Here is a 121,896-nt window from a genome sequence, read left to right as displayed (position 1 = left end):
AAGAATCAGAAAACAAAACTATCACCCACATCAACATAATTCCATTATTTGGGGGGAAAAATGAATGAGGGCAAATTAAAAAAAAACAAAAACAAAAAAAACTTTTGGGTTAAAGAATAAATAAAAATCGAAACATTAAGGGCTGGGGATAAAGTCCTGTGGTAGAGGGCTTGCTTAGCATACACAAGGCCTTGGGTTTAACCCCCAACACTGAGAAGCAACAACAAAGCCTGAAATTTAAAAACACCTAGAAAATAACAGTAATGACATCTTTAAGGCATCTAAATGATTTAGTTTACACAGTACTCAGAATTAAGTCCATGCTTTAAATTTCTAAGTAAAAATAAATGAATTGCTAATTGAAGAAGTTAGGAAAAAATGCAACAAAATAAGTAACAGAAACGAAAAAGTAGGAAATTTATTGAAGTGGAAATCAACTAATTAAAAAGCAAAAAAAATAAATAAAAAAATTACACAATAGTGATATACAAGGAATGGCCCTTGAAGGGAAACAAAACACCATGCACACACATATACACAAATAGGTCCCTTGTTAGCTGTTTCTTTATTTTGAGACAGGGTCTTGTTGTGTTGCCCAGGCGGGGCTCAAGCCAACTCACCTGTCTCCTGAGTACCTGGAACTATGGGCATGTGTCACCACACCTGGCTAATTTAGTTATCTTAAGAAATGAGGGAGAAATCAAAATATATGAGGAGAAAAGAGTCATATACACAAAGGGATAACTTTGCTCAACAATAACAAATAAATATGAAAATATGAAAGGGGTGGTTCCTGATACATAAGATACAAAAACTACACAGACCAATTACTACAGGAAAAAAAAGTTTTGTTGAAGAGCTATTTGCCAACTATCTACCAAAACCAGATAATTTCACTGAAATTTTAAGGTCCCCAAAATGCCAAAGTTTTTAAAATGTTTTGAAGAATAGCAAAGCAGGAAAATTTTATGCACTAGCATGACATTAATACAAATTTTCTCAAAGACAACATGTGCACATACATATATACATCTATAGACTTATCTCACAACAATACTGCAAATAAAATAGGAAACGTTAATTTCACTGATGAATACAAATAAATAAAATAGGAAACATAAGCTAGCCACAAATTAAAAAATACACATGGCCAAGTAGAGTTTATCTCAGGGATGCAAGGATGAGGATGGTTTAATATTACAAAATATATCATCAAAATTCATCATATTAGGATTGGAGGAGGAGGGTGATGAGTATCCCAGATGATGAAAAGACATGATAAAATTCAACAAGCATTCTTAAAACCTGTTTAAAACTGGGATCAATGGATAGTCCTTAATATGACTGAATGTATGTATTCCAACCTGTTTCATTTATAGCCATTGTTATTTAAGATCAGAAGTATGAGACAATTCAAACTAGACACAAAGTATGCAAACTGGAACAAAGGTTACTTATCAATGTTTGCAGATGACAGGACTGTGTAGCTGAAATACTATTTCAGATTAAAAAAATGATGTCTGGTGGATAAGTAGAAAATTAACATAAAAAGACTTTATTTAGCCTTTATGTATACCAAAACTAGGCTAAATTATAAATGGAAAGGATTACATTAATAATGGTAATAAAATGATGAAATCTGTAAGAATATTCTTAAAAACACACAGGATCTTTGTAAAGTAAAATACATCTGAAAGAAATAACAAAAAAAGCATTAAATAAATAGGTACCATTTATAAGGAGGGCACCATGATTTATATAAAAAGTTTTAACATGATAAATGTTGTCAAAGTCTCTAGGTTAACTTGTAAAATTAAAATTGGTCCCTCCCTTCCAAAATAATTTTTTTTTTTTTTTGGAATTCAGGAAATTGATTCTAAAGTCTATATGTAAAAGTAAGTAAGAATATATGAAACATTTTAAAATGATGGTTATTAAAACAATGTATTATTGGTACAAAAAGAAACAGGCAGATCAACTGGAGAGAACAGAACTATGAACATTAACAAATAATGTGAAAATTTACTAAATTTCCACTTTAAATTAGTAAAGAAAAGATTTATTATTTAATAAGTAGTTTGGAAAAACTAGTCACCTGGAAAAAAACAAAACAAAACAAAATAGTGCCCTAAATTCAGGAGAGATCACTGATTTAAAAATAAGAGATGTGAATGTGGCTCAGTGGTAGAGGACTTGCCAGCATATATGGGGTCCTGGGTTCAATCCCCAGCACTGCAAGCAACAACAATAAAAAATAAATTAAAAAAATAAAAATCTCTTGAGAAAAGTTGCAGAAAAATGTACATTATAAATTTGCACTGATATATGGCATTCATATGCATATAAATACATTTATACACTGTAGGTATACTACATTTTTCTGGAGGAATATATAAGACTCTGGTATTGCTATGTGTCTCTGTGAAAGGGAACTAAAAGATAGGTGCTAGCAGTAGTTATTCTCTGAATCAGGAAGATGTATTAGTCAATTAAAAAAAAATAAAACATATGTCAGAAAATAAAATCAAAACCCTAACAGATGACAGTTGGTAGAATCTAAAAGCAGATTACTTTGCTAACCAAATTCTGCCATTAGAATATATTCTATAGGAATCTGAAATACATTGTAAAAAATAATATGAAGAGAGAATGGATTGTGTTATTAGACAAGTAAAACAATTAGGAGGCAGTTTTCTTAAAGGCAATGATATTCAGGTCCTTAGGGAATTCTACCCTTCAGTATGGGTGTAAGGTACTACTTTACTACAAAGCAGTGAAGTAGAATATACTTCCTTTCATTTTTTCATTTTTTTCTAGATGTATTGCATATTTTATGACCTGAATCTATATATGCACCAAAATTCAACAAAAATAAACAGCAAATTTGATTTAAAAAGTACCTCAAGGCAATAAAAAAAATCATTTTAATTTCTGATACATATTAAAACATTTTAGTCAGTTCTTCCTGACAGCATAACACGACAAATACACAAGACCTCAAACATGCTTTAAAATGACATTCAGCAAAGTATTTAAAATTTAATAAATAGCAATAATCACACACAAATACATTTTTCATACTCAATCATTAAGCTACTAAAACAGACAGCTAAAGAATAAATAAACAGGAACTGACAATAAAAAAAATAAATGGAGTTTTGCAATTCACTCTACTTTAAACAGGGGGGCAATCTGAATGATTTCTTAATTTGCTTTTCTTCAAGATTACAGCATAACCCCCCAGTGAATAAAATATATTGAAAAAAATCACTCTTACAATAATGCAGTTTTTAAATACAACAAATAAATATGAAACCGGCAAAGCAATATCAAGTTGTAATAAAAATGTTCCCTCAACCCCCAAAAGCTATGGAAATATATTGTCACTGTGGTAGCAAATAATAGTATTTAAAGTGATAGTGCTTGTGCACTGAACTCATCTGAGACCTTGAAACGATTTTAGTGCAAATCCCTAGGGTCCAACACGAGCATAACCCTATATTAGGGAAAGACATTACCAGTTGGAACTTATCATGTACAATTTTTGTACATATTTTATAAAGTTCAAGATTTAATGCATAGTAGAATATCTTCATCCGCTTAATTCTGTTCCTAAATAGATATGAAAACAGAAATGACTTGGAATTTTATATTTGGTTTGTACCATATTAGAGTATTAAAGTCAACATTAGAAAACCTATAAAAGAGTTTTGTTTTGTGATTAATTTACCTAATTCTACCAAATTTCACATCACTGTATGTTAAACGTAAGAGATAATTTTTGAGAAAATTTTTTTCCCTTTGACAAATTTATATTACGATGAACTCCAATAATAGACAAATGTTATACAAACAAAATAGTGAGTGTAAGGGTTTGTTTTCTTTTTGTACATACAACCTTAACATCTAGTATATTAAGTTATGAGATGTGTTGGCAACAGCATAAAAGGTTCAATTAAAAGAAGGTATATTTTGTACAACCAAACCTTTTAACGCAGGATAGATAAAATGACAAATGAGTTTAAGCAGTCATATTTCTACTATGAACTACAGTACCAGAATAAAACAATTAGAAACAAATGGAAGAACATTACTGAACAATATGAATACATAATGCAAATTTAGCTGCTAAATTAGTAAACTCTAAGTTCATAGAGTTACAAGTTGTTTAATTTAACCATGCAGGCTAACATATAATAATAAGAAATCACCCTGCATCTTTTTTTTTTTTTTTCTTTTTAAACTAAAACTAGTTTAAAGTTACAAAACAATGAATGGGTATTGCTCCAACTTGTATACAATCTCCCTTATGTGATCTGTACCTAACACAGTAACAAAGCCTCATCATCGCTCGTTTCATTCTTTAGTGTTGCTTCTAAGCAAGTGTCTGGTATCTGGGCAGTGTGGACAATACCACAGCGCTCACAGGGGCCATCTCGATTACTTGGCCTCACTCCAGGGTTTGTTGCACTGTATGGTTGTCTAAGCCCTTGTCCTTGATCTGAGGAAAGATCAAGAAGAGGTCTGGAGCAGTCATTGACATCAATGTCTGAAGTTCCATCAGAAATTGGAATTAGCATTTCCACATCATCATCTTCTTCTCTTCCACTTACCCCATTATCAAGTTGTCTCAAAGGACTTTGGTTCTGATTTACGAAACTTGATCGCCCTAATGTAAAACGTACCCAACGTAACCCCTGAGTCATACGACTTAATGCACTTGTAAGCTGGTGACGTGCTGGACTTACACTTGGGGGTTCGACACTTGTCACATCCCTTCCATTATCTGTATGACCAGCTCGGGTGTTCTGAGTTGAAGAACTTCCACCTGCTCCCACTGTTGCTTCTACTGCTGTTGTGGGAGGAACTTTTTGGGGCAAAGGCGCTGCAACCCCACCAGATGCTCCTGCTGTATCTCTTCTCTCATTTTCTGTGTCTGTGTCATCAGACTCCACGGAAAACAAACTTCTGTGAGTATGGTTTCTTTCAGGTTCTCTACTGTTACTCTGACTAGGGACAACCTCATCTCCATCCGCTGAAACCAAAGCCAAAGACCCTGAATGACGTGATCTTGCAAAATTAAAAATACGATTCCAAATGTTGCTGGATCTGCCTGCCATAGGAAGCCTGATTGAAGTAAATCCAAGTTGAGATCTTACAGCGAGCCTCAGGTTTTCCAAAACAGAAGCCTACAAAAATAAGAGAGATTTTAAGACAGCTAACAATAAAGTATCGAGATGGAAAATGCTCTTCAGAAAGTATTGTGACTAAGATCCTACTATTTATTGTTATTAGGGTATGAGGAGGACAATTAAATTCTCTCATTCCTATTCATTCACTTCACTGTAAAATCTAATCATAACTTGAATTACTGTTTATTGTATAAAAAACTTCCTTGATATTTCATTTTACATATTCAATTTTATTTACAGTGATATTTAATGTCAATGAATTATTTTTTTTCAAAACCTCAGATAGTAACCAATTCCTGAAAGTATAAAAACCTAAAAAGTGTACCTAAAAGTAAATTAATACTTCTACAACTAGGAAGATAAATAAATATCAACCATATTTCACTAAGTGACCTAGTATGAGAATCAGGCCCTATGTGCTTTTTGTTTTTTTTAAATAAAGAACAAGTCAGACTTGATTTACATAGCTGAAACTTTGCCAAACATGTGAGAATTATATTCACAGAGTTGGTTCTCAACAATTTGTTGAATGAATGAATATTAAGGATTTAATTATTTTGTCACAAATAAAGGAATTAATATATTTACAGCACAGAAAACAACAAAAACAATAAGAAAAGCTAAAGAAATTAACTTGTTTATAGCATTCCACAAAGATATCTAGACATTTGGATTCTTTCCAAATCTTTAAGGATTAAGTTTTATTTTCTACACTTTAGTATTAAGTTTAAATCATATTATATTTTGGAAAAAGTGTCAATTTTTAATTAGTACATGTGGAAAGTAGATACACTGATTAACTGAAAGAAAAATCTATTCTTTTTTTTCTAGATAAATGAGCTAGATTAGTTTTTAAATATACAGCATTTAAATAGTCTTTAAGCTCCATCTAGTGGTATAAAATGAGTATTCAAACTTAGAACAAACAGCTTTATCAAGTTGGCATGTAGCATTTAAAACAGTATTTCCAGGAAACAATGGTGAGTTAATACACTCTCCTTCAAATGAGAATCTGCTTTCCTGTCAAAACTCAGCCTCTTGTCTTTCCTCTCACAGAGAAAAGAAGGAAAGCAAAGGGAGATAGGATAGCTTATGTTCTCCATCTGTCTTTGTGACAGGCATTGCATTTGTTTGTGAATTCTACATAGGCCATTCCATAGTGCTGAGAACATAATTCATAGAAAGTTAAGAAGTTACTGTCATAGGAACACATCGTGGTCTAGCTTTAGTAAAGCACAGACTGTCATTAAGAAATTTAAATGTCAATATACATGAACTTATATAGAAATGGGTCAGACTTTTTTTCACCAATTAAGAGGTTATATTAAATTTTAATTTAAACAAAAAATAGTGGTTCACATCCATAATGAACTTCTCCATAGATTTAGCATCCTCAATATCTAGCCTTCAGGTTACACAAAAGGTTAAGATACTCAGCAACAAACAAAAGGCTCTTCACGTCTAGCCAGCTCTCAGCTGTCACTATCAAGATCAACAATGCCATCAGCATACTTTACTGACTTCAACAATATTAGGTGAAGTTCTTCCTTTAGTTAAAAGTCTGTTTATTTAAAAGACTGCCAATCTAACAGTAGATTCTATAAGGGGATCTCATGGACTTAGTAATTTTCTATGCTTTTTCAGCTTAGAAGCAGCAAACATTCCTTAGAAAGTATTTCATTTTAAATGAGATAGTAAATTGCAAGGTTATCTTTTTATTAGAGAGCATCATAATTATATATAGTATTTGGGTTCATTCTGACAAAATAAAACATGCAAAGAATTGGATGTTAATACCCATTTTCCCCTTTTCCTTCCCTCCTCCCTCTGCCTACTCCTTTCCTCTCCTCCACTGATTTCTTTATTCATTTATTTTTGGATGTAATTTCTGCATATACATACAGGTGAAATTCCTTTTGGTATATATAAAAAACAGGATACTGTTAAATTCATTCCATATTTCTTTCCCTTGTTTTTTTTTTTTTTTAAAGTTGCTATGGAAATGTGATAACTCTATACCAAAATTTCAAACTTGAGTTTAATCTCATTAAATGAATAAAATCTACCTTATCATATTTTATTTAAAGTGCCAAAGCAGAATTCTCTTGAAAGGGTAAATCGGAGCATAGAGAATGGGATAGTGTGTAATTGAGGAATGTAATTTTACCCAAAGTCATTTGTCCTTGGTTTCTATGATCTCTAAATCCTTGGAATACCATGCCTGGTAGAAGTGTTCTTCTCCTGAAAGCACTGGCCCAGTCAGAGAGCGACACTGTGACTTACGGTGGTGGCTCTGAATCATACCAACGGATGTGATAAAGGATGGGGACTTTGAGTTCGAGGGGGCTGGAGACTGAGATCAGCCACATATACAGCTAACCATAACTATGCAATAGACCCGAATAAAACCTCTGACAGTGAGGCTTAGGTCAGCCTTCCAGGCTGGTAATACTACTCTCTGCATATTGTTACACAACTGTGTCAACACAGTCATACATCCATGTCAACAGAACAACACTCTTCTGTCTCATATGGTGAAAAGACAAGCAGGAGGTCCATGTTTCGTGCCCTTCTGAACTTTGTCTTATGCATCTCTTCCCTTGGCTGATTTTAATCCTTTTCCAAGTAATAACTTGCAATCATGAGTAAACAGCTTCTGGTGAGTTGAGCCCTCTAATGAATTAGAAAACCTGGAGGTGGTTTGGGGAAACCCCTGAACTTGCAATTGGTATCAGAAATGAGGGCAGCCTTGTGTTGGCTGTGCTCCCTCTAACTTCACAGGGTTTACAGGCAGGGTGATTGATGGTGAACTGGCTGAAACCTTCCCCATGGCAGAATTAACAATATAAAGAAATCACAATTTGGGTTTTTTTCTATTTTGCCTACAGAATTTCAAACAGTGGAAACTGAATTACAAAGTTATCTTTGGAGAAACATTTGAAAAGCACAAATTCTCACCAAGAATTTCCTAGAGGACTCACGGTGACGGAATAATCAGAAATCTCATGCATAAAAAGTGGGATGCCTTTCCATTTGAACAGAGTTAAATCATCTCCAATAATATTGAATATTTTTTCTTAATTCTAATACTGAGGACAATTTGTATAAATGTTGCTGGATAAATTTGCAGTTTAAATATATATAAACTCATGCTTAAAATGAACTCAGGTACATCTTTAAGCCTTGGAAAAGAAAAACTTAAAAACCTGATGAGAAATTTTAAAAATTCAGAAAGATTAGTAAAGAATGAGTTAGTATACAAAAGAAACGAGCTAAATTCTTAAACACTACAAAATCCAGCTTGAAGAAGTTTTCCCTCAAATGAGGTAGAAATGGTAAAATCACTTCAATTACTGTTACTTATAGTTGGTTAATCTAGCATGTAATATTACTAGTATTTAATTTTAATACTGATTCTTAAGTCTCTAAAAATGTTCAATTTTAGTGTACTAAATTATCCTAAATAGTAAAATGCCTAAAAACCACACAACCAAGAGTAAAATTTACACTTTTGAATTTTGTAGTATTTTTAAAAATATAATGAAAATGTTAAAATTTAATCCTCCATATATTTAATCCTTGACTTGATTACAAAAATCTTAATAGTTGAGGGTCCTTGCTTTACCATATACACAGTTATGAATTTTATTTCAAGAGGCACTGAAATAGAAACTAGAAAGTACAATATACCTGATTAGGTGAACAAACAGGAAAATCTTCCACTGGTGGAATTAGCCCCTGAGCAATCAACTGTCCATAAGAGGGAGGAGCTTCTCTTCTTAACAATTCTGCTTCCACTCTTGACAACTGGGTTTCGAATGATCTTTGAGAGAAGACAGGCATAATAAGGGTTTATAAAAAAGGCAGGTCAAAGCAGAAAACTTCTATTGTCAGTAATTAAAACAATCTGAGTCTTAGCATATCTGATTATTTGTAAAGCTTAGTCATTCAACTAACCTTTACTGAAAGTATGGATAATCCCTACACTGTGTATACAAAGATGAAGAGGGCACTGTGTCCACAGAGGGTTTCACACTAGCAGAAACTGGGATCCCCATGTTTTAATGGATTGGAAAGCCTAGAAAATGTAAAAGGGGAAATAAAAATACTAGATTTTTAAAACCCAAAGCAAGCAGGGAGGTCTAGACATTAGGTAACACTATTTGAAAGGTCTTGGGGGACACTTCACTCATCAAGTCCAACACATGTCTTTACAGATAAGAGATGAGTCAACACACTTTTTGGAATAGCTGGATCTTGAACTGAAAACATGAATCCTCTCTGTGCTCTTCTGCTACAATGTGGTAAGGAGTTTTCTGGTCATTTACAATTGCCCAAAGAGAAGATGCAGTGATGGCTATCATGACACTGTGCATCAGTGTGTCATCTGTTATCTTAACTATCTGGTATGCATTTTGTTAAATCTATTATTTGTAACTCTCCAGGGACCGAAGGTCACTGTCTACATAATAACCTCATAGAGGACCTCTCTGCCATTAGCTTCTCTGAGGTCCAATTTATCCTGCATCACAATGCAAACTACCTTCCTGGAGGGTCGCCCTTTAATGCTTAACCATTCCTTACTGAACTGAGAACTTTGAAGTATGAATATCCTTGTGTCCCATTCTTACCTCCTGCATATGTATCTTATGCTCCAGACAATTTTAAGCTCATTCTCCAAGCAGTGTTGGGCATTCTGCTTCTCTATATACTTTCCCAGGCTTTTGTAAAGCCACAGCTCCTTTCTCCATCTACATTCCACTTACACATTTCGAATGGCACCTAAATGTGTAATGTGTAAAGCTTTCCACACCTCCCTAGCAGATTGTTTTTGACTTTTACACCACTGTTCCACAGCTCTTACAGCACTTATGTTTTTGTTGTCTTATTCCATACATCAATTTCTTCCTAACTATAAACTGCTTGAGATTATGCCTTACGCATTTTCTTTTCACTCGTAAAGCATTTGAACAGAGTAGGTTATCAAATATGTGGAATTACTAAATTAATACATAAAAATACAGGTTAAAAATTATACCTGAGAGTTGTATCTTGAAAAATTTGTTTTCACCTGAAAACAGGAGCTGATAAATATAGATTGGCTTTCCTTACCTCATAACCTAAGTATTTAGTAATTTGTGCCTTTTAGTCTTGGATTTTTCATACTGACTTTTTAAGTCATAATATTTATACATTCCTAAACTAACATAAAACAAAAATGTATTGCTAATCCCATTCAAGGACTTGTGGCCTATATTTGGGCCATGTTTTTATTGCAGAGAGCATAATCACTATAGTTCTGTCTTGATACTGACCTTCGTTCAAACATTCTCAGAGAATACAGTTTACAAGTACATCCCAACGCGATGACGAGTAACAGGCCACAGATAAGGCTCCCTATGACGGCTGCAGTTATGACTCTGGTAGGCACAATTACAGGGCAGTTCTCCTCATCGCTGCCATCACCACAGTCATCTTGAGAATCACATACCCAGCTTTCAAACACACAGCGATTGTTTTTACAATGAAAATTTCCTGGTTGGCAAAAAAAGCAGTTTTTTTCATCTGAACCATTTGGGCAATGGTTTTGGTAGTTGCAGCGATCAGAACGAGGATAACAGACACCATTTCGGGAACATGGAAATTCTTCCTTCTGGCACATGGTACAATTGATTTCATCCCTTCCATTTGGGCAATGCCAATACCCATCACATCGCTGCTGCTCAGTGTAACACCCCCAGTTACCTCCACAGGGTATTTCCCATGGCAAACAGAAGCCATCTACTTGATAAGTAGCATTAAATCCCCTGGCAGCATTTACTTTATCAGCACAAAAATGTACCCTTATCTGTCCAGAAGAAGAAACAACTGTCAGAGGTGCATGAGAATCAAAAGCAGTTAACACACGTAAAAGTTTGTGTGGATTCTCCTCTAATCCATCATATATTTTGACATAATCACCATAACCAGTACCATCAAGTTTAAAGTCAGTAAAGCGTAAAATGACTTTACGATGATCACCAGTGTCTATTAACCAGGTGCAATTGCTTCCAGGAGGATAAAAGTCTGGATAATTGGGAGAATTAAAAGTGCCATAAAAATATTTTAACCACTGCCCACAGGTTGGCACCTCACAGTCGATCTCATCTCCCAGGTCAAGGCAGTCAATGTTCCCATCACATTTTAAAGACTCAGGGAGGCAAGTATAAACTTTGGTAAAACGGGAAAGACACTGGAACTGGTTGTAAGCACAGGGTTGAAAGGAAGCAGCTGTTGGGGGATTAGCTTCTTTGGTACAGATCTCTTCATCAGAACCATCTCCACATTCATCCATGTTATTACATTTCCAGGCTTCTGGTATACACTTTCCATTACCACAACGAAACTGATCACAAGCACAGTTTGGCTCCTCAGATTTTCCTGGGAGGACATGGGTGGGGAAATGAACAGGAAGAAAGAAAACACATACTTGTCAAAAGGTACATAATAAGTATTTTTTATACTCAATTTTGATTAAGCCTAAGTCATAAGGATTTTTAAAAAAATCTTGTAAAACAAGATTAAGTACTAATGACAAATTAGTACAGGCACTAATTATTCAACAGTTCAGTTTACTAACTGCCTACCATTTTTTCCATAAAGTTTTCTGTATCTTGATCTAAAGAAAGAAGGGATCAATTCTGTTTTTGTAGAGAGCTACTGTACTGTAGAACTTAGTAAAATAATGTAAGATACATGAGCCAATAGGATATACTGCCTAAGAATTTTAAGTGACATTGTATAAACATTAAAACTGACAGAAATTTTAAATGAAAAATTAATCTAAAACAGTCATCTTTTCAAATATTTTTTCATATTCTTCTCTAGTTCTTGTCTTTACACACAAATATTTTACCAGGTATATCAAAACATATTTTGCAGATTCATTATGTAGACTCAAAGTTTTGCTAAGATTATTGTAAGATCAATCTGAAACTGCTTATAATATTCATTGTAAGCATAATACAATAATTTCAATTTTGTAAACAATGCAAAATTCTGTGTATTTAAGCTAAAGATACAAATTTATTCATCAAAATAAAAATGGAGCAAAAAAATCGAAGTGCCTATAAAATTTTAGTTTTCTTAGTATACAATCCTAAGTATTTAACAACATCAGATTTCTAAGTCCCAAAAGTGACAATTTTGGGCCAATATGCATTTGTCCAATTCACAAATTATTTACTGGCACGTAGGTGACAGAAAATGTGCATCAGAAGAGTTAAATAAATATTACAAAGACTAAATTTTTAAGAAAAAAATATAAAAAGTACATATGTATAATTTCAAAGATGTAAAATAATTTGCAACAAGAAATACACATAACTCTAATGCTAAGAATTTTTCACATTTGTATGATCTGGTTACTCTTTTTGGATCCAGTCTAAAAAAAGCAAAAAACTTCTTCACAGACAACTACAAAGGTGAAACCAGTCATGTCTTTTCTTTAACGTGTAAAAAACCTGGTAATTCACACAGATATAAAAATATTCTGAAGTAACTTTTACTTTATGGGTAAGTACTTAAGGGAGAAAGAGGTATTTTAAAAATAAGTGTATTTAAGATCTTTAAAAAGAAATTTAGTATATAAAATTAACAATTTCATTATTAAGATACAAAACACTTTTTGGAGACCCAGTTCTAAGGTATTTTAGTTTCGCATCTTCAACCTTGGCTGCCATGAGGGCCTACTCATAATTAAATGGACACTGTTCAGAAGATTAGCCCTGAAAGTGACTGTGCAGTTAATACTCAGAATTTAGTTTGATATCTTTCTTATTTTTAAAAACACACCTGAAAAATATGCCAGTCTGAAACCTTTTCTAGAGATACTGTCATCTGAATGGAACCTGATCCAGACGTGGTCCTGTGAAGAAATATATGGAGGTGGAATTGTGGAACCACAAGCTCTGTAACTTTCAATATTTTTGTATGTTTCTATTGTCAACCAGTCCAAACTGCATCTTCTGGACCCCTGAATATCAAAATCCTGAAAACTTAAAAAAAAAAAAAAAAAAAAGTCAGTGAAGTGTCATAAGAATACAAAGTAACTGAGAACTTTATTATAAACTTCTATATATTCACTGATTCTCCTGGGTTTTCCAGATAGATGACCACATCAACAGCAAATAATACTGCTTCTGTGTTCCTAATATTTGTATTTTTTCCCCAGACTCCAGAGTAGTACTTCTTCATAAATAATACAAAATCCCAAAACAATGTTAAAGAATAGATGATAGCTGGTAACTTTTATTCCCTTCTGTATACATATGTAAAACAACTAACATCTAATTCAGGATATTCTAAATTGTTCTGTGTTTGAACCAGAAATGCTACTCTGTAATCTGATGAATAGAAGTACACACAGAGAAAGTCAGCCATTTACTAAGAAATTCTTTTCCCTACATATACTGGCAATTTCTGTATCTTTTCCTATGAATTGACTTGTTATATGCCTTCATCAATGAGATTTTTTCTTATTTAAGATTTTTTTACATATCATAGACACATCAACTGTGATGTATGATGTATGTCCATTCATCCACATTCACATTCTTTCTAATAGTTGGTGTGAGGGCATCCCTCATTATGGTTTTATTGTGTACTTTCCTTAAGACTAAATACATTGAATATCTTTTCATGTATTTTATGGCCTTTCCTATTTCTTCTAAGAAGCTTCTGTCCAAGTCTTTTACCCATTTAAAACATTTAGGTTGTTTTCTTAACTTATAAAAATTATTTTGATATTCTGTAGTCAAGTCCTCTGTTAGATATGTATATTACTAATACTCTTCTAGTCTGTGGTTTGCTTTTGCACTTTCTTAATAATATCTTTTGATATGCAGAATTTTTAAATTTTGGTTTTGATAGTCTAATTCATTATTTTTTCCTCTGTATTTAGTGCTTTTAGTGTCCTCTCTCAAGATATTTTTGTTGCCCCAAGATCTCAGAGGTACTCACAATGTTTTTCTTTCATATTTTAGAGTTTTAGCTTTTATATTTAAAGCTAGGGTTTATTTTGAATTAACTTCTGTGTGTCCTCAATTAGGAGTTGAGATTCTTTTCATTCCCCTTATATTTATGTAGAACAGAATGTATAGTACAAGTTTTTGTTTTATCACAGGTAAATTACCATCTGATTACAGTTTTACATTGTGTTTGAGTGGGTTAGTGGCTACTTCAATCTTAATCTTGGGTAAATTCTTAGTTTAGGACATTGTCTTTACTTGAAAAATATGATACTTCCAGAGTTTTGATTAAAATTCCAATGTATTTTATAAAGTTTGTTATGGTTTGGATATGAGGTATCCCCCAAAAGTTCCTTTGTTGCTGCAGGAATGTTTGAGGGCAAAATGATTGGATTATGAGAGCTGTAATCTAACAGTTCATCCTAGTTTGAATGGACTAACTGGGTGGTAACTGTAGGCAGGAGGGGTAGAGTTGGAGGAGGTGGGTTACTGGGGGTGTACTCTGCAAGGGAACATCCTACCTGGAGTCCCTTCCTCTGGTTCTGTTCACTGGCTTCCAAGAAATGAACAGTTCTCCTCCAATGCCACCACCCTTCTGCCATGATGTTCTGCCCCACCTTGGGCTCAAAGAGATGGAATAGGCTGACCATTGACAGACTCTGTGAAACCACTGAGCCAAAATAAACTTTTTCTCCTCTAAGTCATTCTTTTTTTTTTTTTTTTTTTTTTGCAGTGCTGGGAATTGAACCCAGGGCCTGTGCTTTCAAGGCAAGCATTCTTCAAACTGAGTTATATCCCCAGTCCCTCTAAGTCACTCTTGTTAGGTATTTGGTCACAGTGATGCTAACGTGACTAACACAAAGCCCCTCTAAGTCAACAATTTTCAAACTCTATAAACTCTGTCTCCCCCAACAATGAACACGATTCATACTTCAAACCCTGCCTTGGCTGTGCAAGCATGCATGCAAAAATCCTTGCAGTCTCTTCAGGCTTTGTCTCTTAGCTTCCATTGGGTTCCTTCAAGTTTGCTTTAAGCAAGGTTCATGGATCAGTCAAGGACTTTGAGGAAAATTTATATGCAGATATAATGGCCTCCTAATTTTGTCTCTCTCCTTTCCAGGGATTTATATTCAATTTCCAGCCATTTCAGCAGTCTCAACTCCATCTTCTGATGTCTCAAATGACAAGACCATGGTGATCTGCTTGAGTTCTTCTGGTCACTCTATACTGCATAGACTAGCGAGAATCTTTAGGGAGTTGGAGGAAAACAAGCCTCTCCCACTCAATGCAGTTTCTTCTTTCAAAAGTGTAATCCTCTCCAGTTCCTGTCAGTGTTTCATTACCTTTTACTGACTTCAGTTTTTGTTTTTTTTTGTTTTGTATTTTATCTAGAATTGATAACTGTTGTATAGGGGAGGACGAGTCCAATTCAAACTAGGGAATATTTAATTAAGATGCATTAAGGCAGGGACATTGTCCAGAACAAGAAACAGTAAACATCTGTTCATGTACACTCCACTGGCTTAGGTTGCTAATACTTCATTTAGAATTTTTTAATGTATTCATATGTGGAATTAGTTTTCAGCTTTCTTAGTTAGTGCCTTACAACATTTTACCTAATAAAGTACTGCTGATATATAGAATATAGTTTCGGAGTTGAGATTTTCAATTTCTTTGTGCTTTTTAATTTAATCAGCTTTTCCTAAACTTTTCCAAGTCAGTTTTGATCATTTAACTTCTATTAGAAATTATTCATTTTATCTTGGCAAATTTTATTTCTATGAAACTGTACCCAGGATTTTTATATGATTTAAATATTTTTCACTTCTATGGTCTTTAAGCTTATTTGGATTTTTCTATGTAAAAAAACCACTGAGTTAAATGTGAAGTTTATTTATTTCCCATCTTACTAATTCTTAAATTGATACATTGAAAATCTGTAAACTTTGCTCAAGTCTTTCAATGTGTTCCAATGGTTTTAACATGTAATACTGATTATTATAAAAATATTTAGTCTTACTGTGGATTTTCCCTTTAATTAAGGAGCTATTTATTAGGTATACATTTCCAAACATATGGTCTTCTCTCCCCTTTATTTTAAATCCATTGTGGTAAGAAAACAAAATCTGAATGATGTAGAGTCTTTTAAATACATTCAGAATCCCTTTGTTATTCAATATATAATCATTTTAAAAATAAATGTTCTACATGTTTGTGAAAAGGTATATATTGTCTGTTGAAAGAGTAAGCATTAAAAAGTGTTTAAGATCTCCTACTGTAATTGTAGATTAATTTACTTTATAATTCTCCACATTTTGTTTTACGTATATTTTAGGCTGTGTGTTTAGACAATGTGTTTTGTGAATTATTCTGGGGAATAATTCATTGATTTTATTATACTACTACCGAGCGTCTCTAACATGAAAAAAAAGGTTAAAAGAGAATCCCCGACATAAATCTTGTAATGTCTGGAGTACATTTGTATTCTACCTTGATTTTTTTGGCTATTTTCCTTAGCATTAAATTTTTCTCATACATTGTGGAATTGTGAGATTTTGGGATTATTCTGGGGAAGGTTTTTGGTTCTGCCTCTCTTTTTAAACCCTCTCTCCCTCCATGTTCCCCAACCTGGGTCTTTATGCCACATCTAGTCTTTAATAGTAGTTCAGAGTACTGGAGATCCTGCCATGGAGTTGAAGGTGGCAGAGGTACTCATATTTGTCAGGTCTGTCCTCTCACTAAGCTCTCAACCCCACGTAAGTTCAGGTAGTAATTAATGGAAGTTTAAAAAAAAAAGTTTCCTTGAGCAAAACAGCTTGACCCTAGTCCTTGGCTTTAAGAAGGAGGTTAGAATTCAAACTTTTATGTCCCAGGGATAAGCTGGACTTTGTTAATTTGTGTGGGTTTCAAGGAAGAGGAGTAGAGTAAAAATGCCTTAATCATCATCTTCAGTCAGTTTTAGAGGTTTTAGTATTGTTTGTTGATACTTTGTGAATTTTGTTTCCCTCTTCTAGCCAAAATTTTAAAAATTTTATCTATCTATTTATTTATTAGTACAGGGGATGGAAACCAGGCACATTGAACCACTTAGCCACACCCTCAGCTCTTTTTATATTTTATGTAGAGACAAGATCTTGCTGAGTTGCTTAGGGCTTTGCTAAGTTGCTGAAACTGGCCTTGAACTTGCAATCCTCCTGCCTCAGCCTCCCGAGCCACTGGGATTGCAGGAGTGCACCACTGCACCCAGGTTATTTGCATTTTTTTAAAAACCATGTCTCTGATTTCATTTTACTAAGGATTTTAATTCTAAACTCAGGTTTAATCAAAATTCTTTAAAGCACCTAGCTATTCTAGATAATAATATACTTTTGTCTTATTAAGAAGGAAAATCAATTTAAAAATTTCTTACACTAACTCATTTACATGTCTTAATGAGCTGCATTGGATTATGGCATAAGAGTCTTTTAAATCATTTAAGATTTTACATTAATAATCATATGAGAAATTTGTCTTTATGTACATTATATGAGTGTCATTTTTTTAAAGTTTTGGTATTACATAATAATGAATTTCTTTCTTTCTTTTTTTTTTTTTTTTTTACCTTTTCTATTTGCCTTGATCTTTTTTTTTTTTTACGTTTACATAGGGTAATGATGTTTATTTTATTTTTCCCCTCCCCCCACCCCTCCCACCCCTCCCACCCCTCTTTTCCCTCTACACAGTCCTTCTTTCCTTCATTCTTACCGCTCTCCTTAGCCTAACTCTAAACCTAACCCTAAACCTAATGCTAGCCCCTCCCACCCCCCATTATATGTCCTCATCCGCTTATCAGCGAGATCATTCGTCCTTTAGTTTTTTGAGATTGGCTTATCTCACTTAGCATGATATTCTCCAATTTCGTCCATTTGCCTACAAATGCCATAATTTTATCATTCTTCATTGCGGAGTAATATTCCATTGTATAAATATGCCACAGTTTCTTTATCCATTCATCAACTGAAGGGCATCTAGGTTGGTTCCACAATCTGGCTATGGTGAATTGAGCAGCAATGAACATTGATGTGGCTGTATCTCTGTAGTATGCTGATTTTAAGTCCTTTGGGTATAGGCCAAGGAGTGGGATAGCTGGGTCAAATGGTGTTTCCATTCCAAGCTTTCTGAGGAATCTCCACACTGCTTTCCAGAGTGGCTGCACTAATTTGCAACCCCACCAGCAATGTATGAGTGTTCCTTTTTCACCACATCCTCGCCAACACCTATTGTTGCTTGTATTCTTGATAATCGCCATTCTAATTGGGGTGAGATGAAATCTTAGGGTAGTTTTGATTTGCATTTCCCTTATTACTAGGGATGTTGAACATTTTTTCATATATCTGTTGATTACTTGTACATCTTCTTCTGTGAAGCGTCTGTTCATTTCCTTAGCCCATTTGTTGATTGGATTATTTGTATTCTTCATGTAGAGTTTTTTGAGTTCTTTATAGATTCTGGAAATTAGCGCTCTATCTGAGGTATGGTTGGCAAAGATATTCTCCCACTCTGTAGGCTCTCTCTTCACATTTCTGATAGTTTCCTTTGCTGAGAGAAAGCTTTTAAGTTTGAATCTATCCCAGTTGTTGATTCTTGCTTTTATTTCTTGTGCTATGGGAGTCCTGTTAAGGAAGTCTGATCCTAAGCCAACAAGTTGAAGATTTGGACCTACTTTTTCTTCTATAAGATGCAGGGTCTCTGGTCTGATTCCGAGGTCCTTGATCCATTTTGAGTTGAGTTTGGTGTAGGGTGAGAGATAGGGGTTTAATTTCATTCTATTGCATATGGTTTTCCAGTTTTCCCAGCACCATTTGTTGAAGAGGCTATCTTTTCTCCATTGCATATTGTTGGAACCTTTGTCTAGTATGAGAAAATTGTATTTATTTGGGTTTGTGTCCATGTCCTCTATTCTGTACCATTGATCTACCTGTCTATTTTGGTACCAATACCATGCCGTTCTTGTTACTATTGCTTTGTAGTAGAGTTGAAGATCTGGTATTGCAATACCCCCTGCTTCACTCTTGCTACTGAGGATTGCTTTAGCTATTCTAGGTTTTTTATTCTTCCAGATGAATTTCATAATTGCTTGATCTATTTCTGCAAGGTACATCATTGGGATTTTAATTGGAATTGCATTGAATCTGTATAGCACTTTAGGTAGTATAGCCATTTTGATGATATTAATTCTGCCTATCCAGGAACATGGGAGATCTTTCCATTTTCTAAGGTTTTCTTGAATTTCTTTCTTTAGTGTTCTGTAGTTCTCATTGTAGAGGTCTTTCACCTCTTTTGTGAGATTGATTCCCAAGTATTTTATTTTTTTCGAAGCTATTGTGAATGGGGTAGTTTTCCTAATTTCTCTTTCTAAAGATTCATCACTTATGTATAAAAATGCATTGGATTTATGAGCATTGATCTTGTAACCTGCTACTTTACTGAATTCACTTATGAGTTCTAAAAGTTTTCTGGTGGAATTTCCAGGTTCCTCTAAATATATAATCATGTCATCAGCGAACAGGGATAGTTTGAGTTCTTCTTTTCCTATTTGTATCCCTTTAATTTCTTTGGTTTGTCTGATTGCTCTGGCTAGAGTCTCAAGGACGATGTTGAATAGAAGCGGTGAAAGAGGGCATCCCTGCCTTGTTCCCGTTTTTAGGGGGAACGCTTTCAGTTTTTCACCATTTAGAATGATATTAGCCATGGGCTTAGCGTAGATTGCCTTTATAATGTTTAGGAATGTTCCCACTACCCCAATTTTTTCTAGTGTTTTGAGCATGAAGGGATGCTGTATTTTATCAAATGCTTTTTCTGCATCTATTGAAATAATCATGTGATTCTTAACTTTAAGTCTGTTGATATGGTGAATGACATTTATTGATTTCCGAATGTTGAACCAACCTTGCATCCCTGGGATAAAACCCACTTGATCGTGGTGCACTATCTTTTTAATATATATTTGTATGCGATTTGCTAAAATTTTGTTGAGAATTTTTGCATCAATGTTCATTAAGGATATTGGTCTGAAATTTTCTTTCCTCGATGTGTCTCTGTCTGGTTTAGGTATCAGGGTGATATTGGCTTCACAGAACGAGTTTGGTAGGGTTCCCTCCTCTTCTATTTCATGGAATAGTTTGAGGAGTATTGGAATGAGCTCTTCTTTAAAGGTTTTGTAGAATTTATTTCTAAAAACTCTTTATCTCTGTAAATTCAAAATCATTAACTCCTTCCAGGTTTAGAAAGTATACCTCAGATATAGGGTTCACGTCCAATTTTGTCCTACATTTCAGTATTCCACTTGAGTTTTGGTACACCTTACTTTGTGAAATTTCAAGGATCTAACATATGATCAAGACCATATGGCATAGTCCATGCAGTTCTTCTGTGTTGGCAAGAAATTTCCAAGTTTTACATAACTCAGTTGGGTAAACTGCAAGTTTAGTTCTTAGGTGAAAAGATTAAAAGTTCTAAAATAAATTCAAGTTTTATGTTAAAAAGCACAATATTTGGCAAAGGTATTATTTTATAAATACATTTATATTTAGTCATATAAACAAGTAACTGAAAATAGTCACACTGTTCAGATTCCAGCACTGGTACTGTTGCAGAAAGTACCTCAATGGTGCATCCTACTGATAAATTCAGGCAAGAGAATCACACTTTTTACAAAAGAAGATGTATCATGCCAGAAGAAGTAGCCTGGAGTGGAAGAGACTAAAAGGAAAACGAACTATGTGGCCCATTTATAGTTTCTACCAAGAAAAGGAGATGGAAGATAGTTATATTTCTCAAGGGAAACTAGTTCTCTTAAGAATACAAAAAGGAAAGATAGAAAAGGATGAAAATTAGGCCAAGTTTACAAACCTTATTTTTAAAAATATAATATGAAGGGGCTTTAGTCTACAGTCTGCAAAGTCTCTTCTAAATTTAAAATTAAAAGATTCCCACCTGAAAGAATGTAACACATGAAATGATGTCAGTGATGTCTTTGTGCTGTAGCAGAATGCTGTCCCTGTAATGGGAATGGCATTCTGTTTGTCTCAGCTCCAATGCAATTCTTTGTTCGGGCCCACTGTTTTTTCCCCCTTTTAGGTAAATATTTTTTCTCTAATAGCTTTGCTATAATTTCGTTAAGCAAGCGATATCTAGTCTATTAAATATTCTCTGCTTAATACCTTATTCCCACACTGTTTTTCTCTGTGATTAACTAAATGTATATAAATAAGAAAGTTTGTTTCTAAGAAACTTTCTTATTTATATATTTATTTACTGTTAGAATCTTAAACTTATTGTCATTTCACCTAGGAATGCCATCATTTTGTATTCTTAAATGTACTTTTTGTATTCTTAAATGTACTTTAAAACAAGTTATAAAAAAAAAGAGAAAGATTTTTAAAGATGTATTTATTCATTATCAGCATATTTCAAGTTACACACACACACACACACACACACACACACACACACACCCTATCTCAAATCAGGTTTTAACTCCTTTTGGTAGAAGGCTTAACTAATGAGGCCAAGGTTATGGGCCAGAACTCCAAGTGGATTAGAGTTTTGTTTGTTTGTCCCAATGCCAAAGATTACTCTTGATCCTAATAAGCTATTTAGCAAATGTGTATCTTCTGTTAAAAAGTAGCTTAGAAGAATATAGATAACTCACTGTAAATACATTGCCAACATTAGAAAACACTCATATATAAATGGGTGGGCCATTGTCTTAAGATGATTCTGATAGCTACAACTTATATTTTTTGAAAAATCTTTTAATATCACTGCATGTTAGGCAATGATACTCGGAAATCAAATTTATACTTTGTAGTCAAATATTATATAATACAAAAAGGTATTAGAATTACCTTATGGTAATGATTTCCCCTGGGTTTGCCCTTATGAGCCAGCTACAGTTGATTTTGGCAGGATACTCAGAAGGCCAGCCCGGACTTGTGATTATACCACTTGGTGCTCGAATTTGTTCTGGAGTCTCTCCACAAGCTGGAAGATAACCAAAGCAATCTTAGCTAATTATTATACTTTAAAACACAGCATTAAGTAAATTAGTATTTATTTAAAAAAAAAAAAAACTTCAGACAGCAATCACATGCAGTAAGATGTGATATTATCAATTGTCTATTAGTTCAGTGTGGCATTTTAATTTCTTCCCTTTTTTAGACAAAGAACCTTATCCTAATTAAGTACATGTTTTGGACAGGCCATGAAGTTTTCAAATTCTATCATTCAAGAGTCAGGATTGCTATATTTCGCCATACAGATCAAATGATCCAGTCATCCATCATCCTTCAAATATGTTTTCTTTATTATAAATTACCTAAAGTTCAATTTATTGAACCACTGTGTTTAGATCCTTAGGATCATTTTATTGCTTTAAGGGTAATTTAAATAAACACAATCAGATTCTGGATTGTAATTTTTGTTAGTAGTAAGTTAGTAGATGAATGGATAAAGATAGCAAAGCATTCAAAATTACTGCAAAGTAGTTCTTTCATTTATTCCATTAATACTCCCAAACTTTATTACAGGATCATGAATGATTGCTAAATTAGAAAAACACACTCTTGAAATAGTGCTAAAAATATCAAAATGTGATTAGATATCTGAGTAAAACAGAAAAAAAAAATCATGCATGTAACTTCAAACTAATAGCAATACTTTCCCAAATCACTCTCCTTGCATAGTCTTGAACTCTCATTATATAGTTAACATTTTACCTATCTAGAATTTAGCTGATCATCTGACAATTTACTCTCTCAACTAAAAAGTCACTGAGATAAAAACAAAAACAACAGAGATGTATATGTTGAAGTCTTCGGCAGAATCTCAAATCCTGCAACTTCTTATTTAATACAAGTTTCAACAAGTTGAAGTAACAGCAGATGAAAAGCAGCAAAGAGAAATGGGGAAGAGTAGCTGACAGGGTTACATACACAGTTTATCAGAAGTTCTGGGGTAATTTTCAGAAAAATAATCAAAACTACATATTGAACTCAGAAATCATACGGTACTCAGAACATGTACATAGCTGCCTATCTTCCAAATGGTAAGAGAAAACTGCTGTATCACAAAATTAGTTAATTAATTCATATTCATACCTATAAGAGTTTCTCAAAGCCACCTAAACTCTCATGCTTTTTGAGTTCTGCTGTTAGAGAGTCAAGTAATCCAATTTGTAGATAGCCAAATATCCTTATCGCAATTGCAAACTGAACAAAACAGATTTTGTTTTTTGTAACCGGGTTATACAGTATATTCAATTGAAGTATGCTAGGAAACATACTATGTAATTTTACTTTATCCATAATGACTGAAGCAAAGTAAGCCCTACTGATTAAAGTCAATCTTTATTTCTATAGAATTTCTTTCCTCTGAAGAAAACATGCAATCAAGGCTTTAAAAGTGTATTATACTGCAGAAAAAAAAATGTACCAGATGAGAAGGGGTCTACCCAGAAATTAGGATATGTTGTCAAAAAGATCCCATTTTGAATCACTTTCAGAACATGCAGATTTATGGCACAGAATATACAGACAATACTTCAAGGGCTTAGCACCCATTACCCAGGCACATGCTAAGTTTCCAGGGTTTTATCATCTATGTTGTTCTTATGGTTGTGTTTCACTAAGAGTAAATTTCCCTTAGAAGAAAAAAATTAATTTTAATGAATAATATTAATTTTAATTTTAATAAATGTTTTAAGAAATGAATACATTTCTTCAAATGGGCTAGGGGTGTAGCTCAGTAGAAGAGAATTTGCCTAGCAAGTTCAAGACTGTGGGTACAATTCTCAGTCCTGGAAACAAAACAAAACAAAAACAAATAGGCAAAAATAAGTATGAAAAATTATTTCCCAAAGTATGGGCAACTGTTCATTTCATTAAAGATTAATTAACATTAAAGAGAATACAATTCTGAGTTAAATTACATTTAACTTAGAATACCATACCAGCATAAAAGTACTCACGTACGTACTAATTAGCTGATTTAACAATTACACATAGCCAAAAACTAGGGAGTATTTTGTGACAAAGCAGAAAATTGCTAATCTTAAAAAAAAAATGATAGACTAATTATAGGGAAAAAACTAGAAAGAATTTTATTAGGCTTTTGTTCTATAAGGTTTTGAGAAAAAAAATTCCAAATACATGAGAAACCCATAGGTGGTGCTCTTAAACCAAAAACTAGTTGCTCAAAAATACAGGTGAATATTTTATTTTCATACAACTGTAAAAGGATAAGATATACCACCATAAATAATGGGTAAGATCCACTACTTTACATTTTGAATTCAATGCGTACTTTTATTAAAACTGTTTTAAAATATTACAGATTCCCTTGATAAAAAAACCAAGTCAAAGTTTTTCCCTGAATTTGTTATGAATACACACATTTCCTTAGTTTTGCACATTTGTACCATGACTTAATTTGGCATTTTGTTCAGTGATTTTTTAAAAAGTTATTTTTTGATACATGAAAACAAAATTTTTTACATTTTAAAAGGACACAATATAATGATTTGATATATGTATACATTGCAAAATGTTCAAATCAAGTTAAACATATCCATGTTCTCAAATATTTTTCATTTATTTACAGTAAACTAGTGGCTTTTTAATCAACACATTTTTCAAGTACGGCAGAGGTAGGCAGATAAATATGCTTGAGCACAAATATAACTTATTCTCTTCTATATCTAGGAAAGAACAAGTTCAATTGCCAAATGAAAACATTTAAAGTTTTTACTCTCCCCTTTGGGTTAAGAGTTTGCTTATATATACTGCTTAGATGTGGAATCACAAGAGCTAGCTGCTGTTTCATCTGCCACTTACTGGCCTTGCCACAGTGTAAACTACCAAAACTTGTTGAATCTTAGTTTCTTCACATGTTAAAATAAACAGCTGCTGCTTAATATAGCCCCCAATCATGTACCTCCTTCCCTCCTCATTATTATGTATTTTCACTATATTTCCAAAAGCTCATCAGGAGGCACCAATATACTTCTCATTTCTCCTTCACATTTTGTCTCTGACCCACTAAATCAAACTAACAATTCTTACCTTATCTCCAAAGAAACCACACAGCAGCAAAGGCTACCTTAACCTCATCACCAAATCCAATGGGCCCTCAATCCCTAAGGTACCTGATCTTTATAAGGCATTTGACATTGACTTTCTGTAGATACTGAGTACTACCTTGGCTTGTAACACCTCTTCTGGTCCTACTCCTGACCCGTGCTAGTCTACTACTAGATCCTCCTCTCTCAGCCAGCCTCTGACACAGTGGTAATCATAGTTTTCTTTTCCAAGTCCTCTCCTCTTTTCACTCCTGACAGAAGACTTTGTCCACTCCTACAATTTCAACTATGATCTATAGGTAATGGGCTTCAAATCTCTAACCCAGAGACTGCACAAACGACCCTAGACATTCCAACCTCAAAGTCAGCATGATGAAAACTGTGTTTCCTTAAACCTCTTCATTCTGTATTCTGAATCTTCATTGGCTTGTGCATAATTTAGCTGAGAAAATAGGCAGTTAAGTAAAAAGGAAAAAATTAAAAAGGAAATTTACTTCAAGAATACCACAGGCAATCCCCAAAATTTAAGGACAGGAAATAAGTTCTCAAAACAACAAAAACTGGAAATTTCAAAGTCAGAAACTGAGTTTGCTTCTCACCACCTCTTAAAAGAATCAAGGACCCCATTCCTCAACTTTTTTTTCATTATTTCAGTACCTTACAAGTGATCACCTAATCCCAACTCATCTCAATACTTTAGCTCCAGCACCTAACTTCAATTATAATTTTATTTTTTCTTAGTTTATTATGTTTATACATTTGTTAATAATTTTATCTATTTTTCAAAAAACTGAAGTAGCTTACTGTGATCAATTTGATAAAAACAAAGCCATTTCCTCACTTGTAAATAGGGATTAAAACACTAGCAGCACAGAGGATATTGAAAGATTAAAATTATTTTGGTTAAGGACTTTAATACACTGATTGGATTACAGTAAACTGTCAATAAATAATATCAAATGATCTGCCAAATCAGATTGGTAGATGGTCACTAAAGTTGGGTTTGGGTTCCAAGGAAAAGAGGGCAGTGACTGTTTAACATGTGTTGGTCACCATCATGCTCTTGAAAGAATGAAAAATTATGCTATGATTGACTCATCTAACAGGGGTAGAAGTCAGGATAAGGATGGGGTTGATACATATACTGACAAAACTTGAGGAAATAATCTTTTTGTTTTAGACCAAACTGTTTATATGGTTTTGTTGATTGGAATTTCAAACCTGTCTAGATTTTGTCAGTAACTTCCAATTTATGGTACACTGAACCTGACCTTCTTTTACCTACATTCATTCTATCCATGTCTTCTCTACTGCTTATACATAATTATTTTAGCTATGGTCTGGTTAATTCTTCAACAAGAATTAGTTTTTATGTAATTGGCAAATAGAGGAATCTTGTCAGTATAAACCAAAAGTATATAAGTTTTTATTCTCAGCATGCTAATGATTTGAAAAAAAAAAACAAAGGTAGGAGTTTTCACAGTTAAGAAAAAATACAGAAACCCTACCAAAGTACCTGTCTTTATTGCAAGAAGTGGCTACTTTATTGACTTTAAGAATTGCCTGCCTTTCTTCAATATGGGAAGTTGCCAATAAAGATGGAGATGTGAAGAAATCACTCATATGAAAACAAAACAAAACACCTTATTGATGTAGAATGCCTGAGTTATATATTTTTATTTAATCTGACTGTACTAGTCTCTGTAAAAAGCAAATGTATTTAAAGGGGAAACATGAACTGGAGCACATGCAACTGCAGAATATGGATTAATTCTAGGTGTAAATGTCTGTGGATCTTTATGCTAATATTCAGATTGGTATTTATTAATGCTGTATTTGAAAAGTTAAGAGCTTTTTAAGTTATCTGTGTTAACACTACTGTTCTACTTTTCTCAAAAGTTCTGTCATCTTGGTGGGTAATTTTACAAAACATGAGGTTTCCAGAAACATGTATGATGTCATGTCAGAAATGACTCTATTTTAGTCTTTGTTCATTTTACTTCCTTAATACATCTCTTATTTACCAGTACCAACTATGTGCTCTTGGAACAGAAACATCTACAAAAGTCTATTTAACTGACTTTGATATTTTTAGATATTTAAAAAAACAAGCATTTTAGATGATAATGATATACATCTACATTTCTATAAATTTCCTATTAACTTCAGAACTCCCCCCCCCCAATAAGAGGTTGTAGATGTTCATTAAGAAGGCAGCAACCTTCAACTTGGACAGCATCTCCTTTGTAGGCATAGTGATCAGGTTATCTGACTAATAGCTCCCCAAAGCCTATTTATTTAATTGATATATTGATAGTGAATCTAGTGTGTAGGACATCTGGGATCCAAACTAGGAGACAGTGACATTATTACAATGCTAGTGGTTAAGCTACACTAAAGACTTTTCTAAATATATACTATTTTTATTTATTGTGTACACTGTTAATGAAGAGTGAATTTACTGAAGAATGAACAGGTAGAATTCTCTGATGGATTTCTTAATAAGATTTTGATAATAGTTCCTCAGTTAAAAATACAAAGGTCTCATCATATTATTTAGAAAACAGGGCAAAACTAATGGATCAAGAAATTCTCAAGACTTATACATATTTATTCTGATAACAGTTCAATAATTCCACAGAAAAGCATGGAACTAGGGTTTCAAAACTAGATTAATATATCATGCCTATTTTTCAAAGCAATCATTAAAAACTTTGGAAGTGTTCAAATGATCTATTAAGTGGATACAAGGGAGAGGAGAGGATCACTTCAAAACACTGTCAAATAAACTGCCCTTCAATTTGAGATTTCATGGTTTCTCAAGCCTAAAAAAAAATAAATAAATAAAGAAGTAGACAAAGGAATTTATGATTACAGCTGAACTACTTGTAAAAAAAAAAAAGTACAATTTCCTGTTCAAAAGATGAAAAACTGGGTTTCTTTTCAAAACTGACATGGGCTGACACTTTATGATGAAAAGTAGAGAGTAAAAGTGACATGAAATCTGTGTGCCTTTGGTTTTAATAAATCACAAAGCTGAAATACAAGTAAAAATCAGCTTTGCTTACTGACCACCTAACTTCATAAGACAAATATGAAGGGCATGAAAGGAGTAAAGAGAATGCATATTTTCTTGAAAATTAAAATTTTGTTACAGTGATGTATGATTATTAACTGAATCCAAGAAATACTTAACATTATAAGAGCATACAAGACAATATAGTAAATGATAAAATGCACTAATGCAATTTTAAATAAAATTGTCACATCTTAAGTTAAACATGTGATATTATAAAATAGAAAAAAAGGCTCACCCCCCCAAAATTGAATTATGTAAGTACAGAATAGGGAGGGTTATACTTGACTATGAACAAAGGATTTCTTTCATAGAACAGAAGTAGATATAACTAGAGTAAAAAAGTATATTCCAAGTGAGTTAGAAAACTTGAATGACCCAATTCCATGGGAACTAGTGAAACTAAGGAAGACTTACTATGAAAAGAAGGGATGTGATCCAAATAAATTTGTAAAGATTACTTTGCAGTGCTACAACCTGTGGGAATAGAAACTAGTGAGGCAAAGAGATCAGCTAAAAAGAAAATACAGAAGCTACTATTTTTATAAAATTTTACTTTACAAAATTTTCACCATAGCGTAAAAGAGTATGCTCCTCCTGTTCATGAGCAAAGGACAGCACTGATAGGTTATGGTGGTTATTTTCATTTGGCTATCTAATTTTTCATTGTTTGGAATATTATAAATATTATTAATTCCATTATTGCTGATGAGTACAAAAGCAATCCCAGTTGTTTGAAATACTAGTAAGAAGGATTTGAGTCCAATGGAAAGAAATGAACTTAAAAAAAATACCACCTCTGAAAAAATCTGTAGGCAAATTGTGACTACTGAATGGTTACATGGGATGAGAGTAAGGTGTAAAGTGCATCACACAACGCATGGAGAGTATTGTGCACATGAAAACAATACAAAGCACTGAAACATGGAAAAATCAGAAAGTATTTGAATGATTAGCATGAAAATCAGATACCTACTGACCCACTGTTAATTTAAAATTACAGCAGCAGTTTGAAAACTTAAGAGGTACAACATAAAGTGCTAAGGATGAGATTTCTGTTGCAAGTTAAACATTTATGGTTCTTAAGTTCAGGACTTGTGTATATTATCAAAGTAAGCGTAGTTAAGCCTGTATAGATTTCATGGCTGATGATAATGTTAAAAATTAGCTAACATTTATTGAGTTCTTATTATTGTTAGATACTTTCTCTTATCTTTTCTCATTTACTTCTTATCATTATTGTCTCTATTTAACAGATGGAAAAAAGAGGTACAGAGGGATGAAATAATTTTTCTAAAATCACAAAAAAATGTCATAGCTGGGTATCGGGGCACAGGCTTCAGAAACGACACCCTTAACAACTAAAGCACATGCCTACCCACTAAGGAGCTTCCTATGATGCATGGAATGATTGTGTGTAGTGGGGGGGCATGGAGCAGAGCTGCTCCAAAGAATTTCAGTAAGAACAAAAGTGATTATATTAAAAAAAAAAAAAAAGATCTATTGGTCCTATAGTAACATAAAGAGAAGAGAGATAGAATCTATATAATCTATAATAAAAAAGAGAGAAAAAAGGTATACTTAGTAGTTTCTAAAGACTGTCTCCTATTTGCTAAAAATCTATCTACGGGCAGTAGGCAGTACTAAAGTGCTTTCTATGCTCTTGGAACTGAAAAAAGACTTTATAGGGCTGGGGTTGTGGCTCAGTGGTAGAGTGCTTGCCTCGCATGTGTGAGGCACTGGGCTCAATTCTCAGTATCGCATACGAATAAATAAAGTCCACTGACAACTAAATAATATTTAAAAAAAAAAGACTTTATAAATAGCATCTGTTATGTTCTGACTTTTGAATATCCCCCGGAGGTTCATGTGCTAAATGCTTGGTCACCAGCCTGTGGCACTACTGGAAAGTGGTGGAACCTTCAGGAGGTGGGGCCTAGTGGAAGGAAATCAGGTCAATAGGGGTGCGCCCTCGTCAGGTAATATTAGGACCCCAGCACCTACCTCTCTTTTTTGCTTCCCAGCCACCATGAGGTAAGCCATTTTTCTCCACTGTTCACTTCCGTTGTGATGCACTAAATGCCTCCTTCATCCCAAAGCAACGCAGTCAAGTGACCAGACTGAAACCTCTGAAACCATGAGCCAAAATAAATTTTCTTCCTTATGAATTAACTCAAGTGTTTTTTTTTTTTTTTAAAGAACAATGGAAAGCTGACTAACAGGGCATCTTAGAACATACCTTCAATGATAAAGAGAATGTACATGTAGCAAATTATGGGCAAGATGCTTGGGGTTTAAACTAGAATACCAAGGGATTAATGGGTGAAAAGGAAAATGTTTTTAAAAGGAGAAATGGATAAAGTAGGGGAAAGCAGATAAGGCTAAGTGATTAATGAAAGTTGGCAGTATTCTCAAATATGCTGATATGGGATGGATAGTTTGAAAAGCAAGCATGTGGAATGCAGAGTCTACAGGCCACGGAGAACACAGAAAAGTGACCAAGTGCTGGAATCTATAAAGATGAATTAAAGTATTAGAGTGGCCTTTTGTCAGAATGTCATGTGAGACAAGTAAGGCCTGTAACCTGAACAGGAAACATAAGAAGTCAAAGTTAGGAACAGAAGCCTTCAGTTTGTTTGATTCCTCCCTCTCTCCCTTTCTTCCATACCGGGGACTGAATCCAGGGCCTTGTACACAGTAAACAAGTGTTCCATGACTGAGTTATATTCCCCAACCCTAAATAACTTCAACTTGAATATCCTCTTCTTCCAACTTGACTGGGTTTGTTGCCCATATTAGTGTCTTGATTTATTTGATCATTTGTTATCTATACTCCTTGAATGAGTTTTCTGACCAGGTGGCACCTGAGCAGAGCTCTGTCATAACAGAAATGTCACAATCATCAACACATTGTGGACTGACAATGTTTGAAAGGGACAGATTGGACATGAATAGTATTTCCTAAGAAATACTCCAAATTTCATTCTTTTATTTTTTTGAAGAAGTCAGAAGGGCTGCAGGTATAATTAAGTGGTACAAACTTTGCCTAGCATCCAGAAAGTCTGGAGTTTGACTTCCTGCACCACAAGAAAAACAAAAACCAGAACTTCTGCCTTTATGGAAATCATTACTAGCACACTAATAGCAATATTTACTAATCTGATATGGAAAAGTTTTCAATTATCATTTACAAAGTAATAATCTATATAAGCAGAAAAAAATGTCATTAATCTGTCCACTCAGGACTCTCATTCTCTCAGATCAATTACTAGAAATCACACATTCCTATAGCAAGTAGGAAATCCTGTGTCCAGATGTTTATAATTTACATGAATATCCTCTGTATTAGTACAGACACTTAAGGATGAATGCAACAATATAATTATTCCTATTATTCTAAATGACTGTGTTTAAGGAACAAAATATTTTACTTGGTCATTAGCTTCAATCAAAGCAGGTAATTCCTTGTTTTGTTTAAGGGTCATTACTGTTCACAACACACACACAATACTAAAAGGTCAAATGGCAATGAAACAAAACATTAAAAAGTCAGAAGAGCCACAACATATAAAAAGAGGAGGAAAATATAAAAACAGTGCCACAGTACAATATAATAAAAATGAGGAGAGCAAAGAAACTGAATATATCTACCCTAAAAAGAAACTACCTAACAGTTCACCCCCAAATTCCTAAGTAGTAAGGATAATTTTGGAATTTTGCTAGCAAAGCATAAGCTAAGATAAATAGGAAGAATCTAACCTTTTATATCCCTTTTTTAAAGATATAAAAGGGCAATTTTTTTTTTCCTGCAAGGGCATACAAACTATTGATACAGTCCTAAAATTTCCAATTTATACACTCCAGAAGACTAAATTGCTAAGCACACTACTGCTTCTATTTCCTGAATGAGAAAAACTACTAATTTTTGAAGTTTACTGTGATTTTTGTTAGAAACATAGAAGAGGTAAAGAAAATATTAATACTTGAGCAAACAAACTGGTTTTGGAAGTCATGATTTTCTAAGGCATCTCTATTGGCTATGACATAGGTTTTAGTAAATTCACATTTTCTAGGAGTGTTCCAGCTATTACGTCCTTTGTCAAGAACAGTACCCAGAAATAAATATAGTACTCAGAAGGTGTTTACATGAGGAGAAAGGAAAACCACCATCTACTTTGTTCGGATACTATATTTCTATTACCATAGTTTATGATCAAACTGGCCTTTTAATTATATGGGGGCATTAGTCACTTGATATTCAAAGTTCAGTTTGCTCACCAGCTGATTTAGTCAGTTTTCTGTCACTATAACAAATTACCTGAGATAATTAACTTATAAAGAGAAAAGGTTTATTTTGGCTCATAGTTCTGGAGATTTCAGTCTATAATCTACTGACCCATTGCTTTGGGTCTGTGGCCAGACAGCACATCATGGAAGGAGCATGTAGTAGAAAAAGTGCTCACCACATCAGGAGCCAGGGTGCAAAGAGAGAAAGAGAAAGGAACTGGAGTCCAACAATCCCCCAAAGAACTCCCCCTTGCCCTCATCTCTTGAAGGCTACACCACCTCATCTCTTGAAGGCTACTGCACTACCCTGAGGACCAAGTTTTTAACACATGGACCTTTGAGGCACATTTATCCAAACTATAGCAGTTGTTATGTAACTAGTTTTTGTACAACAGATGCACAGTACATACAACTCAAATTCATGCCTTAACAAAACTACATATAGCTAGTATACTATCACACTTTGAAGAATTGTGTTTTAAGTAGTAGAATGGAAAGGAAAATATTAGACAACTTGAGTTTATGCCTTTACTTCATCTGGCCCACTCAGTGGAGTGGATGCAAGCATCAAGAAGAGTTTCACTTCCACCATGTAGCATCACACACATTGTCAGAATATACCCTGCTCTGTCTATAGTCCAGGTATTCACATGTACTTTCCTAATACTGAGTTTATGTACTGTCATTAGAATAACATAAAAATATATAATTTTTTAAAAATATAGTTTTCAATAAATATTTGATAACAAAACATTGATTTTGGAATAGAGAAATGTTTCTCATACAATATATTATTGTATAATAAAGACTGTCAGTAAGATTAAACTATATAGCATATAATATGAAAATTATAATACTTCTATCACTTTCCTTTCTGAAACTTAAAGGGAACTCAAAAGCTGAAGCGTCTCATGAATAAATTCTCTGAAGGTAGGTCATGACTTAAAAAATAAACAGTATCCTATACTAAATTTGTATGTATGTATGAAATGTACTGTCTTGTATTCCCCACTTCCTAAATTGAAGGATAGCTTCTTGGGTTCACACTAAGTTCTATCTTCATATTCTGAAATCCTGAAAACCTTAATGGATTATCACCTTAAATATAATAAGCTCTCTCTTTCTTTCTTCATTTGAACATGGATAAAAGATACTGTATAACACTGGTCAAAACAATCAGTGAAATACTTTTTAGTAACTCTAGCAAGAGGTTCAGGTACCTGATTGAGTAACTGGAAAATAATATTAAAATCCCAGAGAAAAGGTGCAAAAGACCATTTGAACTGCTGTTTATTCATGTAAATTTGATATATTTAAAAAATAACTATAAACTGCTATCAAATAATTATAGTTTAAGCTTTATTTCCTTTAAGATGCTTTATTTGGAAGATCTTAAGAATTCTAGAATATTAATGGTTTTATCAGACTAGATATTCTTCCAGGAAAATTTCACACATAAATATTACAATATTAAGCTTAAAGTTGTGGTTAAAAACAAAAATCATTTTACTATAGTGCTCTACACTATTACAAAACAATGCAATCTGTAAACAAATCAATTGCAATTTAGAAAATAACATGTCTCAATGTAAAAAAGCTACAAGTAAAATTATTATAAGCATCAATTATTAATTATTGTAAGCATCAACAGTGTATGAGGCCTTTCAGTACTGGAATAGGAACTATAAAATCAAATACACAAATGCAAGAAAGTGAAAGCTTTGATACAATAAAATGTGAACAGAGGAAATAACAATGTTTTAAAACTACTTGAAGTCTATTTTATATATTCTGATAATTCCATTAATATGAACAAGAATTTTGGAAATTCCTATATATATATATACACACAAAATTCCTATGCTAGAAATGTTAGATTTGCCACACAAAAGATTCCAAGTCAATTGTAGTAAGAATAAGCTAACTTTAGAGCTTTCAACTAGTGATGTTAAAAGGTAGGAACATTTAGAAGCTATATTACTGTATTACTGGGAAACTGGGAATAATGTGTTAATCCTTATATGTAAAACAAAACAAAACAAAACAAAAAAAACCTTCTAACTGAGAAAGCAGCAAGCCCTGATATCAGTTCCTATTAAATGCCCCCAAACCTTTTTTTTGAAATTTCAGATTAGTTTTTCCTAAACAAGGATAAACAATCACATTCTCTTTTTCTTTGCATCTTGCAACTTCAGGTCACAAATCAAAAAGAGAACTAAATAGTTACTTTTTTTTTTTATTAACAGAGTAGTGAAAATAAAATGCTGGAAACATGGTAAGGAAAAAAGTTAAATGAGAAAAACATGATCATACCCAATGTAAATGCTCTCATACACTGAAAACAGCTGTAAAAATTGGTATGACCTGTTCTGAAAGCAATCTGTCAAAAGGTTTCTAGAGTCATTAACTTTTGATAGAATTGACTTTTGATAGTCATTGACTTTTGATAGAATAATTCTATTTCTAGAAATTTATACTAAAGTTATATTCTTAGAAATATAAAAGTATAGATTTGTATCACTATATGCCTTAAGCAAAATACAAATGAGGAAAAACTCATTGGAAAGAACCCATTGATATGTTTAAAAACAATTACAATGTAGCCACGTGAGTGAATTTTATGTTGTTATTAAAATAATGAATACAAACACTAATTCAAAAATGAAACACATTCTATAAAATGTTAAACATAAAGGGCAGGAGACAAAATTAGTCATAATTCAAATGCATATGCAATTATTTTCAAGATACGGAGAAAGGACAAATGAAATAAAATGTTATTATTAATTATACTAGAAGGGTAGGTTTAGTGGGTGATAGTCTTAATCTTTTGTTTTAATTTTTTTCCTAAATGTTTTAATGAAACTTGTACAATGAATAAACAAAAGTTGTTTATTGTAAATATAATTTAGAAGAAATCAAGAGTAGGGAGTGTACAATCAAATACTATTGGATTGACGTCAATATTTCAGATTACAGAGAGAAATACAGTTTGAAGTAGATATGCTGAAAACAAAATATATTTGTTTAGCATATACAAAAGGCCTTCCTAAAAATCAACCTGACCTAAAATAAATTTCATTCCATGTAGCAAATGAGCACTGTGTAGTTACTTAATATAATCAGTGAGGGTTTAGGGATTTTTTTGAACCTGTTGACAGTGCAGAAATACCAATGTTATTTAGTCTTCCAATTTATTTGGTTGTACTTGTCTAATAATTTATTTATTATTTACTCTTACCTTTATATCTACTGCATTGCTTGATTTTTCTTTTGGGACATACTACAAAAAAGCTTGGGTTTTATGTGATAAAATGTATACATTTTAGAAAAAATAATTTAGGTATTCAAAAAATTAGATACTTGAAAAAGAACATGAGATATAATTTAAGTATCTTTGTTTAAAACAACATTAAAATAGTCCTCTACTCTCTTATTATCTACAGATAAATTATTTGGTAGTTTCTATGCTATCATATCATGATTTTCACATACTATTAGACATAAAAATATTATTTGTCTTTTTCTCCTTTCTCTATTTTATATCTGAAGAAAGATGTAAAATTTGGGCCCATGAAAAGTTCTAAGTTAAAGGGGGAAAAAGCATAAAAATAAGTTTTTATTCAATAATTATTTCCCATTACATGATCACTAGATATAGACTTTCTGATAATTTTGCTATGATTTCTTATGGCAATATATAGCATAAGAACCAGCAAAATGGCAAAGACTTATCTTTCCTGGGAAGGATTTTAGGAGGAAAAAGAAATGAACAGTATATTAGAAATAGAAACAAAGTGTTCTAAGTATGGGAACCAAAAATAAATTATAAAAAATCAATTCCCCCCAAAATTGCACAAGTACACAAAACTAAGCACTTGGTACTATTCTTAAGTAGTAAAAAAAGTGTTGATATTAAGTCACTTACCGTTCACCAGACATTATACTAGGCCATTTATAAATCATTATCTAGCTTAATCTGACCATTATTTGCCACAGGATTTACCATATTAAAGTCATTTTGCACATTTACTTCCTTCCTTAAAAAGATTGAGCTGGGTGAGGCAGCACATGTCTGTAATCTCAGTGGTGGGAAGCTGAAGTGGGAGGATGGAAAGTTCAAAGCCAGTCTCAGCAATTCAGCAAGTCCCTAAGCAACTCAGTGAGACCATGTCTCTAAATAAAATATAAAAAAGAGCTGGAGATGTGGCTCAGTGGTTAAGCAACCCTGGGTTCAATCCCTGGTGAAAAAAAAAATGTTGCTAGAGACAAGAATTTTACTCTTTGCTTAATCCCATCTTTCTTGGCAAAAGGTCCATATCAGGTGCTTTCATGTATGCAGAATAAAATGAACTAATTACAGACAAGTGAACTATACATCCTGATTTGTTTAGACAGTCCTGGTTTTGTCAGTGGTGACAGTATAATTAAAAAGTAGCAAACCCTTATTTTCAAAGTGTTCTGATGTAGACAATAAATTACTTGATGACTATACTAAATGCAGATAAAAATTTTTCTAAAATTGTCAGATTTTCCAAAGTGCAAAGAACTGCAGTAGGGCACTAAACACCAGAAAACACAGTAGCAGATGTGAAAGAACAGGTAATGAGCAGAAATAGGTAGTACCATGGAATACTGAGGGCGCTCACCATTTCTGTTGCTATAAGTCTCAAGAGAGAGCATGTCCTACATTCGGAGATTCTTCAAAGCGCTAGTTCTTCACTTAGAAGGGTGTTGAAGGGACCCTAAATTTACTGGCAATCGAAGAATTTTAGAAAGCTTATTCAGGTTGAGCACCCCTCATCCAAAAACCCAAAATCCAAAGTGCTCCAAATACAAAATTTATTGAGAATCATGTCAGCACTCAGAAACTTTCAGATTTTGAAGCATTTTGGATTTTTCAATTAGAGATGCTCAATCAGTAAATTCTACATAAATATTCCAAAGGTCATAAACATTCAAAATCTGAAAGACTTCTGGTTGGTAAGGGATGATCAACCTGTACTACATTTAACATTACATCTATAACTCCACGCTGGCCAAAGGAAAAAATGCAATGAATCTGTGTACCCCAAAGTACCTTTGAGACAGCATCCTTTTTTTTTTTTAATGGTATAACTGGAATAGATTTCATATGCTATTCTTCTCATGACACAGAAAAAAGATTTTATAAGACCATAAAAATACTAATCCATTAAATAAGGTTTTGCTGACTTTTGAAATAAAGTGTTTTTTTCTTTTTTTGATGGTACCAGGGATCAAACCTGGGCCCCCCCCACACTAGGCAGCAGCTCTACCACTGAGTCATAATCCCCAGCCCTGAAATGGTACATTTTATTGATGTATAACTACACTTGTAGCACTAGCAAACTAATACATATTTCTAAATACATGCCTGAAATTCCACAAATGGGAAAAAGATTAAGAGATATAAAACATCTTCAACATATTTTAAAGTGCTGAGTTTCTGCTGATATTTTCAAATAGGAATTTAAGAGCAGTATCAATGCTCAACAAAAACCTAGTAGTAGTCTGATCTCAAGCAAACAAAAAAGGTATTAGCTAATCTTGAAGAGCTGATGCTAGATCTGTCCAAATTTCTAATTTCTCACACTTTATATTAATATGCATGACTCAGCAAATTAATATTTTGCAAATGACTAATGCATATTGTAAAATCATAAATGGTAGAAAAAAATTCATTCAGAAGGCTTATAAAGAACTAATGGTTTTCAATGTAACAGACCAAAAAGTTTAATGATAGGATTTCAGATTCCACACTGTAACTGAACTTTAAGAAACTACCACTTGTTGAATTTTGGTGGAGTATCAGAATATTCACAATTATCTGAAAAAAATTTTAAAACAACGCTTTCTTTTCCAGTTACACATCAGCTGAATTGTCTTCACATATGTCAAACAACATCATGTTGCAAAAGACTGAATGCGGGAAGATAGGAAATTTTACAAAATTACAAAACAATGCTATTCTCATTGATGTTTTCATTTTGAAAGATGTATTTTTCATAAAACTAGGTTACTGATATAAACAAACGTTCAGCAGGTTCATTACTGTTATTTTAAATTTAATTTATAAGTTTTAATTTCTAATATAGTAAATCTTGGTAGTGACAGCCTACAAAAAATAAAAACTCTTCAAAGTCCTTATTATGAACTGAATTCAGTTCCTCTCAAAACTAATTTATTGACCACCTAACTACAATGTGATTGTATCTGGAGATGGAGTCTTTAAGGAGGTAAGTGAGGTTAAATGGCAGTGGGCTCTCCGACAGGACTGGTGTTCTTCTAGGAAGAGTAACAGAAGAGACTCTTCTCTTTTACTGAGCACTCACAGAAGAAAGGTCAGCGAGCAAGTATCATTTGCACATAAGGAAGAGAGGCCTTACCAGGAACCAACCCTGCCAGCCCTTAATCTTGTACTTCCAGATTACAGAACTACGAGAAAATTATAGTCTGTTATTTAAACCATCAAGTAATATTGTTATATCAGCTGAACAAACTAATAAGAGTCCTAAATTCTTTTTCTTTATAAGTGGTCCTGAGACCAAAACTTTTGACAACCACTGAATTAGTCAATAAACACTGGTTGCATAAACTAAAATGCTTGTAAACAATCTTATTTCATGGTTATAACTTAGAAAAGTAATCATAATTTTCATTAGTTATTTAAAATAGAAAAGGAAAACAAGGCCATCTTTAAAATAACCTTATTTTTCCTTGAGGTATGTAATTACCCATCATTTAAAAGCATATGAAAAAGGTGAAACAACATGTGAAAGTACTAATGTAGGCTACTGAGTCACTCACTTTTCATTTTCAGGAAACCAGGTTTGTTGATGTGTTTGATGAGTGCATACTAATCCTGAGTAGGTGATGAGTCTATTAACTTTATACACATACAAAGACATACACAAAGCAAAAGATCAGACCTTAAGGTTTTGCTTCAAGTGAGGAAAAGTAACCAAATAAATCGCAGGATTTGTAACTGAATCAATGAATAAATACACTAAGTGCAATTTTTTTTTTTTTTTTTGTACTAGGGATTGAACCCAGGTTGACTTAACCATTGAGCCACCTCCCCAGCAACCTCTGTCCCCTCCCCCCCCCTTTTTAAACACTTTTTATTTAGAGACAGGGCCTTACTATGTTTCTGAGGCTGGCTTTGAACCTGCGATCCTCCTGCCTGAGCCATTGGGATTACAGGTGTGTGCCACTGCACTGGCAACTAAGTGCAATTTTTTTAGTCATGTAAACTTATCAAGAGTATAGGGGAATGAAAAATTGTTAATAGTTATTAATAGTAAGAAATCCTATTTTAGTACATGCAAGAATAAATGTTTTTGATCTCTTTGTAACTGGCATTGAAATAACAAAAATAGTAACAAAGTTGTGGACATCACCTAAATAATGAAAATTCTGGTAGGAAGACTTTGTAAGTTATGAAAGCTTAGATGAAAGTAAAAATATATTTATCTGAGTAAGTTTCTGAATTTCATGGACACAAGTATGTTGTTGGTTTGTTTTTAATAGTAAATAAATTGTGCATACAAATATAACAGTTTTATGTGCTATAGTACTCTAATGTAAAAAATCAAGCAAAATGCTTAATTCTTAAGACTAAATCCTAGGGATAACATTCAAAATTACATTTTAAAAAATTTCATTTCACATTAGTTTGCATGGAAAAAAATACTAATTCAACTTGAGCTAACTTTTCTCTTAATGTTTGTATGAAAAATAATTATGTACTGTTTGGAAAAGTATAATCAATCCAAGGGCATGCAAGTATCATTTTTATCTTATGAGAATTTCTCCATGTTCCAGTTACTTCATTCCTTATTACATGCTGCAAAAAGCAGTAATAATTTTTATAGTCAAATATCACTTTGTAAGATACCAGGTACCTTTCAATATTTACCATATAAGTCATGCATGAAATTTAAACATTACAAAAAATGACTTACCAGTTGACACTCCTGAAATATGCACATTTTCAGAATGTTCTGCAAGAGCACCATTTCCTAAAATTAAACATAATGAATAAACTAATTTCCAAGGTAAAATTTATAAAAAAATTTCAGATCCTCTTTACAACAGAATCAACTACACAGAGGTACTCTTAATATTCAGAAACTAAAATTTCTTAAAATAATCTTCAAAACAATACTAACAAGCCCCATATCATAATAGCAGGGAAAACAAAATATTTTGGAAATCACAACAGTATAGTAAAAGTCAAATATGTAGATCCAATTGACACCAGAAATAATTTTCTGTCAACTAGTAATCAAAAGGGAAATAGTAGGAAAGAGAGAACCATCACTTTTTAAAAATAGTATTCTTCTCAGAGCATGTCTGATCAGTCACAGGTTACCATGTGATGACTGCTAGGGCCATATATTTTGGTAACTTCTTTTTATTTTCTAAATAATATCTTGCATTGTCTGAGAAATCTTTCAAACTTTTCTCACCAATAATTCTAGTAGTCTTAAGAGCAGAGTTAGAATTGTATCTTACTTTGGAAGCCCCTGATTTTCTATACCTCATTCCACAGAGTTGGGCAAATAAAAGCATTGAAATAACTTATCATATGCTACTTAATACAATTAAAGTATGGTTTTAAAAGACTGCTTTTTAAAGTACAGAGGATATTTACTCTCTAAAATTAATGTGAAAAGTGTCCCTTCAGGTATTCATTTTTAAAAGATATTAATTTTATTAAACAACATTTTCATCTGGATGTGTTGGTGCATGTCTGTATTCCCAGTGACTCTGGAGGCTGGAGACAGGAGAATCACAAGTTCAAGGCCAGCCTCAGCAACTTAGTAAGGCCCTGTCTCAAATAAAATAAAATAAATAAATAAATAAAAGACTGTGTATGTGGCTCAATAAACCAAAACTAAAACAAAACAAAGTATTTTCATTACTTTTTTTGGTACAAATTCCTCATCACTTCTAAAGTTTTGGCTCTCCCTACCCATTTAGCTGCACCTGCCATCACCACAGCTCAGGAACACAACACCTAAAAATAATTTTTCTTGGGAGCTGGGCACAGTGGCATATGCCTATAATTCCTGTGGCTGGGGCAGCTGAGGCAGGAGAATCCCGAGTTCAAAATCAGCCTCAGCAACTTAGTGAGGCACTAAGTTGGCACTTAGTGAGGCAACTCAGTGAGACCCTGTCTCTAAATAAAATACAAAAAAGGGCCTGGGATGTGGCTCAGTGGTTAAATGCTCCCGAGTTCAATCATTGGTGCAAAAAAAAAAAAAGAATTTCCTTGGAGTGGGGGGGGGGGGGAGAAAGCTAAATGGGATAAGCTTAGAAGGCAAAGGTAGAATTCTCTTTCATAGTAGAAAGTAGAAAAAGCAGCAAACATCATTAACCAACAACTTTTCTTTTACAACAATCACACTTGCTTGATTATGACTGCTTGATTATTGCAGAGCACGCTCCATTGCACTACGCTGTAGGAGAACACAGTCTTTGTTTATTTGGCACAACACTGAATACACAGTTCCAGAACAGAAAGAATGCTCAGATAGTTGATGGATGAATAAATAAGGGATGTCATGATAACTATGACAATTAAAATAAAATCATACCCATTAAGCACTAGATAACAATGTTTGGCAAATAACATTGAACAAGTATTCATTTTCATTAACTGTGTATATTATTACTAAAGAAAAAATAATAGTGACAAAACTACATTTTTAGTCAACTACAACTATATAATTCAATGAAAAAGCACTGTTATGTTTCTGTCAATGAAGAATGATAAGTAGAACAGGTGGAATAGGTATGTAAGCAAGATTAAGTATACTGATTACAGTTACTTAAGTACTGTGTTTTAATACCACATAAGGCACAATATCATTTTCCCAGCAATGTTAAATGCTACATATGTAGAATGAAACTACTAGAAAGAGCACATCCAACTCTTTACCACATACCAGTTATAAAAATAGGTAGCAGAAACAAAGAAACAAATTCAATGAAACACCTACCAAAGTTGTCCAAAGATAAGCACAAATTATCCAAATACTTGCCACTCACAAGTACAACAGTTCTGGGATCCTTGCAAGCTTAAAAGAAATGCAGTATCTCAGGCTCCCTTAGATTATAAAGTAAGAATTTATATTTTGACAAGATCCTCTCCCACTCCAAAAATACATATGCATATTAAAGTTTGAGAAGCACTGGTAAGATTCTGACTTAAACCTTCTATTTCTATTTTATATGCAAACACAGATAGAAATACAGCTGTGTAATTTATGACACAAGAGTTCCCAATATCCTTAATATAAACCTATGAGTTTTAATGTTAGGTGCATTTTATATATTAAATAATTCTCCCAATTCAATAAACACAGTAAAGATAGTATAGTGTACTATTTAAGATTGTGAATTCTGGACTAGATTGACTGAATTATAATATCAGCTTAAATACTTTGACTGCAATTTAGGTCAAGCTACCTTACCTCTATTCCTCAATTTCATTTCTATCTTATAGGGCTAATGGAATTCTTTGCAATAAAAAAGAAATTCATCTAAATCTACATCAACGTGCAAATAAGTACACAGTACACCTTTATAAAATATTTCATTGAATGAAATTATCTATATGTACGAAGGCAGATATGCAAATAAAAATGTTTCAGAGCAACTTTAGAATATTACCTAATTTTTTTATATATATATATATTTTTAATTGTAAACAAATGGGATACATGTTGCTTCTCTGTAGAATACAACCTAATTTTAACTTCAAAATTATATATGTACAGTTTATAATATATGTGTCTGTATATGCAAGTCATATATATGTATACACACATACATATATGCATTTACTTAAACATGGATGACTGTAAGGGCAAATATAAACTGTGAAGGAAATTCTCTGTAACAGGAATTAGAAAGATTTGTTTTGTATACTTTAACACTGACTGAATTTGTTACAAAGAGGGAGAGATTTCTTTAAAATTATATTATTTAAAAAAAACAAGCAATCAGAATATAGTCCATTGCTTACCATTCTGGACAAACAAAATCTGATAAATACTGTGCTAAGTACTATAATATCAGAAAAGTATTAATTTTGAAAACTGGTAACACCTTAATATATAAAAATGATACTTCATTTCCCACATATTTACTCGAACTTTAAACATAGTCCTATTCAGAAGTTTTTTAAAAAATGATAATTTCTATTAGTATCAAGTAACTTCTTTTTGTTATTTCTTTAGATGTTACTGATTCTGAACATAACTTGAAGTGGGCTATATATAATTTAGGAGTACTGCTATTCTAAAAAAGTGTTTGTACAAAGATGTCAGTTACATAACATGATTACTTCCATGTTATCAGCAAACAGCCCAAAGAAAATTGCTGTGATACTACAAAGCAAATCACAAGCTCTCTAACATTTCTCTTCCAAATCCCAGGAAAAGAACACCTCAGATATAAGACTACGAACACACATTACCCTTCTTACTACAACTACAGCATTCACAAGCATTCTCAAGATATTCTCAGAAAAGTCACCTTGAAGCTAGCAAATGCTAGGAAAATATATAGTCTAATAAAACATTACTAGTATAATTATACATTAACAGCTGACTTAATAAGTCAGCTGATTAAGTAGAAAACCCGTAAAATTCAGTTTTTCAAGTAAGAAAAACTTTCATTCACTACCTAAATTATAACATAATTCCTTTCATTCTAGTCCCAGTAACTAAATACAAAGAGGTGATTAACTTCTCAATTATTACTCTTCTGGAGTTTTGACTGTGACATGAGAGAGAACTGATATGAAAGAGATGATCCCTTAGGAAAGGAGTGAGAGTGTGCACTTGACTCCTTGTATCTATATTTATTCATGAACCTTAATTAAACAACTTAACTTTTCCTAAAATCTGATATATTCACTTATATAATGGGGATGTCATCATAAAAGACTGCATAAATTTATGGTTTTTACATTCTGGTTGCATTTTTCTTTGTGCTTTATTTGTTCTTTTTTATTTATGATCAGAAATTCCTAAGGAATAGTTAATAAATACATCTAAGATTTGATTTAACAGATATGTGCCTTTACAAGCATTCCCCTCACCTAATCCTTTAAATAATGATCATTTTACAGATGAGAAAACTGAAGCTTCTCATAGTTTGGTTATTTTTTCAAAGTGCTAATAAGTAAATGAAAAGTTTGTGCTCCCTCTTAAAAATAGTTCAAGTTCTGTATCAATTTCCAAAGCATTAAGAAATTTGTGTTTTTTACTTTTAAAAAAAGATTCGGACATGAATATATTTCTTGTTTGTAAAAGAAATAGTGCTTAGCTCTCGGCACTAAAACCCACCTGTCAGAACTATTTAAATTTGGGAATAAAAAATTAGTTAAAAAGTTAAATGATGGCTATAAGTAACGAACTTGCTCAGCATTCTACTATTTTCCACTGTGCAATGAGAGCAGTCAGCCATAAAAGCATATACACATACATAAATCCAAAAAGCAAAAATTCTTCCTATTTTACTGTACCTAAGGAAAAAAATCTAAAATTCTAATAGGATTTGCCAAATTCTCCAGAGTGTGGTTCTTTTTAACTCTTTCTAAAATTTCTCTCTCATTATATAGTTTTCCATTCTATCTTGTATTTCCAATAATAATGAATTTCTTTTAGAAAAGTGTAGCCTTCTGTATTGCCTTTGAACTTTCCTTTTCTTTGGGGAGGCATCTCTTGACTCCTCCATTGCAGGTATTATGGTTTGGATATAAGATGTTCCCCAAAACTCATGTATGAGACAATACAGGAATGCTCAGAAGTGAAAGAACTTGATTATGAGACCTATAACCTAATCAGTGGATTAATCCACTTGATAGATTAATAATTTGAATGGATTAATGGGAGGTACTTCTAAGCAGGTAGGGCATGGTTGGAGGAAGTAGGACACTGGGAATTTGTCCTTGGGGAATTATATTATACCTGGCTCCTTGACCTTAATCTCTTTGCTTACTGATTAGCATGTCCTGAATTGCTTTCCTCTGCCACAAACTTCTGCCACCATGTTCTGCCTCACCTTGAGCCCAGAGCAATGGAATCAGGTGATTATAGACTGACCCTCTGAAATGATGACTCATAATAAACTATCCCTCCTCTAATTTGTTCTTATTGTGTTTACTGGTCCCAACAATGCAAAGCTGACTAACACAGAAATTGGTTCCAGGGGTGGGGCTGCTGTTGAGCCTAAACTGACCATGTGATTCAGAAGCATTTAGAACTAGTTTGTGGGAGGAATTTTCCAAAGTTTGGAGAAGCAGGCTGGAAAAGCCTTAGAAAAGCAGAACTAAATGGGGGATTCTGGTGGGAGCTGAGCAGACCAGAATGTCAGTAAGACCACAGACAGTAAAGACTGGGATCATGAGGAGGAGGACAAAGACTCTAATGGAAATTGGACTAGAGGTCATTCACGTTATATTCTGGCAAAGAAGTTGTCTACATTTTGCCCATGCCCTGAAAATTCCTGTGAATGAATTTTAAGGTGATGAACTAATGAATATGGCAGAGGAAATTTCAAGGCAACATAGCATTCAGGCAGTGGTTTAGATATTGCTGGTGGCTATGAGCCAAATTAACTGTGATAACTGGGAGCAGAAAGATTTAAAAAACTTGTACTTCATCCAAAAACTGCATGTAAAATGGGCCAAGGAAGGTGTGGTTGATGAAGAGATTATAGTCATTACAGAGATGCTAAATACTTTATATAGACAATAGGAAAGATGTCTTAGGAGAATCTCAGAAATTCACAAGACCACACCCATCTTAGGATCAGGGAGTAAAAGTAAGAATTCCTTTGATAAGAGATCATGGGGGAATCCTGCTTATACAGGGAGGCCTAGGAAGTTGTTTCACTGTGTTCAGCCTCACAGGCCTACAGAAGCTGTTGCAGCTATTGCCCTAGGAGGCCTGTTTAAGATGGAGGCAGATCTTGGAGTTGTCTTCATAGTGCTAGTTCTGCCAGAAAGCAGTATGCTGCAGTTAGGGGTTCGTGGATGCTTCCCCATGATTTCAAAGGCAGGCCTGGGAGACCAGGTAAAGTGTAGAAGGGTCAAAATTCATACAGACACTCAAGAGGATGATGAGTAAAGATGTGAGAAGTCAAAGCTGCAGTGGAGATCCCCAAAATTAAGAGACATCAGTAACATGGAACTTTGTGATGGGCTGACAGATCTGACTCATGAGAATGTTATAGGCCAGACTCTAAGGGAAACGATGAAACAGACTCCATTTTGCTCTGAGACTCCATGTTATGTAGGAAATAAGTTTCTCCCATGGGAACACCCTGTCTCTGTCCCCATCATCAATTACTCAATGTGACATGTTTAACAATATAAAATGACAATTCCTATGCAATAAAAAATTGCTCTCTTTTGATCTCTATTACTCCTAACCAATGTACCATGTAAACATAATTGTGTGGATGTTAGTACCACCATTCTTTAGTTTGTACCTAGATAAGGGTCATTTTGACCCACTTATCCTTCTGTTGATAATCTCATGATGTTAGTTTTTAATTTCGAATCATAGCAACACTTATGATCGATGTGATTTTTGGTATAAGAACCCCTACAACCCTATGGTTGGGGCTGTTCTCCCAATAGCCATTTTTTGGGGCACTGAATGAGACAGTCACCCAGCCGGCTTAATAAAGACTCTTAAATTTGGACTTCTCAGTGGTGATCGGTCTGTTCTTAAGTTGCTCCCCATAACAACTTCTGATGAGGAAAGCTGCAGATATCAAGCAGAAACAAGCCGAAAGAGGTCATGTGAGCTGCAGTCAGAAAGGTCACAGGGGCAAAGCTACACACATCCTTTGGAGAGAAGATCACAAGGCCATGTGCCTCAGATGCTGAATGTAGTGCTATAGGACTGGTTTTCCCAGTTGGGTTTTGTTCTTGCTTTGGTCCTATCCTTTCTTTATATGCTCCTATTTTTCTTTTTTGGAAGGAAATGGTTATTCTGTGCCATTATATATTGGATGTATGTGACTTGCTTTTGATCTTTACAGGGGCTCAAAGCCAAGAGCTGGCTTTGTGTCTCAGATAAGATTTTTAACTTGGACTTTTGGGCAATGAAGAAACTGTTAAGACTCTGGGAACTCTTGGAAATGGACTAAATTTATTTTGCATTGTGAGATGGGCATGAGCTTTTGGAGACCAGAAGCAGAATGTTATGGTTTGAATAAGATTTATCCCTTGAAAACTTATGTTTGACACAATGCAGGAATGCTCAGAGATGAAATGATTAGATTAAGAGGGTTGTGATATTACTGGTAGGTTGATTCATTTGCCATATTAATTTCAATGGATTAATTGGTGGAAACTGTAGGCAGGAGGGAAATGGCTGAAGGCAGTAGATCACTGAGGACATGCCCTTGGGGATTATATTATCCCCAGTTCCTTGCATTCAAGCTCTCTCTGCTTATCAGTTGCTATGGCTTGAGCTACTTTCATCTACCATGACCTTCTACCATGATGTTCTGCCTCAGTTAGGCCCAGAGCAGCAGTCAGCTGACCATGGGCTGAACCTCTGAAACCATAGGCCAAAATACCTTTTCCACCTCTAAGTTGTTCATGTCAGGTATATGATCACAATGATGCAAGCTAACACACTAGGTGAAGGTCATTCTGTTAGACTACTAAGGTATCCAATACTATCACTTTCTAAAAATTCATCACATTTGTGTTATCTATGTAATGTCTGTAATTCCCTATTAGGTCCTAATCTTGGGGGGCAGGGAGAGGAAAGAAGAGTGGGAAAGTGACACAACTGCATTTTGTTGTTTTGCAACCCTAGTGACAAGCACAGAAAATTACACAATAGGGGTTACTTAGTCTGTATCAGTGCAAATAAATTAATGATAAAGTTGATATGATATTAGCCCCTAATCCCAAACAGTTGACAATCTACTGAGAAAATAAATGAAAAGACATGAATTAGAAATAAACAATACAAATGGTGGAATGACACAGACGTCATTACCCCACGAACATGTATGATTACAGGAATGAGATGAATCTACATTGTGTACAACCACAGAAACGAAATGATGTACCCCATATGTTACGATGTACCCCATATGTTACAATGAATCAAAATGCAGTCTGTAAAAAATTAAAATTAAATAAATAATTAAATTTTAAAAAAGAAATAAACAACACAAAGCAAAACAAAATTAGCAAGCTTGGAGGCTTTTCTACTAAAAATAGGAATGGAAGACAGAATGTCCACTATAATTTCAGTATTAGCCAATGCTATTAGATGTGTAGATGTGAAAACAACTATGAGCATAAGAATTACAAAAACAAAAACATGAAAGTGTTTACTTGCAGATGCTACAACTATGTGTCTATCTGGAAGATGAAAAACATTCAAAACCAAAATAACTATAAACAATAATAAAGTAACAGGATATGAAATCAAACAAATGAAGACTTTTTATTTGGTAGCAACAAAAGATTAAAAATAGAACTCAAGACTTAGGACTCTTGCTTCTGGTCACATCAGAGAAATTGGTAAAAGACCAGCAAATCTGCTGTGAACTTAAAAAGCTTGGGAAAATAAGTGAATAAAATTCAGATCCTGGACAGCAGGTAATATGATTATGATTCCTGAGAAAAGGAAAACATCAAGATGATCCCTATAATTGCACTGGCTTTATTTCTAGAGATATCCCAGAACCTGGAACACTGAGAGGGAACCCAAGCAAAGCATGGAGATCATACTAAACTGAAGAGACAGAGATTTGAGTTGACAGAGGCTAAAGCAGCTGAAATGTTCAGAGTACCAGGGAGAGGAAAACTTTGGGGAGTAGGGGGAGAACTTCAAAAATATTCGTCACAGTTAGTCTTAGGCTGCATGCTACACATAGTATGTATACTACACATACGTAAGGTGAGATTTCATGAAGACACACCAAGTTCTACTCTACTGGAATTTGGAAGCTCATACTCTTACATCTCACTAAGTTGGAAAATGCTGAAGTTCTGATCAGAAAGAATGAAAGAACTCTCAAGCGAAAAGCCCTTGATGAATACCTAGGTATTACTAGCAGATCACGTGTGGGTCCTTTAGGGGCAGGACTAAGTTAGTTCTACACTAAATGCTACTCCATAACTGCCCAAACAATGTTTTAAAACAAGTTTCATCTAGAACACACAATAACTGCTGATGGGAGTATAATAGAGTGCAGTAAGTTTAGAAACAGGTTTTTGTTTTGTTCTTTTTTTTGGCATTGGGGGTTGAACCCAGGAGAGATTTAACTACATTCTCAGTCCTTTTTATATTTTGAGACAGGGACTCACTAAGTTGCTTAGGGCCTTAGTGAGGTTACTGAGGGTGCCTCCAACTTGAAATTCTTCTGCCTCAGCCTGCTGAGTTACTAGGATTATAGCTGTGTGCCACTGTGCCTGGCTTAGATGAACTTGTGCTTGTATCACCTAAAAATTTCACACCCAAGTAGAATAAATAAAAATATTTCAAAAAGATATAAAGGAATTCCAAATACATAAAGACAAAAAGAAGCCAAACAAAGATTTCACACTGCATGATCCAATCACAGAAGGTTCTAGAACAGGAAACACTAATCTATAGTGGAAGAAATCAAATCAGTGATGACCTGGGGTGGGAGGTAAGGGTGCCTGACTTGTAAGGAACATGAAAAAATATTCTAAGGAATCAAAATGTTCTGTATTTTGATTGGGACATGTTACGTGGGTGTATAAGTTTGTCAAAATTCACAAAAATGTAACCTCAAAGTGGGTGCATTTTATCGTATGAAATGTTATACCTCAATAAAGCTTATTTTAAAAGATTAAATCAAGAGGTAGACAGGTAACACTCAGACATGATTTGATTCAGAGATCTAGTTTCTTTTCTCCCTGATTCTGTTAGTCATATGCTGGCTTCTTTTATCAAGGTAACTAAATGGATGCAGGTTTCCCAGACTCAAATCAAGAGGAAGAGAATATTTGAGATCCATTATTTGCAACCAAAAGCCTTCATATTCATTCCATTTGAAACAACTAAGATCACATGCCCATCTGTCAAGGAAATAAAAATGTAATATGACTCAACAATGCCTAGGAGTGAGATGTTAAAAAGAAAAAGAGAATAACTGGATGATTGTATTTTTCATTCCAAATAAAGTCCAACTCCCTATCCTTGTACTCAGGATCTACAAAGCCTAGGTTCCAAACACTCCTTTCAATTTTAACGTCCTCTTCTCCTTCTGACAGCAAACACATTTTTCTTCCATCTTCTGTTTAAAATGACAACAACAAAATCTCTTTCTTATCAAATTTTTAGAGAAAGTTAAGGCTCAAATTAAACGTTAACTCAGCTATAAAAGCTTCTAGGAATCACTCTAATGAGAAGTGACAATTTAAAAGCCCTATGGTCAGCATTTTGCATCTTTAATGAACTAATAGACCCAGGCATTGACCATCAACAGCTACTAATCTCAGAAAGAAAAAAGACAATGAGACACTGTATGCCTTCAAATGGACAAACACACACAGAAAAGAAAAACTGAATTTGATCAAGTCTCTACCTAAGGCAGCACAGAAGTTTCTACAATAATAGAAATGCACTACAAATGCATTAACATGGTAGCTATTAGCCATATATGGCTACTGATAACTTGAAATGAGGCTAGTATACCTTTGCAAATGAGTTAATTTTATTTAATTTTAATAATTTAACTTTAAAATTAAAATAGCTTATATGGATAGTGGCAACCTATTAGACTTATAACTGTAAATCCAGTTACCACTTTAAAGAAAAGGCAGAAGGCAGAGAGCATTTTCAATCAACTATGGGATTTCTGGTAAGATGGTAGAAGAGAGGTTTCCTTGGCATGACTGCATGTGAGAAGAAACAACACTGAGAGGAAATAAAGGGAAGAAGATCTCTAAGAATGAAGAAAAAGAGGTGGCAGGAAAGTTAAAAGAGCACAGAGAAGGAGAAAGGCAACTCAGAGAAAAGTATGAAGGGTAAGCAATTCAAACCCCAGATGGTGGTGGGAGGACCCTACACTATAAGCACAAGGTAAATCCAGAGAATGCAAACAGCCCCAAGGATAAACGGAATACCAGCAGGTCTAGATGCAGGAGTAACTGGGGTTTGGCAAGTTTTAAATCAAGCATGAGGATATGGACTGCATGGCAGGCTAGCTTTGGGGGAGAAAGTCACTGTAACACACATCATTTCTTTGAGGACTATAACCAGGAGCCATGTTGTGTCTTGTAATTAGAAGAGGAAAAGTTTATTTTGAGGATGATGGTTTCAGACGTCTTAGTCCATAGGTCCTTACTCCATTCCTTGGGGCCCAAGGTGAGGCAGAGGATAAAGGGGATGAAAGTGGCTAAGGGCACTGCACCAAGAAGCAGAGAGAGCTCTCTTGCCCATGAAAAAATATAACTTTCAAAGGTGGGCCCCCAATGACCCACCTCCCCCAGTCACACCCTACCTACTTCTGGACACCATTCAGTTAATCCCTATCAGGGGATTAATTCACTGAGTGGGTTAGGTTCTCATAACTCGATCAATTAACCTCTAAACCTTCTTGCATTGTCTCACACATATGCTTTTGGGAGACACCTCACATCTAAACCATAACAGATGATTAAGAGACAATTGTGGAAGAAGGGGTCAGTCACAGACCCACTGATAAGTTGAAGCAGCGGGAAGCTCAGGTTGTTGAAGGGCATGGTGGTCAGTGGCATCACTAACTGAAGTTACTAATGAGACCCATTTTGTGTGGTTTACTAGGGCACAAATCTTAGAGCACCAAAACTGAGGTCAGGGGGTTGCTTGATTCTTATAGCTGCCCCCTCCAGTATACAACTGAGAGTTCAATTCGCTCCTGCTACTCTCGAGGTATTTGGGACACGGGTTGGCTTGAATGTTTGCCGCATCCCTGAAGTGCACAGACTGGGGGGCCTTGGGAGTGAGTGAGTACTTACTGGGTCTATGTGCAGCAAAACTAGTTGAAGTTAGCAGAGGTTCTGGGAGCACTGAAACAAAACAACAACAACAAAAGTCTGGCAGGAAATTTAGGGCAAATCTCAGTTTATATATAGCACCAACCTGTTTAGTGGAGCCGGAGAGGAATTTCAACAGGTTCCAGCTGCAACTCACTATCCACACACCCCCTCAAACCTATGGATTCCAATATTAGAGAACCCAGAAAGAAGCTTCTCCAATACAAGCACTGGGGCTAGGAGAAATGTCTTGGACTTATTTCTCCCCTGCCCAACTTTTTTTTTTTTTTTTTCCTTTTCCTTACTGTTATCAAATTTTATTTACTTAATGCTTATTCTTTAGATTTATTTTTCCTCTTTTCCATTTTCTCTACTCTTTATCATTACCTTTTCCTTTTTAAATACTGCTGTTTCGTTCTTTTTTCCCTTTCCTATTTCCCCTTTTATTCTCATTTTGTTACTATTATTTCCACCTTAATTCTGAGTTTTTAGTTTATTCTCTGATGTTCACCCCTTTCCTTTTTATTGTTATTAGTAGTGGAATTGTTGGTTTTAAGTGGTTTTTATTGTGTTCCCATATCCAGTTTGTGTTATCATTTGTTTTCTTCTAAGTAATACTAGGAATCAAGCCCTCAAAAGGGCTAACAATCACATAAAAGTGGAAGAGATATTCATCCCAAAGATGCAAAACTCTCAACACACAAACACACGAAAAATAAAAAAAAGCAACATGTTTCCTTTAAAAGCAAATACTCTAGAACTGATTCCAAAGATATCAAAGTACTTGAAATGCTAAAGAATTCAAAAGGTTGGTTGTTAAAATGATCAACAAATTCAGAGATACAAATAAACAGCTAAATGAACTGAGGACAACAATGCAGAATCTGAAAGGAGAATTCAGTAAAGAGACAGAGATTCAGAAAAAGAACCAAACAGAAATCCTGGAAATAAAAAGTTCAATAAATCCAATAAAAAATTCAGATGAAAGTCTCACCAACAAATGAAATCAAGCAAAAGATTTATCAGGGCTTGCAAACAAGGTGGACAAATTTACGCATTCAAAGAGTAATAAAGAAAAATGTGAGAAACTAATTATCATCAGAACATACAAGAGCTCTAGAACAACTTTAAAAGACCAAGATTATGACTCACTCAGGGTTAGAGGAGGGAGTAGAGCTACAGGCTAATGACATAGAAAACCTATTGTGTGAAATGATAGCATAAAACTTCCCCAATTTTAAAAAAGATATGTACATCCAGATAAAGGATATGCACATCTTGGTACATACATGATTAATATAGTAAACCATCAAACTTCTAAGACAAATGGGAAAGAAATGAAGACAGATCACTCAAAAGAACCAGAAAACAACAAAATGACAAGAATCTATATTTCACTAAGAAAGTAAAGTTAAATGGTCTGAATTCTCCAAATAAAAGACACAATCAGCTGATGAATTAGGAAGCAAGATCAATCATTTGTTTCTTGCAAGAAACTCATTGCATAGGTAAAATTACAACCATTAAAAGTGAATGGATGGAGAATAGTTCAATCAAATGGAATCTGAAAGCAAGCAGGAGTAGCTATGTTTTATTCAACAAAACAGACTTCAAACCAAAATCAGAAAAAACAAAGGTCAATACATATTGATAAAGAGAATAATTCATCAAGGTACAACTGTAAATATATATACATTGAATATGGGAGCACCCAACTGCATAAAACAGAAATAACAGGATGTAAAGGGAGAGAAGGTACCATATGACAAAGTAGGAAGCTACAATATACCAGTCTTAGTGATAGGAAGATCTTCCGGGGGAGCGGGGAGGGGAAATCAGAAAAGAAATGTCAGAGTTCAATTACACTATAGACCAAACAGACAATGAACATTTGCAGAATACACATTCTTTTCTTCAAAACACATGACTTTCTGCAATATAGATGACATTTTAGGTCATAAAGCAAATATTCACAAATAACAAAATAATCATCATAATTTCTTGCACCTTGTAAGATCATAAAAGAATAAAACTAGAAATCATCAAGAAGCAAAACTGCAGAAAATATACAAACACATAGAGATTAAATGATACACTTCTGAATGAGCAGTGAATCGTCAAAGAAATCAAGGGAAATTTTTAAAAATTTTATAATCAAGTAGAAATAAAAGTACAACCTACAAGAAATGAGTGGACACAGAAAGAGCAATGAAAAGAGGTAGTTCATATCTATAGGTAAGCATAATAAAAAAACAGAGACCTCAAATAAAAACCTAATGATACATCTCAAGTCCTTACAGCAGACAAAAAGAACAAAAATCCAAAATTAATAGAAGAAATAATAAAGATCAGGACAGAAATAAATAAAATATAGATTAAAAAAAAGAAATACAAAGGATCAATGAAACAAAGAGTTGGTTCTTTGGGGAAAAAAATTGACAAACCTTTAGCAAACTAACCAAAAAACAGAGAAGAGAGATGAAAAAGGGGAACATTAAAATGGATACCACTGAAATCCAGAGGAGTTAGTAAATATTTTGAAAAAGTATGTACCTATAAATTAAAAAATCTAGAAATGGACAAATTTCTAGACACATTTGTCTTGCCAAAATTTGAACCAAGAAGATATAAAACTCTTAAATAGATGAATGGCAAGAAATGCAACTGAAACAGTAATGCAGTTCCAATGAAGAAAAGTCCAGGATGGGATGGACTCACTGCTGAATTTTACCAGACTTTTGAAAAGAAAACACCAATTCTTCTCAAAACGTTCTATAAAATCCAAAGAGAAGGAACTCTTCCAAACTCATTCTATGAAGATAATATTACCCTGTCATCAAAACCTCATAAGGACACCACAGAAAAAGAACACTATAGACCAATATCCTTGATGAACATAGATGCAAAAATCTTCGATAAATACTTGTTAATTGATTTCAACATCAATTAAAAATATCATATACCATGACTCAATTCGGTTTCATTTCAGGAATGCAACATTAGTTCAACATACACAAATTAATGAATAAAATTCACCCTACTAAGTAGAATCAAAGGTAAAAAATCACAAGATCATCTTAACAGATGCAGAAAATGTCTTTGATAAGATTCGACACATTTTCATAATGAAAACTCTGTATAAACTAGGTATAAAAGGATCATAACTCAACATAATCAAGGCCATACATGACAAACTCAGAGGCAACATCATACTGAATAGGGAAAAATGGAAAGAATTTCCTCCAAAATCAAGAATGAGTCAAGGGTGCCCACTCTTACCATTAGCTTATTAAATAAAGTACTGGAAACTTTAGCCAGAACAATAAGGCAAGAGAAGGAAATAAAAGGGATACAAACAGGAAGGAAAGAAGTTCAATCATCCCTTTTTGCTAATGATGGTTCTATAGTTAGAAAACCCTACAGTCCACCAAAAGAACAGATAAACCAATTCAGCCAAGTAGCAGAATGAAAAATCAATATAAAAAACTCAGTAAGTTTTCCTAGATACCAACAATGAACTTGCTAAGAAAGATATCAGGAAAATAATCCCATTTAGAATAGCCTCAAAAATAATTTAATTATCTAAGAATAAAACTAGCCAAAGAGGCTAAAGGCCTTGCCAATGAAAATTATAAAACAATGAAGAAAGAAATTGAAGATGATAGAAGTTAAAAAGACATCCCATATTCATGGATTGGCAGAATTAATATAGTTAAAATAGCCATAGTAACAAAAGTAATCTAGTTTAATGCACTCTCCATCAAAATACCAGTGGCATTCTTTACAGAACTAGAATATACAATCCTAAAATTCACATGGAAGCACAAAGATCTTAAATAGCCAAACCAATCCTGAACAAAAATAAAACAATGCTGGAGCATCATGATACCTGATCTCAAAATATACTAAGAGCCACTGTAACACTGGCATAACAATAAGCATCTTAAAAAATGGAATAAGAGGACTTAGGAACAAAAAGGAAGTCTCTTCAACAAGTAGTGGGAAGACTAGATAAGATTAAAACTGATTCCTCCCACTCTGTATAAAAATCAACTTGAAATGGATCAAAAAAACCTTAATGTAAGGCTTGAAATCGACTAAAGGAAAACAGGGGAAACACTTCATGATATCAGTATAGGAAACAATTTACTGAGCAGAACTCCAGTAGCTCATGAAATAATAGCAAAAGCTGACAAATGTTATTATATCAAATTAAAAAGCTTCGGCACAGCAAAAGAAACAGTAACGAGAGCACTACAGAATGGGAGAAAAGTCTTTACCACCTGTAAAGACTTTCATCTGTTCATCAGATGAAATATTAATCTTCAGAATATATAAAGAATTCAAACAAGTTAATACCAAAAGAACAAGGAATCCAATCAATATATATGCCAATGAGCTTAACAGACACTTCTTGAAAAAATGAATGGCCAATAAATATATGAAAAAATGGTCAACATCTTTAGTCATTGGGGAAATGCAAATCAAAACTACACTGAGATTCTATCTCATCCCAGTCAGAATGGTTGTTACCAGAAAAACAAAAAAGAACAAATGCTCATGAGGATGCAGAAATGTAAATTAGCATAATCCCTATGGAAAGCAGTATGGAGGTTCCTCAAAAAACTAAAAATAGTTACCATGTGATCCACCTATTCCATCAAAGGGTATATAATTTAAGAGGTGAAAATCAGTATTCAACAGAGATACCAGCAAAACCACATTTATTGCAGCATTACTCACAACAGTCAAGTTACATAATCAATCTTGCTGCCCATCAATGGCTGGATGGATAAAGGAACTGTTGTTGTATATATGCACAATGTAGCATTGTTCTGCCATAAGAAGGAGGAAATCATGTCACTCACAGGAAAATGGATCATCATGTTAAGTGAACAAAGCCAGACTCAGAAAGACAAGTATTGCATGTTTTCTCTCACATGTGGTATCTAGGAGAAAAATTTTTAGAAAGATGACATAAATAGAAGGGGAATTAAAAGAAAAGAGGTAGGGGATTAGAGGGAGGAGGAGTTAGAGAGGATAACAGGAAGGGTAAATATGACCAAAGTACATTATGAAAATGTCACACAGAAACTCATTATTTTGTAAAATTAATATTGCTCTAGTAATCATAAACAATGACAATATATAGAGATACAATCAACAAATGCCAGACTGAAAAATTCTGAAGAAAAGTTTCTTTAACAAATATTTTTTTTTTTAAAGGTTGTGAAGGAACTTACGGATTGAAAAAGGTTTAAGGGAAATATCAAATAATTACAAAGTGTGGACATTACTTGATTCTAATTCATAAGTCAACATTTATGACATTTATGAAAAGACTGTAAATTTGAATTTAACTAGATTTTTTATTGAAATGAAGAAAAACAATATTGCCTGAGAAAATGACATCACACTTTATTTACAAAAAGAGAGGATCCTTATGTTTTAAGATCCACTATAAAATATTAATAGGTGGAAATGATGTGCAATTTCTTCAAAAATTATTAGGGAGGAAAAATGTCATAGGGCAATGAATGGGACAGGAGATTAGCTCTGGGTTAATGGTTACTGGAGTATATGCTTGGGGTGCATGAGGGGGTTCATTAGCCTATCTACCTTTACACAATTATTTAAAATTTGTCATCATAAACCATAAAATAAGTGAAAAAAAGAAACCTCTGAAACTACTAAGAGCATATTCCATTATACTATTTACATGGCACACAAAATGCTATATATTATAGACCTGTACAAATGGTAAATAAATCCTAAAACACATATATGTCCTAAGATCAGGTATTCCATCATATGCATTGTTTTATTCCCTTTAGTACCTTATTCTAGTATTTTAAACATGTAAATTACAAAAAATAAAACATTTCTGATCAATTATTATAAACTTCATTTTACTGTTTTATACAGCATTGTAAAGAAATTTATAGACAAGCCATGTTAAGTTATCTGAGAAGCCAGGCACGGTAGTGCATGCCTATAATCCTAGCAACTCAGGAGGGTGAGATAGAAGAATTGTAAGTTGCCAGTCTCGATAACTTAATAAGACTCTGTCTCAAAAAAAAAAAAAAAAAAAAAAAAAAAAAAAGACTGTGGATGCAGCTCAGTGATAAAGCACCCCAAACAAACAAAACTGTGTGTGAAGATAAAAACACAAGGAAGGAGTGCTCAAAACCCAGATCCTAGGACCCTCGGATATGCTATATATACTCTGATCATTACCTTTTATTTATAAAAATATAAATGCAAAAAACTAAGCCAAGCAAATACTTTTTGTTTTACTACCAATGAGGCTCTTATCCTCCAAACCCTAATGCTGTCTGATAGAAAAGCACATTTGCTAATGGAGGGCTCATTTTGCCTCAGTTACAAGTCCACAGGCTTAAGATCTAGGATCAAAATGTGTTTTCTCATTCCTGATAACCAGCATACAAACTTGGCCCTGTTAAATAAGGTTCTGTGTTTTGGTGTCCTAATCCAAGAAAACTAGTGTCCTTTTAAGAGGAAGAGACACCAAGTGTACCTCTCTCCACACATGCACACTTACATATGGTAAGAAAGAACTTGCAAGCCAGAAGAAGAGTCCTCATCAGAAACCAATCTTGATGGCAGCTATACCTTGAACTTCCAGCCTCCAGAACTGTGAGGAAATTAATTTCTGTTGTTTAAACCACCCAGTCTGTGATATTTTGTTATAATGTTCCAACAATCACATACATATACTTCTCCTAGGTATGACTAAATTCTTTGAAAGAGTGTACAAAGAATTTTAGACATTCTTCTGAGGAAAGGCTCCACGGTATCAAATGCATACTTATAATGACATTCCATACCAAAAAAGGATTCAGAAACCCCTTGGAAATATGATTGTATTTTTCTACTTCATTTAATTACTGTTATTCTAAATTATTAATCCTATAGCTTTTTAACTGCAGTCATCCATTATAGATTTTTAGGAACTGACCTGAAATGTACCAGTTGACTAAAGTAATAGAAATGATTATTTATAACATTGCTTTTTATGGAAATACACATAATTTTGAACCACATTCTTAGTGGACATTTGGGAGCTCAATGTTTTTGTATGTTTAGACTTCCTGTAGTATTATGTAAGTAAAATCTTATTTTTTTAAATTCTTAGAAAACAAAGGTATTATGACAATAAACTATTCAAAGTATAAATATTATATAAACAGGCTTGTAGTTATTTACAGAATAGTTCCTACCCCTTAAAGAACATGCAAAGATCTTTATGATCAAGCAACTCAGTAAGTGCTCATGCAAATGGAAATATTTTTCTTTTTTCTAAAATTAGCTTGAACCACTGGTATAAGAGCTCATGATATAACTAGAAAAGGAATTTTAAGACTGTATAAATTTAGTGAGTTCTACCTATGACTCCAGGGCTTAGAAGGGCAAAATAAAGGTTTGAAGAGATTTGAAATTCCAGAAAAAAAGTAAAAACATAATTATTATGTGTATCATAAAATTCACCTTTTTAAAGTGTACAATTCAGTTATTTTTTAGTACTATTAAGTTGTACAACCATTAACACTAGTACCTGAACATTTTCTTATCACTCCCCAAAAGAAAGTCTGTACCTATTAAAATTCACTCCCTTTTTCAACCTTTCCCCCAGCCCCTATCAACAGTTAATCTGGTTTCAGTCTCTTTGGAGTTGCCTTTTCTGGTTGTTTTAAATACACACACTCATAGGATGTGTGATCTTTTGTATCTGGCATCCTTCACCTAGCATTATGTTTTCATGTTTCATCTCTGTTGTAGTGTGGCTCTCTACTTCACTTCCTTTCATGGATCAATAATGTTCCATGTTATGGACATACACATTTTGTTTTACCTATTCATCAGTTAAACTGCATTTGGCTAATTTCCACTTTTTATGAATAACACTGTTAAGGTTTAGATATGAGGTACCTCCCCAAAGTTCATATGTGAGATAATATAAGAATTTTCAGAGGTGAAATTATTAGACTATGAGTGATATAGTCCAATCAGTGGATTAATCCACTGATGTGTATTAACTGGGAGGTAATGGTAGGCACAAAGGGTATGGCTGGAGAAAGTAGGCCTCTAGAGGTATGCCTTTGGGATCTATATTTTGTCCTTGATGAGTGAAACTTTCTCTGCTTCCTGTTGCTTTGAGTTGCTTTCTTCTGCTATAATGTTCTGTTTCACCTCAGGCCCAGAATTATGGTGTCAGCTGAGCATGGACTGAACTGCTGAAACCATGAACCAAGAGTAAATGTTTCCTCTTCTAAATTGTTGTCAGGTCTTTTCATCACAGTAACACAAACCTGACTAAAACACACTGTTGTATTTGTGTACAGTTCTTGTGTGATCATGTTTTCAATCCTCTAGAGTATAAACATAGTGTAGAATTGGTGGGTCACATGGAACTTTTCTATGCTTACCTTTCTGAGGAACTGCTTTTTACAAATGTTTGTTTCAGTTTACTTTTCTACCAGCAAAGCGTGAGCACTCAATTTCTTCCATCCTCGTTAACATTTGTTACTATACATTCTTTTTATTTCAGTCATTTTAGAGGGGATGAAGTGGCATTTCATGGTTTTGGTTTGTGTTTTCCTAATGAATTATGATGCTTATGTTTATGACCATTTGAATACAGTCTCTGGAAAAATGTTCATTCAAATCCTTTGCCCTTATTAGTTGGTAGGGTTGTCTTTTTGTATTGTTGACTTATAAGGGTTCTTTATACATGTAGATACTAGTCCCCTTACCAGATACATGATTTGCAAATATTTTCTCCCCTGTATGAACTTTTCACTTTCTTGATGGCTTCTTTTGAACACAAGTATTTAGAGACAGTCCAATGCACATAATTTTTCTTTTAGTGCTTGCGCTTTGGTCATAGTTTATAATGATATTTATACTGTATTACTAAATTTGCCTTGCTGGTATTTTGTTACATGATTTTTGCATCTATATAAATAAGGGAAATTGATTTGTGCTTTCTTTTTTGGTTTCAGGGTTAAAAATGGCCTCATGGAATGAATTGGGAAAAGCTTGTTAAAGATGGGGGGAGGTGTGCTCGTGTATGTGTGTGCTTCACAAACTGGGCACTGTTGCTTATATATTTTACTCATTTAAGGAAATGAGTTTGTAAGCATACATTTAAGTATGCTGTTCTTCTTCTAATTATTCTTTCTGGCTTATTTTCTTCTTCCTTTAATAAGCTAAAACTTCACAGCTTACTGTTGAACCACAGGTAATAAGCTTGTTGAATACATTATGGCACTTCTGGAAAGTGGGTGATGGCTGCTTTGCTCACATTGTGTATCAAGCACAGTACCCAAACTGATAAATGTGGCACACAATCAGTTTAGTACAGAAGGAAAGTGTAATGGAATTCTTTCCAACAGGCAAAGTCTTTCACTGGAGTCTCTGATTAAGGTTGAGAAGACAGTAACAGAATCCTGTTGAAAAAATGCCAGAAACCTTTGACAGCAACTGTATTTTATTAATAGTTGATAAACCTGAAGTACACAGAAAAGGGAAAGGCAGTTACCTTTTTAGGAATCAGTTTCCTGAGGTACAATTTTTATGCAAAAAAGTTCATCATTTCCAGAGTACAGTTGGATGAGTTCTAACAAACATGTACAGTCCTGCAACCACCACTACAATCAGGACATAACATTTCTATCACCCCAAAAAGTTCTCTCCTTTGCAGTCAATCTCCATTCAACACTCTAATGAGCATTATGCAGGATTCTGAACTAAAGATGCATTAAGTCTTCCCCCTGAAGTTATAAGATAGGTATCATTATACCCAAATCATGAATGAGGAAACTGACCAGGCTAACTAACTCACCCAAGATTCTTTACCTGGTAAGTGGGAGGGACAGAATAAAATCCACATCTACATAATTTTAATACTAGAAACAGTTTTCACCTAAAAATGCTCTATCACTAGTTCTTTTGAAAAACTTTCAATGTTTGTCTATATATATTCCAGTATACCTACTAGGCTCATCTGTGGATGACATCTATTAGAAGTATAAAAATTTTAGGTGCCCAATGACCACTATCTTTCATTATTCTGACACTGACACAATGCTGTTTTCATAATTTGTGTTACTTTCCTGGCCTCTATCAGCCTGAATGTGTGAACCTTGATGAATTTTGGAGTACATTTTTTAAAAAATTAAAAACAACACACACCTACAAAGCCCAAATTATACATGTAGAAAGATATGTAGAAGGATTTACATTAAACTGCAAACACTCTAACCAGCTACTTACTGCCATCCCCAAGATAGAAAGGAGGGACAGAAATAATTAATTTTTATTCTTAATACATTTCTATGATGTTTGACTTGTTAAAGTATATGTATTACTTCAAATATCACAAAGTATTATATTACTGGAATGCTGTCTTCTGGGAAAAAGCAACAAAATTCTATGGCTATGGAGGTTTAAGTTTTTCTTTATAACACTGTAAAACATAATTGGAGATAATATGTGTTTTTTTAATATTAGTGAAAAAATGGTGTAAGAACTATCATTTAATTTAAATATTAAAACATTCAATACTCTCCGTTATAGCAACTTTTTAAAATGTTCTTGTGCATGAGATTCAATGAGAAGAGTAGTAGGTGGCTGTATCTTTCCTATTCTTACTGATATTGCTAATAACACTATGACACTTGTGCACCAACTAATGCAAACAAATAGAAATAGTGCTAGATTTTGTAATAACAAAGCTAAGTGATTTTTAAATTTATTAGAATGCATAAAAGTACCTCTTTTAGGTTTGGTTTTTTATTTTTTTGCTGTTTGCATGGCTAGGAATCAGTCCAGTACTTTGCACCTGTAAGGTGGGCACTCTACCACTGAATTATACCTCCAACCCAGTCCTGGATCCTGGAGTCATTCATTGCTCCCTCTTCTGCTTCATCTTCAGACCTTCCCTCTTTTCAGGTTCCTCTGACTCTTAGGTATTTCTTGTCCATTTCTTGCCAATGTATGTCATTTTCTATCTCAGCATTTCCTTTCTCTGCCCAAGTTTTTTTTTGTTTATTCTTTTACTTTTATAGAGTTTTTGAAAGAATTCACATTCACTAATGGAGCCTCCTTACCTATCTTACTTACTCTGAACCCTCCTTATTCTAGCCTTAATCCCTAGCAAATTTCTGAAATTTAAGTAGCAAAGGTTACTAATAACCTCCCTATGAAACATTTTATCCTCAGAAATGCCAACTCTGAGTTCAGTTTCTAATAGTTGGAGGAAAACCATAGACTGTGAGGAATAGTGTCACTATAAATTCACCTGGATGCTCAATGCTACTAATTTTTTAAAGTCTATTCAATTATAACTCAAATTCCCTTGAAAATCAGTCTTCCATGATTCTATTCTAGTCTCCAACTAACTTCCCTCCACCAATACTCAAGAGAATTACCTCCCTTAGCAACTATTCAGGGATCTTTAGGCATATTTCCTTTCCTTTTCTAGAAACGGTTTTCAGTGCATATGTTTAAAGGCTCCAGTTCTCCATGTTGACAGCACTTAAATTTTTACTTATAATCCAAACCTTCCTCCTGAGGTACAAATTTCTGACTCTCAGCATTCATTGTGCATTCACCTTCAGGCAATCATCATAGTTGGTACTTTTCATTCGTGATTACTAATCCTTATAGCATTGCTGTAAAACAGATACTAGGCTCATTTTATATGCAGAGAAAGTAAGACTTAAAGAAGTTAAGAAACTTGTTCAAAGCCATACAACTGGTAAGCAGTACTGCCAAGATTTAGGCCAATTTTTTTTCTAACTCAAAACTCATAGTCTTGAATTAATAATAACAGCAGCTAACATGACTGTACACTATGTGCCAGATGATGGTCAAAGCAATTTCCATGCTTCAGTACATTTCATCTTCACAATGCCCTATGAAGGAGCTTGCTATTATTATTTCTAAAGACTTCTTTTAACTTACTATATTTTTTGCCTATGTCTATCAAACTTATTATGGGCAAGTCTTAACTTTTATCTCTATCAAACTTATTATTAAGTCCAAGTCTTAATTTATTATATGCAAGTTTGCTTCTCTTATATTCCTTACCTTGGTGAATGACAACAACATTTCCCAGATATCCAAGTAGAAGTCATGTCAATTTCTTCTCTCTCTCTCCCTCTTTTTAAATGGAGATTGAACCCAGGGGCACTTAATACTGAGCCACATTCCCAATCCTTTTTTTAAAATTTTGAGATGGGGTTTTACTAAGTTGCTGAACTTGTGATCCTCCTGCCTTAACTTCCCCAGCTGCTGGGATTACAGGTGTACACTACCATTACAGGCTCCACATTTCTTCTTTACCATCTCTTCCTTCTCTTCATGCTGCATATGTTTGTTCTCTTGATTCTTTTCAGCCCTCCTGCCATTTCCCTATTTCATGTTTCTGATATTTCTTTCCTGTATCTTTGCATTAAATGTAAGCCCCACAAGGACAGAAGCACAGAATAATTCCTGGTTCATATCACACAGTCAAGAAATATTTCCTGAATGTAAGAGTAAGTCAATTAGCTTACAAGCTGATTTTTCTGCTTTTGATCTTGCAGTCCTGAATCTTTCCACTGCTCTCTCATGAATCTGCTCATTCTTTGCAAAGCTACTAGAGATCTTTTAAAAAGACAAATTTGGTGTTAATCTTAAAAAATGAACTGTTTCAACTCCTTTTATGCATAAAAACCTGTAAGACATCCATGACTGGACTCTGTACTCTCTTCACCTTTAACTTTTGTTACTCTTTTCCTTTACAGTTTTAGCACTGCTGAAGAACAAAGTTTCTGAAATTGTTGTTTTTGAGCATGATGTTCTCTCTGCCTGGAGCAGTAAATGCACTTAGGAAATACATACCTCTACATGCCAGGATAAGTTAGGTTGTTTCCACTAATTTACAGTACTACTGAATTGTGAACACATTACTTACCATGGTTCCTGCTATCTTTTTGGGTTATTAATTTAATTGCTAGTCTCCCACACAAAATTTTGAGTGCCTTAAGAGCAAAGGAGGTCTCTTCCCTTTCTTTGTTCACTCCTTTTGTCTTCCTCTTTTTTACTTTCTCCCTGTCTTGCTTTTCCCCAGCAACTAGTTCCTAGTTTCTAACTGGGATCTCAGTAAACATTTGTTGATTTACAGATCTCAGTAAACATTTGTTGATTTAATGATTCAAATTACCAGATTTTGAAATAGGGCATGAAACAACCTCTGCACAATTAAAAATTTGGTTTCATGCCATAATTCATTAGGAGAGGAAAAGGACAGAAGGAAAACAATACAAGTGTAAGAGGAAGATATGCATTCTTTCATTAGTGAATGAAGGTAGGAAGCCACAAAGAGGAAGAGAATTCAGATCCAACTCTTTGATTTCACTAGAGTGATTTCTTATCACTGTCCTTCAAAATGTAAAATTTTGCAAATGGCCAAAGTTCTTGAGCAGCTTCAGTCTTTAGACTGTAAAGGACTCTGCTTTGCATTAGTTTTAGCATGTGTTGGTTTAGGGCAGGGAAGGAGACATCAAGGAAAAGGCATCTTTTCATCATTTTTGATTCCCAGGTTCTTAAGAGCTCAAAAGTCTATCAACTTAATAACTATGTTTAAATAACTGTTTTTTCCTCTCAGCAAACAGCTAATTTTCCATTTACCTCTACTGATGCTCATCTCATAACTTACCTACTCTCTCATGAATCCTTAAAATAAGGTCTTGCAATTCATCCTGCCAATTTGGCATTATCCTATGTAAGTATCACATATGAAGTTGAGGAATACCCTTTCTCATATAACTTTTAAAAATGATCTAATGTAAATATATCTACTTCAGCTATTTAGGTGTGCTTTCCCAAGTGAAAAGAGAGGGAAAATATTTAGCTCTTTAGTATGTATCTGCTGGCATAATAAGTACTTTCACAAATTACTTAATTATTAGCACAAATATTTGAGACTGGTATTATCACCAGTTTACAAATGAAGAAACTCAATTTCAGAAATTTACAGTAGAAACTTGCTCAAGGTGATGAAGCCAAGAAACAAAAATTGATATCCAAGTTTAGGTCTGTCTTATTCTAAAGACCATATACTTAATTCCCTCACTGTACCTTCCAAAATATAAATAGGTCTTATTTGGCTAATAATTTCATCATTTACAAAATACTTCCCTAATATATCCTTTTATTTTAAAACAATAGTAGGAACAACTGAAATTCTGATGTTAAGACCATGGAAGTTGAGATGCAGCAATTAAACTGACAAGACTACATCTGTTCCTCAGGAATAAAATCAAGTATGAAATACCAGTCTCCTCTGCCACCAAGAACAGAAGATAAGGATCCACTCTTGATAGATGCCCCTTTGCTAATGATGTACACAGACACAGTAGAATAGAAGTAGCGGTGTATTTACAATGATAAAGAATTCAAGGGTTGAGGGCATTTTCAAAAGACAGGTTGGTGTTGTTGGTAATTACTATCAAAAGCAACCTAGGAGGCAATACTAAAATCTACTATCAACAGTATATGATAACATGATGGTACAGTAACTGTATGAGACTTGGGTTTGACTTGTACTTTTGCTACTTTTATCTTTTGCTTTTTGTGAATTATATTACAGTAAATACTACATCTCATTTTTTCTTTATATACCTCATTATATCTTTATCTTTCTATAAAGCTATTACTTAAAATCAATAATTCTTTATATCTTTTAATATAGCCAGTCTATCATCACACATTTTCCTGATCATCTCATAAATGTTTCTTTTATAGTTTGCTAATTTGAAGCAGAACCCAAAGTCTCAATGCTACATTTGGTTGGTATATTTAAGTCTCTCTTCATCTCAAATGATGCTCTCGTTTTCCATGCCAATGACTTGTTACAGAAAGCCAGATCATCAGTCCTGTAAAAGGTACCCATATTTTATGATGTCACTTCCTTTTGTTGTCACTTCACTTTGTTCATCAGCAAACCTTTTCTGTAAAAGGACAAGATCATGAATATTTTAGCTCTATGGGCTGTACAATTTCTGTTTTACTCAGCTCTACAACCACTGTCACAAACAAAACAAGCATGAGAGTGGCTGCTTCAATAAAACTTATTTTAAAACTTTATTTAAAAACTTTCCCTCAACAAATAATGTTAATTGCTTACCCTAAAATGGGGTTCATACAGAGAAAGGGAGGCTAAATACTCAATCCTTTCCTCATAACTGCTTATTTTCAGAGTATGGAACTGGTTGTTTCCATTGGTATCCAGTAATTTGTTATTGTAATGGTGTCTTATTAGAAGTCTACCATTATGAACCAAGAAGTTTTTATGTAACAGTGCATTTCAGTAAACTGTTCTCTCATCTTTGGCCAACAGTTCCTTTATTTTGGCTCCTTTGTCTTTTAGAATAAACTACCAGTCTTTGGTAGCTTCCTTGCTTTAGGATACAAAAGAATACCCAGTCTCATCTTTTGCATTTTCTATCTCAGACTAGAACCAGCGATTCGTTCAATGAACCTTGGACCCCATCAATAAGAAGTAGTATTCAGAGAGCATACTTATGGTTCTAGTGCTCACTGCTCTGTATACTATTACTGCACCATTTCACTAGGGAGACCATAAAAAAAAGATAAGTTCTTTGTTTTTTGGGGGTTTTTTGTACCAGGAATTGAACCCAGGGGCGCTTAGTCACTGAGCCACAACCCCAGCTCTTTTATGTATTTTATTTCGAGGCAGGGTCTCGCTGAGTTGCTTTAGGATCTTGTTAAGTTGCTGAGGCTGACTTTGAACTCACAATCCTCCTGCCTCAGTCTCCCAAGCCGCTGAGAGTACAAGCATGTGCCATGGTGCCTGGCTAAAAGAAATGTTAATCTATGGTCAAAGGCTTAATAAGTAGTATAATCTTTCTGGAAAGCAAATCCTAGCTCTAACTGTGTAAAAATCATTTAATTCCTCTGAAGTTAAAGAGGAGTCCATTAACTCCCTTTTAAATGGGAGTTAAAATGGGGTTCCATTTCATAGTTTTGATAAAAAATACACACACACACACATAGCATTTAGAGCAATAATTAACATATGATAAGTACCACAATTAAAATTAGGCATCATTTTATTTTTATTGAAAGTTTTAAAAATATTCCAACCTTTGATCCAGCAATGCTACTTTATGACTCAATCACAGGGAAAGTAATAAAACAATTAATACAAGTTTGCTGATTATAGTATTATTTACAATTGTGAAAAACTGTAAGCAAACAATAAAATATTCAACATCAGAAAAATATTCATAAAGAGAAAGTGATATGGAAAAATGCTTCAACATATTAAATAATACCAAAAAGTTCGTGAGTCAAAGATTACCATTTCTATTAGTCAAGTATAAAAACTCATTTCATTGAGCCCAAGCCAGTTTTATTTATGTATTTATTAACCATTTTTGAACACTTGATAGAATAGTCTGATCTTTACAGTTTTACAAAACTGGTAGGTGGTAATTATCTGCATTTTTTGACAGGTTTTGAAGTTAATCTTTGTTTCTAATTTTATCAGTCACCCAATTACTATTTCTATAGATTGTCTTTTGTTCATCTACTGAGCAAAGAATAAAATTAATATTTGATGCTGAAACTATTTGCATAAGTTATTTAATAGCTTTACAAAACCTTGAGGGTAGGTAATGTAAAATTCAATAACCCAGTATCTTGCCATTTAGAAATCCCAATTAATAGCAAACCAGATTTAACTCAGAAAACATTAATAATCTGGCATCTCTGGTTCATATATCGGAAGCACCATAAGCAGATAAGATCTAGTAACAAATTAAAAACAAAGTAAATGCAGAAGGAATTAATCAGATTGCTTGTAAGTTGCAGAGTTTAGGGAGGTCTCTAACACTATAAAGAAGCAGTGCAGCATAATGGTTAAAAGCACAGATTTCAGGACTATACCATATGGGTTCAAATCCTAGTTTTCCCACTTATTTACTCTTTATTTGACTGAGGTTTAGTGCCCCAGTTTCCACATCTGTAAAGTAGAAATAATAGGCTGACAGCATTGTTATGATAAGTAAAAGAGAGAGAGAGGGAGCTGTGTATAATCTATATAGAGATACCTATCTCAATGAAATAAAATTGACAACTGGGAAGTAAACTCTCACAATTACAGTCAGTTGATTTTTCAACAAATAATGCTGGGACAACAGGAAGTCACATACAAAACAATGAGTTGACCCCTATCTCACACCATATTTTAAGAAACAGATAAAAATGGATTATAGATCTAAATATAAGGGCTAAATTATAGAACTCTTAAAAAGAAAACAGGAGCAAACCTTTCATGACCTTGGACTAGGAAATGAATTCTTTGATATGGCACAAAAAGCACAAGGAACAAAAAGAAAACACAGATAAATTGAAACTGTCTCAAAATTGAAACACTTGTGCCTTGAAGGGCACCACCAAGAATGAAAATAAAAACTACAGAATAGGAGAAAATATTTCCAAGTCATAGCCCAGATAAGAATTGATACTCAACAGTTCATTTGGGGATGGTGGCACATGCCTATAATCCCAGCAACTCAGGAGGATCACAACTCTGACAACGGCCTCAGCAACTTAGTGAGACCTTAAGCAACTCAGCAAGATAAGACTCTGCCTCAACATAAAAAATAAAAAGAACCTGGGATGTAGCACAGTGATAAATATCCCTGGGTTCAAACCCCAGTACCAAAACAAAGAAACAAAAAACCCCACCATGATACACACACATCTCTACAACTCTTACAACTCAAATCTTACAACTCAACAACAAAAAGACAATTTAACCAAATAAGAAATGAGCAAAAGATTTGAATGTATATTCTCTTAGTAATATATATATATATATATACAAACAGACAAACAATACATATAAAAAACCTCAACATCATTATGTATTAGGGAAATGCAAATCAAAACCACAATGCTATACTACTTGACACCCATTAGAACAGCTGTAATAAAAAAGAGACAACAAAGCATTGGTAAGGATGTGGAGAAACATAACCTTCATACATTGCTAGTTGGAATGTAAAATAATACTGCTCTTTGGATAAGTTGGAGTTCTTCCAAAAGGTAAACATAAAAGTTACCCTATGAGTTAGGAATTCCACTTTCCTGTATATACCCAAGAGAAATGAAAATATAAGCTGACAAAAATCTTGTTACTCAAATATCCACAACAACATTATCTAAAAAGTAGAAACTAACCAAATGCCTGTCAAATGATGAACAGATAAAATATGCCATGGCCACAGAATGGAATATTATTTGGCCAATAAAAGAATGATGTACTGAATTATATTACAATATGGATGAATCATGTAAATATCACACCAGATAAAAAATCAAACACAAAAGACCACATATTATATGATTACATAGGTAAGAAATGTCCAAAACAGGCAAATATATAGCAACACAAAATTGATTCATGATTGCCAAGGGCTAGAGGGAAAGAACAGGGTCAAGGTGCATACATACAGGGTTTCCTTTTGCACTGAGGCAAATACTCTGAAATTAGTTGTGATGGTTGCACAACTCTGAATATACTAAAAACAACTGAATTGTACACTTTAAAAAGTTGAAGTTCAATGTATAAAACTGTCAACACTTTTTAACAAAAGCATATTACATTATAACCAATTGGCTTATCCTGAGAATGAAAAGTTAAATATTAAAAAAATCAATCAATAAAATCACTATGTTAACAGTCTAAAAAGAAAAATCATAATGATACCAGCAGACATAGAAAAAAAAACTTTTCAAAATACAACATTCACTTGTGATAAAAACTTTCAGCACACTAGAAATAGGAAGGAACTTCTTCAATTTGATGAAGGTCATCTGTGAAAACCCTGCAGCTAATGTACTTAATGGCAGAAACTGAGCCCCACACCCATGGTGGAAAACAAGCAGGCATTCTCACTCCTCTAACTTTACTTAGTATTTAAAAAGTCTTGGCCAATGCCATACGTGAAAGACTACAGTAAGAGAGGGCAGGCAGGCGTAAGTTTGGAAAGACAAGAACATCACTGTTGATATTTATGAATGACATAACTATATAGAAAATTCTAGGAAAATCTAAACAATACTCACAGAATTAATAAGTGGGCAGTCATATTTCATACATACAAGTAAAGAACAACTGAAAACCAAAATTTAAAGTAACATCATTTTCAACAGCTCCCCTGAAAAAGAAATGAATATATATGTAAATATATACATGTATACACACACATACACACACACAGGGTCTATATGACAAAACTATAAAACACTAATGAAAGAAATTCATAGATCAGAAAAAGGAATATAATGAAGATGTTAATTCTTCTCAACATCATCTATAAAACACAATACCATTCAAAGTTCCAGCATGAGTTTTCAGATAAAGACAAGCTGATTCTAAAATGTATATAGAAAAGGAATTAGACAGTTAGGAAACCTCGACAAAGAATGAAAATAAAGAGATTATATTACTCAATTTTAAGACTTACTATAGAGCTACAGTAATCAAGACTGTGGTAATGACAAAGTGATTCACACAGAACAACAAAACTGAAAGGAAAGTCCCAAAAATAAACCCAAGCAATATGGCTACTTGATCTCTGGCAGAGGAGCAGAGGCAGCTCAGTGGAGAAAAGATAATCATTCTTTTCAACAAATAGTATGAATAAGCAAAGTCTTTTTTATAAACCTTTTATAAACCTTACAAAAAGATAAATAAAAATGGATCTTAGATCTAAATGTATAATATAAAACTCTGAAACTTTCAGAAAAAAATTAAAAAACCGTTCTAATCTGGGGTTAGGTACAGAGTTCTCAGAAATGACACCAAAAACATAATTCAAAAAATAAAAGTTACCTGTTAAGTTCAACTTTATCAAATGCAAAAACTTTCTGCTCTGCAGGTAGCACTATCAAGAGAATAGAAAAGTTAACATACAGATTCAGAGAGAAAACACAAAACACGTAAGTCTTCTTGAAACTAGACAGTAAAAAAAAAAAAAAAAAGAATTAAAAATGGGTAACAAAGGTGAACCCTTCAGTCGAGATGGCAAAAATGTATGTGAAAAGATGTTTAACATCATTATTCGTTTTTAAAAATGCAAATCCAAATCAGGAGTTACCACTACATAATTTTTAGAATGACAAAAATAAAAAATATTGAAAATACTAAGAGTTGGTGAAGGTCCACAGTCTGAATTCTCACACATTGCCAGTAAGAATGCAGTTAACAACCACTCTGGAAAACAGTTTGGTAGTTTCTTCTAAAAACAATCCATACATAAAACTTAGGACACAGCAGTTCCACTCCTAAGTATTTAACCTACAGAACTAAAAACTATTTCCACACACAAACCTGTATAAGAGTTTTTATAGCAGCTTTATATATAATAGCACCAAACAGAAAGCAACGCAAATACCCATCAAATGAACTAATAAAACTGAGGTACACCCATACAATGGCATACTATTCAACAACAAAAAGGAATAAACTATTGAGTCAATCAATGATGTGGATGTTTCAAAGACATTACACTGAGTAAAAGCTCCAGTCTCAAGTGGTATATGTTGTACAATTCTATTTATATGACATTCTCAAAAAGACAAAACTATGGTGATAAATCCATCAGCAATTATCAAGGATTACTATGGGTAGGCAGAGGATGTACCCACAAAGTAATAGCAGGAGGAAGATTTCTGAGTCATTTTGTATCTTGAATTTGGTGATAGCTACATGAATTTGTATATGTGTTAAAATCAAGAGAACTTTACACCAAAAGGGTAAAATATCATTTCCATAAAATTTTTAAACAAAATTTTTTAAGAATCAGCTTAAAATCTTAAAGATTAACATAAGTTATTAAACTAGAAACCAAGGAAATCAGTATACCATGAAACTGAACCAAGAACTAGTTCTCTGAAAACACCTAAAATAAAGAAACCTGTAATAAGTCTTTTGAAGAAAAAAAATGACAGTGAAACAGATGGGTATAAAATGGCAAGGGTGATATAGATGTAGAAAATATTTTAAGATACTGTTATAACTTTAAAGCAATACAGAAATATTGCTAAAATAACAACATTCTAGGAAAATATAAATTGGCGAAATTGACTCCAAGAAGAAATTGAAAAAATAGTTATTCCTCCAAAGTCATTAAGCACATATATTATACTTTTAGAGTTCTAACAAACTTTTAAGAAACAACATCATCTATTTACTCTAGCTAATTAGGTCCCTACTTAGATCAGAGAATAAAAATAAAATAAAATAAAAAGCAGAGCTAAATCATGTATTCTGATTCTAATTCGCTCTAACCTACCCATAACCATCAATCAAATCAAATGCTCTAGAGGGAGGTTGGATAATGAGTACCAAATTTAGTTATATAGGAGAAATAAGTTCTAGTGTTCTACAGCACAGAAGGGTGACTGTAATTCATAAGAATTTATTATATATTTTTTAAAGAACTAAAAGAGAGGAGCTTGTAGGTTCCCAACACAAAGAAATGATAAATGTTTTAAGGAAATGGAAATGTTAATTACATTGATTTAATCATTATGCATTGTATATATTTATCAAATTATCACTGTATCCAATAAATATGTATAATTATTATCTGTCAATTTTATTTTTTAGAAATATCAAACCATTCTTCATTGTAATTCAATGGGAAAAAGTAATGTAGAGTTGAATTCTATGCAAATTTCTTCAATTTTATCTATACTCATTTGTAGTTTTCATATTGGTCCTAACTACAGCCAACCATTTTAATCATTTTATAAAACTGGATGTTTTATATTTAAGCAAAGTGTGCTATCAAGCATCAAATATATAAAACAGGTACACTGTACCTGAGGTGATTTAAGAGACTTTCAACCCCCTGACCTGAGTTCAATTCACATTTAGCATTTCCATTTCTACCCCAACAACTGCTGCTTTCATATGTGAGTTCCATTTCTCATGGGACCAATCCATCTCCACTAAGATATTTTATTGACTTATTAATATATTTGTAAGGTTTATTCATAGGAAAGGATCTACTTCTTATAGGCTCATCTCTACTACTATGCTCAGTGAAATAAAGTCTAACCACACTAGGAATGAAAACGTTTCTCTCATCAGCTCTTATTAATACAAAACTATTCAGTTTTACTTTCCTATTACAGTATTACACCATTCATGAACAAACACACTTTTTAAAATTTTCTTTTAGTCATCAATGGGCCTTTATTTTATTTATTTATATGTGGTACTGAGAGTTGAACCCAGTGCCTCACACATGCTAGGCAAGCACTCTACCACTGCACTATGACCCCAGCCCACAACTCTTTTACTACTCATAACAGAGAACACTAAAATTTTTTATACTGTTCCTGACCACCAAAATCAGCAAAACTGACTGTAAACTGATCTCATCAATATAAATGCAAAGTCTAACAAATATTAGTAAATGTATTCTAGATGATTAAAACCATCTTGGTATGGAATTTTCATGAAATCAAAAACAGTTCAACAACAGAATCACATGAATGTAATTGATATGGATAAACCAATCTACCTATTCAATAAACACTATCTGGCATTATACTAGGTTTGTTTCACACACATAACTATCTCTACAGTAATGTGCATAAATGTAAAACAATTCACTCATTATATTTTTTGTTTTGTTTTGGAAAATATAGCTATTTTTCATTTATACATTTTTATTTAACATGTTATTTATAATAACATGTAATGGGTTTCTTATTGTCATTTTAGATGAATTAATACTTTAACAATTCTCAATTTTAATTTCTAATCTTGTCAATGCACATATATCTCCCATTTACAAAACATTTTTTGGATTCCCCAACGATTGTGGAATTCTGAGACCTACCAGTTTAAAAATACTGCTGTACTATACTTCCTTATACTAACATATCATAATTTATTCATACATTTTATTGCTGATGTACATCATGGGTTGTTTCTAGTCTGGGACTATAACAAATTAAGAAGGCTATATTCTTGTACATGTCTTTTGGCACCCACATTGAATACCTTCTTCTGTTGAATTCATACCTAGAAATGGTGCTGTTGGGATACCAGGGCTGCTATTTAGCTTTAATAGACACTGTTATTCAAAGTGACTATTGATCATCTGAAACATAACTACTTTAATGAAAATGAGCTGTAAGTATAAAATTTATAAAAGATTATGGAGACAGCATGAAAAACTTTAATTCAGACTCTTATTAATAATTATTTTGTTGATTACATGTTAAAATGACAGTATTTTAGATATACTGGGTTAAGTATATTATTAAGTAATTTAATTTTTTTTATTTTTAGTGTGGCTATAGGAAAATTTAAAACTAATGTAATGATTTACATTTGAGGCTTACATTATAAAGACAGATGTGTTCATAGTTTGGAGTAACCAAGAAAGACTTTTCCAAGGTGGCAGCATCTGAAGGAAAGCCAAAGGACAGGCAGGAGTTAGCCTAATGAAGAAAGTGATGCAGGAAAGAAGATAAACCAGGCTGAGAGCACAGTATGTACACAGACCAGGAGACAGGAGAACTCTACAGTATGGCAGGAAGGTTGTGTAGAGGAGGATGAAGCAGAGCTACAAAGGGCAATGTCACAAGATAAGGCAGAGAAGTAGAAGCTAGACAATCATAAAGGCTCTGGTGAGTTATATTAGTATTTTAAGAATAGGAAACTACTGTTGGATTTCACAAACGAAAGCTACAAAATCAGATTTATACTTTAGAAGTTGCTCTGGCTGTTATGTGTGAGGTGACTGATCAGTCCAAGTCTAGAGCCAAGACTAGTTTAGCAGCCATTACAACAATGAAGAAAAAGAAAACAAAAAACAATGGGCCTCTACAAGAGGAAGCAGAAAAGAATAGTAGACAAAATCATTACTCTCAAAGATTCAGTTTCTTCTAATAATACCTACACTTGACATTTATTTTGAGGATTAATCATGGCATTATTTTGGAAAGATGTTCTGTATTCTAACTATTAGTACAAGTTTTAGTGCCATGAGAACAGGCAATAACAATTTCAAGAAACTGAATTATATTTCAGAATATTTCAAATACAAAGATTCATCTTATTTCTCTGTATATTTTCTCTGACATAGGCACTTAAAACCTGAAAGATGCTTTAGCTATTCAGTTGTCAGATAAAAGGTTTACTCTTCCTCATATTTGAAAAGGTAAATTCTAATTACTAAACATTCTACTGTGTTCCACTTAATTCTAATATTAAAACATTAGCACTATTTTTGATTTCTCTAAGAACTGAAATGTAAATGAATTAAAGGTAGATATCAACTTAGTCTCCTTCCATGGTAAGTACATCAGTGTAAAACAAATTCACTTTTTACACTAATACTAGTGGAGCATGGAGTTATCAAGAGGAAAACTATTCTGTCAGACTCATTTACTTTTAAGTGTTGAGACTTTCTAAAGTTCTATCTTCTATAAGGTACACAACCCAGGGAAAAAATGTAAAAGGTCACTTTATTCTGTTGAAATTCACTTAACTACTGATATATTCTTGACTCTTCCAAAGACATGAAGCAATTTTTATTGATCACATAGTTCAAAGCTTTTAACTTGGCCAAAAATGTTCTTTGCTTCTGGCAGGAGACGTTCCTCAAGTATACAAAGAGGACAGGCTGTGAGAGTTAAGTTCCCCACAGGACCCTTCTCAGGTTTCTCCTCAGACCTTCTTGTCATCTGTTGTACAACGCTCACCACACTATGCCCTTCTTGTATTAACTTTTCTTAATCTGCTCTCTTCTAGAATAAAAAACAGAAACTTAACTTCTAAGGGTCCAAACTGTTCTATGAAACTGAAGACACAAAAATCACCCTCAATCTCTCAATTCTCTTCACTTTCAACAAGTAATCTCATGTGACATTACTTTGAGGAATATGAACAAACAGATACAATCTCCATCTTCCCATCCAGACCTAAGGACACTTACACAAATATTTCTCTCTTTCCCTCTTGTGACCAAAGACGAAGTATCTTTTTTCCCTATCAACAGAGCAATCCTTGGTTCAAGTTCCCTGTGTCACCTGGATTACAAAATTCCTAACCATCTCCTCCCTACTCTTGCCTATCTCACAATATTCCACACAGTAGTAAATTAAACTACTTCAAAAGACAAATCACAATGTTACCAAAACCTCTTCAATAGTTAACACTTAAACCACTTGTTACAGAGATTTTATTCATTTACTGGCAACACACCAGCTCTATCATCAGCTCTTAGCTGATTCTGGGCCTTTCATAAGGTATTTCCTTATGCAAGTTTCTCTTACTCCAACGCTAACATGGTTAGTTATCCTTCAGGTCTTATAAATGCTGCCAAAGAAGACTTTTCCTAATTACTGTTATTTACTGTCTGTGCTTTGTTTCTGCTAGAGAATTTATTACAACTCATTGACTAGACTGTAATATAATAAGGGCAGGAACTATGTTCATCAGGTTGTATACCTAACACAGTACAGACAAAAGCAAATGCTTGACAAGTATTCGTTAAATAGATTAATAGTGAAGAGACAGGATTAGATTGTAATTCTGATTCCAGGACTTCCTAGTGGTTTGATCTCAGATAAACTTTTCTGAGTTTCCATTTTCTCTTCTATTAAAAAGGAGTAAATGCCCCACAAGATTGCTAAATGAGACTTACTGAAAATTATCAATGAATAAAGATCAAGTACAGTAACTAACTTCATAAATGCTTAATAAATGTTAGGTTCACTTTCTCCCTTCTATAGCTTAGTGAGAATTCCCTAAATTAATCCTGTATAGAAACTATAGAAACATTTGCATCTACTTAAAAAAGAATGGCATGTACCTGAACAGATAGATAACTTATATTTACAAAATCTAATTCTAAATCTTAGAAATGGGGATAAGTAATGTACACCTATTTACCTATCTATCTTAAAAAGGGAGGAAGCAGAGTTGAGGAAAAAGAAAAGAAACAGAATGGAAAGGTAACCTTAACTTCAATTCCTAAATTTAGAACAACCTTCATACATACAAAGACTTGTACCAAGACTAGGAACAATACTCTAAAATTCTAAACTCATTTTCTATTTGCTTATATCTATATAAAACTCACCTAATTTTTAACATATTGGTCTCCTTTTTACTTTTTTCTTTAAATTATTACTATCAGTAATAAAATTTAAGAAAAAATAAAAACAAAATACAATAACCAAAAAAGCGAAATAAAAACACATCAAATCAGAAATATAAAAGATCTCTCATTCCCTTAATTCTTGATACTTTAAATTTCTATGCACAAAATTAAAGTCAACATTTTCTTTAACTGCTGTTCACTTTTCAACATTCCCCTTAAGCTTTCATCACCAATTTTACTTTCTAGGAACCTTCCAAATCATTTACCCTACATTATTCAAATCTCCTCCAAACTTTTCCTGGAATAGAGCTACCTCTCTAAAAGTAGTCATTCAACACTTTTTTGGTCGATAACCACCTTAAATGTTGTAGACATACTGTCTCCCTTCATATTCTCACTAGGATATGGATATAATTTAGATTCTGAACTCAAGGAAGAGTTTAAGTTAAGCAATTAATTCAGTTTTATTCAACATATTTTATGTAATCAAGTTTGACTTCTTTAGAAGTAATTGCTATCTACTTAGACTTTTTTCTTATGTTCCGTTATTTCTACAACCTTTCTAAAACTGGAACTTCTAGTCTATCTTTCAACTGGAAACTTTTAAAGTGCTGCTGAATGTTCCATAAAATTCATGGAAAAAGATTCATTCATTAGACATATAATGCAAGAAAAAAAAAAGAATATCGTATGTTGCTGTAACATCTAGAACAGTGCAATAAAGGCTCTTAGTTATAATACATTGAAAACCAGTTAAAAGATGAATTTTATCACAGGTCAGTTGGTGTACATCAGGAAGAGTTCTGAATGCTACAAAATGCTTTGGCAACAGATAACTAAAAACTAACCACTGCAATTCTTCAGGGATATAGTAAAATCATAGCAAATAATCTGAATTACATATTAAGACTTCATCTAGGGCAGTTTTTAATCAAACTTAAGGATTACAATTTATTAGTGGGTCCAAAATTAGTGAGTCCAAACCAGCAAATGAGGTAAGGAACAACGGAAGGGAGGAGGTAGAATAAATAGAAAATATCTGGTTATATCACTGGTAGTAAGGGTATTATTTCAATATTGAAAACAATGTAAAATGCATTTGAAGAGTGGGTTTTAGTGAAAGTCAGAAAACACTGATCTGGGAGACAAACAGAAGTAGAAAGGATAAAGCAATGCAACTGCTACAATTAAAAATTGTGAATTGGGAAGTGAGCAAGACTAACAGTTTCTAATGACTGGAAGTCACAGATTAGGGAAAATCCATTCATTTGTAAAAGGCCCATTTCGTTATCTGAGAAAGAAAGTACTTTCTCTTCTGATGGTAGGCCTAGGACAATGTCCAGCTCACAGATGCTACCACTAATGTTCTTATCCCTTCAAATTCTGAAAGACTGCAGAGGTTTCCTTTAGGCACTTTCAATGCAGTGAAGCTATATAAATTTCGGAAAGATAATTATTGGTCCTTGGACAAATACTCTTAGAAAACTTTAACTGTAGGCTGTTGTAAAACTACACAGTGTAATTTATACAATTTAGAATTTCAAATAAAATCCAGAAAGGATTCAGAAATGTAACTTCAAAGCATAACAGTCACATATCATAGTCCATTAAAAAATGGTTACATGAAGAGTAACACCACCAAGTAAGGATATTTTTTAAAAAGGTACACAAAATGTTTCAAAGATTCAAGGCACCAATTGGAGTATTTAATGTTGCAGTTAATAAATATGAATCACACTGTATTATTATTGAAATTCTCTAAATACAAGCCAATAAACCACCTTTTCTTCACTGGATCTGTATTAAGAATGAAGCTGAATATTCCATTGTTTTGACAGTATTTCCTAATTAATTTTGAAGCCACTTTAAAAAACAAAAATTTATGACTGTATAAGGGGGCTTTCATAAATTCCAGCTAATAACTGTTCTAAGAGACTCTAGGTGATGACTCTATCAGGATGCAACTACTATTCATCAAAATTACATATTCTAGTCACCCATCTCTCATTATTGTTATGGAAGCACATCCCCTACTATTGTTATAGCTTTTTAAAATTGAAATAAATCCACATTTGGTTGGAGACAGAATACACACACACACAGGTATACAGAGAATTTCCCCAGTTGTAGATGAAGGATTCCTTTAATCTCTGATACAAGGTTCTATCTGGCTCAGTGTCTCCTTTTTTCTTATACCCTGAAACTTATGTGGCTTGAGACATCAACTTTTAGCATAATTACCTGCTAGTTTTACAACGTGGTCCCACAGTGTTGGAATATGGAGCTTAGTCTTTGACTAACCATTCCTCACTCAACAACAAATTTCCAAATGATAAACCTTTGAGAAGCATCTACCAGAAAGTCACTTTGTATGCAAGTAAAAAAAAAAAAAAAAAAAAAAAAAAAAAAAAAAAAAAATGCACCAAGCAAATTATGGGGCTTCCAACCTCTTATCCCTAGAGGCAAAAGACTTAGTTCAAACACCATGACGCAGGTTTATTAAAAGAAGAGCCCATTTACTTATTTAGTCTGACCAAACATCACAGAAATTCATTTCTGATTACAGTGCAGGACATATACAGCTAGACATTCCTGATCACCCTAGATTAAAGATTCCACTCACTTCTTCTCTCTCCTGGGCCATTACTCCAAACTTAGTGCACATCTATACCCACCTTCAGGCTAGAAGAAGCAACATAATAGCTTATTGATCTATGGTGTAGACCCAAACCCACAAGTCATCAGGCAAGCACCGGTTATAGCCACTTTATGCAACTAACAATCCGAAATCATACATTGAGTTTTCTGGACCCACAAAGGCACATCATTGGCAATTACTACATCAAATGTGCACCAAACCACCTTTTTTCCCAGAAACAAAATAATATATGCCTCAGAAAGGGGAAAAAAAACACATCCTGAATTACACTGAAAAGACTATTTGTTGGCTGTTGGTAAATGCCAATTTAAGTTCACTACATTTTTTTCATGTAGTGTAAATTCTCGGGTTTTAAAAGTTATCATCAAATTCAATTCCACAGATAAATGCTTTCAAAGAGATACTTCCTCATGAATTAGATATTGACTGACCCCCTTCACCCTCCCTATTATACTAGTCGAATTAAATAACTTAGACTTTTTATAAGTAAAATTTACCAAAAAATGGTAACATATTTATTTTCTTTTGGAGAAATCAAAATGATACTCCAAAAGGAAAGGTTAACTGTTTTCTCTGAAACTGTCTTTCAACGCGTTTAACTGATAAACTAAGAACGGTGAAGTCAGAGGTGGAACTCAAATCTCTCAACCGATGAATGTCCTCTCCAATTAATTCCACTTAGAGCTTGTTCTGACCCCACGCAATATAAAACACAGTCCCGACACACAGTCAGGACTTCACAGTTCAGCCTTCGCGTAACCCGAAAGGGTATCCCGAACCTGATGGATCCAGACGAGAACACGGCAGGGCCAACAGTGCGGACGATGATGGATGAAATGACAATTGTGCCACCACTCGAGCAGACGTGCACGCCCTCGGAGGGAAAGACTGAGAAGGGGCTGGAAACTATTTTCTGGCCTTCTCCGCGTGCTCCTCCTGGTGAACCAACAGGATCCTACACGCCCGGGACCAACTGAGCCTCGGGCCCTCGAGGTGGAGAGGTAAGAAGAAAGCAGCGGGGTGCTTTTTCAGAGTGGGAACCAAAAGGAATCGGTGCGGTGGCAATTTCGCCAGAGAGAGAACTTCCTGAGCCAGGGAGGGGAGGGGTGGCAGGACCGTCCCGCGGCGGCGGGGGCGACCTCCCTTCTCTCGCGCTCGTACACCTTTGTGTGTGTGGGACTGTGCCGCGGCTGCGAGTGCGCGAGGAGCCGGCGCCGGGGCCCTCCTGCCCCGGTCGGGAAGTGCGCCGCACCCCTCGCTCCCCCGGGTCCCCCTGGCCGGGACCCCCAGCCCTTGCCCACACCCCGAGGAGCTCGAGGTGGGCGAAAGCATCTCCGTGTGGGGACAGCCCTCGCACCGCATCTCCCTCCCACACCGCTCCGGTCTTTGTCCTGCCAGCGGCCGGGGTCTCCCCGCCGGTCTCCCGGGAAAACCCCGTCCTGGAGGCCTCGGGGCCCCGGGTCGCCCCAGCTTTGTTCGGTCAACACGGAACGAGGGACGCTGACACTTACCGTACACCCCAGCGAGGAACAGCAAGACCAACGCAGACCTCCACCGCGGAGACTCTTTTGTGCTCCAGCGACGGGCCATAACCACGGCAGATGGAGGGAGCGAGGAGATGGAGGAGGAGGAGGAGGAGCTGGGGCCAGACGCCGCTGCCGCCGCCGAGCCCCGGGCTGCTCCCTGCGCTCTCCGCGGCGGCGGGAGGGGGAGGGGAGGGGCTGTCGCCGCCCGCGCGCGCTCCCTCCCTCAGCCGCGCGCCCGCTCGCACCCCGGGCGGAGCGAGAACCCACGAGAAGCAGCCTTCCCCCGGGCAGGGGCAGGCAGCGCGCGCACTGGCGCGAAGCGAGGGGGCGGCGAACACCGGGCTCGGGCCTCGAGCCGCACAGGGAAGCGGGCGCCGCCTCCCGCCAGACGGAGCGCGAGTCGGCACCGCGCTCATCCGTGCACTCGGCAATCCCCTGCCCGCCTGCCTGGTTCCCGCCCCGCGCTCCGCTGGACTTCACGAGTCTCAGTCCGATTTCCCCGCGACTGGAGCCCGAGGAGCGAGGCAGTGCCAATCGATGAGCGAGCGTGCGAACGCCGGCCGCCAAATTCCCTGGGGCTGGAGAGCGGGGCTCTCGGCGGAGCTCAGTCGCTGTCGGAGCCCTCCGCGCTGGCCGCGCGGGTGGGGCGGGGCCGAGTTGCGAGGCTGAAGGTGGCCACGTGTGAGGGAAGAGTAGGCGTTTGGAGGCTGGGAACTTGAGAGTTCCTTCGCCTACCTGCCTTGGCTTTGGGATCGGCGCGGGCTGGGGTGTCGCCGGTTAGCACCCGGCAAAGGGCCGCGGGTGGGTGGAAGTGAACGCGGGGTGGGGAGCTGGGTCTGATGCCTACGCTTAAGTTGCGGGGAATGAGCCGAGCAAGGTTAGAGTGTAGAGCAGTTCCAGTCGGACGTGGAAGCTGTTTGACATCTCGCGGCGGGGGCGGCAGTCTGCAGGACTGGGCTTGAGCCGACCATGGGGTCGGGAGGTGGGAAGAGGGATCATTCAGCGCTCCCTAATTTACCTAAACACCCCTCCCCGGTTCTCCCAAGGAATGTGACCCTCCTTCCCCCAGAACCCCTTGACACTTGTAAATACCTCCGTAGTGACCCTGATGCAGCACATCTTCTGCCTTGTATTTTTAAAATGTTTTGTCCAAGGTCTTATCTCATGTTAGATTTATCGTTAGCCTTATAAGCAACGATAAATTATTTTATTACATACTGTCCTATTGATTATCTCTTTTTAATCCATAACAATCTTGTGACATAAATATTATTCTTATCTTTTAGATAAGAAAATAACACTCATGTTAAATTACCCAAAACGATATAGCAAAACAAATCGTTTGAAACAGTTTTTGTCATTCCAAAGTCAAGATTATTTTCCCTGTACCACAGCAAACTCAAGCACAATGCTTAGGGCAGAGTAAATGTTAAATTTTAAGACTTACTTTTTGTGAGTATGTTATTAGACTTTCCCTCTATCTGCTTGCTGATTTGTCTGCTTTAAGATTCTCCCCTGGAAAAGGTAGTCCAAATAAAATTAAATATTACAAAATTATAATTAAGAAGCCTTGTATAATCTGGCAAAAAAGTAACCAGAACTCTGAAATGTTTTCCATTCTCTTTGGAGAAAAAGAAGCAACTTCAGTGTTCCCTCAGCAATCTGAAGATTTCTTTTCTGGTTTTAGGGTTCTATGCTCCACTTGTTTGTTTCCTGAACTCTTATAAACTGTGCTGTGTTTTGGTGGGGTTGCATGCAAAGTAAAGAAATAGATTGGATTGGCACCCCTTCTCCCACCGGGCTTTCGGTACCATTCAAGGAACTCTGTCCCCAATACAAGACACAGGATGGATGTCCTCATCAGTCCCTTACTATCCCTGCATTAACACACCTCCTACCCCTACACTTTCTCATCTACCTACTTGTGTCTTAAACTTGTCAGGTTCTCAAACTTTTTGGTAAGCAGGCTCCTTTAACATTCTTAAATTTAGCTCCAAAGAAATTTTGTTTGTATGGATCATATCCATTAATATTTACTATTTGGAAATTAAAACAAAAATTAAAATATCTGTAAATTCTTTTATAATAAAAATGAGTGACATTTAAATTACTATTTTCTAAAAATTAGAAGAGTGGCATTGTTTTCCATCTTCATAAGTCTTAATCTGACTTAAGACAGCTGTATCCTCATGCATCCAATCTGTTGCAATATGTGGTTTTGGTTGAAGTATATAAAGAAAAGACAGAGATATATAAATTGGCAAAGAAAGGACCTTGTGTTATCATCTGAAATAGTCTCAGGGCCAACCCCACCAAATGTACTCTGAGTATCCCTAATCTGAAAATCCAAAATGCTCCAAAGCATTGAACATTGAGGGTCAATATATTTCAGAATTTGGAGCACTTTGAATTTCAGATTTTTGGATTAAAGATGCTCAACTAGTAAAGTCTATGCACATTTTCCAAAATCTTAAAAACTCTGAAATATGAAACTTCTGGTCCCAAGCATTTCTGCGAAGTGATACCCATTCAATTAAAAAAATTCTTCTAGGTGTGTATCTTACATTTTTCAAACCCAAGTTCTTTGTTTCTTACTGGAAAGGATGCAGTAAGTAGATCCAATAATGTTTCATGAAGGAACTTTTTATTTATGTAAAATAATTCAAATACAGTACCAGACATTGGTAAGGAAAATGACACGAAATAGTACACCCCTTTGTCACCTAATCTGCCTACCTGGCTACATAGGCTGTTAGATCAATTCATATGAGGAAACTGAAATCCATTAAAACTAACTATAAAGTGGTTTGTATTGGTAACAGTTCCCCTGCAGTTGGACTACTGATTTTATGGACAGTGTTCTGATCTGCATCTCATAAAACATAAATCATGCCCCTAGGACCCATGTGGTTCTGTGTGTGTGTGTGTGTGTGTGTGCGCGCGCGCGCACGTGCTCGTGCCCACACTCATGTGTTACTGGAGATTTAACCAGTAGTCTCCAACTGAGCTACACCCCCAACTTCCACAACCCTCATTTTAAATTTTATGTTGAGATAGGTTCTTGCTAAATTGCGGAGGCTGGCCTTGAATTGTGATCCTCCTGCCTTAACCTTCTGTGTCACTGGTATTACATCCAAGAGTCACCATACCAATTCTTTAAATCTGAGTCCCCTGGATCCATAGATGAAGCAATTCATATGAAGAAACTGAAATCTTCAGAGAGTCTCCAATGCTTTCTGGGATTGTATGAAAATTATGTGTTCATGTACTTTTATAGGGAGAAGATTATTTTCAGTAGATTAAAAAAAACTGTCAACCATTAAAAACACATTTAAGAAAAATTTAGTAACAGAACTTTTCCAACGTCGCTTCTCCAGTGGGTCTTGAACATCTCAAGAATGTGAAATTGGGAGTGAAGTAGTACATAGACAGCTTCTTTCTCCCTTGACTTGTTGGGAAAAAGGTCACAGTCCTCCATTTTATGGAGGCATGCCTAAAATCCTTTTGTTTGATTTTTAAATTTTCTATTTCTCCCTTGTTTATCATCTCATATAATGGTTACATTTTTACTCTTGTCACCCATAAAAATTCACTCCAGTTCAGTATAGACCCTGCTCCATTTAGTAGTATTTGAAAATCTCATCTACACTATGAGGTGAGACTGGGAATTTGTCTACCCTTCTGAGCATCATCTTTTATTGGAAAGAAAATTGATGATAGTGGATTTTCTATTTGGCATGCTGCCAAACAAACTAAATCTTTAACTCCCCCCTCAAAGGAATGTTATTTTTTAAAAGAAAAACAAACAAATAACACATGTAAATAACTGAAAGGGAAAGAAAAATTCTTTTAAAGATTGTAGTCAAATAGATGAGATTTCTTTACAAGTGAATCGTAATTTCCATTGGAGTGAATAACATAGGGTAATAAATGAGATCCATCAATCTAGGCAACATCTATACCAGTTCTCTAGCACATTTATTGTGATTATTATTTATTATGTTCTGTGCTCTGACAGTAAACCCAGCATTGTACCAAGTAGTCAAAGACATAATTCTGACTCTAAATTAAAATAGTCCAAGTCCACATAGATTTAGTTTTGCCCTCGTAAACTCAACTTCTTAACTGTAAAACCAGACCATAGAGCATGCATGAAGTTATAATAGTAATAAAACTTATCTCTTGTCCCCACCAAGAAAAAAGAAAGGGAGAATCCATTACAGAAATTGGTAGTGAAAAAGCAATACTCAAGAGTCTGTTGTTGTTTAACTGCAGTTTTCAAAATGCACACTTTTTGTTTAAGTCATTCTTGTAACAGATAGAGGATATGAACTGGAAATGCTTATAGGAGGGAATCTTATCTCAAGTTCCATGAGCCCTCAGCGACGAGTTTGGCAACTGTGATGGCTCTTTCTAGTTTGGCAACTGTGATGACTCTTTCTAGGGAAATATTGTTGATTTCAGGTGCATATAACTTATTTATAGTATGCCCAAATCCAAAAAGAATTTGAGGTTCTACAGTGTATTTGGCATTTTATATAGTATACTGTAGTGGATAAAGGAATCGATCTGAAGAGTTTAACAGGTCTGCGTTTGATCACGTTTGACCTTTGGGAGAACCTAACTTCTCCTATCTCATATTCCATCCTACAAAAAGGGGAGATGGGTGAGGCCTCATTTGATGCTATGCCATAAGTAAAACAACAATAATTGTTGATATATATTGAGTGCCTATGGTATGCTATGCATTTAATCCTCAAATAATCCTATGATGTGAATACTATTGTTATTCTTATTTTTCAAATGATCAGAGTTTCATTAATTTTGTCTAGATCACACAGATGGTAAATGGCCAACATTTAAACTCAGGCAAGTCTGACTCTAAGTATGCACATTTAATCATTCTATTGTGTTGTATGTGATGCATTTACAATACTAGACTCTTAATAGGTACTCAGTAAATGGCAGCTGCAATCTATTAAACACATAGACATATAAGCAAAACAGTCCTTATTTCTAGTATCACATAATTCAAATAAAATCCAGTTACTTTCTCTTTTATTTCCAGAAGTACCCAATACTACCTTGTGCTCTGTTTAAATTAAATAGACATATACCTGTTTTAGAATTTGTTTTTAAAGAAAAGTTTGCTTTTAAAGTTTTATTTCCTTAAAGTTTGGAAAACAGCAAGTATCAATTAGATAAGTGTCTGGCTTTTTGTCACTTTTACTAATTTTTTTCCAGTGACCTTGGAGTCATTATTTATAGTTTCCTTTGAAGATCAGAGAACCCTAGGTTGCTTATTGCTCTAATCTTCAGAGAAGATCTATGACAGATTTTTCTGATCTCAAAGAATACATCAAATCATATGAAACTGCTCAGTTACTAGGCCATGAAAACAGAGGTCATTTCTACTAAAGAATAGATTACTCCAGCTTCACCATGAAAAGAATATTCTCCTTGGAAATACCCAGGCGGGTTTGCATTTTGAATATGTACCAGCTGTGATGGAAAAGAACAGTCTAAGCCTTTGGATTCCCGTAGTCTGTGGCCTCCCTTGCACAGCAGGGAATGTGAAAGAAATAGTATCAGAAGCATTTCAACATGAAAATTTTATTTTCATACTCAATAAGATGAATTAAGTAACAAAAAAAATGTTAAGCACTTTAGAACATTTGTCAGCTAGTTCTAGTAACCAGGGGACTTAAATGTAGTCACTAGCTCTGCTTAAGTCCAAACACTCTTGAGATGGTAACCCCAATTTATAAATACTCATATATACAAAATTTGATAAAATACTTGTAGTCCTTAAAATGCATGACTTAAGGCAGTTCATGGTAATTAGCAGGTAGAGACCAAGGAGGCTACCTCAGCTGCCCTGTGAATGAGAGGAAAGGGCACAGTCCCCGAGCAGCTGTGCTGACAGCTCCTGGACTGGATTCCCAACAGCTCTAACCTTCAGTACTCTGGGGACCAAGACTTATGGGAATGAAATTCCTCTGGACATTTTGCCCTTTCATCATTGCTTCTCAGGCAGAAGCAGGGAACCAGGCTGCCTACTGTGCATAATTGTTATTCTCCACTTCTATCCCACCTTCCTATTCAGTGGATGATGATCTTCCTTCAGCAAGGGATGTCTTTCAAGATATCCCTTCTCACATTCTTGTCTACCCTTGTTAGGATAAAGATTTCCCCAGGAGCCTCCTAAGACAGCTTTCAGGCCTGTTCCTGCAAGCCACTTCATGGACATCCCTTATTAACTTGGAAAAGACCATATTAAGAATTGATTCATGGCCCTCTCTGAACAAAGAAGTACTTTGCATTCCAAATTCCATCTATAACCTACAGCCTGGTGCATTTGCTAATCTGGAGATTAGAGTCAGACTCAGATTTTCCCATCTTCATTGATAAAGAATGAAGATGAAAAAATAGAAGAGGTTCCAGAGAGACAGGGATTTATCTGTTTTGTTCATTATTGAATCTTTAGCACCTATGAAGGCCTGTCGCCAATAGACACTCAATAAACATTTATTGAATGAATGAATAAAGGAACTAAAAAATGAAATAACTCCCTGGGGAAAAATGAAAAGCAAAGATGTTAGTGTTAATACAGAGGAGTGAGAGAGAAAGAGAAGACAGAGACTTGTCCTATTATTAATGCCAAAAAAGATCTGCTAACTTTGGAGTCCAGGTAAAAAGGAGTGATACTTGGTCTTAGGAAGAGCCAATAGACTTCACTGCAGGACAAAGCACACATATTCTTGTGCACTGATATTCAAGATATTGCTCAATGAGGTTTTAAAAAATATTCTAGTATTGAAGCCATAGTTTTCTATCATTTTGTTATCAGTGTTTAATATTTTCACTATACTAGATAAAATGGGCCTTTTATGACTTCAACTATCCTTATATGATCTATAAGTTGGACACTTTATTTTATTGACTATTAAAATAAGTAGAACATTCGTTCTCTAACTCATCAGTAACCCTCAGAAAAGGCTTTTATCAACATCCTCCTTCAGCAAGCTATGAACTAATATCTTGCTTCAGAAAAATTCCAATTCTGTTGTCTATGAAGTTAAGCTGTTCCTTAGCATCAATTTGAGGTGATGAAATTAATGTCTAGTACAAAGTCAGGATCACAGACCAGATAAGAGAACTCAGATAGCCAGATCTTTGCAGTACACATTCAAGATGCGTTTAATACATTATGGATTTCTGGGCCATCAGTCACTATTATATTAAAGTGTTAAGTAGAAAGAGCACTTTCCAACTTCAAAACTTCAAAGTATATTATCTGTACTATTCATCATTTGTTATTATCAATATTGCCTTCTCTCCATTAACATATATCTACTTAAGTTGATTGTTCACCAAAATAGCATCACTTCTCTAAAAATTAGCTGGAATATTATTGACATTGTGTAATAATTCACTTCATATTTTTAAATATTCGAAATATGCTAAAGATTGTAGACACTGTAGAAGTCAAAGACATTACCTGTCTCATTCACTTAGCAGTGGAAGTCCTACTCTGTCAGGCTAGTTATTGTAAATACAAAGGAGTTGTATGGTGGGAAACATCAGTATATATGCACAACACACATTCATGCAACAAATATTTATCGAACACCCATTAAGTACTGATCATTGTTTCAAGTGCTGGAACTGCTCAGTAAACAAATATGGAAACTGCCATGCTAGAGGTATGTTATGTTTGGATGTGAGGCGTCCCCCAAAAGCTCACAGGTGAGACAGTGCACGAAGTTTTGGAGAACTAATTGGGTTATATCGTGACCCAGTCTGTGAATTAATCCCCCTTAGGGATTAACTGAGTGTCAACTAAAGTAGTAGGGTGTGGCTGGAGGAGGTGGGAATTGGGGGTGTGGCCATGAGGTATATTTTTGTATCTGGTAAGTGGAGTCTCTCTACTTCCTAATCACCATGATATGAGTTGCTTCCCTCACCACACTCTTCGGCCTCACCTCGAGCCCTGAGGAATGGACCAGGCTTTCAGACCTCTGAAACTGTGAGCCCTCAAATAAATCTTTCTTTCCTAAAATTGATCTGGTCAGATCTTTTCATCAGAGCAGAGAAAAAGCTGACTAAAACAAAATTCATACATATAAGACACACCAGAGCACAGGGGAGAGAATTAGAGAAAGCCTCACAGAGGGAAAATGGAAAAATGAAGGATGAATAGGTGATTGCCAGTAAAGAAGGGAATATACAAGGGGTAATGGAAAAGCATTCTGGGCAGAGGAACAAGTGGAGATATGAAAGGAGAATAGGGTGTGTTCTCAGAATGGAGGCGGGGGGGGTAGAGAGGTGGGGGATGAAGGGGCAGATGGGGAAAGAGGAAATTGACATATAATCAGAAACTACATAACGAAGGGTGATTAATAACATGTAGTTTTCTTTTGTACAATTCGGGAGATGGGGACCTCAAAAGAATGTTGAGCAGAGGACTCCATCTACAAAGGAGACTGAAATGGGAGGAAATCTGGAGACCAGTAGGAGGATGGTACTGTCCGAAGGCCAATCAAGGTGTAGAGCAGTGGAAGACTGAGCAGATCGCACACTCAAGAGTTTTATGGAAGACAGAATCTGCAACTCCAGATTTCTAGGTGGAATACCTGGATGGTAGCTGTTTCCCCTCTGCTGGGAAATATGGGAGAAGAATCAAGGTGGGGAGGAAAGACAGAGAAAATGAGGAGACTAACTGTGCCAGCACATTCAGATAGTGAAGTCCAGTAAGCAGTTGATACACCAGAAGAGCAAATGAACACAAGGTAGGAAACTCCTGCCATCAGTGATTACTTCTAGACAGGATGAATTTGCCCTTAGAAAATATGAAGAAAGCATCAGTCTTTCAGGGGCAAGAAATGGTAGAGGGAAAAGAATCAGTGGTAAGAGGAGACTGAGAGGGAGTGGCCAGTTAGTAAGAAGGAAGAGATGCAGAAAACCTGGGATCACAGAAACCAAGCAAAGGGAATTTTGAGAAGGAGGAGAAATAAAGCAAATCAGTGCCAGAGAACTCTAGAAATAAAAGGTCAAGATGTGGAGAGGAACCAACAGAATTGCCTACGAGAAAGTCTAGCGTGCATATCTGAAGGCTCCTGCAGAAATCTGTGTGGCCTTTAATTTAAATCAAAGCCGAATTCTGGGTGACCTATATATTCTTTTCTTATCTCATCAAGCATTCTCTCTCTCTCTCTCTCTCCTCTCTCTCTCTCTCTCTCTCTCTCTCTCTCTCTCTCCCTTCTGTCCCTCCCTCCTTCCCTGTCTCCCTTTCTCTCCATCTCTTCCCGCCTCTCTTTCTCAGCCCATGTTATAGCATTATGCATTTTGAATTTAAACTTAGGCATTTCTAAGTTCAGAATGGATCCTGGACACAACAATGAAGTACATAAAATTTGTCTTCGCCACCAGTGGTTCCTTTCCTCTCCCCCTCTCCTCTCCCCAGCTTTGCTTACATTCTCTTCCTCTGACTTCAGCCTTCTGACAGGTTCATGTTCTTCTCACCCTTAACTTTCCTCCATTAGTAATGATTCTTGGGGAAAGAACTTTACAAGCAAATCCATCTTGAAGCCAAATATGGTCTCTCTCCTGGAGTATTTATAACTGAACAGATTGTTAGTGGAAGTTTCAGGGTGGAATTTCAGCTGGTCCTGGAGAGGTTTGGGGTCAGGGAAGTTTCCCACTGCCCCTCTGAGGTGATCTCTTACCCCAAGGCAATTCCTGCCTGAGGAGGAAGATAAGTCTGTGTAAGAATGTTTGATTTTTCTTCCTACCACCACACTAAACCTTTAGAAGACTTAAAGGTCACAAACATTTATTGCATTGGTAATGTTCTTTTTGGAAATTATATTTTTGGCTGATAGTATTTCAATGTACTTAGTTGCTAACATAATAGCCAAAGAACACACATCCTTTATCTTGTTTAATGCCAATTACTCTGTCACTGTTTTGCTTGGAGCTATTGGAATAACTTCAGAACTGGTTCAAGACAGACAAACTCAACTCTACAGAGGCCACATATATCTATGTTTCCTGAATCAGCTGTTTCCTATTAAAAATTTTAAGCAATATTAATGACTGACTTCTGTATAGCCAAGTAGTTTGATCATGCTTTTTATTTAATTCGGTTTGGGGCAGGAAAACAATCTCATTAATCATTTTTTAAGATTCAATTTATGCATGCGGTAAAGATATCATGTTTCCTAAAACAGTTTTTGCTGAAGTTCTCTGATTAGCAAGAAAGAATAGCGCAGTGAGTAAAAATTCTATTATGAATTTGATTTTTTAAAGCAAAATAAATGACAAGAGGATTTGCCTACTCTGATATGTAATGGAAAACTATATTAATTTTTGTTCAGTGTATCATTTGTAATGTGTTATGCTTTCATGAATGTTTTGTATCTCATGTAAATTAGTTATGCTCTTAATCCTCTATTTACACTTAAGCCTCAGGGAACAAAGTTCCTAATAAATGCATTGTGTAAAAATATTCTTACTAAAAGAGAGGAGGAAGTGTACCAGCCCAATGATATCCTAACCAACGAATGCCTAGTTCCAGAGGACTGCTTGGGACCTGGCCAGAAAACACAGTGACAAGCACCTAAAGGTCAGGAAGTTGTTGATTAGCAATGCTTTCCATTAGAGTTCAACTCATGTTATATAAGAAATGCAGAAGAAAAAAATATCTTAAGTACATTCCTTAATGATCTGGCCGGAATAAGTTGGGTGAACTGATAATAACTATAGGATTTAACGGAAAACACTCTCTAAGAAATAGGAACATCACTCGAAGGAACGATGAGAATTTTATCATCAGAGAAGAGAGCTAAGCACAGAAATGTTGGAGTAGAAATAATCTACTCAGGACCTGGTATGATTTTATTTCCTCTGAGGTGCTGTCTAGGACCATTAGGTAGAAGAGGCATTTATAGAATTATAAGACTGTCAGAGCCGAGAGGGTCATCTCTAGTCCAGTCTCCTAATTTTACAGGGGAGAAAACCCAGGCTCATTCATGCAAGGATAGTAAAACTTTGTGAATTCTGTTGAGGGGCAGGTATTTTGGGAGAAATGGGGCCTAGAACTAGACCTCCACACTCGGGTGGAGATGGGGAAGGAAAGAAACCCATCCTCATAGGTGGAGCAGGGCACATGAAGGACTGAGGTGGTAGAAATATTCCAATGGATGTATAGAGAACACTTAACTGTTTCTAGGAGGCCTGTCAGTTGGGACTTGGAGATCCAGGTATGTAGCAAACCCAGGTAACTGGAATATTAGTCATTTATCTTCAATCCAGAGACAGGTGCCCTGTTCCTAAAAAGACAAGACATTTACCAAGAGCAAGACAGGGCTCTGATCTTGGAAGACTGAGAAACCAGTTAGGTCAAAAATAGATAATCAGCATTGAATTAGAATGGATTTCAAGGTGGGTAGTTCAGTTTTAAAGCAAGAGAGATTTCTAGTACTGGGCACAGTGTCAGAGCTGATAGAAGCAAAGAAAAACAATGGTGGGTTCTAAGATGTGAGGAAAGAAACTTCTTAAGGGAGAGACTTTTCTAAGAAAGTAGGAACTTGGTGGTTCTAACTGTGAGGATAAAGGGGCTTCAAGTCCTGTAAGAGCACATTTTTCACATCTAACATCTCAGACCCAACTTCGCTTAAAACACTGTTCACTTTAATGGATGTCTTAGTTTATTCAGGCTGCTATAACAAAAAATAACCTAAGCTGGGTGGCTTATAAGCACTTTATTTCTCATAGTTCTGGAGGCCAAGAAGCATAAGATCAATATGCTGGCAGATTCAGTGTCTGGTGAGGACCTGCTTCCTAATTCATGGTTAGCTGTCTTTTCTGAAACCTCTCCTAGTGAAGGGGAGGGGCAGCAAGGATGATCTCTGGAGTCCCTTTCATAAGAGAATTAATACTATTAATGAGGGCTTTGCTTTCAAGGCCTAATTACCTCCCAAAGGCTCCACCTCCCAGTACTTTCACAAGGAGTTTAGGATTTAACATACAGATTTTAAGAATACACAAACATTTTGTCTGTGTAATTGAGGGATTTTACCCTAAAAATTCTCAAGTATAATTTAGAATTAGCAACATAAGGATGGAGAAAGAATTAGAAAAAAATTTCTCTTGCTTCCTTATTCATAGTAAGAATTATTAGCTGGACGTGGCAGTACATGCCTGTAATGCCAGTAACTTGGGAGACTGCAGTGGGAGATCACAAGTTTGAGGCCAGCTGGGAAACTTAGTGAGAACTTGTCTCAAAATAAAGAGGGCTGGCAGTATAGCTCAGTAATAGAGTGCCCTGGGTTCAATCCCAGTATCTCAACAACACAATAGAAAACAGAAACAACAAAAAACCTAATTATTATCATGAATTGCAATAAATTTAATCACAGAAGTTTGAATTATGACTCTGGTTTTTATATCCAGCAAAAAGAGAAAAGTGATGAACAATGAAAATATAATTGGAATATCATATAGAATTTCAGATGAGTGCATAATCTGTGCTGTTTGAGAATTAAGATTAATTAATTAATATTATTCGGTTTAACATTTACTGGGACCCTACTATATGAAAGAGCTTTGAATTAAAGGTTGAGATAATGAGATGATTTAATGTTATAAGTCAACTTCACTAGGTTATGCTGTCCAGTTGTTTGATTGAAGAACAGTGTAGATGTTTCTGTGAAGGTATTTAAAATATATAATTAACATTTAAATTAGTAGACTTTGAATAAAGCAAATTACCTTCCATAATGTGAGTGAGACTTGTCGAATCAGTTGAAGGCTTTAGGAACAAAGACCAAGGTTTCCCAAAGAAGGAAATATCAGTATCTCAGCACCATGAAAATCCTCCAAGTTTCATTCTGCTAACCTGTGAAATTTGGACTCAAGGCTGTAAAAGTAACTCTTGTCTGAATTGCTATACTGAGGACCTACCCCACAAATTTCAGACTTACCAGCCCACACAGGAGACAATTTTTTAAAGTAAATCTATCATATATCATCTTTGTCTGTCTATCTATCTATCCATCTATCTACCTACCTACCTTATTGATTCTGTTTATCTGGAGAGCCCTAACTAATACACATGACTTATTTTTGCACTGAAAATCAATCAAATGCAGAAAAATTTTCAATATCTCAAGTAGCTTGATCTGGTTATGCTAGTAGCATTCAAATTTCTTTTTTAAGTGTTATTAGAAAAACAACACATCTCAGTATATTGTACTTCAATTTCTCATGCCAAGACTTGATTAGTTTTGCCTAAATTTGAGTCATAATAAATCTTGCATCTGCTGAATCCCTGCCATTTTTCCTTTCAGAAGTTCTTCAAGCCAAGTTTTCATGGGGACATATGAAAATATCTGGGAGGCCAAAGCAACTAGGGGAAGCTGAGAGTCTGAAGGGCACTTTGATGAGCAGCCTAGATCATAATGGATTAAGTATTGCCAAGCATTTATTCTAAAAGAACAATGTTGTCAAGAAATTGATTTATTATTTGTCATCAGTTACAAATCATTTAAATAAATGAGGAATTTAAAAAATATCTTTTCCACATAAATTTTTATGATTTCTTAAAAGTTGAATACAGCCTAAAAGGATCTCTAATCTAGCTTACTGGTTTTACAAATAATATGGAGAAATTAAATGATTTTGAGTCGTGATTTATTCTCAACCAGCTGGCAGAGTGAATTTTTAAAAACATGTCAAATCATGTCACACCTACTCAAAAATGTCCAAGGGCTTCCTAACTCACTCTGAGAAAAAAACTAAAGTCATTTCAAGTTATACAAGCTGCTCCTTTATCTATACCTTCCTTCTATGCCCCCTGGTTACCACTTTGACCTCCTTTCGTACTATTATCTTCCCACTGCCTTTATGTTCATATATATGTGTGAGAGAATGATATTGAGGTTTGTGAGGAATTGATCCATGCAATTGTGGGCCTGGCAAGCCTGGAATCTGGAGGGAAGGCTGGCAGGCTAGAGACCAGGGAGGAACTGATATGGAAGTGCAGGTCTGAAAGTCTGAAAGTCTGGGGTCAGAATTCCCTCTTCTTGGAGGAGCTCTAGTCTTTGCTTTTAAGGCTTTCAATTGCTTAGATGAGGCCCACCTACTCTATGTAGGATAATCTGCTTTAGCCAAAGTCTATGATTTAAATGTAAATCTCATGTAAGAAATAGAGAAAGCAACATTTAGATTGGTATTTAACCAAATACTGGATACTGTAGCCTAGCCAAGTTGACACATAAAATTAGCTATCATGGTTTGAAAAATTAAAAATCAGAGTTAGGAAGACACAGGTAGAATTACGTGGAAGCAGCACTGGTGAACAAGGAATATGCCCACCCATGGCCAGTCTGACACACTGGTGGTGCTATTTGCTACTTAACATGAGTTTTATTCTTCCAATCTATATGAATGGGGTTGACTCCAGAACCAGGAACCAAGGTAACCAGGAAGGCATGACATGGTTTTCAACTGTTAGAGCAAGTTAGGTCTAAGATCACTGATACTCTAGCCATACATGTTGAATATACAATCGTCACTCCATATCTGTGGTTCTTCATCCATAGATTCAACTAATGGTAGATTGAACATATTCAAAACAAAATGTGTCTGAAGTGAGCATGTACAAATCTTTCCTTGTCATTAATCCATAAGCAACACAGGAAACAACTATTTACATGCTATTTACACAACATTTGCATTGTATTACAACTTATAAATAATCCAAAGATTGTTCAAAGTACACGGGAGATGTGCTAGGTTATATGCAAGTGTTATGCCCTTTTGTATAAAAGACTTGAACATCTATGGATTTTGGAACTAATCCCCCCACCGATACTGAGGGATGATTGCATTTACTCAATAGTTCAAACACCTTTCTTCATTTTTTTCTCATATATATAAAACACTGAATAAGATATATATCATGTGCATTAGTACAAAGGTCTTTTCCATACTCTGATTCTTTAATATACATTTGTTTATTTTCCTTCCTGTACTTAAATTATGAAAATCGTTTTAGAAAATGTCATGTGATAATGAGTACTGGGCATTTGGTTTTAACACTAGTAACAGTGATGATGATATAAGCCTCTCATGTTGCCATAAGTACCATCCAGGGACTAATCAATGTGCCATCTCTAAAGTGAGACCCTACTTTGATCAACTTCATTACATCATACAGGTCTGGATATCTCATAATAGACTCTCCATCTGAGCCTAATTTGTCAAATAGGTCAATAAGAAGTTACCATTTTGATTTTTTGGAGCTACATTATGCATATACTTTAGTTTCTATACATTATACACACTATATATATATATATATATATATATATATTTATTTATTTATTTATACTATATATATAAAACCCTTTTTTAGTTCTGGATGGTGATTGTGTTTGTCATGATTATGTTCAATGCCAGTCATTGACTAAGTCTGGTTTCTAAGAAGAAAATCTTAGATGGTTGCTGTTTGACAAACCTACCAAGCAGAAGATTATAGCTGTGACTCCAATGACCTTTCTCTTCATTTTGTGAATTTTCCGATGTATTCATTAAAATATTTTGTTAAGGTTGTATACTTGTTCTATTTCATTACTATTGTTTTTCTGTTTCTCTAGAATATGCTTTTTTCTTTCTTTTTCTGGTAAGATCTGAGACAGGAGCTTCTTTGATTATTACTCCCTTGTTCTTTGAGTGGTGATTTTTTTTTTCAATTTACTTTCGTGTTATACTCGTAAACCCCACCATAGTTTGAATACACACTCTGATCTTTACACAAGCTATTCTTCATAATTTTGACCTTATAATCCAAGTAACTAAGGCTCAAAGAGGTGGAGTAACTTATATAAGATGTCACAGCCACAAAAAGGCAGAGCATGATTTGAACCCCAATTTTTTGGACTCTGCGCTCTTTTCACTGTCTCAGCTATGCAGACTAACTCATTTGATCCTTTTAGCAATAATGAGATATGACATTCTGGAAATACTTAATACATACTTGTTTTACACGTTTGATATGTTCTTACTATCTCATTTAATCCTTAAGTAGTCTCACAAAATAATTAGTTATTATTACCCTTACTCTGTAAAAGAAGAAATAGAGGTACCAAGAGATTAAATAATTCGCCAAAGTCAGAAAACTAGTTGCCAGTGGAGATAAGTAAAGGAGGTGTAATTATGATTCCCATTTTATAGATGAAGAAACAGAGATCCAGAGACAACATAATTTGTTTCTGATTGAAAAGCAGGTAAATGGGAAAGATGGGCTTTCTTAGCCTTCTGATTCCAAAATTCAATGAGCTTCAACAAGTCACACAAAAATTATTTTTTTAAAAAAGTGAAGTTCTTAATGGTTCTTAAAAGATGTAAGAGCTATGTGTGAGAAAGCTAAGCATCTGCTGTGTATAAAACTAAAATAAAGTGAGTGTAAGAGATGCAGAGAGACCACATTAAGAATACTAAATAATGATTTTACAGCACAAAGGATAACTGTGGACCATTGCGAAATAGCAATAAAAGACAATCCGCCCAACCATGTAGAAATCAGAAATTGAATTGCTCTTTGGAAACAAATGTCACCAGCAATTGTAAGGATATTTTTTAATCTATGCAATAATCTTTTATGTCTACATCTTTCTTATTCCTTTTTCTCTATGTATAATAACCAAATCACATTTGTCACTGTTTTAGTCAGCTTTGCACTGCTGGGAGCAAAAGACATGATAAGAACAATTTTAGGGAGAAAATGTTTATTTGGGGACTCACAGTTTCAGAGGTCTCAGTCCATAGACTGCTGACTCCAATCCTCAGGGTCCAAGGTGAGGCAGAACATCATGGCAGAAGGGTGTAATGGAGGGAAGAGGCATAGAACATCATACCATGAAGGAGAAAGACTCCACTCACCAGGGACAAAATGTATACCCCTAAGGTACACCCCTGTGACCTACCTCCTCTAGCCTTATCCTACCTGCCTTCAGTTACCAGGTGGTTAATCCCTATTAGGAGATTAATGCACAGATTGGGTTAAGGCTCTCATAATCCAATCATTTCACCTCTAAACCTTGCATTGTCTTACACATGAGCTTTAGGGGGACACCCTCCTCTAAACTATAAAAGTCACTTTTTTTCCCAGCAATTGAAATGCAAGTAATCATGACTTTCTCAATACAATGCTATGAATTTTTAACCCAAAACTTTAGATTCTGAAAAATCCATTTTTAAACCTCAAATTCCTACTGGTTCTTTCCTGTTTAGGAGTGAGTATAAATATTTACTACCAACAATAAGTATTAGTGATAAAATAATTATTGTTTAGGCAGAACTAGATATCAATCCTGACATCTAGATAATGTGCTTGTTCCTCTGGTAGCCATGGTTCTGCTCACTCACACACATGTCATTTGGGACAACAACAAAATTTGAGACAAAGGAGTGATAATTAAGAAATTTATACTGTTATAGAAGATAGAGATTTTGATTTTAAAATTCTTCAAGTATTTTTTTTTAAATGGTGAAGGTATTATTCATCTAGTAGAATATTAATGCAGTTATACGTCTGAAGCAATCTGTATTGCTAAATTTCCAGTATTATTGAATGATTCTACATGTCAAAGAATGTATTTTAAAATCATCAATCCTTCAATTTCTACATGGAATCAATTATTTGAAGTTCAAAATAAAAACACAACAAAAGGAAAGAAAGTTCCTCCTGTTGATCTTTTCTAAGTTTCTCTGAAATGTATATGTCTTTGGTGTAAGTATGACAACATTTAAAAGGATGTTTGTTTTCTTATGTACTTCTTACAAGACATTAATTTTTTAGGATTATTCTTGTAAATATGCCTCTTTGTTTTATAGCATGCACTAATAAAATATATTTTATGTGTCACTTTTTTGTGTACATTTATAGAAAAATCATATCACATCAGTGTGTTAGTAGCAAAGTTGTTGGAAATGACTCATTCTGGGTATTTAGCAATTGAAAGAATAATAATATTTAAGGATTTCATTAAGCCTCTGATGAGATAGTATGACTCAACTCTGCAGAATGTGAGGAACTAGTGTTGGAATTCTGAGAGTTAAAGATTGAATGAAGGAAGAAAAGCCTGTTAAGAAAGGAGACTGAGGAGGTATATCCAGAGAGAAAGAGAGATAGAGATAGAGATAGAGAGACATCTAGAACTTATCATCAAAATAAAGCAAAGTTGCAAAACCACTGAATAAGGAACACATTTTAAATTCACAGTGGTTTCAATTACATGTGGTGGAGAAAAGGTGAGCTTAACAGTTAATTCTCTGTGCGTAGATTCACAGTGGAATTCCCTAGTAAAAAGTCATAATAGCAATTCATCAATATCTTGTAAGAATTCTTTTTTATTATTATTTTTCATGTGTATTTTGTAGAACTTCTTAAAGATGACAAGCATAATGGAGTTGTTTGAAGAGTACACAATGTAGCTTCTTCAGATGGTAAATGTTGAAACAAAATAAATCTGAAGGGGAAAAAGCAAATGATGATCTCGTGGGGGTCAAGCATAAGATAATGGTAGCACGAACAGTGCCAGTTGTCAAGTCGGCTGTTCTATGTACTTTAGCTCAGATGTTCACCAACACCCCCGAAGGTTCAGGTTGCTCAGTCCATGAGTCCAGTCTTGCCATGACTCCACGCCTGCCTGTTCTTGGGGACTGGGCAAGCTCCCAGCAAGTCCTGTCTCTGATTTGGACAGGTCTACCCTACCCATCTCTACTTCTGAATCTCCACACAGGGTGTTCCTCCTTGGCTTTAGGTAATCTTTGATTTCAAGGGAACAGATCTGAGACTGGGTTGCATCTATAATTGGTTCTTATAGATCTTGATCTCTGGCCTCTGGTGCTGGAGAACCCAGTTCTTGCTCTGTTCTTTTTATTACTGCCAAATTTCAGCGAATTCTCTCTTACCTAGGTGTTGTTTTCCCTAGGTGTTGTAGGAAGTGGTCCCTGTTCTATAGGATGAGAACAAGAAATGGATGAGATTTCGGTAATCCAATGACTACCTGAGGGAACACTCAAAGTTAAGAAGGAAGGAAAAGTTAGTAAGCCAAAGTCAGAGTGCTGCCTGAGATCTTCAGTAGGACCCGGGGTGGGCTTGGCTCCAGGTCAAGAACATCATCAAGGATGTAAAACAGTGTGACTCCTGCTCTTTGCCCTCTACACTCTTAGGTTTCAACAGCACATGGGTGGCTCAAGGTCCACAGGTGTGTATCTATAACCTAAAGGAACACTCAAAAGTCAACAGGTGTATCGTCTCTACAAGGGGCAGGAACAGAAGGACTGTTAATAGAAGTTCTCACTAGATTGTGCAGAAAGTCTCTAGGTAATCATGAAAACCCACACTTTCTGCCTTGGAAAATATTATTCAAGCAATGTTTAGTATTTCATTATTTTGGTAGTTAGGATTCTAGTTTAAAGGCAGAACCAGGTTTTGAGGTAGAGGTGACTGTAGACACATTGAATTTTTAATGCGCTGTATTACAATTTTTAGACAGGAGGGACTGTCTTTTGTGACGGTGCTTTTGTTCTTTTGGCAGTGTAAAGGGCCATTCATTCCCTCAGCAAGCTTCTGAGGTTGTCAATAAAGAGCTGAGCATTGTGTTTGTGCTGGGATTAGAAGGACGAGAAGCTTCAATTCCCGACATCAAGGAACCTAAAATAGAGCAAAGAGAGCTTAGAATATAGTAGAATTATTTTTAGGTACAGTGAAGTGTTTTGGGTGGTATGACAGATGCCAGCATACAATGTAATGGGAGTATAAGATGACTCATTCATTTTATGGGGTGGGGAGGCTTAGGAAATCTCCAGAGAAGGTTAACCTTGAAATGTGCCTGAAAAACAAGCAAGTGCTCTGTGAGTAAAGACCAGGACACTCCAGGCCCAGGCATGTGGGTGAGTGGACACAGAAGTGTAAAGTGGAGCACAGAAGAAGAACCACAGTTTGAGGAGAACACTTTCTGACTGTAACATGGTAGATGGATAAAAGGGATAATATATTGGAGGCAGAGAAAGTCTTAGAATATTATTACCATAGGATTGAATAAGGTAATCTCCACAAGGTTGAAAAGGAGACAGGTTGGAAAAAATGATTTTAAAAAGACAGAATTGATGGGACTTGGTTGTTGGAATAAGGGAGAAGGAAGAGTCTGAGATGTTTCCCAGAATCCTGGCTTAGATGACTGGATAGATGGTGGGCCATTGGTTAAGACAGGGAAAGTGCAGACGAGGAATAAATATAGCACAGAGATTAGAGATGATTTTGAGACATCTGTGAGTAATCCAAGTAGTAAAATAAGTACTTCTGGATCATAGGAGAGAGCTCTAACCTAGAGGGATGGATTTGAGTGTTACCACATGTTGATATCAACTGAAGTTACAGGAATGGACAAGACTAAACAGGAAAGCATGTACATTAAAAAGAAATATGGATGTGATCTATGGCGATTTCCAAATTTAAATGACCAGGGAGAAAGGGGATCTGGCAAATAAATCTGAAAGGAAGGACAAGCCAGTAGCCTGAGACTCAGTAGAACAATTTCCTGTTAACCACAGGAAGAATTATTTCAAGCGAAGAGATGGCAGTATGGTCAGATGATGCACAGAAGTCAAGATGTTGAATAAAAAGAGATCAGGGAGTTAGAATATCAAAGATCACCTTTGCCAATATGGTGTCAAGGAAGTAATAAGGACAGAATCTTGACCACAGTTCACTAAGGGCAGAAAGACTATCCTTTGGAGGAGCTTATGAAGAAGGGACAGAGAGGACTAGTAGAGATTAAAAACCAAAGCCTGTGTGCAATCATCCCTTTGTATCCATGGGGGGATTGGCTCCAGGACCCCAGAGAATAACAAAATCTGCAAAGGCTCGATGCCCTCATATAAAATGGCATAGTATTTGCATATAACCTACATACATCCTCCTGCATACTTTAAATCATCTCTCAATTATTTATAATAGCTAATCAGTGTAAATGTTGCATGAATAGTTGCTATATTGTAACATTCAGGAAATAATGACAAGAATAAAAGGATTTCTTCTTTCCTAAATTTTCAATCCAATATTTACTGAGTCCCTGGATGTAGACACCATGGAGATAGAGGGTCAACTGTACTTTAAATAGGAAGTTGAATTTGTTTAGGCTTCTGAGAAGGAGTGTGTGGAGAGAGAAAGATGTCAAAACACAGGAGAAAGAGGAAATCATCTTTGAAGCCAGGTGCCAGAGGAGATGGAAAGAAATGGATTCAGGAGCCCAGGTAGAGAGGTTGGCCCAGAATGGGAAGGTCACTTCTTGTGAGATGTGTGGGAAGGAGCCACAGTTCTTGCAAGCATGTGCCAAAGTATCCTTCAAAGTATTCTATTTCGCATTCTCCTTACTGTTGTTTTATTAACATATACTGAATCATTTGGATGTTTTCTTCAGGTTTTCATTCTTCCTCTGATATTTAATCAAACATAGGATGCTTGTTTATTAGTTATGTTTTCATGTTTTTGATTTTTGTCAAAGATGCAGTCTTTCTGGTACAAGCATTTGCAAATTAAGGGTTATTAAATCCAGAAGAGCTGAAAAACCCTGATTGCCAGCCTTAATTACCAGCTTTAATTCTCTCAGTTGTATGAGTGTTGGTGTCACAAGGCAATTCCCAAATGTCTGCTTACAGAAGTTCTTCTGATATGATGTTTCAGAAAAATAGCAACTGAAGTTATTCTCCTTTTCTAAAACATTCTTAAGTTTTCCTGTAAACCAAACTCTCAATTTCTGGTTACCTGCAGACAGTCTTTCTTTCTTTCTTTCTTTCTTTCTTTCTTTCTTTCTTTCTTTCTTTCTTTCTTTCTTTCTTTCTTTCTTTCTTTCTTTCTTTCTTCTGTTTTTCCCTCCCTCCCTCCCTCCATCAGTTCTCTCTTCCCTCCTTTCTCTTCTCCACTCCTTCCTTCCTTCCTTCCTTGGCAGTGCATTGCATGTCACCATGTACCAGGCCCTGTGTTGGGTCCTGGAAACATGACAGTGAGCAACCAGACATGGCTTCTGTCCTCATAGAGCTTATGTTCTGATGGAGACATGGAGAATAAATAAGTGAATAAAAACATGAACAAAATAATTATAATTTTTGTTATAAGGTGCTATGAAATAAAGATGGTTCTGTGATAGAGGATGAGGTGCTTTTACCAGGGGTTCTTCTTTAGAAAAGCAGACTCAGAAATACCTCTCTAAGGAAATAACATTTACTATTCAAAAGGAAAACGAGGGAGTAGCCATGAGAATAATTAAGGAAAGAGTCTTCCTAGAAAGGGGAACAAGAGTCTTGTGGGTCTAAAAACAACAGGAAGGCCAGGGCCAGTGTGGCTGTGGATGAAGGAGCAAGATTCTTGGGGTGGGGGGTGGTGTCAATAAAACAGGTTAAGGTCAGGTTTCGTGGGGCTTTGCAAATATTGGATTACATTCTAAATACTCTGGAGAGTAAAGTTTTTTTGTTGTTTGCTTTTTTCTTTAACACAGGGAGTTACACAAATCTCTATCTCTCAGCTTGAACAACAGAAATTTATTTCTCAGAGTTCTGGAGGCTGCAAGTCAAGATCAGGGTGCCAGCATGACCCCCTTTCTGTCTTTCAGACAGCCACCTTTGCACTGTATCTGTCCTCACATGATGAAAGAGCTCCATATATATATTTTAAGGAGTGCTTTGACTGCTGGATGAAGAATGGATTGGAGAGGGACACATTAGAAGCAGAGGGATCAGCCAGATGTTGAATGGATTAGTCCCCATGAGAAATGATAGTGACTCGGCAGCAGCAGTGAAGATCAGCAGAAGTGGAAGGTATTCCAAGCACAGTACAGTGTGGAGGCTGAAGTGACTGACAGACTGAATGCAGAACAATTGTAGATGTGGGCAAGGAAAAAATTAGGTTGACTTATATATTTCTGACCCTTACCATGATTGGGAACACCAGCAAAAGACCAGACTGGGAGGTGAAGATGAGGAAGAAGCAAAAGATTTGTCTTGAATATGGTGAATTTGAGATGTATAATATATCCAAATGGAGATGTCAAGTAAGCAGTTGGAGGTACACACACACACACACACACACACACACACACACACACACATATGTTTCATGCCCAGATCCTATAGAGATAAATTTGGATGTCATAAAAAAATAGTAAGTACTTGAAGTCATAGTGATGGCTTGGGGTAAAGAGAAGAGATGCTCTGAGACTTGGCTCTGAAGAAATGCAACATTTGGAGGTCAAGCATTGGCAAAAGAGATGGTAATGAAATGAAATAGAAGTGAGATGGGAAAATCAAGAGAAAGTCATGCAAGAAGAGTGTGTCAAGAAAGAGAGTACTTCTCTGTGCAAAACAGAGAGCAGCTGCTTAAGATGAGGACATAAAAGTACTCATTGACCTTGCCACACAAAGATTGTTGATGATCTTGACAAAAATAGTTTCCTTAGAAGAGTGGCAGCAGAAGCCATATTGGAGCAGTCCAATAAAAAGTATACACTTCTTCATTTGGAATTCATTTACCTTTTCAAAGATCATAACCAGAACTACCTCAGGATTATGTCAACATGTTTTTATTATTATGGGCATATTAACAGGAGTTAAAGTTATGGTGGCCTTTATAGCAATCTCTACTAACTATAGTCAGCAGTCCTACTAAGGTCACAACCCTTTTACTAAATTTTGATTTGGCATTATTTAAATTTTATGAACAAATTAATATGTAGAAGCACACTCTAAAATAATGAGGAACAGTATTAAAATGCATTATAACAGTTTTATAATCTAAAATAATGATGAACAGTTTAGAACAGTACACACATAAAGCAGTAACACAATTATTTGTCATCACTATAAAGTACTCTGCATTGTACATAATTATGTATACTATACTTTCATACAACTGGCAGTAGGTTTGTTTTTACCAGCATCACAAACAGTAATGTATTGTGCTATGACATTGTGATATCTGTAATGACAGTAGACAACGGGTATTTTCCAACCATGCTATCATCTTATGGGACTGTACTTGTATACGTGATCTGTTATTGGACGAAAAGTCATTAAGCAGTGAGTGGCTGTAGTGTGATTATCCCTTTGAAAATATGGGTTAGAATATAAATGTCTATGAGAACAGAAACAGAATGAAAGATCTGCAAGGATGAATGCAGAAGATCTTCATATCTCAAGCCCATAAATTTCTTTCGAACTTCAGACACATTTCTACTTTTAACCACCTTCCTGAATGACCCAGAATCAACTCAAATTCAACATAAACTGCCTAGAAAATCATTATCTTCTTCCTCTAATTGTTCATTCCCCCCTCATGCAATTGACCAAACTAGGAACTATTAAACTATCCTAGATTCCTTACTACCATCCCCTTATCAACAATCACACATTTCTCTTTTCTATGTTGGAAATCATTCTATGCAGCAATATAATATTTCCAGTTCTTTCTTTCAGATCCCATCACTTCTTGTTTTAATTGTGGCAACCATCTCCCAAGTGGTTTTGTTGTCACAGGTCTTGATTCTTTTTTGTCAACCTTCTATACACCCACTTATATGTGACACAGAGACTGTGGTCTTGACAAGAATGGCTTTGGTGAAGTGGGCTAGTGAGAACCAGAGAGGACTGGCTACTCTTACAGTTCCTCGAGAACTTAGCATGACTCTTATTGATAGCACAGAGATGGAATGCATTGCCAGAGTTTTATGTTCCATCTCCAGCTTGATCTTTCAAGACTTTACTCCCTACACTGTATCTTACTTTTTCCACACTTATGCATAACTGAAAATGTGTACTTTTGTTGGAGTAGTTTCTTTTGCCAGAACATTTCATGTTTTCTCACATTCCCATGTTCCATTTTCCTGAAGTGCTTTCCATTCTTTTTTCCATATAACCTCCCATGTTTTATGGTGCAGTTTGAATACCATCTTCTCTCTCATAGATCAGTGCCCCAATTTTCATTCCATTGTGTTGTCATCTGGGTGTCAGCTGTTACTTCAAAGCCAATGGAGTAGGGTGGAGGGAAGGGGTTCCTGTGGTTTCTACTCTGCCTTAACCTCAAGATAAAGCATTTGCTAATCTCATTTGAAGGAAGGGAGCCATGACCTCAGGGTTCCATCTCAGTTGTTTACTTGTCTGCTTCCCTTGTTTTGTCTGAACTTTTTAAGGTCTGTGTCAGTGTCTTATTAGATTTTGTATTCCCAGCACTTAGCTCATGGAAGACACAGAGAGATGTAGAATAAATAACATTTAACTGCATAAATATGTGGTCCCTAAGGATCGGTTTTGTCTATGTGTGGCAAGAGGTTAAAGGGAGACACTAGTTCTGCCAACTCTAATAAGCTTTGTTGTGTTGTTTTATTCTGAGACATAGCAAGGTGTTTACTAATGTGTAAAAATGAGTGGATTCTCACTCCAGCCAAAATTCACCATAGACCTCTTTAACTGCTGTGCACATGTGGTTTTAGGGCTCACAAGTCAAGTACAACTCAGCCGTTTTGAAGCCTGGAAGAAGAATTCAATGTCAGACTATGCATTCATGAGAAGAATCATTTTCTTACTCATATATTTTAAAGAGTTGTAAGACAGATACTGTTTACTGTGTATGTGAGCATGCACATGCATGCATATGCCTGCTTTTACATGTGTGTAAAGGGATACAAGCATTTTATTCACTAAAAGAAGACTGGATAAAATCCTTAGATTTTGTTCTTTCTTAACTGGCAAAATGAAAAATTATAGTACAGAAACCAAATTGACTAAAAATGTGTTTTTAAAAGTTATTCTTTTTAAAAATTAAAAAAAATATTTTGTTTTAGTCATAGGTGGACATAATACCTTTATTTTATTTTTATGTGATGCTGAGGATCAAACCCAGGGCCTCATATATGCTAGGTGAGTGCTGTACCACTGGACCACAACCCTAGCCCCAAAAGTTATTCTTCACAATATTAACATCTACTATTTACTTAGTATGCAACTGTTACTTTACCTTCTGTTGTGATGATTACAGATAATTCTGTCTGAAAAGAATATAAAACTTTTTAAAAACAACTTTTGCAAAATTATGAGAGATTAAAAATTAAAAGAGAGACCTTAAGCAAAGAAGCAATATGGATGGTGATGATGTTTGAAAACAAATTTTAAAATTTGGTAGTGCAAACCATATGCTGCTAATATCAGAGTAGACAATCAGATCAGAGAAAGAATATAAACAAAAACTCATTCAAGAATATATGAAAATTAAATGCAGAATAAAAGACATGATGAAACAGTAGGGAAGAAATTGATCATTCAATAAATGGTGTAACAATTGGGATTGTTGCATCATAAAAACAATTTCATTCCTTCAACCTACACTATACACAAAGGTAAATTTAAGGCGAATGAAGGGTTAAATATAAAGTCAAGCCATAGATAATCTAAAAGAAAATAAAATTTACTCTTTATGGCTTTCTTCTAAAAGAGGGGAACTTCCTAAGTTTGGAAGCAAGTATCAAGGAAGAGATCAAAACTTTGTAGATAAGGTTTGTAGTCCCTTTTAAAAAAGAAAAGAAACCTAAATCCAACCTAAATAACCTGATAAATAATAGAATAAAAAATACTAGCCAATTTAAGAAACAAAAATTTAATATCTTTAGGAAGAATTTACACAAATCTCTCCAAAAAATAAAGTTTGTGCGCATACTAAAGAAAACTGATAAACAAGCACAGCAGAATCTGTATCTTCATTAGCAACCAAAGAAATGTAAATTAAAACAAAACTGAAGAACTATTTTTACATGTCAAAATAGCATATATTCAAATAAATGAAAAGATTTAGTGATGCAGAGTATGGTGAATAGAAACTATTGTACATTACCAGTGTTTATAAAAAAAGTCTTTTCGAATCAATGTAATAATCTTCATAAAGTTTAAAAAAGTCGTATTTTGATCTGCTACTACACTTTTAGCAATCTAACTAAAGAGCTTAATGCTAAAAAAAAAAAAAAATCCTCCAAAGCAATCCTTATAAGGAAAGAAGTATATCTGTGTTTGAAGTAGTTTTCAGTCACTGCTATAACAAATTACTACAAACCTTGTGGTTTAAAAAAACAGAAGTCCAAAATCATTAGTGTGCCTGGGCTGAAATCAAGGTGTTGGCAATGCTGTGCTTCCTCTGGAGTTGTTATGGGAGAACCTGTTCTTGACATCTTCCAGTTTCTGGTGGTTACTGGTTTTCCTTGAGCTGTGACCACATCACTCCAACATTTACTTCTGAGGTCATATGGTTTTCTTCTTTTCTGTCTATAGTAAAGTCTTCCCCTAGTTCTCTAGCTTATAAGGATGTTTGTGATTGCCTTTAGGGTCCACCTGGATAATCCAGAATAATCTCCCTATCTCAGGATCCTTAATGAAATCACATCTACAAACATACTTTGGACCACAAGGGGACATTTACAAGGTTCTCAGTATTAGGACTTGACTATCTTTTGAGGTTTTTTTTTTTTTTTTTTTTTTTTTTAATATACTACAATGTACATGTGTTGACCTCCAAACATTCTCATGCAAGACCACAAATGAGGTACTGGAGATGCAACAGATATCCAGGACAACATATCAGACCTCAAGGAACTTACAGTTTGGTCTGAAAACCGATAATAAACCAGCAATTGTAGTTTACAATGAGGAGAAACCCACAGTGCTAAAGGGATCTAGTTTGGAGAGTGCCAGGGAAGGGAGGCAAGGACTTGCCATTTATAGCTTCAATAACAAGTGTGATGGGCTAGGGATATAGCTCAGTTGGTAGAGTGTTTGCCTCCCATGTGCAAGGCCCTGGGTTCAATCCCCAGCACCATACACACAATAATAATAATAATAATAATAATAATAATAATAATAAGAGGGAGTCAGTTAAGGAATGCATGGGGAGGAAGGCAGGAGTCAATTCTGAAATTTTAGTTCTCCTTATGCCCAATGCACTATTAATTTTGGAACTTTGTTCCCTTTGGGCTTTTACATGTGCTGTTAGCTCTTACTGGGACACCTTGCTAACCCATTTGCAGTCCCACAGCACTTCCTTCCTCTGTCAGGATACTTACTCCTGATTCTAATTGCCTATTTCTTGTTCAGATCCTCTAATACTTTGTTCTGTGAGGTCATGGGTTATGTCTGTACTGGACACTGTTGCACGCGTCCTGTCTTGTAGTAGAGTATAATTGATGCCAATGAGGATTTGTTAAGTGAGTGTGGGAACAAATGAATACAATGGAAGGGGAACTTCCAATGGAGCGGCATTCACCTACCAAGCCTTCTTTTTGCATTGAACTTCCATTAAATATGCAACTCATCAAGGTAGGTAAAGCACTAGACTTGACATAGGTTGGACAGATGCAGGTTCAAGGTTTGTTTTTCCATTCCCAGTATGTGACTGTCATTTAACATGCCTTGGTCTTATTTTTGTTTTTCTAATCTATAAAATTCAGGACTTGGATTAAAGTATCTGTCTACTCTGTAGTTCCATGATTCTTGCCACGTCCCAGTCAAACTGTGTTGTTGTTCATGCACATCTGTTTGGAATGCCTCTTTTACTTCTGTGTCCCTTGGAGAACTCCAAATAACCCTTAAGGCACAGCTCACATATCTGCTGCTCTTGCTTCTCCCCCAAAGCCACAGGACTCCTCTATCTTCCCAGAGCACGTGTAAATGTCACTCCGTAGCATGCACCACATTGTATCAGGACCGTTCATGTGTTTCCTGTTCCCCTTCCCTCGCTACCTCTTCACTCTTAACTAGAACAGCATTTTCACAAAGCAGGTATCATGTTTTCAAGTTTTAAATCTCTTTGCATTTCTATTGAGTGCAATTCCAGCATCAATTACAATGAATGCAAATGAAAGAATTCTTTATCTTTTTTTTTTTCCTCATGTCACATTGGGTATTCTAGAATACAGCATAGGAAGAAAGGAAGAGTGATGTCCGTATTAAAAGTCATTAGTAACTGATATCAGCAGTGCACTGCAATCTTACAGTCTACAGGACTGTTTTCTTCAGTTTTATAAATTCAATCCAAATGGTTACTCTGCTTACATATAATTCTCAATGTATTATAAGAAATAAATGGACTTGACCGGGGTTGCTCAGAGCAGATTGCTCACCTCTTAGTAGGAAGTTGCAGGTACTAACCTTTTTGCACTACCTGAATCCATTTGGTAATTTACTCCTAGTAAATTGCTTAAATAGAACCTTAGTGGCCTAGAAAGTTAGCACATCTGCCTAAAAGTAAGCAATTTACTCTCCTCTCAGTTATTGGATTAGTCCTTAATGGCCTCTTTAAATCTTAATGACTTCCTCAGAATGGTGTAGTCTTTTATGGTATTCTAACTAAGCATTTCAAATCAAATCACATATATTTATTGAGCTCTGTGCAAAGCATGGTACTTAGCTGTGGGGCATACAAAGATGAATAAGACATGATTGCTATCAAGGAGGGCATTATTTTATTAAGTACACATAAGTACACATTACACATTGCCGATATATAATAAATAAAATAATAATATGCAAGTACATAACAATTCAAGAGACTTCCTGAAAAGATTTCACAAAATAATTGAAAAATTGGTAGATTAATTATTCACACCACATATAGTAGAGAGTTGGGAGAACCCTTCAGGTCATGTAAATTTTTATGAAGAAGGAAATATTTGCTTGGATCTTCAAGAATGTCTGGTAAGGAAGAAGGAATCTGTATTATTTGGGAATATGAGTGGTGATGACCTGTAATCTGGTAGGACAGGTAACATTATCAGGAAGTCATAGGTGGTGGGTCAAGTGCCAGGATCAGATAGGCTTATTGCTATAAGGGAGTTCAGCCTGAAACGTAGCACCTAGAGGAAAACAGACAGCCAACAGCATGTGACATGGTCTGGGCAAGAAGTCAGTATCCAGAGATCCAGCATAAAGGAGAGAGACATCAAAATGATTGATTGCTCATAAGGAATAGCTAATTATAGCAACAATGACATACAGCTGCAATAAACGTGGCAGCAGCAATCAGCAATTTTTGTGTGCTTGCTAAGTGCCAGGCACTTATACATTATCTTATTTTATGAATTAATCCTTCTAATGGTTATTAATTTATAGATTACATAATATTACAATTCCCAGTTTTCAGATAAGGATATTGGGGCATTAATCCATAAGTAGAGGATAACAACCAAACAATGTAGGGAAGTTCTGTCTACAAATAGTATCTGGGTAAAGACTGTCTCACTCCTGTGAGAATCTAAGAATTAGACAGGAATTGGTAGGAGAAGGACCTTTAAAATGGCAGGAATCACCTATTCACCAGGCATCCACCAGTCCTTGAATTTAAGTTGCAACCTTTCAATGACATTTGTGCCACTTGACCTGAAACAGCCCAGTACTTTCTTATGTGAACTGTAATTCTGCCTGCTCTTTCTAACTCTGAGATTTCAGCTTTGGTTCTCGTCTCCAGTTTTTGCATTGGTCTTTCGAGTTGGTCTCTCCCATCTTAACTCTTAGTGTGGTGCCAGTGTACTTTGACTTGACTATTGTCTTGGTTCCTGGTTGGACTGTCTCTAGCAGGAAGTTCTAGTTTCCATTTTGGCCCCTAACTCCTGTCTGGGGGACCAACAGTGTCATCACTCAGTATTTCACACAAGCCTATGCTAGGGCTTCTTCCTCACTAGTCCCCTGTGGGGGGATGGATGGGTGAGTGTAGATTCAGACATGAACGAAATTTGGCCCATTTGGAAATCTAAGAGTTTGACTGGAGCAGAGTTCTTTAAGGGACAGAGGAACACAAGCCTGCTACACTCTATCAAAATGGGGAGCGCCTTTCTTTCTAAATAAGTAAAATATAGCATGAAGTCATATTTAATGTGAAGATAACTAAAAAATGTGTGTCTGGATGCTCCAATTCTGGGCTATGCCTACAAAACTGAAATCACAGATGGGATTTTTATTAGGTAGGTTTTTCTTTCCAGTTTTAAGGAATATATAGAACCCCAGGATATTTTAGATTAGTTTTTTAAAGAGATGATTTATTGGAATATTAGGTTTGGATATATAAAATGAAGAGTCCTAGGTCATGCCTCAGATCTACCCAATCAGAAATTCTTTGGAGTTGGAGGTAGTAGATTTTTAATTCAAATCTTGGGTAATTATTATGCATACCAATTCTTTAATGAGAGGAAGACCAAAGGACACCAGAGTCACATAACCAGGTCTCACAGAGAACAGTAAGAACTTTTGTGTTTCAGGGTATTTCTAGTGATGGTTTTGTGTCTTTAGCAGGACTGTGGTTTATTTTAATATCCCACAGTTACAATGACTCTGCTTTTTATTCTGAGTCATGACCTCTTTGGTTCTCAACACCGCCATTCTCTACTTTTCTCCTTGCTACCTCCTGACTTTGTATTTCTGCTTCTCCTACTAAACAGCCTCTGCTGCCTCACGGCTTAGGCTTCCTGCCTTGTCTATGCATTTCTGTCTGCTCTGCCTTTCTGATGATTTTGTTGTTGAAGTTGTTGCATAAGGTTTTTAATCAGAGATTAGTAGATCTTCACACAAGATAATGCTCAGAGATTTTATTTGTGTTTATTTTCTATCCTCATGAATAATTTTAATATCTTTAGGATTATGGAAGAAAGAAAACTGTGATTTGTACATCCTGAGTTTTGTACTTAAAGTCACATATTCTATCATGTTTCCCTCGTGCTCCTCTCAATTTCCTCTATGTCCTGCACTTAAAAACTCCCTGAGAGAGAACCTAATTTGTTTAGTTGGTCATTTCCCCGAGTAGCCTTGCTGACAGAAGTCGCATTTCATAGACCACTACCAGCTTTGAATCAGGCAAACGTCCTTGGTCCAATTAACTGTGGTCAGGTTAATAGGATCACATGGTAGTCAGCCTTCCTTATTAAAAAATAAATAAATAAATAAATAAATAAAACATCAGTCATGAAATTAGAACACTGAACAGACCTCTCCAGTATGTTGCCATACTAGCATTTGGTTACAGGGATTTGGGGGATGCCTTATTGTGAAATATAGTCTTAGACCATCACCTGCCTCAAGTATTTAGATTTTTTTTATTTTAATTTTTTTTATTATTATTGTATACAAATGGGATACATGTTGTTTCTCTATTTGTACATGGAGTCAAGGCATACCATTTGTGTAATCATACCCATACATAGGGCAATGATGTTTGATTCATTATTTTTTTCCCTTCCCCCCCACCCCTCCCACCCCTCTTTTCCCTCTATACAGTCCTTCTTTCCTTCATTCTTTTGTCCTACAAAAACCTAATATCCTGCTACCTCACTGGTTTGTACCATGGCCTTACAGTAGAAATGCAATGATGAGGCTAGGCATATTCTGAGAGTCACACACTACTACTTCTCTATTCCAGAGAGGTTGGATGTACAATATAGATTCATGAATCTTTATTTCAAGGGCTGGCTAAAAGCAAGACAATAAAGTCAGTTGAAGAATGCCGTACCTATCAAAATATCACAGGCCTAGAGCTTCTTCAGACCAGAGGATCAATTACATGCTGGATTCCTTGAGAAACCATGCATTATTATTTATAGCAGGCATGTCAATTGATTATTACGGGCTGCACTTTAAAAAACAGGAAGTCTTGATTTACAGGCACCTGTTCTCTCACTGTGGATATGAAATGCTGCTGCTCCCTGTGTTCATGAGACAGGAAAAATTATTCAACATGTGTCATGATAGTCACATTATAGGAAAATCTAAATGGATAATTATTTTTCTGAATAGTAGCTGTTAAACATATTACATGGATCATGAAACTCCTATTTAAAAAGTATTGCTCCTTACAAGAGGTGATTCAAAATTTATATTGTGTAAAGTCTTTTCTACTGATATTATTGCAAGTATTTACTATACAAAGGAAGTTCCCAACCATTCACTCAGCAAATATTTATCAAGAGTGCATTGTGTTCCAGACACTATCCTACTTATGGGCAAGAGGAAGTCCTTGCTCTTATGGAGATTGTCTTCTAGTGGAAAGCACAGAAACAAATAAAATGATCTCAGATAGTGAAGAGGATAAATCAAAGAATAAGAATATGGATTGGGTTGAGATTATTTAACTAGGATGCCCAGGAAATGATGCCCAAAGGAGATAAAATTTTAGCAGATACCTGGATGAAGAGCAACAGGGGATTTAATTAATGCCAGCAAGAGTGTATATTAATGCCACATTTTTGTATGATCTATGGAAAGTAGAAGGCAAGAATACCCTGTGACTCAGAAATTCCTCATCCAACTATTAACTGAGCAGAAATGCCTGTAAACTTGCATCAAGAATTATATACAAGAAGTACCTATTTGTGTACTTAGTAATGATGCTCACATTTGTGCTAACATCACAGTGCTTAACACTAAGGGTGTAGAGTTGGAAGATGCTCACAACATTTCTGAGTGCTACTGATTTACTGAAAAACTTATTGCTCCAAACAGCTACAGTGTTTTAGTTTCATAGACTCAGACTGCAAACAATCTAAATATCAATCAACAATAGAATGCATGCATAACTTGTGCAATTTCATACAATAGAACACAGCAATGAAAATGAATGAATTACATCTACACACTTACCATGAATGAATCTCAACAACACAATGTGAAGTAAAAGAACACAGGCACAACAGAACACATAGTATATAATACCATTTACAAAAAGTTCAAAAAGGAGACAAAGCTAAACTCTAGTGTGGAAGGGGTGCAAATCTAGGTGGTAAACCCAAAGACAAGCAAGGTGGCCATTAATATATAAGTCAAAGTAGTGTAGACAGCTTTCTATCCACAGGTGCTAGATCTGTGGGTTCCACCAACCAAGAATTGAAAATAACTTGAAAAAATTATACTGAACATATACAGACTTTTTTCCTTATCTCTATTTAGTATAACAACTATTTACGTAGCATTTACATCATATAAGGTATTATAAGCAATTCAGAGATGATTTAAAGTATACAGGAGAATGTGTCTAGGTTATTTGTAAATACAATGCTATTTTATGTAAGGGACTACAATATTCCTGAATTTTGATATCTGCAGGGAATTCTGGAACCAATAGATCTCTGCAGCAACTGAGAGACAACTGTACTTATCTCTGGAAGGAGGAAATTTTAGTGTTTGGACGTGAATAGAGTAGAGGGGAAACTTCTGGGGTGTTGATAGAGTCTATTGACCTTCTGAATAAACAAACTTCTATTTTGCCAGTATCTACTGACCAGGGGGATTACACCTACACAGGCCTTCCTCTTCTGACCCTTCATTGAACTCTCCCTTGGTATTTTGTGTATTTAACTATTTTTATATTTTCCAGAAGAAAAAACAATTCATAAAAGCACAATCCATGTATTATCTGTGCTACTGGTACAACAGAATGAAAACTACATCAAAGCTTACACTTCAAAAAGTACAATATGAAGAAAAACAGGTACAAAGAAGAACCTTTAAAAATTAATGACACTTTAATGTTGTGCTTCTAATGTTTAAATTTTTAAACACAAATATGATTTTACTTAAATAGAAAAGATGTTTTATTAATTTTTTATTTGCTACTTCATTACTGTTTACTTGTGAAAGATACTGATGATTTTTTCTTACCTTAAACCATTCCAGAAGGTTGTTGAAGTTATTAAATTAGTAATAGAAATAAAAAATAATATTTTATATAATATCCTTTATACTCAGAATGCCTTAAGGCACATTACAGAGTAAACACTGGGAGTGAATAACCTTGAGCAAATTTCACTATTGGTATGCATTTAAAACTCTATACATATCAAATAAGGAAATGTTGACCAGAATGCAAGGTTTTGGTGATAATTATTAATATTTATTTTTAGGCCTCCAAGGGATACATATATAATAAAATATCATGCTGACATAATAAAGGTCAACAACCATAAAAGAGATATATATCTGTCTACTTGTCTACTTGTCTACTTGGCCATGATGATCACACTGTGCTCACACTGCTGTGCTCACTACTGAGTTTGGAAGTTGGAGATGTATGGTACACTGTGATTGATGGTTATTGATTTACCCAATAACTTAAGGCTCAATCTGCTATGGTGCAAGGAAATGCCAAGGTACACAGCAATCTCATTATAAAGAAATCTTGTATGTTTTCTTTGTTCTGCTATAAAACCTGTAATTTCTTTTTTTCTGTGTAATATGTCTGTGTGTGTTCACATATGCACCTTTATTCACAAAAAAATGCATTGTATCTATTAACTAGAGTCTATTATCTAAAATAATAAAATCTAGTAGCCCTTTGCCACGCTTGGTCTGTTTTTGGTACCTCAACTATAAAATCAGAAAGTTACGGAGACAAGGATGAATTAAATTGCATTAGGAACCCCGGGACCCTCTAGGACAGAAGAGATTGTGTTGCTCTTAAGTGCATTATTATACAAATTTATTAAAGCAGCTTACTTGGTCTTGAGTAAGACTAACAGAATAGACTGAAAACATCAATGATAAAATTGTGAAATAAACTACCATATAAGATAGGAAGACATAATACAAGGGGCTTGGCTTGGGCAAAAGTGATGTGGTTAAAGGGCAAGGATTGGTCTGGGGTCCGTGAGACAGTAGACAAGAGAACCTACCTACGCACACCCATAGAGCAGACTCTAGTTCTGAGTAGGTATCTGAGTATCTGATTCTAAGAACTATAAGCCAAGGAACCCAGGCTAGAGAAGGATCTTCTTTTACTCTGAGAACTAGGGCAGTTTGGCTAGGAGTCTCCACCACAGGGATGGTCCCTTCCACCTCTCTTTCTTTGGGTTAGATGGACAGGGTTTATTTATATCCTAACTTGGAATGGAACCACCATTTGACCCAGCTATCCCACTCCTCGGCTTATACCCAAAGGACTTATAATCAGCATACTACAGTGACATGGCCACATCAGTGTTTATAGCAGCTCATTTCACAATAACTAAACTATAGAGCCAACCTAGATGCTCTTCAGTAGATGAATGGATAAAGAAAATGTGGTATATATATTCAATGGAATATTACTCAGCTTTAAAGAAGAATGAACTTGTGGCATTTGTAGGTAAATGGATGGAACTGGAGAATATGCTAAGTGAAATAAGCCAATCCCCAAAAAACCAAAGGCTGAATGTTTTCTCTGATATGTGGATGCTAATTCACAATAAGGGTTGGGGGAGTGGATAGGGAAGAATAGAGTTACTTTATATTAGGTAGAGGGGAGTGAAGGGAGGGGAGGGAGCACAGGGGTAGGAAAGATAGTAGAGTGAAACAGACATTATTTCCTCATGTACATATATGATTGCATTACCAAAGTGATTCTACAATATGTACAATCAGAAAAATGAGAAATTATACCCTATTTATGTATGATATATCAAAGTGCGTAAATGCATTCTACTGTCATGTGTAACTAATTAGAACAAATAAATTTATTTTTAAGTAGCAAAAGCAGAAACCAAGGGAGAGTTTCTTCAGATATGGCATTTTTCTTTCTAAGTGCAGTCCTGGGAACTTGTTAGAAATGCAGGCTCTGAAGACCCACTCCAGGCCTACAGAATTAAAACCTGAGGGTGGAGAGCAGCAACTTGTATTTTAACAAGCACTCCAGATCATTCCAATGCAGGCTAACGTTTGAGATCACCGTCCTAGAGGGATTGACTTTTCATGGTGGTAGTAGAATGTTCCAGTTCCATCGTTCTACCAACAAGACCAGAAGCAGTAGTTCTTGAACTCTGGAACTAATAACAGTATCAGTAATTAGTAATAAGCCAGGGGCAATGGGCTGTCTATATGATAGGGACAAAAGTAGCATTATATTAACTTCCAGAGAAGTTCAACCTTCATTACTGCTGGCATTCTACCAACTTTAGGAAGCTGAGTTCTAGTTTCAATGTCATTTGAGAGTGCATCATCTGGAACTTTTGACTCCAGAAAGTAGTCTGTTTTTTTTTTTTTTTTAATATTCAGGGGATGTGGGCTTACTAGCACCAGAGGTGGCACTCTTCCCAACTAGTGATAAGGGGGCTCCATCCAGTATTGCATGGAAAGCATAGGGGTGCTGATTTGCAACTGAAAGTGGAAGACGTGATTCCCCAGTGATACACTGAGGTATTTTCACTTGTTAATTTACATTTTTAATAAATTTGCTTTGGGAATGTTTAAACTTTAAATATTTTATTGATTAATTCAAGGGTCAACCTTCTGATTAACAGTGTTCCTGATTTTATGTTGGCATTTCTAAGATGACCTTTCTGTTCAGTAGATTCCAGCAACAAAGAATCTGGTGCTTTGTCTGGAGGCAGCCAGACTGGAAAGTGGTGGCAAGGGCTCAGCTGAGACAAGTTCTCTCACTTAAAAAGAATTAAAGTCAACAGCACCCTCAGCAAGGAAACTCAGTGCATGCCTGCGGAAAGATGACAGGACCTCTTTTCTACCCCCATGGCATATGTTATGAGGTAATATGTTAAAAATTGTGACACAGCACGGGACATTGTTAAGCTCTAGTATAAAACAATGTAAAACTGAGGATGGAGAAGATTGGAGAAACTAAATGTATTTATGGGAGGTCTCCTCTGTGTTTACTTTCAGATACTTTGTAAAATTTCTTACTTCTCTAAGGGAAAATTGAAGAAAAAAAGATCATTCTCATATCTCAATGTTAAAGACACAACAGATGTTAAAGAAAATGTTATCACAAACCTGGCACCATTATATTGTGTTTTACATTATCCTTAATTTCTTTCACTTTCCCCCCACTGAAGAATACCTTACATCATCTCCATATTAAAGGACTGCAGGAAGCTATAGACTTCTCTGCAAAGTTTTTGAAACTGTAGAAACATCCATACTCGTAAATCCATGGTGCTTAAAATGATCATAAGCTATAAAACCTTACTTTAATGGTTCTAAGCATATAAATGAGAGCAGAATTTGTTCTAAGCAAGTTATTGCTATACTAGCACTTCCTTAGTGGGGGCTGTTGGATTCTCTAATCATATATAAGTGACCACGTGTTGTAGTGTGGAACAAGTTAGTAGTATATTTCCTAATTCAAAATCTAAATAGTCTCATAAGTAGTAATTTTGACTTTTATCAGAATCATCAACACACAGCAGATCACTGTGAATAATTCTGATTTTAAATGTGGTTAGGATATCAAGTCTAGCTAATGTTAAGAATATTATGGGAAGCTTTTCCTACATGTATGCATACATATCCTCACCCCTGGAAATTTCAGTTTATTAGGTCTAGGAAGGAACTAAGAATCTGAATTTTGAAAAGATTCACAGATGTTTCTATTGTTAACCAGGATTAGCAAATGCTGATGGACTCCATGTATCTACATATCTATCTCTACTGATGGGTCCATTGATCTGTGTATGTAGATAAATAGATAAATAGTTATAACTAAAATTTTTTCACAACTTTGTAGTTCCCAAATATATTCTGAGGTAACTACATGAACCTCATGATGTCTGTTAAGGTAAGCAGGGATGTTTAAGGACAAGAACCTGAAGCTCAGAGGGTCTCAAACTGAGGACGTCTTGGTTTGTGGTTGGTAGGAATGCGATTCAAGCCTGGATCCTCCTA

At 35.1% G+C, this 121,896-nt stretch overlaps 1 protein-coding gene across 2 annotated transcripts; it reads right to left on the bottom strand.

Moving 5' to 3' along the window:
- Positions 1-393: 393 nt before the first annotated feature.
- On the bottom strand, positions 394-83,576 carry Lrp12 (LDL receptor related protein 12). Of its 2 annotated transcripts, XM_047516998.1 has the most exons (7): positions 83,152-83,576; positions 40,668-40,724; positions 22,090-22,225; positions 13,026-13,228; positions 10,508-11,612; positions 8,883-9,015; positions 394-5,189 (listed from the first exon to the last, which is right to left on the bottom strand). In XM_047516998.1, the coding sequence occupies exons 1-7, from the start codon at positions 83,228-83,230 to the stop codon at positions 4,323-4,325; spliced, it is 2,580 nt and encodes an 859-aa protein (XP_047372954.1). In that variant the 5' UTR covers positions 83,231-83,576; the 3' UTR covers positions 394-4,322. The 2 variants fall into 2 exon arrangements, with proteins under 2 accessions (XP_047372954.1, XP_047372965.1); XM_047517009.1 differs by lacking the exon at positions 40,668-40,724.
- Between the last annotated feature and the right edge of the window lie 38,320 nt (positions 83,577-121,896).

This window comes from Sciurus carolinensis, chromosome 1, assembly GCF_902686445.1.
Source record: "Sciurus carolinensis chromosome 1, mSciCar1.2, whole genome shotgun sequence".
NCBI classification, from domain to species: Eukaryota; Metazoa; Chordata; class Mammalia; order Rodentia; family Sciuridae; genus Sciurus; species Sciurus carolinensis.
Note: the sequence above shows the minus strand (reverse complement) of the source record. Positions and strands in the feature narration are given on the sequence as shown.

Coding starts and splice junctions, on each gene's coding strand:
- Lrp12 (XM_047516998.1), bottom strand. CDS start 83,230: ATGGCCCGTCGCTGGAGCACAAAAGAGTCTCCGCGGTGGAGGTCTGCG. Junction 9,016..10,507: donor CTGAGAATGTTTGAACGAAG/GTCAGTATCAAG, acceptor CTTCTCTCAAAG/ATCATTCGAAACCCAGTTGT. Junction 5,190..8,882: donor CTGTTTGTTCACCTAATCAG/GTATATTGTACT, acceptor TTATTTTTGTAG/GCTTCTGTTTTGGAAAACCT.